The 108987-nt window shown below is 40.2% G+C and overlaps 1 protein-coding gene across 6 annotated transcripts; it reads right to left on the reverse strand.

Annotated features, from left to right (window-relative positions):
• Nucleotides 1–1657: 1657 nt before the first annotated feature.
• Nucleotides 1658–101713, reverse strand: RPRD2 (regulation of nuclear pre-mRNA domain containing 2). Of its 6 annotated transcripts, none has more exons than XM_044239130.1 (12): nucleotides 101360–101617; nucleotides 59128–59257; nucleotides 32266–32366; nucleotides 31292–31369; nucleotides 29948–30000; nucleotides 29211–29337; nucleotides 26821–26996; nucleotides 15729–16011; nucleotides 14101–14361; nucleotides 11135–11335; nucleotides 6819–7238; nucleotides 5730–5913 (listed from the first exon to the last, which is right to left on the reverse strand). In XM_044239130.1, the coding sequence occupies exons 1-12, from the start codon at nucleotides 101562–101564 to the stop codon at nucleotides 5825–5827; spliced, it is 2124 nt and encodes a 707-aa protein (XP_044095065.1). In that variant the 5' UTR covers nucleotides 101565–101617; the 3' UTR covers nucleotides 5730–5824. The 6 variants fall into 6 exon arrangements, with proteins under 6 accessions (XP_044095062.1, XP_044095061.1, XP_044095065.1 ...); XM_044239128.1 differs by having other exon boundaries at nucleotides 6057–7238; XM_044239127.1 differs by having other exon boundaries at nucleotides 1658–7238; nucleotides 101360–101713.
• Nucleotides 101714–108987: the final 7274 nt, after the last annotated feature.

A 108987-nucleotide genomic window follows, 5' to 3' on the forward strand; every position in this document is an offset into this window, starting at 1 on the left:
CAATAAGGGTAGATGTGGGCAAAGAATTGACCAGAAGGAACCCTGCCACCATCGCCCCTGCCAACTGGATGCTTGCTTTAAATCTTTTCTGGGAGGGGGGCAAAGAATCTTAAGCAGGTGCCACACCCAGTGTGCACCCCAATGTGGGGTTCAATCTCACAACCCTGAGATCATGACCTGAGCCAAAATCAAAAGTGGGACACTTAACTGACAGTCACCCAGGTGCCTCTCTATGCTTGCTTTAAAAATGCATTCTTCACTTAAAATTGCACACTTTGAAGACACAGACAAATAATTATTCATACAATATATCCCACTTCATTACCAGCCACTCCTCAAACATCTGGACTTCATCCCACCCATCAACCCTTTTCAAAACTGAATTACACAAAGGATCAAACAGAAAACGCACAAGGCCATGGAGCTCTGAGGCTCATACTGCTTTCAGGGACACTGAATGCTCTAGACAAAGGGGACACCTGCATAAGATCAGGGTGAGAGGGGGAAAGTCAACCACACAACAAAGGAAACCATATTTTATTAAACTGGAAAAACAAAAACATACTATTGGGGACAAAGATTTAAAAAAAAAAAGGAATGGTTGGAAGAGAGGCAAGTGTAAGTGGTCACAAGAAAGGGACATGACAGGTGGTCTGTGGTGTCTGTGTGGCTCAGAAATGTGCAGGTGCACACACGGTCCCCTCGATCCCCCTTGCACTTAGACCAAAAGCCAATACAATGTGATCTTCAGAGATATATCCAAGCTTCCTTTCTGATCCTGTCGTTGGTTTCACCTTCAGCCCTGGACAGTCACATAGAAGGGTCTTTGCTGGAGAAAATTTAGATTTTCCAACCATAGGCCTGCTCCACAATGCAGCAGTTTCAGCTCCTGGAGAAGTTCCCTCTTAGTTGCGCTCACCACAGAGTCAGGAGCCCTTGGTCAAAGCCCCAAATCTCAAAGAAAAATGTCAAACCTTCAGAACTAGTTATTTTATTAAATGATATTAATACACATTTCAAAAGGATTTCATTGTTGTTGCCTCTAAAGCATGTACTTGTTTTCCACACTGAACACGTTGAGAATATCATCCAACATATCTAATTTTAATCTTAGCAGGCACCCCCGCCCATTCAAAAAAAAGGGGTGGGGGAGGAAAAAAGGGGAAAAAGCAGTAATTTACAGCGGCTTCAAAATAATTAACAGCTGAAGCTTAATTCTGCATAAACTGGTAACTTCAGGATTGATAGTGAATATTCTGCAATTAGAAAGTTTAGCATATTCACATTATCTAGATAGGTTAGCTGTACCATAGAGATAACAAATATCGTATTCCTGGGATTGTAAAGGATAAAAGTCCTACTCTCTGATCATTTTACCTACCCTGGCATCAAACCAAATTGTATTTATGCTCATCTTTTGGGAGGGCGGGAGGGAGCAGGGAGAAGACTCACATCTAAGCTGACTGAAGAGTAAACTCTTATACAATATTTAAGGACTTGATTTCTGATACTGAGTTTTAAGTGGTACCAGTGTATTCACGACCTCCCCCCCCAATTCTCTGTCTGTGATTTTACAGTGAGCACCAAGGACCTTAGTAACAACTTTGCACATTGTTTCTTATTAAATCATGTCCTTGCAAGACACACTATATTATGCTTTCTTTAAAAAATTTTTTGTTTATTGTATTTTTAAACTCAGGTTGAAATACAAAAGTTAGAGCATGGGCACGGAGTTTTAAATCACAGACACAGAAAGGATAAAACCCCTTTGTTTCATGTTATGAATACCAGAATTGTCTTTTTTGTTTCATTATATCACATATATACATTGTCATCTTCATTTACTGCTGTAGACAGACTTCCTTAACAGCTGACAGTCATACAAATCCTCAGTTCCATCCTGAAACAAACTCAATGAGGATTTTGTAGCTTAAAAAGCAAAACACCCTGCAAAAACAACAACAAAAACAAACAAACAAAAAAACCCAACCCTTAAAAGTCCATATTTTAAACTGTACAATAAGGTCTTCCTTTCATGTATTAGTCATCATGCTTTTGAGGACAATTACCCTGCCCCAACATTCAGGAAGCCACTTTCCTGACATCCCCACATTTTCTGATAAAATCAAATGGTCAGAGAGCCTTTTCAAGTAAACACTACTTTCAGCTTAAACAAGAGCAGCAGAAAGAATTCACATTCTTTTATTCTAGAGTGAAAAAATCCCACTTAATTTCTGAAAAAAAAGTTTCAGTTTTAAATCAATTAGAACTCTCCCTCCCCCAACTTTACTCTTGATCACTCTTTTCCCTAAACAAATGTCTCAGGACTCAAGGTAACTATATTGTTTCTTTGCTTTGCTACACTATATACCCCATCCCACACACAAGATCATGGTATCATGCATTTTTGTGAGGAGAGCTTCAGGGTAGAGAGGCTGGAGAGGGTCAAAGACAGAAGAGTTGACTTAAGATCAGAAACGCATCAGGAAGATGAAGGACTTGCAGCCTCCTAACCACAGAACACATGGCGAGCCCAAATAAATAACGTGGAATAAATTACACAAAACCTCCCCAACTATGACACACAACTGGTTTAAGCTGCTCTTTACCTGAAAAGCAAGTTTATTCTGACACAAAGGATTATCTTCTGTCACTAGGTTGTCCACTCTCCCCCATCTTTAATATTTCAGTAGAGGAATCAAAAACAATCCCCATACTTGCTAGTTAGTTAGTTCTATGCTCACTTGAAAAAAAGTATGAAACTTGCTAGGATTCCTTTTAAAAACAAAACAGAACAAAACCAAAACCCCACCACATACTGTTTTACTTATCCAGCTGGAGGTCACCAGTGTGTATACCTTGGGGCAAGACACTAAAGAACACAAAATAATAGTAAAGCAATCTTTGCTTTTCAGTGTTCCTAAATATAAAGTTATAAACACTCAAAGCATACTGATTGTCTTTTTTCCCAGTACTAGTTGTAGAACTACAAAGAAGCCTTTCAGTTTGGGGAGAAGGAAAGCACACCCTTCTCGTGTAAAATGACTAAGGGCAGAAACATTATTTCCTATTGGGAGTGGAAGGGGAGGATAAGGCTTGAGCCTTGAAATGTGACAGGCTGCTAGCTGTAGAATGGGGTCAATTTGGATTTCTCAGCTCCCCCTGGTTCTCTGAAAAGATATGTATAGTGATACCCACTTGTCATTAAGACACACCTAAAGAGGTGTAAAGCACTGAAAGATACTACTGAACCGCCTCCGAAATACCAAGAACAGGCGTAAATACAAGTGTAGGGCAAGGAGGGAAGGAGGATACAGCCCAATAGTTCCCTTTCCTCAGTAGTTAACCTTTGTTAAAAACCACCAACAAATATCACTTACATTAGGGAGGCACCATGGTAAAAACATCTACCTTTTACATTAAAAAATTGAGGGATAATATTTTAGTTGCATCTTTGTATCAATTGTCACCTGTAATAATGACTTTCTTTCTGGCCAAAGCAGAAGTGAAAACTGAGGGAGAAAAAGTCAAGAAAGAAAAGCAGGAAGCAAGAGTTGGTGCAAGACATATCAAACTACCTCAAAAAGTCTCCCATTCTTGTTTATGAGGAGGGATGTGCAGGTCACATTGAACTACTGGTGGTTCCTTTCTCTCTTTAATGGAGTTACATCTTATTTTAACCTGGAGATTATATCCAGTTACCCTTTCATTCCAAGGATAAAGAGGAATAATTTTTACTAGGGTAGAATGAGATCTGTATCTCCTCCAAGTTAATGATGGATAGTCATTTAGAAGAGGCTGATTTTCTTTAATTAAGATTTTAGGAGAAAGGTGAAGAACCCAACTTCAGTATGTCTTTAAAAACAAAACCAACTTGACGGGTCCGTGGTCTCCCACCTATCTTTGCTCGCAACATCTTTTGGGCTCGTCAGCAGTGCACAGAGCATTCAGGAAAGGGAGCCACGCTGGTCACAGTAGTTAGTTAATGGGGGAGAGAGGGGATAGGAATCCTTCTATTGACTATGTGATAAGCCAAACCCAAAATAACATCCCAACATTGCACATGTTATTCTCTGTACTGATGGAAGTTTTATTTCAAATGTAATAATACTCTTCAATAAACGGGGTAAAATAAGATCTGTTTTTTCCTCCCCCCCTTCAAACCCCCAGCCAAGTGAAGTGGCTTTGGTTGTCTTTCTTTGCTCCCTCCTCTCCCTCCCACCCCCTGCCCCCTTTAAAATACAAGTAGCTTGGGGAAGGTCAGTTAAGTGCAGTGGGAAGGAGGACTGGATGGAAGAGTGACATGTAAGCATGTATGACTTTTAAATTTGGAAGGGAGGCCCTTTGTCATTAAAAAAATTTAAATCAAAGGAAGGAAAACATAAAAAGAACAATAAACCGAACTCCTACTTCCAATGCTCTCTAGACTGTTCAAAATGCTTTTTCCCTTGGTTTCCATCAGTACCTGGGAGGGAAGAATGGGCGTTTTGGTGCAAAGAACGGAGGGCCCCTAGCAAAAGGTGGCCTGGGTCTCTTTAGACTGTGGAACGGGTCTCTGCTGAGAAAAGGTTCCCTAGGCCGAAAGTCTGGCCGGGGATTCCGCAAAATCATACCACTCCGGTTGATGGCGTCTCTGTGTGAGGGACCCAAGTGGGGGCCACTGCTGCTGTTGCTGCCTCCCCCACCTCCTCCTCCATGGGCTGGGCCCAGGTGCTCCAGAGAATGGGAGGGTAGGCTGAGGCTCTCTCGTACACGGCTAAGGCCAGGGCCGTTGAGGTCCCGTTGGGTGGGGCCCCCATGGTCCCTGGGTCCTGGGAGCACCCCAAAATGCTCAGCCAGGGTCCCTTGAAGGAGGGAACTATGGTCCTTAGGAAATACTGCCACAGCTCCTGCCACTCCGTGCTCTGCCAGTGGTGGGGCTGGGAAGGGTACAACCCCAGAGTGGTCAACAGGGGGTGGAGGAGGTGGTGGAGTAGAAAAGGGAACACCACTCCCACCACTGCTGCTATGCTCCCCAGGGGGTGGAGGAGGGGGTGGGGTGGGGAAAGGAACTCCGCTGTGCTCTCCAGGAGGAGGGGGTGGGGCGGCGTGGGCCAGGGCCGCCTCCTTTGTGAAGGGGTTCGAAAGATCCACAGAGGGTAGATGAGTGGATGCATCTCGAGAGAAGATACCACCATGATCCTTAGGAGGGGCAGGTGGGGCAGATGACGGCCCCACTGGCTCTCTCTGGAAGGGTGCCCCATGTTCCAAGGGGGACGGGGGGAGATGATGCTCAAATGTTGAGTTGAAACTGTTGGAACGGAAGCTGCCGACACTTTCCTGAAATTGGGGTGCCCGTTCCTTGTATGGTGCCGCTTTAAAGCCAGTGAGGCCTCCGCTGCCCCCGCCCCCAAGGGATGCCAACTCAGAGGCACTTGAGGGGCCATTGTCAAAGGAGCTGCCTGAGGTGCTCAGATCAAACCAACCCACCCTTGAAGCCTCACGCCCGTGTCCTCTATTTCCCTTCCCAGGAACTCGGACGGACTCTACGGTCTGTATTGGCTCCCCTGACATCCTTCTATTGGATGCATTATGATAACCCAAGGTTTCTATAGGGGCCCCCTTCTCTTCGGTGCTATCGGGCAAGTCTAAGCAGGAGGAGGAGACTCGGGTTTCTATGCGGTAGTGCTCTTCTTGTTGCTGCTGCTCAGTGGCTGTCAAGCTGGGCTGGGCGAGGTTTGAGAGACCGACAACACCATCACTTGAAGTACCCTTGTTGGGTGCCTGGCCAAAATGCTTATCGTCTGAGGGCTTTCGGGAGGCGTTTTTAAGCATATTCTTAAACTCAATCGTCGACGTGGTGGAAATGGTGGGGGCCAGGACTTTCTCCACGCCTGGTGTGGGTGGGTGGCCCGTGGGAGCGGCAAGGGTATTCTGCGGAGAGAAAAGGGAACGATGTGGGACTGGGTGAGGGGGGTCTGGGTACTGCTTCTGTGGCAAACCAAGATGCCCAGTGGTTGTAGACTGAGACAAGCTATTGTGGTTGGAGTCAGGGGTGAAAAATGAATCATTCTTACTCGGTGATGGTGACCGGTCAGACCCTGGTTCACTCCCTCTGATGCTGAAGGCACCAAATAGCCCAGGGGAAGAGGAGAGACGGTCACAATTCTCACTAGAGTCCAGGAGGGCCCTTACAGAAGGAGGGAAGGCAGACTTTACCCCAAATTCTTGGGCCCTGTGGCTATAACTGGAGAGGATTGGCTGGTATTCGGTGGTATCAGAAAGCTTGCTTGACTTCAGGATAGACTTGGCTGGCTTCTTCTCTAGGTTCATCATGGCAGAGGGTGGAGGCCCTGAGTACTCAAAATCTCGGTAATCCTCATCTTCCTGGAAAGAAGTATCTGGATAGAACTTTTCCTGTGAAGAGTCCATCAGGGAAGATGGTCTCTCCATTCCATCAGAAGGCTGCTTATAGGGTGATTCACTGCCCAGGCCAAAAGGTCGATATGTAGGTACAGAATTGGAGAGTTCCCGGGGGTAGCTTTCCTCTCTCCCAGGGGGTGGTGATCTTGTACTGCTGGGTGTTGAGGAACCAGGGCTAATGATCTTAGAAAGCAGGGACATGGTGTCTACACTGCTGGATGTGGGCTTGTCCATCATCTCATCCTGGGTGGGCGTCCCACTCCTTTCATCCCGCACAGGGGTTCCGTCAATGTTGTCGATTGACGTGCTAGTAGGGCCACGCTGGAAGTCTGAGGGGTGGCTTTCTGCTGGGGCACTGGACCCCAAGCTGCTCAAGATTGGGATGTTTAAGTTTAAGCCACTGAAACCAGGATTACCTTTTAAGAAGTTGTGGATCTTCATTTCCAGGCTTGGAGAGGTGGACTCGGACTCCAGCTTTGGCTTAGAGATCTCTGAAGACTGGCACATGGCAACTTCAGTAGGTGGGGCAGCGGGATTAGTAGTGTGGGTTCCTGTAAACCCAATAGAGTTGGATGGTAGCTTAAAAGTAGTGCTTGGGAGCCCTGGGCTTTGCCCGATTGAGGCCTTGCTGGCTGATGTTGAAGAGACTTCAGAAGTTGATGAATTAGGAGAATAGCTGAAGCTTTTGGGAATAAAGGATTGGGTATTGGAGGGCAGATTTCTTCCTTTTATGCTAGAGACTGTGGTGTTGGCAGGGGAAGCTGAAGTGCTCTGGGATGCGGCTTCACTGGCTGGGACTGGGTTCCCAGTAACACTCTGAAGTAAAGATGACAGGCCTGTAGAAACAGAGATTAGAGGAATTAAAAAGAACGACTGCCTACCTTACAATAAAAACAATGTCGCTCATCGGATATTCTCATTCATTCCAGTGGGAACAAGACAGACATTATAATATGAGGCCAAAGAGAATCCAGACCAAACAAGCAATGGCTAAATGTCATAGAAAATATTGGACCTAGTTCTCAATTTAAAGAAAGCAAATTACTGAAATGTTTCTACTGCAGTTATCAAACAAGTCCAACATAGCACAATAAAAGGCAACAGGAAAGGGGAGATTTTAGTGTCAGAATCATTCACAGTTTAAACAAGACAAAGCAGGAGAAGAAAGGAGGCAAAATTATCCTTAAAATAACACTTTAAGCCAGTATTTCTTAACACTGGATCTGTGGTACTGTTTCTCTAAATGCAAATAGACATTCTGTCCAACTCTTCCTTTCCAGCCTCCACAACTGTTTCTAATAAGTTAATATACGGTGTTATTCTCAAGAGAGAGACAGTATATGCACATTGCTCAAATTTATTTCAATAGGGTCACTTTTTTCCAAGCATCTCTTGCTAGGCTTTGGGGAAACAATGCTTTTAGATATCATTTTTGGTTGTAAAATATAGCAGTAGTAAACATACAAACACACATACACATACCACAAAGAATTACAAAGCTGGACCACATTATAGCTTGGAAAATTCAAGAATTACTCATCGACCCAGGCTGACATTGATGAGATTCAAACCTACTCACTGACAGACAAAATCTCAGAAGCTCTGAGAAAGAATTCTTTGGGGGCAAAGGCTGAAGTCCACCAAAGCAAACTGCTCCTGTAGAAATTTTTTTAGAAAAATACTTGATAAAGAGATAAATAGGAGTCCTATAAATTCGATGATATTTTGGAAAATTTACCCAATTTGTAGTTATAAACGAAAACTTTTTGTGCATACTTCACCCAAGTTTATAGCTTTTAGTCACACACGAAAACTGTTCTTTCATGATAGGGTGAAAGAAAACAGTATTTCAGAGGATACTTTAATTAAATGTTTCTTCAAAATTTCAATTTTAATCCAATATATACTAAGAGACTTAAGCTCTGAAGAATTCTGAGATCACTCCATCCTTAGAACATTTTTTTAAAAAGATTGATTTATTTATTTTAGAGAGTAAGTCAGGGAGAGGGAGACAGAAACTTAAGCAGGCTGTGCACTGAGCGTGGAGGCTGGCGTGGGGCTTGATCTCACAATCCTGAGATCATGACCTTGAGACCACCAACCTTGCAGATACAAAGAGGAGGATGCTTAACAGACTACACCATCCAGACACCCCCCATCCTTGGAACATTTTTAATTGCCAACAGTTTCTATATAGTAAAGTGCATGATTTTTGTTATCCAATATTCACTAACATCTGAATAATACATATTGTTTATTTCAATTATCCTCCTGAAAAACAAGTTCCATGTTTCATTTCCAAAAAGTTCTCTGGCTCTTTAACTTATCCCACTAACAGTCTGATTTAACTCTTAGTAGCCACTGTTCATACAAAAATCCTCAAGCACTAGAATGTGATGTATGATCATATGAATTTTAAAAGATATTTCAGCATATCTTTTAGATACTGTGGGATGAAATGACACTACTCAGATTTCTGGTAACTGGTGAGATGGTCTCCTACTACTAAGCCGCTAAGTATTACTTTTCTTCAATCTTAACAGGCTATCCTCTATGGCCCTTCTGCCCACTGAAGTTGTTCTTTTGTGTTGAAAACTTGTCAATAATAGTTGTGGTGACACAATCAGAGACTCTAATACGAGAATCCTTTTATAGTCTTTTAAAAATCAAGAATTCTACTCTCCATAAGGAAATGAAAGGTGATGAACTAACTACTCCACAAAAGTTGTTTTCCGGGTTCTCCAGAAAAGCGTTCTGTCAGAGCACACTTAGCTCTGCTCAAATTTTGCCTGATAAGAAAGTCCACAAGACATGGTACAATAATCAACTGAAAGAAAAAGCTGTAATTATTATTATACCCATCTATATAAGAGGCTAATAAAAACAAGCGAGTTCAACATTTTTACTAGAACTGCAGGATGGTGACAGAAGAGGGCCTAGAAGGTAGAAATCATAATCATGCTGATCCCTCAAACTAATTATCTCTAAAATCCTTACTATTAGATATGCTTAGTAGATCATTAATCCTTTATTGCTGGTGCCAATATATGGTAACTGTGGGTTACTATTTTTTTTTTTTTAAGATTTTTATTTATTTGAGAGTCAGTGAGAGAAAGCATGAAAGGGGGGGAAGGGCAGAGGGAGCAGACTCCCCGTGGAGCAGGGAGCCCGATTCGGGACTCGATCCCAGGACCCTGGGATCATGACCTGAGCTGAAGGCAGTCGCTTAACCAACTGAGCCACCCAGGTGCCCTGTAGGTTACTATTTAATAGCATTTAAGTCTGTGTAACAAAAATCTCCTATATCTTATCGAAAGGCAAAGTTCACTATAATCTAGTCCTTGGCTGATCCACTTACAGAATAGTTTAGGAAATAAAATTAATAGAAACCTGTTCTGGTCTCTATTCATATAAAGCAGGGTTTCTCAACCTTAGCACTACCAGCATTTGGGGCTGATTAGTCTCTGTCGTGGGGGCTGTGGTCTGCATTGCAGGATGTGTAACAGCATCTCTGGCCTCTGCCCACTAGATGCAGTGACACTCCCACCCCCACCCCTGTTGTGACAAACAAAAACGTGCTCAGACATTGGCAAATGTCCCCTGGAGGCTGCTGGGTGAGAACCGCAGTTAAATTGCTGTATTGAAGATACTGTTCTAGTATTTGTAATTCATTGCATAATTATACTTAGGTGCCAAATAAAGATTGTGCTGGTATATGGAGGGTCTGAAAAGAGAGAACAGGTGAGCTTTATGAAAAAATGTTAGAAGCAGACAGTTTTAGACATAGAACAGGTAATTAGCAGAGCCGAACAGAGAGGTTCAAATAAGGTAGAGATTATAGGTAGGCAAACCCAAAAAAGATGTGCTATACCTATATATAGAGGCCTCTCTAATACATTAGGACATAAAAACAAAAACTCATAAGATTTTTTTAAAAGATTTTATTTAATATTTTTGAGAGAGAAAGAGAGAGATGGAGACAGAGCGTGCATGAGCAGGGGAAGTGGAAGGCGGAAGCTGAGGGAGAGGGAGCAACAGACTCCCCGCTGAGCAGAGAGTCTGATGCGGGGCTCCATCCCAGAACCCTGGGATCATGCCCTGAGCTGAAGGCAGACACTTAACTGACTAAGCCACCCAGGTGCCCTCAGATTTTTTTTTAAGGATTTATTTATTCAAGAAAGAAAAGAGAGGAGATAAGGAAAAGGCAGAGAGTGTCTTCAACAGACACTGCACTAACTGCAGAGTTTGATTCAGGGCTTGATCTCACAGCCCCAGGATCACAACCTGAACCAAAACCAAGAGTCAGACACTTAACAGACTGCACTCCCCAGGCGCCCCGTCTTGTAAGATTTTCGACAGTAGATTGACTTTTCTCACTATCTTTAGCTTCGGTTAACACTAAAAATGTAAACCTCAATATATACTATAAAAGCTGGAATGCAGCCCCTGAGGGTTGGGGGGGTCATGGTGTAGATGGAAGAACACAGGACTCCAGTTAAAAAAAACAACTGGCTTTTAGTCTCAGTTCATCACTGAATAGATAAATGTGCGACCTTAAGCAGATCATATCACCTCACTCTATGAATGGCAGCTTATAGATGATACATATAAAGAAGATACTAAATAACTGTTCTATACATTCCATGGCTTTGGATTCTTCAGAAGTGGAATCCAAGATCAGGCCAGAGGCAAACATTCACAATTCAAGTCCCTCTGGCATATGTTGGTTTACCTTGCAGTGCTGGGGCTGACTGTGTCTGGGTTTTGGAAAGAGCAGACAGAATGCTCTCTGGGGTGATCTCCACCTTTGAGAGGATATTTGCCAGAGGATTGTGAGATGTTGTTGGGGCAGGTGCAGGTGTTTTCAGGCCACTGCCGAGGTTGCTGGGACTTGTAGGAGTTCCTGGAGAAGGTCTTGATGCAGGACTGACCCCTGGTGGCAGAAAGTATAACTCAAGAAAATGCAATTCAAAATAATCATTAAATTCATGATCCTTCCCACTCAATCAGGAATGCTTCTGTGACAGACCCACAAATAGGATATATCATGGCTTGTACAAAGGAAAAACTGAAAATTAGATTAACATCTGCTCCTGTTGACTTGGAACACCCCTAAAGTAAATAAATATTAAGTTTTTTTCATATGTATTTGTCAGTTTTAAAAGCCAGTAGAAAGAGATTTGGGGAACCTCTTTCTGTTTTTCCCTGCCAAGTGGAACCTATACCTCAGAGTCCTGTAGGTGCTCAGTAAGTATTAGTGGCTGATTATGATCAGAGCCACTACAACTGTGTAACCCGGCCACTGCATAACTCTATGTGATTAATATGTTTTTATTTATTTATTTATTTATTTATTTGTCAGAGAGAGAGAGAGAGAGTGTGTGGGAGAACACAAGCAGGCAGAGCAGCAGGCAGAGGCAGAGAGAGAAGCAGGCTCCCCACTGAGCAAGGAGCCCAATGCGGGACTCGATCCCAGGACTCTGGGATCATGACCTGAGCCGAAGGCAGCGGCTTAACCCACTGAGCCACCCAGGCGTCCCTAATATGTTGTTTTTAAAAGGAGATTATATAAGCAACTTCCCTTACATCTTTAAATATATACATATTTTTAAATAGGCTCCACACTCAACATGGGGCTTGAACTCATGACCACAAAATCAAGAGCTGCACCCTCCAGGGACTGAGATAGCCAGGAGCCCCTCCATCTTTATATTTTAAAACACTAGGTTAGTTTTTAATGTATAAGAAAAAAGTATATAAAAAGAAAATAATCTTTGAATGACCAAAAATATGAACAGCTATTTCACAAGGAAAACTAAATGATAAAGAAATGAAAAGGTTTTAACCATATCTTAATCAAAGAGATGTAAACTAAAACAAGTAATTTTTTTGGAGGGTGGAGAGAGAGTTGGGGGCAAGAGAGGCAGAGGGAGGTGGAGAGAATCTTAAACAGGCTTCACACCCAGCAGGGAGCCCAACACGGGGCCCTATCTTACAACCCAGAGATCCTGACCTGATCCAAATCAAGAGTCAGATGCTCAACTGAGTCAACCAGGTGCCTTTTTGTTTGTTTTTTCAAGTAATCTCTACACCCAATATAGGGCTTGAACTCACAACTATGAGATCAAGAGTTGCATGATGGGACGTCTGGGTGGCTCAGTTGGTTAAGCATCTGCCTTCAGCTCAGGACAAGATTCCAGGGTGCTGGGATTGAGTCCCACCTCCTTGCCCATAAGGGAAGCCTGCTTCTCCCTCTGCAGGCCCCTCCAGCTGTTTGTGCTCTCTTTCTCTGACAAATAAATAAATAAAAGTCTTAAAAAAAAGAGAGAGAGCTGCATGTTTGGGACACCTGGCTGGCTGAGTCTGTGGAGCATATAACTCTTGATCTCAGGGTTGTGGGTTTGAGCCCCACACTGGGTGTAGAGATTACACATTAAAAAAAGAGAAAGAGAGATGCATGCCCTACTGACAAGCAAGGTGAATGGGAGAGGGAGAAGGAGACTTCCTGCGGAGCAAGGAGCCCAATGTGGGGCTCAATCCCAGGATCCTGGAATCATGACCTGAACCAAAGGCAGGTGCTTAACAACTGACCCACTCAGGTGACCCTAAAAAAAGGGCCTAAAAATGACTTTTTAAGGCTGAATTTGACAAAGTATTAAAATAAGACAAAATAGTGTTGTAGAGGTTGAGGAACAATGGGAACTTCCATGTGCTTGGTACATCAAGTAGTACATTTTTGGTAATCATTTTAGTTTTAACATGAAAAGACTAAAAACCTACATATTTATTTTATTTGGTTTTATCTTTTAGAAAAATACATTTAAGTTTTTATAAAGAAATTAAGTAATTGGGATTTTCTTCAAAACAATCAAGATTGCGTAAGACACAGCAGAAACAAGACTGGCCATGTGTTTCTACTGTTGAGGATGAGTGATGAATACATGCAGATGCTCTACTTTTTTTGTGTATTTTCATTAAATTTCCATGAAGAGAAAAAAAAAGCCCTATATACTCAATCATTTTGGAAGGGCTGTGCATACAGTTTAGCATCAAGGTTGTTCATTGTTCTTTATAATAGTGAAAAACAGGAAATATACCAGATGCCTAATAATAAAGGCTTAGATAAATAAATCCTTAATCCTTTATACATACAGTAAAGTATAAATATCCTTCAATTATTGAAAGAAAAATTATTATAAATATTTAATCTACCAAAACATTCTCTCATACACACAAACACACACATTTTAAGGTTAGACACAAGTGGTGTCCTTTGGGGTGGCAGAACTGGAGATACTTATTTTATTTTCTTATTTTCTAATTTTTCTATAATGACCATGTACTGTTTTTTGTTGTTGTTGTTGTTTTTTGATTTAAAAGATTACTTTTAGGGGCACCTGGGTGGCTCAGTCATTAAGTGTCTGCCTTTGGCTCAGGTCATGATACCAGGGTTCTGGGATCGAGCCCCAAATCGGGCTCCCTCCTCATTGGGGAGGGTGCTTCTCCCTCTTCCTCTGCCTGCTGCTCCCTCTGCCTGATGCTGCTCCTGCTTGTGCTCTCTCTCTGTCAAATGAGTAAATAAAATCTTAAGGAAAAAATTACTTTTAATTTAAGAAAAAGAATCAACAAAAAACCAGACTGATGGCTCAATTAGAAAGACGAAAATAAGCTTTTCATTCTCTTATAGGGCTTACTTACCAGTATTCTTCATGACTGATGTTAGGCTGCTAAGGATAGAACTGATCTTTGCCAGATCCACATTAGCCAGGTTTGGCAAAGCCAATGTTGGAGAAGGGGACAGAAGAGAAGTATTCACAGGCTTTGGAAGAGGTGGGGTTGCTGTCATGGTAACAGGCACTGGGGTACATGAAGAGGCCTTTGAGGTACTTTCTGTTGGCTTTGTAGACATAGAAGTAGATACAGTTGACTTCTCCACAGGTTTTTCCTTCCTGTCCTCTACTGTTTAAAGAAAAGAGGTGATACTGCATTACTGCTTTCCACACTCTGCTTCCGGTATGAAACATGTCCTAATAGTTCCTGATCTGGGGGTATAAAGCACTAAGCTTTAGAGAAAAATCATTCACTTTATGATTTTTAAGCAAGTCATACTCTTTATGTTCCTTCTGACCTTCAATGCCTGCTTAAAATAAATTTCCCAAATTCATTTTTTGTCTTTTCAAAGATTTCTTTGCATTTTTTTTAGTATTTGTGTATTAAATTTGTACATTTCTGGGATAATTTCATTATTTGGTACATATTTATGTTCTTTCAGTCATGATATTTATAATTATGAATTATCCCTGTCCTTTCCTTTCCATTAACCTGAAAGCTTTCTAAGACATAGAAACTCTGTACATACTTTCTTGTATTTTTTCTTTGAATTCCTAAAATTGGCCTAACTGGTGGATACAACTGTAGACACTAACATGAAACTGCAATAAATGGGTTTTACAGTATACTCCTTCTAATCCTTTAAAGGCTATGTACTATATACTTCATATATGTATGAAGAATGCATTAAATTCAACAGAAGGCCAACTGCCTAAGAAGAATAATTCTAAAAGCTGGGGGTGTACAGAAACAATGCATTGATCCAGGTTAAATTTGTGTATTTGTGTATGTACATGTGTATGTATGTATGTATCTATGTATGTAATTTCTACACCCAATGTGAGACAGAAACTCCCAACTCTGAGATCAAGTGCCACATGTTCTACCCACTGAGCCAGCCAGGGGCTGCCAGGTTAATTTTGAAAGCATAGTTAACAAAGTGTGGCTTTGGAATCTTGAAAGTCAAGAGTGACAGATGTAAGGTATTCCAGTGTAAGTGCCCCTCCCTCTAGAACAGCGCTGTTCAATAGAAATGCAACTTAAGCCACACGCATAAATTTAAATTTTCTAGTGGCCACATTCAAAAAAGTAGAAACGGATAAAATTATGTATTTTATCTCACTGTTTCCCAAATATTTTTATTTCAATATGTTATAAATACAAAATAATTGAGATATTTATATGTTTTGTGGGTACTAAGTTTCTAAAACCCATCATGTATTTTTTAAGTAGAGCACATCTCAAGTTGGAAAAGCCGCATTTCAAATGCTCTATAGTCACATGTAGCTAGTGGCTACCTCGCTGAATGGACCAAATCTTAAGGGATGATTCTTAGCCCGTATGGCTTACCAAATCCTGAACCAGGATAATAATACATTGCTGTTCTAATCTTATAAGGATTAAGCTATCTTTTAATACCAGCCTGTGATAGATTCATTGGTGGGAAAGCAAAATAGGTAAGGAACAAGTTGCCTATTAACCCCATAAAGACATACCAATGATTTTTGACCCATCATCTTCCACATCTGAGAGTTCCATGTCTTCTACATCACGATTATCTGTCACAGGCTCAGGTGTGGCAGATTTCTCACTCTCCATGGCTGGTGATTGGGATTCCTCACCTCCCATTCCCTGAAAAGGAGACTCAGAACCAGTTGGAGAAGGAGCATCCATGCTTGGGGAAGGGACTGGTGATTCTTCAGGATCAGGAAGGGTTGACTTCAATTGATCCAGCTTTTTCTTTAAATTGTTCACTCGATTAGCGAAGGTTTTATATGCCTAAAAGAGGAAAAGAAGAGTTATTCCTCTGAGAAAAGGAACAAGATGTTACCATTTTGACTTTGACCAGATTCCCTCATTATTATTAACTATATCCCTGGTACAAAACAACAACAATAAAAAATCACCCATCAAGCCTGGAACAGTTTCCAATCTCTGCTTTTTATACTCCCTAAATGAATATTACCATCCATGCAGTTGCCCAAGTTATCTGTACTTAATCCTCTTTTGCTCTCTTCTACCAATCTAACTGACCCAATATTTACTGAGGGCTTAAATGTGCTGGTTAATCTTCTAGGTACTGGAGATATGACAATGACTAAGAAGACAGACAAAAACGAAATCCATAAATAAAGTTTAGCATATGAAGTCAAATAGTATGGATTTCTTTAAGAAAGAAACTTGATTTTAGAACAGTTTTAGGTATAAAAAATTACTGTGAAGATTATACAGAGAGTTCCCAATTATCCCTTTCATTAACCTCAAACATTAGTATGATACATTTGTCACAATTAATGGCAAATTTTGATAATTATTATTAACCGAAGTCCACATACTTAAGGCAGACTTCTTCAGTTTTTATCTAATGTCCTTTTTTTTTTTTTAAAGATTTTATTTATTTATTTGACAGAGAGAGATTACAAGTAGGCAGAGAGGCAGGTAGAGAGAGAAGGAGGAGGAAGCAGGCTCCCTGCTGAGCAGAGAGCCCGATGCGGGACTCGATCCCAGGACCCCGAGATCATGACCTGAGCCGAAGGCAGCGGCTTAACCCACTGAGCCACCCAGGCGCCCTCTAATGTCCTTTTTTAATTCCAGGATCCCATGTGGGAAAAACCACAGTACATTTATTTATTTATTTATTTCAAAAAATATTTTATTTATCTATTTGATAGGCAGAGATCACAAGTAGGCAGAGAGGCAGGCAGAGAGAGAGAGGAAGGGAAGCAGGTTCCCTGCTGAGCAGAGAACCGGATGTGGGGCTCGATCCCAGGACCCCGGGGTCATTACCCGAGCCAAAGGCAGAGGCTTTTTTCTTTTTTTTTAAAGACTTTATTTATTTATTTGACAGAGAGATCACAAGTAGGCAGAGAGGCAGGCAGAGAGAGAGAGGAAGGGAAGCAGGCTCCCTGCTGAGCAGAGAACCGGATGTGGGGCTCGATCCCAGGACCCCGGGGTCATTACCCGAGCCAAAGGCAGAGGCTTTAACACACTGAGCCACCCAGGCATCCCAACCACAGTACATTTAACAGTCATGGCTTCTTAGGCCCCTCTTATTTGTGAGGTGGTTAGATTTTCCTTGTTTTTCATGACTTTGATGGTACCAGTCAGGTATTTTATAGACTGTCCCTCAAATCTGAGATTTGCCTGATGTTTTTCTCATGATCAGACTGGGGTTAAAGGTGTTTGGGAGGAAGACCATGGATGTAAAGCACTATTATCATCATGTCACATCAAGGGTACACATAATCAATATGACATGCCATTGCTGATGCTAGCCTTCATCACTCAGCTTAAATCCTATTGATCTGATCTTAATGTTCATGCCTTAAAACGGTATTTTTTTTTCTTTTGGTTAAGTGTCTTGGATCATTAGATTGCGAAATCATTTTGGGTGTTTGGGTGGTCAAACAAGAAACATTTTAAAAAAGGAATGGGACAGAAAAGAATATACTAGAGTTGAGCTTTTCCTTCTGGATATACCTGAGTAGCTTGTAGCAGAACAATGCTCCCACCAAGAACAACTAGGAAATCCAGATATATACACATACATACTTGAACACACATGCACTCATGCACACGTTTCAGTGTGGTAGGAGTGCTGAGGCAACTGAAACTTAAGAGGCAAGTCCTATACCAGGGGGAAACCATAAGGAAAGAAAGCTAAGCTGACATTCTGCAGTTGCCTTTTTTCTCAGGATTCTGCTGACTTGGGAGAGCCAGGTAAGAATTTGATAATTCAGGTAAAAGGACAAGGCAGAGGGCCACTACTACACAAAAAGCACAGCTTTTTAACAGTCTTGCTGGATTAGAGATTCTGAATTAGAGATTCGAAAGGCCAAGATTCTGGTGAAATAGGCTCAACCACATGTTATTTTAGCTCTTCAAGATATTTCCTGAATTCTGAAGAAGAGGGAATTAAGAAGCCAAGCAGGAAGCTTCTGAAAAGAGTAGTTTAACACAGGTTTAGGTGTTAAGGAGACAAGGATTAGAATTCAAATCATTCAGGGGGAAGAGGACCCTAGTTATCACTCCAGCCTCTCAGTGGGAAAACTCTATGCCCTGGAAGCTGGGAAGAACCAGAGGGAGACAGAGTCATGCCCAAACAGCAATTCAGCCCAAGTCAGTTCAGTTTAACCTCTGATTAACATGATCAGCTCTCATAATATCTGCAAACCCGAGCAAGGGAAAGGGTTTATTCTGTCTTTAGGAAGAGAAATCATCCAGAGACTCTATAAACACTTTCTTTTTTTTTTTTTTTTTTAATTTTATTTATTTATTTGACAGAGAGAGATCACAGTAGACAGAGAGGCAGGCGGGGGGTGGGGGAAGCAGGCTCCCTGCTCAGGGAGCCCGATGCAGGACTCGATCCCAGGACCCTGAGATCATGACCTGAGCCGAAGGCAGCGGCTTAACCCACTGAGCCACCCAGGTGCCCCTATAAACACTTTCATACACAATGTTGACACTCAGTACAAAAATTAGCCAGCATGCCAAGAAATAGGACCAACTGACCTAAAAGAAAAAAGACATTAGAGGGGCGCCTGGGTGGCTCAGTGGGTTGAGCTGCTGCCTTCGGCTCAGGTCATGATCTCAGGGTCCTGGGATCGAGTCCCACATCGGGCTCTCTGCTCAGCAGGGGGCCTGCTTCCCTTCCTCTCTCTCTGCCTGCTTCTCTGCCTACTTGTGATCTCTGTCTGTCAAATAAATAAATAAAAATCTTAAAAAAAAAAAAAAAGACATTAGAAACAGACTTATAGGGGCACCTGGGTGGCTCAGTGGGTTAAGCCTCTGTTTTCAGCTCAGGTCATGATCTCAGGGTCCTGGGATCGAGCCCCACATCGGGCTCTCTGCTCAGCGGGGAGCCTGCTTCCCCTCTCTCTGCCTGCCTCTCTGCCTACTTGTGATCTCTCTCTCTGTCAAATAAATAAATAGAATCTTAAAAAAAAAAAATTGTTAGAAACGGACTTATAACAAGTGAAGCCAGTATTGGAATTATCTGACAAAACCCAAACAGTTATGTTTCACATGTTCAAGAAAATAGAGAAAAATCCCTTCATGAACACTTTGGTACAATATCCATTAGATGAAGCTAAAAATAAAGACTTGGTAGCCTAGAGTAAGATGATAGAGCCAAAATGGGTTGAGGAAAATATGAGGAAGGCATTGCATGGGATGCTGAAGTGAGATATGAGAAAGCCCAGAGGTGGGTAAGGAGGGATGGATGTGATGGCTATCTGCCTACACAGAAGATCTTTTTTTTTTTTTTAATATTTTATTTATTTATTTGAGAGAGAGAGAGAGAGAGAGTATGTGAGCATGAGCAGAGGGGAGGGATGGAGGGAGAGGGAGAAGCACACTCCCTACTGAGGAGGGAGCCCAATGCAGGGCTTGATCCCAGAACCCTGAGATCATGACCTGAGCCGAAGGCAGATGCTTAACCTGATCCACTCAGGTTCCCCTACACACAGGGATTGATCAAGTAAGTGACTGCATTGAAAATAAGGGGGACAAGGTTTTGCACTGTTAAAAAAAGCAATTACAAATAGGAAAACGGAGAAAACTAGAATGAATACTGTGGTGTTGGATTAGGATTGGAGAGAACATACAGACAGATAAAGAAATTAATATGGGGTTGCCTGAGTGGCTCAGTGGGTTAAGCCTCTGCCTTCGACTCAGGTCATGATCCTAGGGTCCTGGGATGGAGCCCCGCATTAGGCTCTCTGCTCAGCAGGGAGCCTGCTTCCCTTTCTCTCTCTGCCTGCCTCTCTGCCTACTTGTGATTTCTATCTGTCAAACAAATAAATAAAATCTAAAAAAAAGAGAAATTAATATAGATGTATGTGTGTGTACAGACAGGGTAAGTATGTAAACATACATCTATTTCCTAGCTCTGTACACTGATATGGTTTAGCAGCTATGATATCCTGACATCAATGAGTATACCTAATACTCAGATGGTTTCTTTTTTTTCTTTTTAAAACTTTATTTCTTTGATATATATAGAGAGAGACAGCAAGAGAGAGCACAAATGGGGAAGAGGCAGAAGGAGAAGCAGGACTTCCCACTGAGCAGGGAGCCTGGTGTGGGGCTTTATCCCAGGACCCTGAGATCATGACCTGAGCCAAAGGCAGACATTAATTGACCTTGCCACCCAGGTGTCCCATTCAGATGGTTTCTAAATGATTTTTCACTAAAAGGAACTCAAGCTCCTTGGAGAAATGACTGACTCAAGGGCCAGGCAGAACAGTGCAAGATGAGATGGAACACCTTATTCCAGAAGTAACAAAATGCTCTGAAAATGATGGGGACTTGTAAAAGAACACAGAAAGCAGCCTGAAAAGAGATCCCAATGGCCAAATCTGGGACAATTTGAGCATCACAATAATTACTGGTAGTAATTAATTAAAAACATAGAATAAAAAGACTCTATGGGTCCATACTTATTTAAATAAATGAATAAATTGAAAGTTTTATGATGAATAAGTCATTCACAATGTTTCAAAAAACCTCCCCGCAAAACACTTACTAATTACTCTATTACCTTCTTAGGGTTGTGGTAATAAAGTACCACAACTTGGGAGGCTTAAAACAACAGAAATGTATTATCTCCTAATTGTGGTGGCTAGAAGTCTAAAATCAAGGTGTCAGCAGGGCTATCCTTCTTTGCCTTTTCCTCACTTTGGTGGTAGCCATCAACCCTTTGTGTTCTTTGGCTTGTAGCCACATCAATAAAATATGTTTTGTTTGTCACATGATGTTCTCCCTGTGTGTCTGTCTGTATTCAAATTTCCCTCTTCTTATAATGACATAAGTTATATTGTATAAGGCTCACCCTAATGACCTCAGCTTAATTTGATTACATCTGCAAAGACCCTATTTCCAAGTAAGGCCACATTCATGTGTACCAGGAATTGGGACTCCAACATCTTTTGGGGATACACAATTCAATCCATAGTAATTACCAAGTGAAAACTTTTCAATGGACAAGGCTGGAAGATACTACTACATCTATAAGATATCAAAAAGAACAGAACAGGTAGTGGAAGACATCAAACTTGTGTGATAAATGAAAAAATGGAAAGAGAAGAATACAATCAATTCTGTGATAACCTTACTAAAGACACATAACCTAAATCTGATCACAAAAATCATCACATAAATCCAAACTCGGGGACACTGAACAAAATATTTTGACTTATAATCTTTAAACATATTTAAAACATGAAAATCAAGGAAAAGACTGAGGAATTGTTTTAGATCCAAGGAAAATCAAGAGAAATGCAATAAATGAAACCTGTTATTCCAGACAGAATCTTCTGCTATAAAAACTGGTCAACTGGAATAGGGTTTAAGTATTATATATAATAATAGTACATAAATATATGAATTATTTTTTGATTAAATGGCTATACTTTATGGTTGTGAAGGAGAATATAATAGTCTGGCAGAGAAACACATATGAAAATATTTGGGGGTGATAGGACATCACCAATTTATTTTCAAATGATTCAGGAAAAAAAATGTCTTCATAATGTACTTATGGTGTTTAAAAGTTTGAGAATGTGTCAAAATTTTAAAAAGAATGAAAAGCTGAAAGACAGGAAAAGATGAAGAAAAAAGATCAACAGAATTTCACCAGAAAATCAAATTCTTTGTAAAAAGAAATCAGGGGAAGGGAGGAGAAAAAAAATCAAATAGTGATTCTAGAACTGAAAAATAAGCAAATGAAATTGGTGGGTTTAACAACAGATAAGGTTCAGCAGAAGAGAGAATTAATGAATTAGAAGAATGGTTAATAGAAAATATCTAGAAGGAAGCACTGAGAGAAAAAGGATGGAAAATACAAAAAGGAACATAAAAAGGAACTTAGTGATGAGATCTGATGTATTTTATAGAGTTTCAGGAGAGGAGAGAGAATGGAAAAGAAATAAAACCCGAACAGATAACAGTTGAAAAATTTCCAAAATTTGTGAAAAACCTCAAGCAATTTGTTATGGGGTGTGACCCTGCAGAGTCATAGGTCCAAGTCCTAACCCTATATACCTCAGAAGGTGACAAGGTTTTACAGAGGTAATCAAGTTAAAATGAGGTCATTAGGGTGGGCCCTGAGCAAAAATGACTGGTATCCTTAGAGAAAGGGGAAATCTGGACACAGACACACATTGAGAAAAGACAGTGTGAAGAGATATTGAAAATGGCCACCACAAGTCAAACTATGAAGCCAGAAAGAGAACCTTCCCTCACAACCCTCAGAAAGAATAAAGCATGCAGGGATGCCTGGGAGGCTCAGTCAGTTAGGTATCTGACTTCAGCTCAGTCACAGTCTTGAAGTCCTGGGACTGAGCCCCACATTGAGCTCCTGGCTCAGCAGGAAATCTGCTTGTCCCTCTTCCTCTGTCCCTCCCCCAACTCATGCATGTCCTCTCTCTCTTTCTCAAATAAATAAAATCTTTTAAAAAGTCAACCATGCTATCACTTTGATCTCAGACTTCTGGCTTCTAGAATTATGAGGGAGACAATAAATTAATGTTTAAACCACCCAGTCTGAGAAACTTTGTTACAGCAGCCCCAGTAAACTAATACATCATTGATTCAAAAAGTTCTACAAACCCCAAACCAGATATGAAGAAGACCATGTTAGACACATCGCTGTGTAACTACCAAAAACCAAAGACAGAGAAACACACCAGCTCAGCAGAAGAAAGAATTATTTGAACCTGAAGATTGGTAAGTATAAATTAGCCAAAAATTAGTCCAAAGGGAAAAAAGAATGAATAAAACAGCAGAAATCTAAGATCACATGGGATATGTAACTAAAATCCTCAAAAGAGAAGAGAGAGAATGGAAGAGAAGAAATATTTTAAAAGATAATGGTAAATATTTCCCAAAATTAATTAAAGATACCAGACCACAGATCCAAAATGCTCAGTGAACCCCCAAGTAGGGTAATTACAAAGAATACATCTAGGCACAGTTAACTTCTCATTATAAGGGAAGCCAGACAGATTGACACTTTTTAGGTAATAAAAGAAAAAAAAAATTTAAGATTTTATTTAGTTATTTGTCACAGAGAGACAGAGAGAGAACGAGCACACAAGCAGGAGGAGAGAGTCGCAGGCAGAGGGAGAGGGAGAACCAGGCTCCCCACTGAGCAGGACGCCTGATACAGGACTTAATCCTAGGACCCTGGGATCATATCTGGGCTGAAAGCGGACCCTTAGCTGACTAAGCCACCCACCCATTCTCCATCCTGTTCCCCTGATTCTAAAATGCAAACCTGATCATATCATTAGCAAAATTAAAATCCTACAACTGCTTCCCACTGCTTTCAGGGTAAAATTCCAAGACCAATTCTAGCAAACACACACCTTCCAGCTCCTTGTTCCTAAGTAACACTCCAGTTCTATTTACCACCTTCTACATACATGCCCAGCAATGAGAATTTATTTTCAGGTCCACCAATTTTGCCATACTCATGTTTGCATGCTTTCAACTATGCTCTTCAGAGAATATGGGCTTTTCATTTAGCTAATTACTAAAATTTCAGAGTTTAGGTCCTTTGAGAGATTTTTCTCTGTACCTTCCATCCCCACTCCAAAATTAACTAAAGCACCTACTCAATCCATTCACATAGCATCCTCTATTATAGCACGTGTCATATGGAACTTCAATTATGTGTACTCAACAAATGCTTGCTGCCAAATGCAGCCATTTGTTGAAGATCCTCTAAAGTAGACTAAATGATTTCTTACATAAGATCACAGGTCAGTATTAAAAAACTATTAAATGGTCCTTTAGGTCAAAATGGTGAGCCGACCACTCCTATTCACTGTCTCTCCCTCCTGGGACTCCTATAAAGTGAATAGTTAACAACAACAACAAACAAACAAAGGTATAAACAATTAACCAGAAGTATACCTGGAAAACACATTTCTACAAAATTTAGAAGACAAAAAGAGAATAAAAGAGTACTAAAGAACAGATAAGGCAGTGGGGAAAAAAATGAGGTTAGGGCTATGCAGAAGGGGAGAAGTATCTTGGAAAGGAGTTGATCGCTGATCTGAGTTGCAGAATCCCTGAGCAGTTTTCATCTAGGGCATGATGACTACAGAAGGGTGGAGTGAGTAGAGGGTTTAAAATCAATATAATTAATTAAAAGTGTGACTAGCAAACACTCAACACCACCTGCCTTGCAATCTCCACACTTGGTAGCTAAGGTACTATTCCTTGGGCAAAAAAATATGACTTCTCTAAAAAGTTAAAATATTTTGGAAAAGACTCCAGCCTTCTAACACTTAGCGCTCCTCCTGCCCTGAACAGCCAGTTCCTAACCTACATAGACTTTACTAAACCTGAGAGTAAATAATCCCTATCTATGTACCAGGAATGTCTCAATTTTTTCATACCTCATTCTTAAATATGAATGGACAGAGATACCAACTGATTTTTGATGAAAGCCTTTTCATAAGAGAAAGACCAAGAAAACTAGAGAGGAAAAAAAAACTCAAGATCTTTCAGAAAGCAGAACAAAAAGATCAAGATTGAGAAAATATGAGAAAATATGAGAGAAAGAAATTATTCCACAACTGAAGAACACCAATCTTTAGACTGAAAGAGCCCTCCAAGTAACCCATAAGGAATGAAAAATAAAACCTCATATGTTGATACATCATTGTAAAAATTACAGGACATTATGGATAAAGTCCATAAAGGCTCCCAGGCAGAAAAAAAAAAAGTTCCTACAAATGATCTTGCAAAGACTTCATCTCAAAAACACTAAAGACAAGAAGTATTGCCTTTTAAGCTGAAAGGGAAAATTATTTTCAACAAGACAAACTATGAAAGTAAATGTGAAAACAGTATAAAGATATTTTGAGATCTAAGGACTCAGAAAATTCAACTCTCATAAGCCCCCTATTTTTGGAAATTAACCAAGGATATGTTCCACCAAAACATGAGAGAAAACCAAAAAAAGAAGATAAAGAAATCTGTAAAACAGAGTGCTCAATTCAGAGTATCAGTAAAAGGTAGTCCTAGAATGAGATCCAGACATTTCACACTGGAGCAGGAGATTGAAAGTTCAGCTAGGGAGGTTTCTGGGGAAAATGTGATTTCAGATATTCAACATGACAGAGAATTTACAAAGTTAAAAAAAAAAAAAAAAAAAACGGCTATGAGAAAGCAAACAATCCAAAAAAATTTTAGGAAAAAAACAAAAAGTCTCTAATATTACCATACCTACTAGGATCACATGGTGAACAATGTTTACAGAGCTTTACTATAATCTTTGTTTATTAACTTTCAACTTTTAGAGCAAGGAAGTAACATTTAATTGATTACAGAGTAGAATATAAATATTCTCCACCTTGACAAAGTGAAAGTACAGTTTACTGAAGATGGGAAATTGAAGGGATAAATGAGAACTAATGGGAAAGAAGAGGGATATTAATAACCTCATTCTACATAGTGAAGAGTCTAGAGTTAGTGGTCAAAAAATATTGAATATAGTACTACCATGTATGAAGATGATCAACAGATTTAAAACAGTTAAATAATGCTTCGGAAGAAGGAGGAAGGGAGTGGAGTATAAGTTAAATCCTCATATGTCATACCAAGAAGTTAGTAGATATTTCTTAAATAGGATAAATCAAGAAGGAACAATATGGGCGCCTGGGTGGCTCAGTGGGTTAAGCTGCTGCCTTCGGTTCAGGTCATGATCTCAGGGTCCTGGGATCAAGCCCCGCATCGGGCTCTCTGCTCAGCAGGGAGCCCGCTTCCCTTCCTCTCTCTCTGCCTACTTGTGATCTCTGTCTGTCAAATAAATAAATAAAATCTTTTAAAAAAAAAAAAAAAAAAAAAAAAAGAAGGAACAATATAAGCATATTATTCAGAAAACATGGAAGGCAAAAGCCAAAAAAAAAAAAAAAAAGACCTAAATGAGTTAAAAGGGATTGCGTCTAGGAAGTGGGACTGGTGGAATCTACTGTCATCTACTTTTATGACTATACACAGAGATTAAAGCTATTAAAAAAAAAAAAAATTTCAAGGCGCCTGGGCAGCTCAGTCACATAAGTGTCCTGCTTAAGATTCTCTCTCTCTCTCTTTCTTCCCCTGCCCCCCGACCCAGTTTCTCTTCTATAAAAATAAACAAATAAATTAAAATATAAAAACTTCAGTATAACACAGGCAGTTTCTTTCAGAGGCCACTAGGAATAGAATTTTCATAACAGAATGTTTCCATCTAGTTTTCTGGTAAAATAATCAAGTATGTATACTTCTGCCCAATTTTTAAATCCTGTAACCGTAACTAGGCACATGCCCTTTGAAATGCTAAGACATAAAGCTTTAGTGAAGCTTAATGGTCAGGGTATCTGTGAGCTTTAGTGTCAAAAAAAGTCAGGTCTTAATTTAGACTCCTCCACTTGCTGGCTCTATTAACTTATACAAGGCTACTGACCTTCTTCAAAACTAATTTCTTCATCCATGCACTGGAGATAATGTTTACCCTCATAGAGTTAGAGAACTCATATAAACAGTCACTGATTTACAGTAAGCAATCAATATAAGACAGCTTTAATTATTACTTACATTGGCCACCACTTTCACTTCTTTGTACTGTGCTTCATAGAAAATTCCAGCATTTTCCAGTGCTTCTGTTAGTGAGGGCCCGTTTTTCACCTGCTTATCTAATCCATTCACAAATTCCTCCAGTTTGGAACTTGCCTCTTCAAATTCTTTGGAGAACTTCTTTCCACCTGTCTTATCTAAAACAACAGAAGTACTCATTTTAGGATAAAACAGAAAATATAAAAAATTCAAATCTTTTGAGGAAAACCCCTTTTACATAATCTGTGAACCTGTTCTTGCTGCCTTAGTCTCAGTATCACCTTAAAGGAGATTCTCCCAAGCCACAAAATCCACAAAACAGATTCATGTGAATGTGCTAGAATGTAGTCAAGAGTGTATCATGAGGACACCTATAATTAAAGTAAACAAAAGAAAGTTCAACTAAAAGAAACTCTGTTGATTGCTTCTCTTCACAAACTGGATGCTGAGCTGCTAATTAGAAGTAACATGATGAGGCTCAATTTTGTTCACTTAGATTCACTACAGAATGTGAGAAAATGGAGGTTCAGAAAAGTAAATTGACCTCTGTATGTATATGAAAAATTCTTCTTTCTTATCTGAAGAAGATCTCTGATAAGAGTACAAACCATGAATTGTTTTCTTCAGCAACTGTGATGTTACAAACTGTTACTTACTCTTCTTTTTTTTTAAAAGATTTTATTTATTTACTTGAGAGAGAGACAGTGAGAGAGAGCATGAGTGAGGAGAAGGTCAGAGGGAGAACCAGACTACCCGTGGAGCTGGGAGACCGATGCCAGACTCGATCCCGGGACTCTGGGATCATGACCTGAGCCGAAGGCAGTCGTCCAACCAACTGAGCCACCCAGGCATCCCGTTACTTACTCTTCTAAGTATACATCTTTCCCAGTGACTACTGGAATACAGCTTCAGATATGGGTACAAATTTTGGCTTTGCTAAAATTTTTATCAGCTGTGTAACTTGCTTGGTAAGCTACTCATCTCCTTATGAAGTCTCAATTTCTCATGTACAAAATGCAGGTTTTTATTTTTTTTATTTTTATTATTTTTTAAAGATTCTATTTATTTATTTGACAGACAGAGATCACAAGTAGGCAGAGAGGCAAGCAGAGAGAGAGGAGAAAGCAGGCTCTCTGCTCAGCAGGGTTTGATCCCAGAACCCTGAGATCATGACCCGAGCTGAAGGCAGAGGCTTTAACCCACTGAGCCACACAGATGCCCCCAAATGCAGGTTTTTAATAAGCTGGGTTGTTGTGAGGATTAAATTAGGTAACAATGGTTAAATTTAAAGTTCAGTGCAAGAACAAAGCAAGTGCCCAAATGAATAGCTGACTGCCATTTATTCATGATTTCAAAAATATTTATCGAATGCCTATTATGTAGCAGGCATTGCTCTAGGTGCTAGGATACAACAATAAACAAATAAGGATAATTTCTACCTTCATGAGATTTACATTCTAAAAATTTATTAACATAATTATTATTTTTAATTTATAATCTAAGGAAAAGAGAGCAACTAACTAGATTTTATGGGGCATTACAGTGACCTTATTAAAGAACATACCCAAACCACATTATCACACATGTGAAATACATTTTCTATATATATCCCAATATATCAAGAAAGCACTAGAAATGAGGAAAAGGAACTTGTTTTAATTACATTTTAGATTTTTTAATTTTTTTTTCCTCCTTCATTGAGATACAAACATATAACACTGTGTAAGTTTAAGATATGCAATGTGAAAGACAAGAATTTACTTATGAAACTTTTTTTCTAAGATTTTATTTATTTACTTGACAGAGAGACAGACAGACACAGTGAGAGAGGGAACACAAGCAGGGGGAGTGGGAGAGGGAGAAGCAGGCTTCCCGCCAAGCGGGGAGCCCATGTGGGGCTTGATCCCAGCACCCTGGGATCATGACCTGAGCCAAAAGCGCCCCAGAGAACCTTAGGTTTTAGAAAGCAGTTGTGGCACTTCTGGTCTTCCAAGTGGTGACTTCATGCATATAAATTTCATTGGGTGCCTGGGTGGCTCAGTCATTAAGTGTCTGCCTTCAGCTCAGGTCGTGATCCCAGGGTCCTGAGATCAGGCCCCATGTCAGTGTCCCTGCTTGGTGGGAAGCCTGCTTCTCCCTCTCCCAATGCCCCTGTTTGTATTCCGTCTCTCTCTCTCTCTTTTTTTTTTTTTGTATTCCGTCTCTTGCTGTCTCTCACTCTCTCTCTGTCAAATACATAGATAAAATATTTAAAAATAAATAAATAAATATAAATAAAACCTAAGGTTCTCTTCATGAAGCCAGTCTGATGACTTAAAAATGAGGGACCTGGGAAGAAAATCTGAGTTACTCTATTTAAAAAGAAGTATTACCTTTTAAACATTTCAGAGTTTCTGTGCTGCACACATCCACCCTCATGGTTGACAGCTGTTTTTCCTTCAATTCTATCTGATCTTCTGAGCGCTTGTATAGCAACAGCTCTTCAATGAGGGCCTGGGACTGAACACAGACCAGAGTCACATTTTATTTATGAAATCACTCACTTACTCTCCCTTCCCCCATTAACATAAAACATGTCTAAAATCTAATAACACTAATAAGAAAGAAACCCTTTGCAATTCTTTATAATCGGGGATATAACTATCAATTTTTATGCCAAAACTGTACTTTTAGTTACATACTTTAAAATGTCCTTTCCTTATTTAGTCAAAGCTAATTAAACATATAAGGTTAAGACTAAGACAAAGGTCCACTTATTCTTTAAATTTTAATTAGATGAATATAATCTTATTACGTTAACAGTGAGCAAATTCTAATTTAGTAGAGCTTCACAGTAGAATGAACCCCTTGTTGGGGGGGAGGTTTCAATACAGAACTTGGCTGGTAATAGATATTCTGGAAGAAGGTTAATTCTTCCATTAGGGGAACATATAAAACTCCAAGTAATCTGATCCCAACCTGGATTCTTTTAGAACTGTTTAAATTTGTTCAAAATATAATTTATATACAACTGAATAAAAATAAGTCTTACTGGACTATATATGGAGAACTGTAGCAAAAGGGGTAAATAAAGCTTTGGCATATTAAACTTATTCTACCTAGAACTTACTCGAAATTCTGCAACTATCTTAGACTTGAGAGCAGCTTTTGGATTCGTGGATGCTGTTGAATTAAACAAAAGGTCATTAAGAATAGAGACACAAAAAGTCAACTAACATTCAGGCAATTTTTCAGCATTATAGTTAAGGGTTTATTCTTTGAACATATGTCAAATATGCACATTTAAAGAATAACATAATTCTTAGAACAAATATTCCTGGAATATGAAATTTAAACACTCCCAAGTGTGGCCAATATAAAAATATACTATTTAGATAGGTCTAACCTACTTACCTCCAACAGACCCTTTAAGTCATAAAGTCCTAGAATTACTGATTTGGAGATACTGAGATACATGGAGTACCTTTTTTGTCTGAGTTTAAGAGGATCTCAATACCTCAAATTAAGAGTGTTCAGAAGTAGGACATCCAATTAATCCTGAGCACTGGCTGAAGAAAATTACTGATAAACATCAACTCTATATCTGCGATTTAGCTCTGGATTTCTTTTTCTGCTGACTCAATTCACAGCAAAAAGAGGCAGGAAAAGTTCTAAGTACATTACCACTGTGGTTCAACTTTGGCTGAAATGATGACTCTTGCTGTTCCTACGCATGCAACTTATGACCAAAAGGATGTCAGAGGACTCCCTTAATCATGATGGATATCACACGCTTGCTGGAGTAAAACCATCCCAAGTATCTTGTTTTACCTCCCAATTCTCACTGTCTTCTACCTTGTTCCCTCCACACCTTCAAGTCTTTCTCAACATTCCTGAGTTTGGCCCATAGCAGTCTATCATATGCAGTATACCACTCCCTTGATCTCATGCTGGGTAAACACGATAAACATAAAAGGAGCTCCTGTCAGAGAATGAGCTTCTGGCCAGGATTTGAGGCCCATGTCTAATCTGGCAGAGTGCATCCCCAAATCGAAGTATTTCATGACTCCCAAAGAAATGCTTCTTAATGCCTAGTCTCCTCTTCAGCTCTGTTGTTTAATGTCAGCTGCCTCTGATTTCTTATATCTTTCAACCTAAGAGTTAGCCTGGCACTATCAAGCATTTTTTTTTCTTCTTTCACTCCCCCAACTACTCTTGAATCTTCACTCATTTAAACCCTTTTTCTGCATTTCCTTTGTTTAAAAGTAGGGTTTTTTTGTTTGGTTTTGTTTTTATTTTTTTAAAGAAGTAACTCCATGATGGCTTGTTTAGTGTAAGTCACTGGGTGACTCCCAGGCCTGGAAAACACAGGCTTCCCCATGGTTTATGCCAGGTACGATGTCAAATGGTCTACATTTTCTTCTGCTCCAAAAACAGGAGGTAATTTTATATTAGTTGAGATTTTGTTCCTTACTTTGTGATTTCTTCCACTGCTTATTCGGTTGTTTGTTCAGATTTTCTTTCAGCTGCTTCTGAGTTTTGAAAGTGGTACCTGGAAAACATTTCAGTTTTTGCAATCTGGCATTATGGGAAGCTGTTCTGTCTGTCCACTTCAGTGTCAAAGTTGTAGCATTGAAAAAAGGCAATCCGAGACTGTGTGTTGTTTCTTTCTCTCTTTCTCTTTCATTTTTATAAAAAAATAAAAACACCCACCAGATCTAAGAAGCTGTCAAATAAACATGATTTCGATAATCAATAAATTATCGATTTTAAGAACAAGGAAAGAAGCTTAAAAATACCAGTTAACACATTCAAATGAATAATTTAACGGCTTCTTAGAATATGCTATTTTTAAAGCAAATTTCTAGTCAAATAATGGTCATGGTATCAGATATCATCACCAACTTTCATTTAATGACTCAACTGCATGCATCTAATACATAAGAAATAAGTAACTTTTAAAAAACAGGTACACAACTAACTGCAAATCTAAATCAAAATAAAGACTAAAGAATCCCAATATATGCTTAATATCAAATAATTTAGTAGAAACTGAAACCCCATTAAAAAATTATCCAACTGTAAGAGGATAGGGCAGTTAATTATTAAACATAAAAAAATGAATAGTTTAAAACACTCAAAACAAAACAAAGGCAGGAAAATAATCAGATAGCCATTATCACTTAATATGCTTGACTTTCTCTAGTCAATATGACAAAATCCAACCCTCTCCAAACCAATTCTATTTAAATTTTAATTCAGATTTTTACAACCTTAAAATTCAGATTTTTAAACCAGACTTTTAAAAGTATTTAATTTTAAATAAATAGGACTCAATTCAGGACTTTATTTTTCATTATTAGGCAAGAGGACCAGATCTATAAAATATCTCTAATTTTAAAGACTCAAGGACTCAATTTTTTCTTTTAGGAAAAAAAACACACTTACTCAAAGCTTCTCTCAATGCCATAATCATTTCTTCTGGGTATACATTTCTATCTTCCCAGATTTTGAAGATTCGTTCTATAGACTTAGAGACAGATGGATCCCTGAAGACAAAGAAAAAGTGACACAGACATATAAAAATGTTAATTTATATCTCAAACTAGAAATCTGAAAATAAAGTAAAAAAAATTATTTTCCAAATGTCTTCTGATGTTCAAGACATTTTTTTCTACAGTGTCTAATAGGACTAAAATCTTTTTTCTTTTAATATGACTGAAACCTTAAATGCCACTTAAAACAATTTTTTTAAAGATTTTACTTATTTATTTGACAGAAAGCAGGAGAGAGAGCAAGAGGAAGCACAAGCAGGGAAGCAGCAGAGGGAGAGGAAGAAGCTGGCTCCCTACCGAGCAAGGAGCCCAATGTGTGGCTCAATCCCAAGACTAAAGGATCATGACCTAAGCTGAAGGTAGACACTTTACCGACTGAGCCACCCAGACACCTCTTTAAAATTCTTTAAATCTTAAATATTCTGAGGTGCCTGGGTGATTCAGTCAGTTAAGCATCCAACTCTTGGTTTCAGCTTAGGTCATGATCTCAGGCTTGTGAGATGGAGCCCTGTGTTGGGATTAGCATGGCGTCTGCTTGAGATGCTCTTCCTCTGCCCCTCCCCAGCTTGTGCACACATGTGTGCAAAAGTGCTCTCTCTCAAATAATGTAAATAAAATCTCTAAAAATCTTAAACATCCTTATTCAATACTTTTTAAAAAAAGACTTTTATTATTTTTAAACATATTTTATTTACTTATTTGACAGACAGAGATCACAAGTAGGCAGAGAGGCAGGCAGGCAGAGAGAGAGGGAGAAGTAGGCTCCCTGCTGAGCAGAGAGTCCGATGCAGGGCTCGATCCCAGGACCTTGGGATCATGACCTGAGCCGAAAGCAGAGATTTTAACCCACTCAGCCACCCAAGCGCCCCCATTCAATACTTTTTATCAATGACATATATGAGGCTATGACAGCACACTGAGCTTTCTGATGTATATGAAGTTATGAGGGTTAGTCAGTGTGTTCATTGATACAGCTGACATCCCATAAGGTAAAGGAAGTTAAATAAAATGAAATCTTTTTTTTTTTTTTAAGATTTTACTCAATTGGGAGAGACAGAGAGTGCACTCAAGAGAGAATATGAGCTGAGGGGAGGGACAGAGGGAGAAGGAGAAGCAGACTCCAGGCTGAGCAGGGAGCATGACCCAGGGCTCGATCCTGGGATTTTAATTTTTCTAAATTGAAGTACAGTTGACACACTTTATTATTATTTTTAATTGAAGTATATTTAACACATTAAAATTTCCTTAAAATGTTTCAAAAATGTCAATTATAGTTGATTTGTTTGAACTGGGATCCAATGAAGGTCAACACACTGCATTAAATCTCTTTTAATCTAGAGAATTAGATTAAATAGTCCTCAGTAATTTGGTTGTCTGCCCAGCAGAACATGCCACATTCTCCAGCTTTACTTATTTGCTCCACTAAAGCCTGAATTTCCTCTAGATAAAAATTAGTTGGATTATATACATGTTCAAATTTTGGGGAACAAATATTGAATAAACGATACTATATACTTCATACTGCATCCCATCAGCATATACACAATCTCTGCCTATCAGCCCATCTTTAACAGCATTAAGCCTGATAAATGGAATAAGGCAGTACTTTCTCTTGTCAGCTGTGCCTATCTACTCACTAGCATTTTAGTGTTTATCTATGGACTAAATAATTATATGTATGTAAGCTCTATATGTTAAATATTATTTCACCAACATTATAAATCTTTCCCCCACTTTGCACTTGCATTTTTAAGTTACATTTTAAAACATATAACTTTAAAACGTAGCCTTATTAAAAGCAAACTGCTCTCTACTGCCACTTTTTAAGTATAGGACGGCTACCAGAGGCTTAAAAAATTGTAACATTTTCTTTTATCTTTTAATGATTAAAATTTTTAAAATTTGGATGGGACGCCTGGGTGGCTCAGTTGGTTGGACGACTGCCTTCGGCTCAGGGCGTGATCCTGGAGTCCCGGGATCGAGTCCCACATCAGGCTCCCAGCTCCATGGGGAGTCTGCTTCGCTCTCTGACCTTCTCCTCGCTCATGCTCTCTCTCACTGTCTCTCTCTCTCAAATAAATAAATAAAAAATCTTTTTAAAAAAAAATTTTTAAAAATTTGGTTGCATAATTCATTTAAAATCTACTGGATGGGGCACCTGGGTGGCTCAGTTGTTAAGTGTCTGCCTTTGGGTCAGGCTCAGGTCATGGAGCCTTGCAATAGGCTCCCTGCCGGGCGAAAAGCCTGCTTCTCCCTTTCTCATTTCCCCTACTTGTGTTCCCCTCTCACTGTGTCTCTGTTAAATAAATAAATAAAATCTTTAAAGAGAATAATAAAATCTACTGGGTATAGAATGTAAAATCAACCTCTAATCTAAACAGATTTCCTTTTTTTTTCTTTTTTAAGATTTATTTATTTGAGAAAGAGAGTAAGAGAGAGTGAGCATGCAGACTCTGGACCCTGAGGGATCATGACCTGAGCCGAAGGAAGATGTGTAACTGACTGAGACACCCAGATGTCCCTCTTTTTTTTTTTTTCTCTTTAAGATATATTTATTTGAGAGAGAGAAAGAGAGAGAGAGAGGGAGGGAGTGAGCACACAGAGAGAGAGAGTGGGAGAAGCAGACTCCCCACTGAGCCAGGAGCCCAACGCAGGGCTCAATCCCGGAACCCTGGGAACCAGGGGCAGACACTTAACTAAATGAGCCACTCAAGTGCTCCTTGAATGGTTCTGCAAAGTAGTTTTGCTTTGTATGTAAATCTATATTAACAGCTACTTCTATAAATGCTACTACATACCACTCAAAACTGCCATATGGCTTCCATAGTTGTAACTGAGAAGTATGTTGTCAATCTAATTGTAGTCTTATGTATGGGATCTTTCTGTCTTCTCTCTTTGGCATTGCTCTTTGTTTATTTTTTAATTTAGTAAAGTAAAACTTGTCATTTTAACCATTTTTTATTTTTTATTTTAAGATTTTTTATTTATTTGTAAGAGAGCAAGCGAGAGGGAGCACAGGCAGGCAGAGTGGCAGGCAGAATCAGAGAGAGAAGCAGGCTCCCTGCCAAGCAAGGAGCCCGATGTGGGACTCAATCCTAGGACGCTGGGATCATGACCTGAGCAGAAGGCAGCTGCTTAACCAACTGAGCCACCCAGGCGTCCCCATTTTAACCATTTTTTAAATGCTCAACTCAGTGGCGTTAATTATATTCACAATGTTGGACAACCACCACCAACAACTATTTCCAAAATTTGTCATTGTCCTAAACAGAAACTCTGTACCCATTAAATAATTAACTCACCACTACTGCCTCCCCCAGCTCCTAACTTTCATCTACTTTCTATCTCTATGGATATACACATTCATACTGTTGTACAATCAATCTCCACAACTCTCTTAACCTTGCAAAACTCAAACTCTATAGCCATTAAACATCATCTTCTCTTTCCCCCTACAACCACCACTGTACTTTCTGTCTGTAAATTGCATTACTGTCATTTGTCTAAGTGGAATCAGGACACTTGCCCTTTTGTGACTAGCTTATTTCACTTAGCATAATGTGTTCAAAGTTTATCTGTGTTGTATAGCATACGCCAGAATTCTTTTTAAGGTTAAATGATATTCCATTTTATGTATATACTTTGCATATCCAGTCCTTTGAAAATTGGTACTTGGTTTGCTTCTACCTTCTGGCTATTGTGAATAATGCTGTTTTGAACACTGGTGTACAAATACTTCTTTGAGTCCCTGCTTTCATTTCCGGGGAGTATATACCTAGAAGCAGAACTGCTAAATCATACAGAAATTCTAAGTTTTTCAGGAACTATCAATTTTTTTCCCATAGCTGTTGTACCATTTTACATTCCTACCAGAAACAGAAGTTCCCCCCATCCCAACACTTGCTATTTTCTGGTTTGGTTTGGTTTTATAATTTTATTACAAAGACTAGGTGTGATTTTCTTTTTAATTATCTTGCTTAGTGTATGTTGTGGTTGTGGTAGCTGCAGATTCATGTTTTTCATCACTTTCAGAAAGTTCTCAGCTATTACCTCCTCAGAAGAACTCAAATGTTCTCTCCTCCTGGAAGCTAATTTGATGTTAATTAGGTCTCTCATTCTGATCTTTTTTTTCCCCACCTCCTTCTAATTGCTGCATTCTAATTTCTTCAGAAGTAATTTCTAGCTTACTCTTTTTTCTTTCTACAATCCCTGTTGGTTCTTTTTAAAATCTGTCCAAGTACCTTATTCATTGTTCATTTCATTTCATTCATCTTTAACGTTTTTTGTATAGTTATTTTATATATTCTGCCTGATAATTCTAATATCTGAAGCTCACTGTGGGGAGGGGATCTAAATCTGCTGATCCTCCTTCATGGTGGTTTGTCTTCCAAAGTGTCTGGTGATTTTTGGATTGTAAACACATATTTATTTGATCTATGGGATTCCTGGTGGTCTAGATAGGAAATATACTCTTAGAGAGAAAATTTGTATCAGAAGTCAGGGGGTGCTTATGACTCAAAACCACCCCTTTTTTCCGGAGTCCCAATCTAACTGCCAGACCACATGGTACTACTGACATAGGCATACTGGTTAATGTCAGCTCTGAATTTCTAATATGTCCATCGTTGCTGGTGCAGTTTTTATTTGGTCAAGAATATAACCGTTTTATTAAAAAATGACCTTTTGGGGGCATCTGGGTGGCTAGGGTTAAGCATCTGACCTGGTTCAGGTCATGACCCCAGGGTCCTGGGATCGAGCATCAGGCTCCCTGCTGAGAGTGGAGTCTGCTTCTCTCTCTCCCTCTGCCCTAACTGCACCCCCTCCACCGGCTCGCACGCTCTCATGTTCTTTCTCAAATAAATACAATCTTAAAACAGACAAACAAACAAACAACAACAAAAAAACCCAACCCTTTGGAATTGATCATCCGCCATCTGGCCAGAAGTCAAATCAAAGTATCTGTAATGGTCTTTCTTTCCAACTAGACTGTAGAGCTTCTTCACAGCAGAGATAACTTATTTACTGTTGTTTCTTTGGTACCTACAAGGTGCTCACTAAATAGTAACTGAATAAATGACAACTGGATTTTGTTACTGTCAAACTAAATTATTTGCTATGAGTCCTCAATGTGCTGGAAAAACAGCAACTGCTAAGAGAACATATAATTAAGACTAGGGCATAATATAGTAAAAGTAGCTCTAGATGGAGAAAGAAACCTATAGGTTTTAGTTCTGTTTCAGTAAGAGTCTTTTGGGGGCCAGGTTTCTTCATTTGTTTTTGTGTTGCTGGTTTTTTTTTTTTTTTAGGATTTTATTTCTTAAGTAATCTCCATACCCATGATGGGGCTCAAACTCAAACCCGAGATCAAGAGTCATAAGCTCTACCAACTGAGCCAGCCAGGTTCCCCTAGATTGCTTCATTTGTAAAAATGATTTCATTACATAATTTTGTTAGCTCTAAAATTCTTAACAGATTTGTTCCTTATTTATACAAACACAGAACTCTCAAACTTCTACAATTCAACCATCTCTCATATTTAGGAATTTTCTGAAAATAAAATTAAAATAAAATCCAGAATAGCAGTTTTACTTACCTTGTTATTCTAGGTCTCAATTTTAGCCATTACTGATCACAATATCAATTCTACAGAATGTAAAATTCTGCCACATATAACATAAAAAATTAATTATAAACTTTGTTATTGACTTATATGTAACAAACAATTGGTTGACCTTGTAAGAAGTGCTAAGATATTCAACAAATGTTTCCTTCACTAGCATCCCCTACTTCTGCATTTAAAATAGCAGGGTATTAACAATTATTTCAAAGCACAAAGCTGATGAAGAGTAAAGGAGGAGGTGCCCATGTATCACAGTAAAACAAACAGAGCTAAACAGCATACTCTTGTGCCTCACTCAGGGGAATATCTTTTCTTTATCAAGATCTTATTTCTGGGGTGCTTGGGTGGCTCAGTGGTTGAGCCTCTGCTTTTGGCTCAGGTCATGATCTCAGGGTCCTGGGATCCAGCCCCACCTCGGGCTCTCTGCTCAGCGGGGAGCCTGCTTCCCCGCTCTCTGCCTGCTTCTCTGCCTACCTGTGACTTCTCTCTGTCAAATAAATAAATAAAATGTTTAAAAAAAGAGATCTTATTTCTGGGATGTCGTGTGCTATGTCTTATAGGTTGTTAGTAAGTATTTGCTAACTGAATGGAAGACTAAATAATAGGTCAACTTAAGGAAATAGTCAACACTTAAAAAACCTTGGAGCTCAAATTGGATAGATTTTATCTCCAAAAACTTCCTATTCTGTGTCTCCTAAATGATCCCCATTTATACAACTTTTCTTTTTTACTTGCCTATAACAAATATTTTCCCTAGTGTGTTACTTGTCTTTAATTTTAAGGTGTCTTCTACAATGCGCAAAACTAATTTTGATGTCATTAAATTCTAAGGTACTTTCTTTGTTTCTCTGCTGGAGCTCCCTGCCCCACGACCTTTTTTTTAAGAGAGGGAGGGCAGGAAGGGGAAGACAGGGAGGGAGAGAGAGAATCTTAAGCTGGCTCCACACTGATCATGGAGCCTGACTTGGGGCTCGATCTCACAACTATGAGATCATGACTTGAGCTGAAATCAAGAGTCAGATGCTCAACCAACTGAGCCACGCAGGTGCCCTCTAAAAGAGTTTTTAATCCTTACAGTCATAAAAATATTTGGTTCTAACATTTTGGAAGTTTTGTTTTAGGGCGCCTAGGTGGCTCAGCTGGTTAAGCAACTGCCTTCAGTTCAGTTTATGATCCTGGAATCCCAGTATCGAGTTCCACATGCAGCTCCCAGCTCCACAGGGAGTCTGCTTCTCCTTCTGGCCTTCTCCCCTCTCATGCTCTCTCTCACTGTCTCTCTCTCAAATAAATAAATAAAATCTTAAAAAAAAAAAAGTTTTGTTTTATACACTAAGGTAATTCATTTGGAATACACCTGTGGATATGGTATAGAAAAACATTTAGCAGGTGCATTTTTTCTGGATGGAAAGCATATACCCCAGACTCACTTACTGAAGAGTTTATCTTTCCTCCAATGATTTGTAATGCAACTTCTATCATTTACAAAGGTCCCATATATATGGGTCCTTTTCTGGGCTTTCTCTGTTCCTCAAATCTGTCCTTATACTGCTTTCACATTCTTTTATAGTTATAATTAAAGTATCATGGTTTATTATTTGACTTGCTGTTTATCAACAGTCTTGGCTACTCCTAGACACAGACTCTTCTATATGAATTTTATTTATTTGAGAGAGAGAGAATGAGAACGAGCAAGGGGAGGAGCAGAAGGAGAGGGAGAGGCAGACTCCTGGCTGAGCAGAGAGCCAGACGTGGGGCTCAATCCTAGGACACTGGAATTAAGACCTGAGCTGAAGACAGACCCTTAACCAACTGAGCCATCCAGGGATCCCCTATGTGAATTTCAGAATCAGTATAAAAGTTTCTTAAAGGGACGCCTGGGTGGCTCAGTTGGTTAAGCAGCTGCCTTCCGCTCAGGTCATGATCCCAGCGTCCTGGGATCGAGTCCTACACATTGAACTCCTTGCTCGGCGGGGAGCCTGCTTCTCCCTCTGCCTCTGCCTGCCATTCTGTCTGCCTGTGCTCGCTCTCTCTCCCTCTCTCTCTCTGACAAATAAATAAAATCTTAAAAAAAAAAAAGTTTCTTAAAATGTCCTATTGGGATTTTTATTAAAGTGTACTGTATTTACATGCCGATTATCATTTTTTTCTAAGTTTGTAATCTTCTCCAGAAAGGTCTTAATATGCTTTTATTCTAGACATTTCACATAGCTTTTGTTGTTACTGTTAATAATACCTGTTCTTCTAATATACTTTTTTAAAAAAGATATTTATTTGACAGAGAGAGAGATCACAAGAAGGCAGAGAGGCAAGCAGAGAGAGGTGGGGTAAGCAGGCTCCCAGCTGAGCAGACAGCCCGATGTGGGGCTCCATCCCAGGACCCTGAGGTCATGACCTGAGCCGAAGGCAGAGGTTTAACCCACTGAGGTACCCCTCTATTATACTTTTTGACTGGTTATTTCTGATGTATTGAAATGCTATTGATTCCTAGATGATCTGTACCCAGTAACCCTGCTAAATCCTCTTAAGTCTGTGAATTCTCTTAGATTTCCAATGAAGATGATTGCAAAGTCTCCATATATCTTTTTATCCTTATATGATCCTACTGATTACATTCTATAGTTCTTCAACAACTACAAATTAGAATTTACAAATTAAGGCAAATACCATTCATACTGACATTAAAGGGAAAAATGATATTTTGTTGAAACAAATTACAACATGAGCATGATAATGTATATATACATTGTTTTTAATTTATCAACCCCATAATTCAATTATTTCACCTTACTATTCAATTATTTCACCATTTTTCTCCATTGAAACTATCATAAATACTTTCCACAGTCACTTGATACAAACAATTATGTATATATCAAAGCCATCTTTAATCTGTTCTCATTAGCTTCTCATAAAATAGTATCATCTCATGCCAAAATGCAATCACAGCAAAACCCCCAAGAAACAAAGGGGAAAAAAATGTAATCACAAACACATTAACACAGTCACTGAAAATCAGTTGCAAAACTGTTAATATAAGATAATAATACAGATGATATTAAATATTACAATAAATAATTCAATTACTTCCAAATTATTAGAAAATAAAATTTTAAATTTTATTTCTCTTTAACTAAGATAATTTAAACTACATCCATGGACCCACCTAAGAATACCCAGGACCTGTACTTAAAGACATGCTGCTTTGCAGCACTCCACAGTATCTCCCTCCCATCCAGTCATCAGTCATCCATTGTACAGGCATTTACCAATCACCTAGGAAGTGCCTGGCATTATGCTGTGAGCAGAAGCTCAAAGTCAGGGGAGCAGAAACTGGTGATAAGCAGGACCTGTATCAATTACAATGTGGAGTGTTAGTTACCAGGATGGAAGAAGAGACAAGGTATAATGGTAGCAAAGAGTAAAAATTCCTTAATTCGGACTGAAACAAAGAAGCCAGAAAGGGAAAATTTCTTGATACTGAATCTCAAAAAAGGGACAGAGTAAGCAAAATCTTACAGAACTTATTCCCTAGTGGGCATACTATACCAATCTATGGTTTATTATACAATTTGTACTTACAGGCTGCCAATTCAATTTCCAAAAGGAACCAACTTCTATTTACTCAATACTGCAATTTATCTTTTTTTTTTTAAAAAGATTTTTATTTAAAGATTTAATTTTATTTAAAATCTCTCTTGGTCAGAGAGAGAGCACAAGCAGGGGGAGCAGCAGGCAGAGCAGGCAGAGGGAGAAGCAGCCTCCCCACTGAGCGGGGAGCCCAATATGGACTAGATCCCAGGACCCTGGGATCATGACCTGAGCTGAAGGCAGACACTTAACTAACTAAGCCACCCAGGCACCCCAATATTTTGTGAGATTTCGTTCTGTTGTTGTATGTAACTGAAATTCATTAATATTCTTTGCTATCTAGTTATCCCAATACACCATACCACATTCAGTTTCCTGCAGAAAACCATCTGGATTGTTTCCAAATTTTTATTACCAAGAACAACGTTACTACAAAAATTCTCTGCCACTGATTTTGCAGTTTCTCAGGAGTAAAAGCCTCTGGGTGAAACCCAAAGGTCATAGTGTGTACATAACAAACTTTTCAAAAGGAGGTAATTTTATACCAATCGACCCTTAAGCCAGCAGTATACAAGAGCTTCCACTGTGCCATAGTTGTGCACATGTTGGTATTGGTGGACTTTAAAATGTCTGCCCTATCTGGTGAATATACATGCTAGTTATTAATTTAGTGCCTCTCAGCTCTAAACCCACACTTCTTTGTGGTTGGTGCAAGAGCCAGACTGCAAGCTCTATTTCCCTTTGTCTCAGTGTTAGTATCTGCCAATAGAGGCCCCTAGAGCCACGCTGACGGGCTGGGAGAAGTGGTGGAATTCTTTCGGTGTTCTGTTCTCAAATAGATCAGCACATGGCCTTCCTGGCAGGGTCTGAGCACAGTGGCGTGTTGCTGCTCTTGCAGACAGTGACGAGTGCTCTGCAGCCAGTCTCTGCCACTACAGGGGCAGGTAGCACATTCTTTTTTTTTTTTTTTTTTTTTTAAAGATTTTATTTATTTATTTGACAGACAGAGATCACAGGTAGGCAGAGAGGCAGGCAGAGAGAGAGGAGGAAGCAGGCTCCCTGCTGAGCAGAGAGCCCAATGCGGGACTCGATCCCAGGACCCTGAGATCATGACCCGAGCTGAAGGCAGAGGGTTTAACCCACTGAGCCATTCAGGCGCCCCCAGGTAGCATATTCTTGCAGCAATCCACTCTTTCCTCAGGTCTGAGTCTCAGGTGGGAGGAGGGAAGGGCTCACTCTTCAACCTTCCATCAGGGCCAGAGGTAGTAGCTGCTTTCAGCACACACTATCGCATTACACCTTAGAGTTCTTATTCCTTCTAGCAGTAGTTAGCTACATTTTACCTACTTAACAATTCTCTACATTAAATTTTCCTTATTTAAATTACTGGTGTGTGGTTTCCCCCACTTGACTGGAACTTGGCTTACACTGTATGTAAGGATTAAGGATATACATATGTCAGCAGTCTGAAGACCATATGATGTGGTATCACACCACACTGAATGCAGACAAGAGAATTTAACTGTACACCGTTACTACAAGATATTAAAGAGATATGAAAAAATGCAAAATACCAGCTCTTAATGAGCTCTTCTCATTAAAATTTTTTTTAAAGATTTATTTATTTGAGGGAAAGAGACAGAATACAAGTGGGAGGGGCAGAGGGAGAGAAAGAGAATCTCAAGCAGGCTCCATGCTATGTGTGGAGCCCATGCAGGGCTCAGTCCCATGACTGTGAGATCACCACCTGGGCTAAAACCAACAGTCTGGCACTTAACTAAGTGTGCCACCCAGGCACTCCTCATTTAAGTTTTTAAAAGTTTTTATTTATTTATTTATTTGAGGGCTGGAGGAAGTAAAGAGGGAGAGGGAGAGAGAGAATCTTAAGCAGGCTGCTTGCGGACCACAGAGCCCAACTGGGGCACAATCTCACAACCCTAAGATCATGATCTAAGCTAAAATCAAGAGTCAAATGCTTAACCAAATGAGCCACCCAGCTGCTCCAATTATTTGTTGATTGCTTTAAAGGTGATTAATAGGGGCACCTGGGTGGCTCAGTGGGTTAAAGTCTTTGCCTTTGGCTCAGGTCATGATCCCAGGGTCCTGGGACCAAGCCCCGTATCAGGCTCTCTGCTCAGCAGGAAGCTTCCTAGCCCTCTCTCTCCCTGCCTCTCTGCCTACTTGTGATCTCTGTTTGTCAAATAAATAAATCAATAAATAAATAATAAAAACTTTAAAGGTGATCAATACTTAAACAATTTCTGTTTTAATTTCAAAGATGGTGAGTGTCAGGTAAAACCTTCTAATTTTTTTTGTCTTTTTCTTATTATTTTGTTATTCTTTGTATATTCTGGATATGAACTCTTTGTTGACTGCACAGCAGATGTTTTCTCCCACTCTGTGGATTTTCTTTTCATTCTTTATGGTGTCTTTCAATAAACAGAAGGTCTTTTTTTTTTTTTTTAAAGATTTTATTTATTTATTTGACAGATAGCGATCACAGGTAGGCAGAGAGGCAGGCAGAGAGAGGGAGGGGGAAGCAGGTTCTCTGCTGAGCAGAGAGCCCGATGAGGGGCTCGATCCCAGGACTCCGAGATCATGAGATCATGACCTGAGCCGAAGGTAGAGGCTTATCCTACTGAGCCACCCAGGTGCCACAGAAGATCTTTGTTTTAAAGTAGTCGAATTTAGGGGCATCTGGGTGGCTCAGTGGTTGAGTGTCTACCTTTAGCTCAGGTCATGGTCCTAGGGTCCTGGGTTCCAGCCTCACATCAGGTTCCCAGCTCATCAGGGAGTCTGCTTGTTTCTCTGCCTCTGCCTCTCCTGTTTGCGCTCTGTTTCTCTCTCTCTCTCTCTCAAATGAATAAATAAAATCTTTTTAAAAAAAAAGGAGAATTTATCAATCTTTGGAGGTAAGGTCATGAGATACTCTCCTTCAAAAAGATTTATAGTTCTTTTTTTTCCTTTAAGTTTTTTTTTTGTTTTGTTTTGTTTTTAAGTACGCTCCATGCCCAGCATGGAGCCCAACACAGGGCTTGAACTCACAACCTTGAAAACAGGAAGTGAGCCAAGAACAAGAGTCAGATGTTTAACTGACTGAACCACCTTAGTTCTTTTGTATTTAAGTCCTTAATGTGCAACTAATTTTTACGTATGGTATGAATGAAATCTAATTTTAAATATATAGATATATATGAAATCTATTTTTATATAAATATATATAAATAGCCAATTGCTGGAGCAATAGTTAGTTCCTTTTCCACTACCCATATATAGTTTCATACACAAATCTAGTATACACATACATTGGTCTGCATCTACACTTTGTATTATGTTCTACCATTTTCTTTGGCTATCTCAGGCTAATATCAGACTGCTTTATTTATTACAGCTTTATAAAGTTTGAAATCTGGTAGAGCCAGTTCTTCCACCTTGTTATTTTTCAACAACTTCTGGCTTTCTCTTTCTGGGGAGGGGAAGGAGAACTCCCTGCACTTCTACATAAAATTCAGAGCAATCTGTAAAAAGGGGGAGGGCACCTTTACTGAGATCTTAAGACTGCGCTGGATTACCTGCTGGCTCAGTTGGTGGAGCGTATGACTCCTGATCTCAGGATTGTTGAGTCTGAGAACGATCCTGGGTGTAGACATAACTTAAAAAGTAAAATAAGGAAAAAAAAAATAAAGACTGCACTAGATTTATAAATCAATTTGGGAAGAATTAACATTGTTAAATACCAAGTCTTCCCTATCCACAAATATTTAGATCTTACTACAGTGTTTTTCAATTATGTTTTATAATTTTCTCCATAGACATCTTACACAACTTTCGTTAAAGATTTTTTTCTACACACAGTTGATCCTCATTAATCTCAATCCTGGATTCCCTATTTGTCAATTCACCTACTTGCTAAAATTTATTTAGCAAGTTTTGCTATTTCAGTCATTCTTAAAACACATACAGAATGGCAAAAACTTTAGGTTGGTTACTGGCATATTCTCAGATGAGGTCTAACAAGGTGATGTTCTGCCTCTTGTTTCAGCTAACATACTAGAACCAAGTATCCTCTTTATCGTCTATTTAGTGTCATATTTCTTTGCATCGTTGTGCTTGAGTGAGGATTTTGGTGTTTAAAATGGCCTCCAAGCATAGTGCTGAAGTTCTTCTGTCTAGACTTCCTAAGCACAAGAAGGCTGTAATGTGCCTTACATAGAAAACACATGTATTATATAAACTCTGTTCAAGCACTGTAGTGCTGTTAGCCATGAATTCAATGTTAATCAATCAAAAATATATTAATAAATATATATTTAATAAGTTATCTGTATACAGAAACCTATATTAAATAAGTTATGTACTGATCAGTTGATAAAAATATAGTGACCAGGGTGCTTGCAGGAACCTAACCCTGTATTTGCCCCAGGAGCAATGATTCAGTATTCACTAATTCATTGTTCATGGCAACCTCATGGAACACAATTACTATGAATAATAAGAATCAACTATATCTCTTTTCCCTCACACCTACCTAGTATAAAGAGTTAACTTTTTAAATTTTAATTTTCTAACTTTGTTTCTGGTAAACAGCTAAAATAATTAATTTTATTATTATTGATTTGGGTCCAATAAGCCTGCTAATCATATCATCTGCAATTAATGACAATTTTGTTTTTTTCTTTTCCCAATCCTTTCATTTATACACTTTGTTCTTTCCCTCTCTTCCTTCTGCCTTAATGTTCTGGCTAGGAACTCCAGGATGAAGTTGAACAGAAATGTTGATATTGGGCATTACCTGTGTTTTGTTTCTCATACATAGTATGTTTGCTATAGGTTTTTATTTTTGGAAGATATAGGTTACTAGACTGGAGACTCCTTTCTATTCCTGGTTTGGTTTATAATGAATGGATTTTTTACTTACTTCTTCTGCACCTTTTAAGATCATCATATAATTTTTCTCATTTTATTTTTAAGCACAGTGAATTAGATGAATTTATTCTCCCCATTAAACCATGCTTCCATTCCTGGGATAAACCCCACTACGATGTACTATACTCTTTATGTTCCACTAGCTCAGGTTCCTCAGGAATAAGATCAGTTTGTAATTTTCTTTCCTCATATTTCGTAGTTAAACTTTGGTGTCAAGGTTATGCTAGTCTCATTTATAAGCTGGGGAGCATTCTTTTTCTTTTCTGAACAAGTGTAAGATTGGATTATTTCCTCCTTCAATATTTGGTGAACTTGCTGGTGAAGCACCTAGGTCCAGGATTTTTTTTTCCCCCCTCATTAAATTTTGTTTTAATGGGTCACAAAATTCTGTGACAGGTTTTTTGGTCAGACTGCTTCCACTAAAAAATACTGATTTTGAAAACTAGGGACTTAAAACTGCCATACATGAAACAAATGGTCTATAAAATATTCTCCTTTCATTCTGAAGCTTTTATGATGCACCGTTATCACTAACTGGTCCTTTTTCTTTTGTCCTGTCCTTTAGCTTTTATTATCATATAAAGTTATAGTTTAAATTTAATAGACTATTTTTTAGAGGCATTAACCAGTCTTTAATTAAAAAAAAATTTTTTTAGGGGCACTTGGGTGACTCAGTGGGTTAGGCCTCTGCCTTCAGCTCAGGTCATAATCTCAGGGTCCTGGACTGAGCCCCGCATCAGGCTCTCTGCTAAGCAGGGAGCCTGCTTCCCCGCCACCTCTGCCTACTTATGATCTCTGTCAAATAAATAAAATATTTAAAAAAATTTTTTTAAAGGATTTTATCCATTTATTTGACAGAAATAGAGAGGGAGCGCCTGGGTGGCTCAGTCATTAAGCATCTGCCTTCGTCTTGGGTCATGATCCCAGAATCCTGGGATCAAGTCCTGCATCAGGCTCCCTGCTTGGTGGGAAGCCTACTTCTCGCTCTCCCACCCACCCTGCTCGTGTTCCCTCTCTCACTCTGTCTCTCTCTGCCACATAAATAAATAAAATCTTAAAAAAAAAAATGAAAAAAGAGAAAGTGAGCATTGGAAGGCAGAGGGAGAGGGAAAAGCAAGCTCCCCACCGAGCAGAGAGCCTGATGTGGGATTCGATCCCAGGACCGCAGGATCATAACCTGAGCTGAAGGCAGACACCTAACTGACAAAGCCACCGAGGCACCCCTCAGACTTTTATTATTAAACTTAATGGCCAACTGAGACAGTTTTGAGACAGTTCTCCTACTACTGATTAAGAGTAGGGCAGGAAGGGGGTGCTGGGGTCCTCAGGTCATGATCCCAGGGCCCTGGAATGGGACTCCTGCATTGGGCTCCCTGTTTGGAGGGAAGTCTGCTTCTCTCTTCCTCTGCCTCTCCCCTTTTCGTGCTTTTTCCCTTTCCCAAATAAACAAAGTCTTTTTTTTTTTTTTTTTTAAGATTCTATTTATTTATTTGACAAAGAGAGAGAGCATAGGCAGGGAGACAGAGAAGCAAGCTCCCCAATAAGCAGGGAGCCCAACACTGGGCTCGATCTCAGGACCCTGCCATCATGACTTGAGCTGAAGGCAGACACTTAACCAACTGGGCCACCCAGGGGCTCCTAAATAAAACCTTAAAAAAAAAAAAAAAAAAAAAAAAAGGACAGGGTGACAGGTACTAGGGATGATACTCATTTAGCCTCCCAAGCTTTCTAGACAGAGCAGACTGGTGATCTTGCCACTTCTGACAGCCTTCTTGTCCACTGCTCTGGTGACACCCACAGCAATGGTCTATTTCATATCACAAATAGCAAAACAACAACCAAAAATACTCAGAGGAGGATAGTCATAGAAGCGCTCAACATACTGGGCTTGCCAAAAATGGTATGAATAATTTCAAGAGTTTGGGGCCATCTTCCAGCTTCTTACCAGGGTGGTGATCGATCTTCTCCTTTGGCTCAGCAAATTTACAAGCAGGTGGGTGAGCTGTGTGACAATCCACCACTGATGCATTAATAGCCAGGCCTGATTTGGCCCAGACAGTTCAGGATAACCACCTGAGCCATGGAAAACATCTCTGACAGGCACATCTTTGACACTGAAGCCCATATTGTTCCCACGAAGAGCTTTACTCAAAACTTCATGGTACACTTCATAAGACTTTACTTCAGCTGTAACAATGACCAGAACAAAGGTGACCACTATGTGGGGTTTGAGAATACTAGTATCTAACTGGCCAACTGGGACAGTATAAATACCACCAATTCTGTAGTAATCGTAGAGCGGCAGATTCAAGAGCTGGACAGCTGGACAAGTTGCTGAGAGAAGACAATCCACAGCTTCAAGCAGCATGGTTCTACTGGCATGGCCATCTTCCCAAGTGACTTTCTATCCCTTAAACCAAGGTGTATTGGTACTTGGGTCCAGCATGTTGTCACTATTCCAACCAGAAACCGATACAAATGCAACTGTGTCAGGGTAGAAGCCAATTATCTTAATGTAGGTCCTCACTTCCCTAACGATTTCCTTCTATCTCTTCTGGCTGTGGTGTGGCTTGATAGAATCCATCTTATTGTTTCATACCTAGTATGTAAGCCAAAAGGGAATGCTCATGAGTCTGCCCATTCTTGGAGTTGCTGTCTTCAACTTCTCCAAATATCAGTAGTAACAATCAGGATAGCACAGTCAGGCTGAGATGTGCCTATAATCACGTTTTTGATGAAGTCTGTGTCCTGGGGCAATACTGAGGGTCACATAATACTTGCTGGTCTTGAATTTCCACAGAGAGGTATCAATGGTGATACGATGCTCACATGCAGCTATCAGTCTATCCAAGACCCAGGCATACTTGAAGGAACCTATTCCCATCTCAGCAGCCACATTCTCAAATTTTTTGATACCATCACATTTGTGATCAGCCAGTAGCAGTGGACTTGTTTTCCAGTGAAAACAATGTTGATATAAATCTTTTCCTTTATCATTCTGGCATGGTCTTGGCAGTGGTTTTCATGACACTTGTATTATGGGGGCAAACCCATTGCAAAATGGGGCTGTTCTTATGGGAAGATTTCTGATGACTGGCTGAATTTAGTCAATGGTTATAGGATTACAGGGTCCTCAATTTTTAATTTGTGCCATTTCAGTTCTTATATATATTTTTTTAAATTTTATTTATTTATGTATTTGACAGATCACAAGTAGGCAGAGAGGCAGGCAGAGAGAGAGAGAGAGGAGGAAGCAGGCTCCCTGCTGAGCAGAGAGCCCAATGTGGGACTTGATCCCAGGACCCTGGGATCATGACCTGAGCCAAAGACAGAGGCTTTAACCCACTGAGCCACCCAGGCGCCCCTCAGTTCTTGTATTTTTGAGGAACTTTACCATTTTGTCTATAACTTCAAATTTATTGGAATAAAGCTGTTCATATTATCCTTTTATGGTCTACAACACCGTAATCAAATCTACTTTTTACATTTCTAATACTGTTTATTTATGCCTTCTTTTTTCTTGGTCAACCTCACCTGAAGTTTATCAATTTTATTATTTCCTCAAACAAAACAAAACAAAACAGTGTTTCCTTTGTGGAACCCTTCTACTATTATATGTTTGTTCAGTTTTGTGGTTATGTTTTTTCCCCAATTTTCTTTTTACTATGGTAAAAAATTAACATATAAAATTTACCACCTTAACCATTTTTTTAAGTGAAAAGTTCAGCAGGATTAAGTATATTCTTATCATCAGGACGCCTGGGTGGCTCAGTCAGTTAAGCATCCTGAGATGAGTCTGTATCAGGCATCCTGCTGAGTAGGGAGTCTGCTTCTCCCTCTCCTACTTCCCCTGCTTGTGAGAGCTCTCTGTCAAATAAATATATAAAATCTTTTTTAAAAAAGTATATTTATATTCTTGTGCAACCATCACTACCATCCATCTCTAGGCTTCTTTTCATCTTGCAAAACTGAAACTATGGCTATTAAACAATAGCTATTAAACCTCCCATTTCCCCTCCCTCCAGTCCTGGCCAACTAACATTCCGCTTTCTTTACAAATTTGACTATTCTAAGTTCCCCACTTTGTGTTTGACTTTTTTTTTAATTTCATGAGTTTCTGTTCTTATTACATCTTTTCTTCCTTCCTTTAGTTTATTTTGCTCTTCTTTCATGAACTTCTTGAGAAAGATACTTAGCTCATTAATTTTTGGAGCCTTTTGTGTTCTAGATACTTTTTAAGTGCTTTCCATATATTAGCTTAATCCTTACAACAACCCTCAGATACAAGCTGTACTATTATTCTCATTTATAGGTGAGAAAACTGAAGCACAGAAAAAGTAAACAATTAGTTTAACAAGTGGTTAACAAGGATTTGAACCTTGGCAACTTGACTCCAAAACTTAGATTCCTAATTTGTAAGTTGCACTGCTTTTCAAGAAAGTAAAAATATTCCAAGAAATTGAATTCACAAGCACTCGTATCGAGACACATTGTATGAGTGTTTGGCTGGAGCAATGGCTCATTACTGGAACATGGGAGAACTGTTGACAAGGATGGGAAGTTGACATCTGACTGTAGAGGGTTTTAAGTGCCTTCCCAAGGAGATTGGATAATGGGACCTCACAGTAAAAAAACCCAATGACGGCTCATGATCTCATTCTTTCTCATTTTTTAAAAAGTTCAATCTCCTCTCTTAGTTTTGTATCATTTACTTTATTATCAATATCCTTATCTGTAAAATGAGGATAACACTCTTTGCCCCTAATTATATTATGTAGTTGTGGTTTGAGAGTCAAAGAAAACAACAAACATGGAAAAGGAATTTGTTTACTTACATAGTAATATAAAAATATTTTTAAAAATATTTTAAATATTTCAGAGCAGTGATTTTATGACATTAATTTGTTAATATAATTGTAGGAGTAACTGTCATTATCAACCTCATCATCACAGCAGCAGCTAACATTTATTAGGTGTTCATCACTATTCTAAGCTCTCACCCTGTATCACAGTATTTACTCATTTAGTAGTTCCCAGACCCTGTGGAATAGGTACTATTATGGGCAGATTTCCACAGATTTAAAAAAAAACAAAAACAAAAACAAAAAAAAAAACCACCTCAGGCTGATATCAGACAATAAGAACTTAGAAGGCAATTATAAAAATATAAACCTATCAGGGGCGCCTGGGTGGCTCAGTGGGTTAAGCCGCTGCCTTCGGCTCGGGTCATGATCTCAGGGTCCTGGGATCGAGTCCCGCATCGGGCTCTCTGCTCGGCAGGAAGCCTGCTTCCCTCTCTCTCTCTCTGCCTGCCTCTCCATCTACTTGTAATTTCTCTCTGTCAAATAAATAAATAAAATCTTTAAAAATATATATATATATATAAACATATCAGATAGAGATGATAATGGGAAATTTAAAGACAGAGAGAAAAGGAGGAAGAAACAGCAAAAGAGTCTGATAAGTGACTCAGAATAGATGGGACAAGAATTTAAAATTACTAAGAGGCTATTATAAGATGAAAAACTCTAAGTTAAGTTTAGGCAAACTGTATTGTAAAATGGAAATAACAGGAGACTAAGAGAAAAATCTCAGTTCTATTCTCATCTCTTTTATTAAATTGACATTTTACTTTGGGCAATTCTTAACGGCTCTGGCCTTCAGTTTTCTTATTTTATAAAAAGAAATAATAAAATTCAATATGCGTACCTGAAAAGTTGGTTACAGTGAGTTTCAAAATACCATTTGTATAAAAATTTTCAATTTACAACCCATTATCACACAAACTGTGAGAGCAGGGCTTTATACACATATAAAGTAGATTACAGTTTTGGATGTTGAGCTGAGTATCATATAATAATGAGGCAGTAATTCACAAAAAGAAGTTGAAGACATGGTTAAAAAAAAAAAAAAAAAAAAAAGAAGGGGGGTGCCTGGCTGGCTCAGTCGGTAGAGCATGTGACTCCTGATCTCAGAGTTCTAAGTTCGAGCCCACACTGGGTATAGAGATTACTTAAAAATAAAATCTTTGGGCGCCTGGGTGGCTCAGTGGGTTAAGCCGCTGCCTTCGGCTCAGGTCATGATCTCAGGGTCCTGGGATCGAGTCCCGCATCGGGCTCTCTGCTCAGCAGGGATCCTGCTTCCTCCTCTCTCTCTGCCTGCCTCTCTGCCTACTTGTGATCTCTCTCTGTCAAATAAATAAATAAAATCTTAAAAAAAAAAAAAAGATTTAAAAAAAATAAATAAATAAAATAAAATCTTTAGGGGCGCCTGGGAGGCTCAATGGGTTAAGTCTCTGCCTTTGGCTCAGGTCATGATCTCAGGATCTTGGGATGGGGCCCCGCATCAGGCTCTCTGCTCACCAGGGAGCCTGCTTCTCCCTCTCTCTCTCTGCCTACTTGTGATCTCTGTCTGTCAAATAAATAAATAAAATCTTAAAAAAAAATAAAAATAAAATCTTTAAAAACAAAACAAAACCCTAAAAATCTAGATAGAGTTATAGTAGTTATTAGGATATGAGTAAGAGTTTAATCCATGAGTAGGTAAGTCTCCAAGAGAATGTATGTAAAGAGAGAAGAAATGCAGCTGTCAGTTTAGTTAGAAAACTGGGGCACCTGGGTGGCTCAGTCAGTTAAGCGTCAAGACTCTTGGCTTTGCATCAGGTCATGAACTCAGGGTCATGAGATTAAGCCCCGAGTCAGGCTCCAAGTTCAACATGGAGTGTGTTTGGGATTCTCTCTCTCTTTCTCCCTCTACCCTGTCCCCGCCTTGTGTGTGTTCATTCATTCTCTCTCTCTCTCTCAAAATGAACAGATCTTAAAAAAGAGACAGAGAAAGAAAGAAAACTGCCCCAACTCAAACTCCCAAGTGCTTTCAAGACTTTCTTCAATAACCAGCAACTAGCCATGAAGTCATCAGAAGCCCTTCTTACGGTGGGTTTATTTTAGAGTACCAAGCTCATTGTTTCCCCAAAATCTGTCATGACATCTTTCAAAGGTCAGACATACATCAATTTTCTCTACACCCTGAGAGTCAAAAGAACACATTAAGCTATAATGATAACAACTAGTATAAATACACCTTTCAGTTCAATTAAATAAGAAAATTTTAAAAAGCAAAAATGACTGCCTTTTATGAAAGCCTGGGATAGCAATAGGACTTTGGTTAAGTTCCATCCACATCAAAGATATAACCTACTTTCAAACAATCCCAGCATAATACAAGCAGATCTTCAGTTTTTCCTAGGATTTTTCTATAGTCTATATATAATGTGTGTGTGTGTGTGTGTGTGTGTGTGTGCGCGCGCGCACATGCGCGCATGCGTGTACATCACTGCTGGTGGCAGAATAGACCATAGTCTTCCAAGTGGTAACTCAACTTTGACATTCATGAAGATACTTTCCCGTGCTTCAAATTGAATTTTCTACTGTTCTGTTGTCTCAATGATGTATGCATCCAGATGAATGGCATTTTTGTCCCTTAGCTAGTATCCCTAGGACACAAATGGCAAAACTAACACCATCAGGTTGGTTTACCTTCATTTATGTCCCATCCTCTCATGTGTAATTTTCACTATTATAATGACTAGTATGTCGAAAACAAAATCTCCCAAGTTCTCACTCTACAGAATTTCAAACCAGTGAAGGAAGAATAAACTGAAATTTAATTTTAAAAGGAGCTGTAGGGCACCTGGGTGGCTCAGTTGGTTGAGGAACTGACTTCAGCTCAGGTAAAGATCCTTGAGTACCAGGATCAAGTCCCACATCGGACTCCCAGCTCCATGGGGAGTCTGCTTCTCCCTCTGACCCTCTCCCCTCTCATGCTCTCTCTCACAAATAAATAAATAAAATATCCAAAAAACAAAAATAAAAATAAAAAGGAGCTATAATAATTAGATAATTTTTTGCAAAGAAAACGTTTCCTAACCCATCTGAAAGCACCAGTTTCCCTTTTTGGTCATCTCTTAACATATGGCAGCAGCCCACCCCACACCAACTTTTAGTCTGGTGAAACCAAGTAACTCCTTAAAAGGATTAAAGGAATAAAATGAATGCCCTAATGCAGAAGTTTCTAACAGGTTGCCTACAACTCAAATTTAGTCAAGAGATGTGTTTTGTTTGGCTAGCAGTAACTTTTTAAAATAATGTGATTTAGTGTCACACGTTTAAAAATTGGGAGACTTCATATAAAAATCCAATTTTGATCTAACTTAAAAAGTGAAAAACTCCTGGGGCACCTGGATGGCTCAGTCAGTTAAGCATCTATCTTGGGCTCATGATCTCAGGGTCCTGGCATCCAGCCCTGAGTCAGACTCCCGGCTGGTGGGGAGCCTGCTTCTCTGTCTCCCTCAGGCCCTCCCCCTGCTTGTGCTCTCTCTCTCTCAAATAAACAGATGAAAATCTTAAAAAAAAAAAAAAAAAAAAAAGGCAAGAAAGTCCTTAGAAGGTCTGGCAGCATGTGTTAACACTGGACTTCTACTGCTTTATGGCCAAAGGCTAGGGCTAGGTAACTGCTGCTCCTATTAGATGGGTTCTTCTCCACATTCAAGATACCTCACTCATGTATGTGACCGGCCTGGAATTTCTAGTCATTTGCCCCTCCTGAATTAAAGGGATTAAACAATAGCCTTAAATTAAGATGTAAGAATTCACAAAAGAGTAGAAATGAATCTAAAGTATATGTATGAATAGAAATTTAAAAGAGGGTAGTAGTGATTGGGATGGGATGTTTATGGAATATTAAAGCTCATCTTTTACAATCCCCTCATTTATCATATACTGTGTAATTAATTTCTTTACAACCAAGAATATATTGTTCACTGATACAGTCTTCTGCTTCTATGAGAGTGTTAATTAACAGATTTTAATTAATAACTGATACAGGAAATCTAGCCTTACTATTCTTTAAAACAGTTATCTTTCATATGTTATCCTTCCACATTAAACCCTGTTGAGATTTTAACTGGGATTACAATGAATTTATAGATTACACATTGGGAATCACATTTCTTTTTTAGATTTTATTTATTTATTTATTTGACAGACAGAGATCACAAGTAGGCAGAGAGGCAGGCAGAGAGAAAGAGGAGGAAGCAAGCTCCCTGCTGAGCAGAGAGCCTGATGTGGGACTCGATCCCGGGACCCTGAGATCATGACCTGAGCCGAAGGCACAGGCTTTAACCCACTGAGCCACCCAGGCACCTCGTGGGAATCATATTTTTAACAATACCAAAATCTTTCTCTTCAAAATGGTACATAATAATCTCTTTTCATTTATCCAGATCTTTAATACTATTTAGTGAAGTCTAAAAGCTTTCTTTAGGGGCGCCTAAAGAAAGACTCAGTGGGTTGGGTCCCTGCCTTCAGCTCAGGTCATGATCAAGCCCCACATCAGGCTCTCTGCTCAGCGGGGAGCCTGCTTCTCTCTCTGCCTCTGCCTGCCACTCTGCCTACTTGTGATTTCTCTCTGTCAAATAAATAAATAAAATATTTTTTTTAAAAAAAAGCTTTCTTTATAAAAACCTTAACATACTTCTTACTACATTTACTCGAGTGGGATCTCTTTTATTCTGGGGAGCAGTACTTTTTATTGTAAAAGGAATCTTTTCTCCTAATTACATTTTTAAATTGGTTACAGCTAGTACTTGAACTTGAATCTGACTTTATATGAAATCTCTTATTAGTTGACTTTATGTGAGCTGGGGGTCAGCAAACTCTGATCCTCAGGCCAGCTACCTATTTTTGTAAATAAAGTTTTACTGGAACACAGCCATACCCATTTGTTTACCCGCTGTTTTATAGCTGCTTTCATGCTAGAATAGCAGAACTGAGTAGTGACAACAGAGATTCTAGGGCCTACAGAACCTAAAATACTTGCTATCTGGCCCTTTATAAAAAAAGGTAGCCCATCTCTGATGTAGGTAACAACAATCCTATCTCTTCTAAATGTACTCTTTTTACTTATTCAGAAATGAATGGGATCTCCAGCATAATGGTAAATATGAATGATGTCAGAGGGCATCCTTGTCTTGGAATGCTTTTATTGTTTCATTGTTAAGTCCTATGTTTACTACAGGTTTCTAAAGATACCCTTGTTGAGTTAAGAACATTTTCAGAACTGGAGCAGATCAGTTTCCTGAGCTTCTGCCTTCAACTCAGGTCATGATCCTGGGGTCCTGGGATTGATCCTTTAGTCGAATTGGGCTCCCTGCTCAGCAGGCAGTCTGCTTGTTGCTGTCCCCCTTCTTCTGCCTCTCCACTGCTTGTGCTCTCTCTCTCAAAACAAATAAAATCGTTTTTTTAAAGATTTATTTAATTTGACAGAGAGAGAGATTGTGCACAAGCAGGGGGAGTGGCAGGCAGGGGCGAAGCATGCTCCCCACTGAACAAGGAGGATCATGTGGGGCCTGATCGTAGGACCCTGGGATCATGACCCAAGCTGAAGGCAGACGCTTAATGACTGAGCCACCCAGCACCCCAAAATAAATAAAATCTTAAAAAAAAAAAAAAAAAAAAAAAAGAACATTTTCAGCACTTGAAATTTTAATTTGAAAGACTAAACTGGGGTGCCTGGTGGCTCAGTTGGTTTAAGTGTCTGACTTCAGCTCAGGTCATGGTCTCTGGATCCTGGGATGGAGCCCTGTGTCTGACTTCACACTCGGCAAGGAGTCTCTGCTTATCCTTCTCCCTCTGCCCCTCCCCCTCTCAAAAAATAAATAAAGGGCTTAAGTTTATTCTGAGATTATGTCCTTCCACCTTTTTCTGTAAAATTGGTTAAATTAATTCAAAGAAGTTGTTTTAAAAAATACCTTCGCCTAGTAAAATAAAAGCTGACAACTCTTTATTAACCCCTGAACTAGGTCATAAAACCGAAGTCTAGGAAACAGTAGGTTAAGTTATAAAAACACTATAGTGATATTTACAGCAGAAACTCTAAATGGAGACCATCCAGCATATTGCTTTTCTTACTCTAAATTATACTGGGTTTATATATGTAAAGAAACAACACAGACTGTGGTTAAGTGGGAAAGAACATGTGCTTTGGGGTCTAGACAAGCTTGGGTGGGAATTCTGTCCCTCCCTGCCCTCCCCACAACCCTGCCAGCTGTGAGAACTTAGGCAAGCTACTGAATCTCTCTAACCAGTTTCTTTCTCCTTAAATGGGGACAAAGTAGCAACAAAGTAGTTGCCCTCAGGATTCAATGTTTCTTAAAGCACACAAAGCACTCTGTATCATATCTGGTCAATTACAAGTGTTCAATAAATGTTAGGTGTTATTGTTATTATTTTATGTACTTTTTAAAAAGATTTTATTTATCTTACAGAGAGACACACAGCAAAAGAGAGGGAACACAAGCAGGGGAAGTGCAAGAGGAGAAGTAGGCCTCCTGTTGATCAGAGAGCCTGAAGCAGGGCTCAATCCCAGGACCCTGGGATCATGACAGAGCCGAAGGCAGATGCCTAACAACTGAGCCACCCCAGTGCCCACCCCCTTTTTTATTCAAAAATTTTACTTTTAAGTAATCTCTATACCTAATACAGGGCTTTAACTCACAGCCCTGAGATCAAGAGTCCCATGCTCTACCAACTGAGCCAGCTGGGCACCTCAATTTTATGTTCTTCTGACACGTGTATAAATCTTTTAGTATATTCACCTAGCACCAAAATAAACACCTCAAGTTAATAATTCAAAGGAAAGGAAAAGGATCATTCAATTTTGAATGGGTTAATAGCTAACAAATGGATGGATAACGTGCAATATTATTTGAGGAAATACTCAGCAATTTTGATTGTTCTACATATTTATTTATCCTCTAATTGTGTATGTATGTCTCTTGCACCAAATAAACAACTTGAATATATGGATGAAACACAAGAAAGACACTATTAATAAAGAGTAAAAATAACATCGAATTAAGTATTCCAACACTTTGGTAAATGCTGGTTACAATTTCATTAAGGATGGAATAAATCAATATGAAGTTCAGAACAAAAATTTCCATTTCTCTTTAATTACACAGATATCATAGAAGGGTCAAGATTTCAAGAACACTGAAAGAAGAAAGGAAATGTGTAAAAAAAGGAAAACAGAAGGAGCTATTGGAAAGAAGTACCAACTGAAGAGTACAACCAGGAGCTATATGGTAGCAGAGAAGAGGCAGAGAGTAAATAGCAAACAAGCTTTCAAAAAGAGAATAGAATAAATAAATAATTTTTTAAAAAAGAAATTATTTATTTGACAGAGAGAAAGAGTGAGCCCACAAGCAGGAAGAACAGGAGGCAGAAGAAGAGGGAGATGCAGGTTGCCCAGCTGAGCAAGGGGCCTGACGTGGGGCTCAATCCCAGGACCCTGGGATCATGACCTGAGCTAAAGACAGACGGCCAACCGACTGAACCACCCAGGCGCCCCCAAAAATAAAATCTTAAAAGAGAGAAAGAAGAAAGAAGTTTTAAAAGAAAAATGTGTGTATTAGTGGGAAAGTGACATGAACAATTTGGGCAAAAGCATGTACAACTTCAAGCATGTACAACTATTAACAATTCTTACTGATAGGTCAAAAGTAAAACTAAAATTCTTAATGTTCTAAGCTTGGATCCCCAAAAGCAGTAAGAATTTACTTACTTCACTAGAGCAGCTGCTTCAGGAAGGACATCAGCAAATGACTCACGGAAAATGATTGCGTTTTTCCTTTTGCAGTTCTGTATGACATCATTGGCGAGGTAAAAGAGATTTAAACGGTGGGGATAGGCAGCTACAGACAAAAAAAGACAACAAATAAAACCAAATGAGTCAAATTATACTTTGTTCAACTTATTCCAAATACAGTGTTCTCAAACTGTGTAACCACTATTATGTGGGTGGAGAACAAATAAACAGACAAGTGAACTAATGGATCAATTTATTGAAACTAGTGTCTAAAAGCATTGATTGTCTCAGGTTAATATTCTGTTCAAGGTGCTCCCTGAGTAGATTTCCACTTCATTTTATAGATGTTTGGCACTAAAAAACTCATTAACTCTGGAGAAGTTAAAATAAAAAAAAAAACTGTTCTCCCAAACATTTGGAAAGATAAACTCTGCTGAAACAACTCAACTTGTTGCAAAAACACCAAGGTTAGTGGAAAGAGCATGGGCTTTAGAACCAGTTAAAATGTGACCTTGGGCAAACTGCTTAACCTCCTCTGCATTATTATTAGAGCTAGACTCTTTTCATCGACTAGTCCTGATACTACTGAGGTACACCTAAATACTGCCATCTAACTGGAAGCAACACTTTGCTCCTACTTTGAAAACTAGGTCCTAGGAAATATGTAATTTTAACACACACACACACACACACACACACACATATCAAATTCTTCTAAGGCCCGTGACAAGGCCCAATCAATCTGCTTTCTGAACTCAAGCAAAACCATCCCAAGTTTTGGGGTACCTGGGTGGCTCAGTAGTTAAGCATCTGCCTTCAGCTCAGGCCGTGATCCTAGAGTCCTAGAATCAAGCCCCAGATTGGCCTTCCTGCTCAGCAGGAGGCCTGCTTCTCCCTCTCCCACCCTCTCTTGCTGTCTCTCTCTGTCAAATAAACAAGTAAAAATCTTTAAAAAAAATTTTTTTAAAAAGCAAAACACCCCAAGTTGCATTATATCCTGGACAATTTTAATGTCCATTTGGATGATCCATCACATTTTCTAGTCTCAAAATTCTGATCTTAAATTCTGTGACCTCTTAAGAACTACCTGCACATTTTAAAATCCCCTTTTCTGACCACAGTCTCCTATTCCCCTTAAATCTGTCACTTTTATCAAGATCTCAGTTCTACATTTTTCCTAACTTTATAGTCACTTTTAGTACTCAATTCTTCTCTATCAATTCCAGCCTTTGATCTATTATTTAAACTTTTTTTTTTTTTTTTTGAGAGAGAGCGAGAGAGAAAGAATGTGTGTGCATGCCCATGAGCAGAGGCACAGAGGATCCTATGCAGGATCCGCCCAACACAGTAGGGCTCACAGACCTGAGCCCAACTCAGGTCTCTCACAACCCCAAGATTGTGACCTGAGCCAATATCAAGAGCCAGACACATAACCCATGAGCCACCCAGGTGCCCCTAAACCACTCATTAAAACCTTCATTTTAGGGGTGCCTGGGTGGCTCAGCCACTAAGCATCTGCCTCCAGCTCGGGTCATGACTTGGGATGGAGCCCTTCCATGGGCTCCCTGCTTAAGCAGGAAGCCTGCTACTCCCTCTCCCACTCCCCCTGCTGGTGTTCCTGCTCTCACTAACTCTCTGTCAAATAAATAAATAAAATCTTAAAACAAAAACAAAACAAAAAACTTCATTTTCTATCATATGCATTCAACAAATCCTAAATCTGGATCAACCTAACTGAATGCCTTTACTGCACTTTTATTTCTTCTCTTGGGTTCTGATGAAGAAAAATCATACCACCAGGAGGACTGAAATCATAAATCTAGTCTTCAGCTGGGCCCTCAACATTACAATGCTACGGTCCTTCCACATGTTCTTTATTATCATCAGAAATCATTAGATGTAAATTATATTCTCTCAAAAAAAAATCCATATTTAAACCCAACCAAATCAACTTACCTGATTTAAGATCTTTCAGATTCAAATATCTGAAAGAGTTCTCACTGTCTCCACTTTAACTCCCATTATTAATTCCATACCTATAGGAGCTTTTGTTTTTCTCTACTTAAAATATGCAATTTAAAGAGCTTTATATAAATTATGCCATCTAATTTATGTTGCCACCACTGCACTCAAATAAGAATTACCAATAAATTCCAACTTATTAAACCTGATGAAAATTTTTAAAATGTTATTTCATTATGGCTTTTGGTACACAGAATAATGTGTTAGGGTAATTCCTCTTTGGTTTCAGTCATAACCACTTCCCTGGTTTTCCTACCTGTCTGATTCCTCCTCCATATATACATGGGTGACCATGCATAGACAGGCAGCTCCACCTGCGACCTTTAAATGTTGAAGTTCCCAGCGTTCTCTCCTGAGCACTCCCTCCATTCACCCAAGGCATCATGTTCTAAGATTTCAGGTATTAAGTTAGATAGTTTGTTCCATTCCTGACTCTTGTCCCTTATTAGCTTTGGGGTTTTATACACTACTTAACTCTTGTATAGAACACTTCCTTTTTCTTTGTAAAATGACAACCTCACAGGGTTGTTACAAGTATTAAATGAAACAAGGTATATAAAGCATTCTGGATAGTGCTTAGCACACAGAAAATGAAATGCTATCAGTATGACCATCTACTTTCACAGCCTTAGTTCCCATCACCTATGCATCAATGACTCCCATATCTATAGATATCAAGCCTGGATTTCCCTTTATCAGTCAAGGCACACATCCATGTTCAAGTCTCAGAGGCACCTTGGCTTGATTTTTCAGTATTAAGAATAGTCCTCCTCTACTACTGCAGTACCCTCCTAACTGGTTATCTTACCTCTAGACTTAGTCTCCTCAAATTTAACTTCTACATGGCTAAATTCACTTCTACTATGCAAACAATATCCATGTTGTTTCTCATATCAAATCCATCAATGATTTCCAAATGCTTACTAGAAAATGCCTGAACGCCCTGGTCTCCATTTATGATCTGGATCTTACCTTCTCTCTTTCAGTCTCATCCCCTCCCTTTCAAAGTTCTATTTTTAATGAAATACAGTTCCCAGAAAACTTGCATGTGTATTCTCTCTCCTTCTCTCTCAGAATTTTCCTTTTATAAGATATCCCATCCTGAATACCTTGTGTTTTCTACTCATCCACAGAAGTCCAAAATACTTACTTTAACTCATGTCAGATTTTGCCCCCCACCTTATCACTACTTCTTCCCCAAACAAACCACCCACAATGATTTTAACACAACTTCTTTCCAATGCAAACCCTACACCCTACAGTCAAATCACTATAGAAAGTCAGGAAGAAATGAGAAAAAATTGGCTGAGATAGTCTGTGAAAATGCCTAAAGGCAGTGGGATTTGAGAAGACCCCTCCTGCATGATTTTCCAAACCCTCTGCAACCTAGTTCTTGCTTACTTGTTCAGCCTCAACTTTAGCCACTCTCCCTTAAAGTCGCTATTTAGTGAACTACACTTTATCTCAAAGCCAAGCCCCACCTCCTTCCCTTGTCTTGACACCCATTTCAACAGGCTAATTCTTTTTCTTCCTTCAACTCTCAGCTTACATATCACATCTTCCATAAAGCTTCTCCTGGCTCTTTAAGACAAGGCCTTTAGTAGATCCTGAAGATACGTGTGTCATACGCTTACCACACTGTTGTGTACTTGTCTGCACCTTCCACTAGAGTGTAAGTTCCCTAAAGGCTGGAATTCTGTCTTGTTTAATGCTATGACCTCAATGATTAATTGAATAACTGGCAGTTGCTCAAATAGTATTAATTAAATGTCTGATGAAGAAGTTAAGGTTTTGTATAGGCAGGAAGAAAGGGGAAGAGCACTCTAGCAAGAACAAGTCATGAGTAAAGGTGCTGAAAAGAATTGTGCAATGAGTGTCTTTTGTTTTGCAGAAGGGAAAAATTTAGGCTAGATTTTTAAACTTATTTAATAATACTTACAGCATTTTCTATGTGCTAGACACTGTTTTAAAGAGGATACAAATATGAACTGATATCCTTATAACATCCCTATGAGGCTGATACTGTTATCTCCATTTGAGAGATGGAATGATGTGAATTGTCACATCTAGTAGGTACTGAAACTAGAATTTAAGTATAGAGAGTTTGGCTCAAAAGTTTGACATTCTTTCTTTTTTTTTTTTTAAGATTTTATTTATTTGACACAGAGAGAGATCACAAGTAGGCAGAGAGGCAGGCAGAGAGAGAGAGAAGGAAGCAGGCTCCCTGCTGAGCAGAGACACCCCCCCTCCCCCGCCATGTGAGACGTAATCCCAGGACCCTGAGATCATAACCTGAGCCCAAGGCAGAGGCTCAAGCCACTGAGCCACCCAGGTGCCCCCAAAGGTATGACATTCTTAATTACTACCTATTTCTACTTGTGTCTGACTAGAAAGGTTTGGCTGGAAGAACAGTGGGAGAATAGGAAAAGATGACAAATTCTGATGGTTATTGAATATTGAGCTAAGAAAGTTTAAGCCTTTATTCTGTGCCTAACAAAAAACCATGAAAAGTTTTTATATAAAAAGATGATTTAGAAAAAGCTGCAGATAATTTTACTGGTAGAAATAATAAAAAGAGCTAATAACATTTGCAACCAGACAAATCTACAAGGTGAGATATTCTGCAGGTCAACGGGCCCAGTCTCATCAACAAACCAGTGGCATAAAATGTAACAGAGAGATTAAGAGACCCAAGGAACAAAGTAATCTGATGTGATTTATCTGTGTCCCTACACTGCACACAGGTTTGGACTAACCACCTGTATATGACATTTCTGGATCAATGAAAGAAATCTGAATATGGTCTGGGATTAAATAAAATGAAAATTTACTGGGCGCCTGGGTGGCTCAGTGGATTACACGCCTGCCTTCTGTTCAGGTCACGATTCCAGGGTCCTATGATCGATCCTGCACTGGGCTCCCTGCTCAGTGGGGAGTCTGTTTCTCCCTCCTCCTTCCCACTTGTGCTCTCTTTTGGTATCTCTGTCTCTCTCAAATAAATAAATAAAATATTTTTTAAAATGAAAATTTACTAAAATGAAAATAAAAAACCATCAATTGAAAAAAACAGTAATTACAGAGTGATTTCATGTTAGAAAAAAAAATCTTTTAAAGAGATCAGAAAGGATATGGAATTAACTTTAAATAGTATTGATCTCTATTTTCCTTTTGCTTACTTGTATTCTAATTTTCTACCAAACATACTTGATGCTTCTGTAACAATACGCAGTAAGGAAATATAAGCATTTAGGCCCCAAAAGTTGAGCCAGTTTTCTTCAAGTAATCTGCATTTCATTCTGGACCTCTAACTTTGAACTGTAAACTCAAATATCCAACTACTTCCCCAACACCTCCTCCTGCATGTCTAATAGCTCAGACTCAACACGTGACCTTCTGATCTGTTCCTCCAAACTGTCTCCTCCTATAGTCTTCTCCATCTCAGTAAATGGCATTTATTCTGGTGGCTTTTTTCAGCCAAAATTCTTGAGTCATCCTTAACTACTCTTTCTCTTTCATACTCCACATCCAAATTCGCAATGTAGACCTCATTAATGCTACTTTCAAAATACATACAGACTCAGGAAATTTCAAATGTAGAAAGGGAGAAGATTAGAATAAATCTTGTTGTGTTGGGACTATAATTGGAAGTCTTGGTGTAAACCTCATAGTTAGAAAGACAAGGGGAATGAATGTGTGTGTATATGTATATGTGTAAATACAACTATTTCCTAATCTCCACTGAAAATATCCCAGTATCTAATATCTAGATCTTGGTTTCAAAGCAGAATCAGGGCTTCCTGGAGAAATGGCTGATTCCAGGCCAGGAAAGAAGGTACAAGAGCTTGGAGCAATCTGCACTAGAAAGTAAAAAAGTGCTCAGAGCATGATGTCAAGAGGACACAGGCACTACCTTCAAGGGGTACCTTACAATCGCTTAAAAGTTCTTTTTTTTTTTTTTTAAAGATTTTATTTATTTATTTGACAGACAGAGATCACAAGTAGGCAGAGAAAGGCAGAGAGAGGAAGGGAAGCAGGCTCCCTGCCTAGCAGAGAGCCCGATGTAGGGCTCGATCCCAGGACCCTGGGATCATGACCTGAGCTGAAGGCAGAGGCCTTAACCCACTGAGCCACCCAGGCGCCCCCGCTTAAAAGTTCTTAACAATCTGGCCCCACATCGTCTCTGATCCTCTGTCCAATCACCATTCATTCCATTCCAGATATTCTACCCACCTTACTGAAATGAAGTAAGATCTACAACACACCTGGCATACTCAGGGTCACACACACCACACCACCCTCCCCCTGTCCTTTAAGCTGCCTACTCCCTCTGCTTTGCACATTCTTTTCCCATATAGTCTCACAGTTTACTCTCTCATTGCCTTTAAATCTTTGACCAATGTCACTCTCTCAGTGCCTTCCTGGACTTCCCAGAATAGGAAAACTGTAATATCAAACATCACCTCTCCTTTATTTCCCCCCTAGCACATAATTTCCCAATCTACTATAAAATTTAATTATTTTTTTGTCTCTCTCCCCCCGACAAGAATATAAGCCTCCTGAAAGCAAAGATTTTTGCCTACTGTTGAATTCTCGGCATCTAGGACCATGCCTAACACACAGTAGGCTTTGAGTAACTATCTTCTGAATGAATAAATTAGAGAACAAAATACAAGGAAAAGAAAAAAAGGAATGAGGGCGCCTGGGTGGCTCAGTGGGTTAAGCCGCTGCCTTCGGCTCAGGTTATGATCTCAAGGTCCTGGGATCAAGTCCCGCATCGGGCTCTCTGCTCAGCAGGGAGCCTGCTTCCTCCTCTCTCCCTACTTGTAATCTCTCTCTGTCAAATAAATAAATAAAATCTTAAAAAAAAAAAAAGGAATGAAAAATGAGAAGTCTTCTATTCGGTTTGTTTCATAATCCCAGAGGTCAGCTGGTTTATGTGTAACTATAAAGGATAGGCTTCATTTAAGGTAAGTTTAGGTATTCTAAGGGGTTGTTGCAGAAGATCATTTAGATATAAAATCAGTGTTCTCACGACAGCAATTCCTCAACAATCTAGAAACTAAGAACTCAACCCTCTTTTAATCATTATAAAGAAGGGGAAAGAGACTAACAATAGGAAAAGAGGGGCCAGGGTGCTTGGAGGCTCAGCTGGTTAAGCATCTGACTGGCTCAGGTCATGAACTCACCATCCAGTCTGGCTCCCTGCAGAAACGGGACTCTGCTTATCCCAATCCTCCCTCTGTCCCTTTCCCTCTGCCCCTCTCCCTGCTCTTCTCATACTCTGTCTCTCAAATAAATAAATAAATAAATAAACTCTTTTTAAGACTTTTATTTATTTATTTATTTATTTGACAGACAGAGATCGCAAGTAGGCAGAGAGGCAGGCAGAGAGAGAGGAAGGGAAGCAGGCTCCCCGCTGAACAGAGAGCCCGACGCGGGGCTCGATCCCAGGACCCTGGGATCATGACCAGAGCCGAAGGCAGCGGCTTATCCCACTGAGCCACCCAGGCACCCCGATAAACTCTTTTTAAAAAGGAAACGATGGGGGCGCCTGGGTGGCTCAGTGGGATAAGCCTCTGCCTTCGGCTCGGGTCATGATCTCAGGGTCCTGGGATCGAGCCCTGCATCGGGCTCTCTGCTCACTGGGGAGCCTGCTTCCTCCTCTCTCTCTCTCTCTGCCTGCCTCTCTGCCTGCTTGTGATCTCTGTCAAGTAAATAAATAAAATCTTAAAAAAAAAATAAAAAGGAAAAGATGGGCCACTGATTTAAAATAAGTAATAATTATTCAAAATAAACCTCCTAATCTGGTGGCAAAAGGATTAGTTTTGTTTTTTTTTTTTTTAAGATACATTTATTTGAGAGAGAGAGAAAGAGAGAAAGAAAGAGATCACGAGCCGGAGGGACAAAGGGAGATGGAAAGATAATCTCAAGTAGACTTCATGTTGAGCACAGAGTCTAACATGGGGCTTGAAACCACCACCCTGAGATCATGACCTAGGCCAAAATCCAGAGCTGAGACACTTAACCAACTCTGCCACCCAGGCACCCCAGAAGGGTTAGATGATTTTTTTAAAGATTTTATTTATTTATTTGACAGAGAGAGGGAACATAAGCGGGGGAAGTGGGAGAGGGAGAACCAGGCCTCCCGCCAAGCAAGGAGCCTGATGTGGGGCTGGATCTCAGGACCCTGGAATTGCAACCCAACCTGAAGGCAGATGCCGAATGACTGAGCCACCCAGGCACCCCAGAAGGGTTAGATTTTTTTTTTTAAGATTTTATTTATTTATTTGACAGAGAGAGACACAGTGAGAGAGGGAACAGAAGCAGCGGGAGCAGGAGAGGGAGAACCAGGCTCCCTGCCAAGTGGGGAGCCTGATGCGGGGCTGGATCCCAGGACCCTGGGATCATGATCTGAGCCGAAGGCAGGTGCTTAACTGATTAAGCCACTCAGGTGCCCCTTTTTTAATTTTTAATGTATTATTTTGGATAAGTAAATCAATACATCCCCAAATCAAATTCCAAAATGTATACAATAGAAAATTAATTCCTCTATGATAACTGCCCCTAGCTCTCTTGGTCTCTTGGTTTCTTTCTGCCAAAGAATTACTATTAACAGTTTGTTGTTACCTTCTCAAGAGGTATTCTTTATGAATATAAAATATATGCTTATTTGTATTTTTTTGTGTACCGATAGTTGCATACTACTCCATTGTGCTTTTCTCCTTGGAGGTTCTAAATGAACTATTGAATGTCCTTGTGTTTATTTTCTATTTTTTAAGATTTTATTTATTTATTTGACAGAGAGAGAGATCACAAGTAGGCAGAGAGAGAGGGAGAAGCAGGCTCCCCACTGAGTAGAGAGCCTGATGTGGGGCTCGATCCCAGGACCCTGAGATCATGACCTGAGCTGAAGGCAGAGGCTTAACCCACTGAGCCACCCAGGTACCCCAGAATGTCCTTGTGTTTATTAGTTATATGCTATTCAGTTGGATTTATCCAGTCTCCTGTTAATGGACTTTCAGGATATTTCCAGGCTTTCGTTGGTAATAGTGTTACAGAGAGTATTTTTCTACTAGTTATGTACATGGTGGCAAGCACATCTGTGGCATGAATCCCCAGCAGTCTGGAGAATTCATTGAAAGGTGGTGAAACTAGAGGCAGGGATCAGTTATTAGGAAGTAGTAATGATGAAAAACTGAAGTAAGGCAGTGGCAAAAAGAGTGGGGGAGGGAAAGAATGAATTACAAATCATGTATTCCATCAACTTTAAGATGCACATTGTTTCTTCACATTTTAACACATTTGAAATCTGTGTATTTTACAGTTGATGGTTTCATTCAGTTAATTGTTAGTACTTTGTAAGTTTCGTGCTGCTTTGGGTTTTTTTTTTTTTAAGATTTTATTTATTTATTTGAGAGAGAGGGCACACAGGTAGGGGGAGCAGCAGAGGGAGAGGGGAAAAAGTAGGCTCACCATGGAGCAGAGAGCCTAATGTGGGGCTCGATCCCAGAGCCCTGAGATCATGACCTGAGCCGAAGGCAGGTGCTTAACTTCCCTGCTCAGTGGGAAGCCTACTTCTCCCTCTCCTGCTCCCCCTTCTTGTGTTCCCTCTCTCACTGTCTCTCTCTGTCAAATGAATAAACAAAATCTTAAATAAATAAATATAAAAATAAATCGTTCTGCAGCGTCTGGCTGACTCAGTCCAAAGAGCATTCAACTCTTGATCTCCAGAGCATAAGTTTGAGCCCCACTTTGGGTGTAGATTACTTTAAAATAAATAAATAAAACTTTTTTTTTTTTTTTAAGATTTTATTTATTTATTTGTCAGAGAGAGTGCACAAGTAGGCAGAGTGGCAGGGAGAGGCAGAGAGTGAAGCAGGCTCCCCGCTGAGCGAGGAGCCCAATGCAGGACTCCATCCCAGAACCCTGGGATCACGACCTGAGCTGAAGGCAGTGGCTTAACCCACTGAGCCACCTGGGCGCCCCTAAAAAAATAAAACTTTTTTTTAAAAAGTTCATATTATTCCTTCCATCTAAAATGACCTGCAGGGGCAGTGCTTGAGTGGTTCAGTTGGTTAAGCACCTGCCTTTGGCTCAGGTCATGATCTCAAGGTCCAGGGATTTAAGCCCCATATCCTTTCCCTCTGCAGCTCCCCTTGCTTGTGCACTCTCTCTCTCTCACATAAAGAACAATGAAAATCTTAAACATTTTTTAAAAAGGGTGCCTGGGTGGCTCAGTTGGTTAAGTGACTGCCTTTGGCTCAGGTCATGATCCTGGAGTCCTGGGATCGAGTCCCACATCGGGCTCTCTGCTCAGCAGGAGTCTGCTTCTCCCTCTGCCCTCCCCCATCTCATGCTGTCTCTCTGATTCTCTCTTTCAAATAAATAAATAAAATCTTTATTAAAAAAAAAATGACCTTAGGGGCGGCTAGGTGGCTCAGTCAGTTAAGCATCCAACCCTTGAGTTCAGCTCAGGGTAGGATCTCAGGGTTGTGAGATCAAGCCATATGTCAGGCTCTCCACTGGGCATGGAGCCTGCTTAAGATTCTCTCTCCTGGGACACCTGGGTGGCTCAGTTGCCTAAGGGTCTGCCTTCGGCTCAGGTCATAATCCTGGCGTCCTGGGATCAAGTCCCACATAGGGCTCCTTGCTCAGCAGGGAGCCTGCTTCTCCCTATGCCTCTGCCTGCCATTCTGTCTGCCTGCGCTCACTCTCTATCTCTCTCTGACAAATAAATAAAATCTTTAAATAAAAAAAAAAAAAAAGATTCTCCTTCTAAAAAAAAAAAAAAAAAAGCCTGATGCGGGGCTCGATCCCAGGACCCTGAGATCATGACCTGAGCCTGAGCCAGAGGCAGAGGCTTAACCCACTGAGCCACCCAGACACCCCTCAGGTTTTCTACTTCTTAAGCCAATAGGGTTAATATTTTCACAGACACTTTTTCCATTTCCTCTAGGCTTTCAAAATTATTACCTTTTAAGATTTTGTTTATTTATTTATTTTTGAGAGCAAGAGAGAGAGCACGAGAGTACACAAGTAGGGGGAGGGACAGAAGGAGAGGGAGAAGCAGACTCCCCACTAAGCAGGAAGCCAGACACGGGACTCAATCCCAAAACCCTGAGATCATGACCCAAGCCAAAGGAAGACATTTAACCAACTGAGCCACCTGGGTACCCTTGGCTTTCAAAATTATTAATGTAAAATTGAACTTGCATTTGTTAGTAATTTTTTAAAATCTCCATATATCTACCGTTAGTCTGCTTTTGAGAACACATTGGTAGAGGGACCTAGGTGGTTTAGTTGGTTAAGTGTCTGCCTTTAGCTCAGGTCATGATCTCGGGGTCCTAGGGACTGAGCCCCACATTGGGCTCCTTGCTTAATGGGGAGTCTGCTTCTCCCTTTCCCTCTGCCTCCAACTCATGCTTGCTCTCTCTCTATCAAATAAATAAAATTTTAAGGAAAAACAAGGAGCACATTGGATAAATGAAATGTGATATATATGTATAAAGTAAATAGCTGGGACACCTGGATGACTTAGTTAAGCATCTGTCTTCAACTCAGGTCATGGTCCCAGGTCCTGAGATCAAGTTCTGCATTGGGCTCCTTGTTCAGGGGGAGCCTGCATCACCTCTGCCTGCTCTGCCTGCCACTCTCCCTGCTTGTGCACACCTCTTTCTCTCTCTGACAAATAAAATCTTTAAAAAAATAAATGTGTGGGGCGCCTGGGTGGCTCAGTGGGTTAAAGCCTCTGCCTTCGGCTCAGGTCATGATCCCAGGGTCCTGGGATCGAGCCCCACATCGGGCTCTCTGCTCAGCGGGGAGCCTGCTTCCTCCTCTCTCTCTCTGCCTGCCTCTCTGCCTACTTGTGATCTCTGTCTGTCAAATAAATAAATAAAATTAAAAAAAAAATGTGTGTGTGTGTGTGTATATATATATATATATAATTTGTTCTTAAAATATACATCATAAAATATGTATCATACACACATATTCAGCCTTAAAAAGGAAACTCTGACACATGCCATAATATAGACAAACCCTGAAGAGACCTTATGTTAAACAAAGTAAATAAAAAAAGAACAAATACTGTATAATTTCACTTATATAAAGTACCTAGAGCAGTCAAATTCACAGACAGACAGTTGCCAGGGCCAAGGGATGGGAGGAATGGGGAGTTATTGTTTAATGGGTATATAGTTTCAGTCTGGGGAGATTAAAAAAGTTCTGGAGATGGATGGTGGTAAGGTTGCACAGCCATGTTAACATACACAGGAAATACACAAGAAATTGGGACTGGGCACATAGAGGAAGAAGGTGGAGAACAACTTACTTTTGTTGCATACTGTTTCAGTTTTATTCACCATGTACTTCTTTTATTTATTTATTTATTTGACAGAGAGAATCACAAGTAGGCAGAGAGGCAGGCAGAGTGAGAGGGGGAAGCAGGCTCCCTGTTGAGCAGAGAGCCTGATTCGGGGCTCAATCCCAGGACCCTGGGAACATGACCTGAGCGAAAGGCAGAGGCTTAACTCACTGAGCCCACCCAGGAGCCCCTCACCATATACTTCTATAATAGTTTAAAAAACGAAGTAGTGGGGAACCTGGCTGGCTCAGTCCATAAAGCATGCAATTCCTGATCTTGGGGTGAGTTCAACCCCCACATTGGGCACAGAGCTTACTTTAAAAAAAAAAAAAAAAGTTAAACAAAACAAAAAACATAGCTAAAAAATAAACTAGTTAATCACTCCCTAATAAACTGAAGTGACTCTAATTTGAAAATAACCCTCCCTTGGGGCACCTGGGTGGCTCAGTGGGTTAAAGCCTCTGCCTTTGGCTCGGGTTGTGATCCCGGGGTCCTGGGATGGAGCCCCACATGGGGCTCTCTGCTCAGCAGGGAGCCTGCTTCTCAACCTCTCTCTCTGCCTGCCTCTGCCTACTTGTGATCTCTGTCTGTCAAATAAATAAATAAATAGATCTTAAAAAGAAAAAAAGAAAAGAACCCTCCCTTAAGTACATAATCTATTGCAACTACCTTCTCAGTTCTTACCTTCCTTTCCCAGTTAAGTATTTAAAACTAAGAGTCTACTACTACAATGGTCAGATATCTCTCTACTTTCCCACCTCCATTCACTTTTTATTAGGAGGAAGAGGAGAAGGGGAAGGAGGAGGAGGACTGGAAGAGGAGGAGGAGGGAGGGGGAACTGGAAAAGGGAAAGGGGGAGGGGGAGGAAGAGAAAGAAGAGAAGGAGAAGAATTATTTAGGTCACTTAATATTGAGCATACAAGAAACATGCAATTTACTAGTTGACATTCATCTATAGTGAAGAATTTCCCTTTTTTGCCCCTTCCTTATTCTCTTTTCTTTAAAAGAACGCAAGTATACACTAAGGGATTTTTTGCTGCATTCACTACCATCAGTATTCTTTTTGATATTCAAACTGGCCCTACACTTAGCCAGTAAAATCCCCTTCAAGCCAGCTCCTACATCTTTTTTGTATCATCTCATTCATCTTTGAGCAACTTCTCTTTTTTTGGCCCATGATTCTGTTTCCATGAGCCTGATATTTTCTTCATAGGAAGATTTTATAAACTACTGATGCAATCTGATTAGTACTCATAGTACTATTCAAAATTTTTAATTCTTCTTGGATCACTATTAATTTTTTTAAAAGGAATCTGTTCATTTCATCAGAGGTTTCATGCTTACTGTCATAAAATAGTTCATGTAATTTTTAAATTTCTATTTTATCTGTAAGCGTGCCCCCTTTTCCACTCCTAATATTGTCTATTTGTGCTTCCTTTTTTTTTCCCCCTTGATGAATCTTGACAAAGGTAAGGGGAGGGAGCAAAGGGTGACAGAGAGCAAAGACAAAGCAGACTCCCCGCTGAGCAGGGAGTCTAATAACGTGAAACTCAATCCCAGGACCCAGAAATCATGACCCAAACTGAAGTCACGTTTAACTGACTGAGCCACCCAGCCACCCCCCCCTTTTTTTAAGCAGGCTCCACACCTAGCATGGAGCCCAACAGGGGTCTTGAACTCACAACCCTGAGGTGAAGACCTGATATTAAATCAAGAGTGGGATGCTTAACTAACTGAGCCACCCAGGTGCCCCTGAAGGATCCTTTTAAAACCTAAGTCAGGGGACGCCTGGGTGGCTCAGTTGGTTGGACGACTGCCTTCGGCTCAGGGCGTGATCCTGGAGTCCCAGGATCGAGTCCCGCATCAGGCTCCCAGCTCCATGGGGAGTCTGCTTCGCTCTCTGACCTTCTCCTCGCTCGTGCTCTCTCTCACTGTCTCTCTCTCTCAAATAAATAAATAAAATCTTTTAAATAAAAAAAAATAAATAAATAAAACCTAAGTCAGTTAATGTCACTCTCTGCTCAAAACCCCTCAATGGTTACTCCTTTCACTCCAAATAGAAGCCAAAGACTGCCATGATCTGCCATCCCCTTGTCTCTCTGACCTCACTTACCTTCCCCCTCACTCCATTCCACCTAGTGTTCTAGACACTGTTCCTTGAACATACCAGATATATAGTAGGGTCTTAATTTGAACTGTACCCTCTACCTAAACTCCTCCTCCTCCAGATAACCACTGGGCTAACTCAGTATATCTTCAGGTTTTTACTCAATTCTCACTTTAAAAAATTTATTTATTTATTTGACACAGAGAGAGCAAGAGAGTGAACATAAGCATGGGGAGTGGGAGAGGGAGAAGCAGGCTCCCTGGTGAGCAGGGAGCCCAATGTGGGGCTTGATCCCAGGACCCTGGGATCATGCCCCAAACCAAAAGCATATGCTTAATCAACTGAGCCACCCAGTCGCCCCACAATTCTTACTCTTAATGGAGTAAGATATTAAGATATTAAGTGCCTCATTTAATAACTACAACCTGTTCCCCCATCTCCATCATTAATTCCAAAGCCCTCTGCTCTAGTTTTACTTTTTTCCAAGATGAATTTATCATCTTCTATCATACTAGATAATTAACTTTTTCATTATGTTTGTTGGCTACCCATTTCCCCACCAACTGTTGGCTCCACAGTGTCAGAAATCTAATGTATTATCAAATGACACACATAAAAGTAAGCAGTTAATAAAGTGAGCCACACTAATTTTTGTTTAAGTAGGGTCCATGCCCAGTGTGAAGCCCGATGCAGGACCTGAACTCATGACCCTGAGATCAAGACCTAAGCCAAGATCAGGGGTCAGATGCCTAACCACTAGGCCACCTAGGTGCCCCAAGTCACACCAGTTTTGACATGTAGTGTCCTTATTGCTATTCATTGCTATATATTTTTAAATTTGCACTGATTTCTTCTTTAATCCATGAGTTATTTGGAAATGCGTATTTTAATTTCCAAGCAAAAGGGAACATTTTGTTTTTGTTAACTTCTAAGTTAATAGTGCTATGGTTAAAGAACATGAAACTGTGATACGGAGCATTTGAAATACTAATCTTGCATTAGGGGTCAGCAGTAAACACCAGAATTGGTTTTAAAAAGGTGGGGGGCAGGGGTGCCTGGGTGCCTCAGTGAGTTAAAGCCTCTGCCTTCGGCTCAGGTCATGATCCCAGGGTCCTGGGATCAAGCCCCACATCGGGCTCTCTGCTCAGCAGGGAGCCTGCTTCCTCCTCTCTCTCTGCCTGCCTCTCTGCCTACTTGTGATCTCTGTCTGTCAAATAAATAAATAAAATCTTAAAAAAAAAAAAAAAAAGTGGGAGGCACCTGGCTGGCTCAATCGTTTTAAACATTCCATATTTGAGTTTTCAGAAGACAGTGGTAGCTGCAGCAGAGCTCAGGTCACTGGCTACTGCTCCTGACTTCTTGCTGTTCATTCTCCCAAGGAACAAGCTATTGAAGAAGCCACACTACAGCCTTAGCCTTTAAAGATACTGAAAGAGGGGGGCCTCGGTGGCTCAGTCAGTTAAACGTCTGCCTTCAGCTCAGGTCATGATCTCAGCATCCTGGGATCGAGCCCCCGGATTAGGCTGCCTGCTCAGGGAGCCTGCTTGTCCCACTTCTTCTACCCCACCCCTGCTCCAGCTTATGCTCTCTCTCCCTCAAATAGAGATCTTAAAAAAAAAAAAAAAAAAGATACTGAAAGACACCTGTGGAACCAGAGATGGCAATTCACCAAATCTGAATTATTCTAACCAGCCACAACATAAAAATCTTTGGAATAAGCATGTGCTGGCTTGATCAGAGGTACAAAGGAAAAGAATCTCAAAGTCAAAGGGCTAGTTCAGATACCTACCAAGACCCTGAGAATCACTACAAGAAAAACTCCTTGTGGTAAAGATATAAAACTTGGGATCAGGGCCCTGGCTGGCTCAGCTAGTAGAACATGTGGTGAGTTTGATACTGGGTTCCTAAGTTCCACAATGGTCCCTAGAGCTTACTTAAAATAAATAAATAAAAATCTATTTTACAAGATTTGGGATCACTTTTGGATGAGGATCCCAAGTGACTCATTGATGTGCAAAGTCCTGAGATGGTGAATCAGATTACTTCCAACAGAAGTGAGCTGAAGTTGAATTCACCACTGCAGAGGCTTAAATCAACCTTTTAATTAATTATCAGTTGTTTAAATAAATATACCTGTTTGTTATAAAAATAATGCCTTATTTTCTAATTTTAGAGCACAGGGTTCTCTATGTGAGTTCATTAAATCAGATATGCTGTAGTATAAATTTTCTTTATTTTTACAAATTTTATATCTCCTTAAACTACCAATAATTAAGAGCTACATTTTAACTCTCCCACTAGGACAATGGAGTTGATAAATTCTGTTAGCATACCAAAGATTGCTTTATATACTGATGCTATTTTATTAGGTACTTCCAAATTTAGAACTGATGTATCCTCCTGGTACACTGAACTTTGTCATTTTAGGGACCCTGTTTATCCCTAATTTTTTTTTTTTAACCTTAAAATCTCATTTGTCATTATTCAATCAGCTACCACAGTGATGTTTTTAAAGTTTTTGATTGTTTGCTTTAGGATAGTAATTTCCTTCTACCTTTAACCCTTCCATTTTAGCTATGCTCTAACTGTTGCTTAAAAAAAAAAAAAATCCAAACTGGTTATCACTGTCTAGGATCATTATATATACACTTAACTGTGACTGATGTATTTGGACTTATTTTTACTTGCCCTGCATTATCTGTGTGTTATGCTTCACTATTTTCCTTTCATGCCTCTTTGGCAAGTTTTTATTTCTTGATTCTCTTTTCCCCCTTCTAGTGGCTGGAATTTAATTCTATTTCTAGTCATTTAGTAACTACTTGCAGTATTTTACCATACACACACACACATACACACACCCCTTAAAAGATACAAGGATCTGAGAATACTTTTATCCCAAGTCGACTTCTGCTTGGTCTATGTTATCCAGTATTTTAGTTTTGACTTCCTTAAAAAAAAAAACTCCATACTAAACATTATTTTATACAGATAATGTTCATTTAGATTTACACTCATGGTTACCAATTTATTTGTTCAGAGTTGCATTTTATCTCTCAAACCTTCCTGGGATTATTTTCATGCTTCTTTAAGTATATATCCTTTAGAAGGTCCCAAAGTGAAGATTTTTTGGTTTTCAACTTTTGTCTTTCTGAAAATATCATCATTTTACCCTTGCTCTTAAAAAAAAAACAGCTTTGAGGGCGCCTGGGTGGCTCAGTGGATTAAGCCACTGCCTTCAGCTCAGGTCATGATCTCAGTGTCGTGGGATCGAGCCCCACATCGGGCTCTCTGCTCAGCAGGGAGCCTGCTTCCCCTTCTCTCTCTGCTTGACTCTCTACCTACTTGTGATCTCTCTCTCTGTCAAATAAATAAATAAAATCTTTAAAAAAAAAAAAAACAGCTTTGCTAAATATACAATTCAAGATTGATAGTTATTTTCTCCCTGCCTTTGAAAATTTTATTCTTATGTCTTCTTCCACTATTGTTTCCACTGTTACATTTTATTCTTATGTCTGGCTTCCACTGTTGCTATCAATCTTATTGTCATTCCTTTACAATCTATTTATTTGTTCTCTCTAGCTATTTTTAAGGGCTTCTCTTTGTCTTTGGTATTCTTCAGTTGTTTGTTGTTTTTTTTAAAGATTTATTTATTTATTGACAAAGATCACAAGAAGGCAGAGAGGCACGCAGAGAGAGGAGGAAGCAGGCTTCCTGCTGAGCAGACAGCCCTATGAGGAGCTCCATCCCAGGACCCTGGGATCATGACTTGAGCTGAAGGCACTGAGCCTTAACCCACTGAGCCACCCAGGCACCCCTGTATTCTTCAGTTTAACCATAAAGTGTGCAGTTATAGATTTCATTTTGTTCAACCTCCTTCATATACATTCTGCTTCCTGTACATTCCCATCTTTCACAATCTTTCACTAATTCCTCAGATTTCTAAGCCATTATTTCATCAAGTATCACCTAATCTCCATTTACTCCTTCTGGGACTTCAATCACACATATGTTAGATTCATTATCATTCTTATCAACTTCTTTCTCAGCATTATATCCCGGGAAATTACTTTTCTCTCAAATAAATAAAACCTTTTTTAAAAATAAAATTAAGTTAACAGTTTATTTTAAAAAACTGTGTTTGTTGCAATTTCTGTATGATTCAGTTTGGGTTTTTTGGGGTTTTTTGGTGAAAGGATCCTGAAAAGTCTAATGTCATATCACCAGAAGTCCTTCTATTTACACTTTTGCCAAATATAATCTGCTCCCTCTCAGAACCATGCCCCACCAAAATTCCTCTGGCAAATTTCTTTTCCTTAGTTTCTAAAAAATCACTTTGTTCTGATCTTCTCATCTATTTAGGATACCTTTCCTTCTGCTAACCTCTGAAAGTGGTGTTTCCCAAGTTCTTTCATTGGCCCTATTCTCTTCTCAAACTCTGTTTAAGAGTGCTCATCCATTAACATTACCAATATATGTACAACTCTCAAGTCTAAAGCTCTAGTTCAAAGCTCCCTCCCAAATACAATATAATGGTTATGAACGTCTTTACTGAGTCAGAGCCAGTTTCAAAACCCAGCCCTATTTCCAACTGCATGACCCTCCCCAAACACTGCTTTCCCCATTACAAGGGGTAGTAATAGTACCTACCCATGCAAAGGCTGTTGTCAAGATTACATGACATAATACATGTAAAATTCCTAGGACAGCATCAAGTCCATAACTGTCAGTGAATATTAGCCAATATTAGGATGATAAGTACCATCTATATGGCTAATTGTCTACCAAACAATTCTTTCCAGATGCTCTCCAGACACTCCAGCTCCATATGTTCAAGACTGTTTCATTGTCTCTCTTCCTCTCAAATTCCCTGCCATCCAGGACAGAATCCACAGAATCTGTTTTCCAAGCTTTCCTCTTATCCCCAATATCCAACTGGTCATCCAGTTCTATCAAATTCCACATTCTAAATATTAGATCTTTTCTGCCTTCCCCACTACCACGATACTAATTCAACTCTTGGTCATTTGTTGCATTATTATAATGGCCTCCTTCCATTTCTCCCAAATACATTATTTATTTTTTATAACTGTAATATCAGTTTCAGGTATTATAGCTTTCTGTGCTATTTTAAATGACAAAATACAACATTCTGGTTGGCATTATACAAAAGCAGCTCCATCTGTCTTTCTTGGTTATCTTTAGCAATTCACCTACTCACCCATCCCTATCCCTCTCACTTTCACCACAAACTCCTTACCCTGTTTACTACCCAGCTCAAGAAACTCCCCTGCCTCAGTCCCCTCCATTATCACCCCCTGCTTACAGGGTGAGTCTGCACCTGAGGGTAAGAACCCAAAGGCTCTCTCCTTGGGGAAAGAAAGGAGTTAGACCTCCACTAAGGCAATCTTTCCCAGGTTGGCAAAGAAAAAAAAAAAAAATCAAAATTTCAGCAATTTTGAACTGAACAGAGACAGAAGGTTTTCAAAGCACTAGTCAGGGCAGTTAAATCTGGCAAAAAAGATACTTAAGTCCAACCCAACCAGCTATATCACACATGGCAATTATACAGGTGTCTCAGACAAAAAGACCATAGTTAAAGGAAAAGAGTAAAGAAAAGGAAAAAACCAAAGCCAGGAGCAGCTGATGATTTACATTAGAAGATTAACTATATTTAATACTTTATAAATTCATATTTTTACTTTGTGTCTTAATGATAATTTTTAAAATTTGAACTATATTAAATTTCCCGCTTCACTGATCTGATTTCAATTTCTGAATTCTAAAAGCTTTAATAGGGGCACCTGGGTGGCTCAGTCAGTTAGGCATCTGCCTTCAGCTCAGGTGATCATCCTGGAGTCCCAGGACTGAGTCCCATGTTGGGCTCCCTGCTCAGCTGGAAGTCTGCTTCTCCCTCTCCCTCTCATTCCACTCATGCTCTCTTGCTCACTGTCTCTCAAGTAAAGAAAATCTTTTTTAAAAATAAACAGAAGCTTTAATAAAAGCTTTTATTAGGGGTGCCTGGGTGGCTCAGTCGTGAGGTACCTGCCTTTGGCTTGGGTCATGATCCTGGGATCCTGGGATCGATCCCTGTGTCAGGCTCCATGCTGAGCAGGGAGAGCTTCTCCCTCTGTCCCTCCCCCTACTTGTGTTCTCTCTGTCAAACGAATTAATAAAATCTTTTTAAAAATTAAATAAATAAAAAATAAAACACAGGATTATACTAATACCAGTATTACAAAAATAATTTTGGTCCAGTGTTATAATCACTATCTAATTTAGCTTTTGTACCTACTTGTATTTTTTTCCAACTTACTTTTCACCCTTTATGTTGTAAAAATTAGGCCTTTCATTCCTTTTCTTTGTCTTTTCCATCCTAACTTGTTTTCACTCCCAGCTTCTGATTCTTTCACACCTTCGTTTACATTTGGGGTGCCTTCCTTCACCTGCTTTACATCTTTTTTGAACACCTGTATCCTCCACGAAGCCCTTCTTACTATACACAAATATAAATGGGTTCTCTCTGTTCTTTAATTGGAGGTTGCCTAGAAAAACTTCTTACAAAGTTTCCCAAAGTGTGTTCCATGGCACACTACTCACATGAGATGGTTAGAAAAAAAAGAGATTCCATGGTCAAGTAAGTTTGGAAAATGCTGAATATCTTATTCCCCATGCCTCTTGGAAATTCATGAAGTACTTTATTAACCACACTAAAGGAAAGCAGCATGAAACAAGGTGTAAATTTAACTTGGTAGTTTCTAAACTATGAACTGACATTTAAACATCACTTTTGGGGAAATACTATATTTGTACAAAGTACAGATTTCTACTGTTATTTTTAATTTTTTAAAGATTTTTAAAATTTATTTGTTTGACAGAGAGTGACACAGCGGGAGAGGGAACACAAGCTGGGGGAGCAGGAGAGGGAGAAGTAGGCTTCCCACTGAGCAGGAACCCCGATGCAGGGGCTCAATCCCAGGACCCTGGGATCATGACCTGAGCCGAAGGCAGAAGCTTTAACCCACTGAGCCACCCGGGTGCCCCAAAAAACTTCATTTTTCTATTATCGCATTTTACAAGTCATATAAAATGAAGTGAAACTGATCCTCCAAAATGTTGTCTTGATATGATATTTCTTTTTTAAAAAATCTTGAACTTAAATTTTAAAAATTTAAATAAAAATATGATTAATATTTGTAATAATATTTATTATTCCAACTTCAATTTACAGAAATCCCTTGTTTTCAGGCACCTGGATGGCTCAGTCATTAAGCAGTTGCCTTCGGCTCAGGTCAAGATCCCAGGGTCCTGGGACTGAGCCCCAAACTGGGCTCCCTGCTCAGTGGGAAGCCTGTTTCTCCATCTCCCACTCCTCCTGCCTGTGTTCCCTCTCTTGCTGTCTCTCTGTCAAATAAATACATAAAACCCTTTTTTTTTTTTTTAAGGTAAATAAAATCTTAAAAAAAAAAAAAAATAGGGGGCATCTGGGTGGCTCAGTGGGTTAAGCCTCTACCTTTAGCTCAGGTCATGATCTCAGGGTCCTGGGATCAAGCCCAGCATTGGGTTCTCTACTCAGCAGGGAGTCTGCTTCCCCCCCCCACCCCGCCCACTGCTCTGCCTGCTTGTGATCTCTCTGTCAAATAAAAAAGTAAAATCTAATCACTACCAACAACCTCCCCACCCAAATGACAAAACTAGACAAGTCCTTGTGTGTTTTACTTAGGTAAGCAATACATTAGTTAAATGGACATGTAAAGGTTCCTTCTAGTGAACCATTCCTTTTTTTTTTTTTGAACCATTCCTTTTTAAGAAGTTGAAATTCTTTTTTTTTTTTTTCCAATTTATTTATTTTCAGAAAAACAGTATTCATTATTTTTTCACCACACCCAGTGCTCCATGCAAGCTGTGCCCTCTATAATACCCGCCACCTGGTACCCCCAACCTCCCACCCCCCCCCGCCACTTCAAACCCCTCAGATTGTTTTTCAGAGTCCATAGTCTCTCATGGTTCATCTAGAAGTTGAAATTCTCTGTGCTGTATTGACTAAAAGGTCATGATTCATGGACTGTCTACAACTTCCTTCATGGAAGCTAATCATAATCAGATGGTTAGAGATGTTGGCAGTTTAGCACCTGCTGGAGTAAATGGGTGGACAGGCTTTTATAATCCAAATTCTTCATCTGCATGTTTTTTCTTTACCCCAGTTCATTCCTGACATGTAGGCTCAGTCTTTTCAGTATTTGAGTTACTGGTTCAGCAGAAACCAGGAAAAACAGTAACTTTGTAGTCAGAATGTTATCCAACTGTATATTGTTTACTTTATTGTAAATACTGGTAAACAGTGGTCAATAAATAGTTTTATATTCCTTTAAAAAAAAAAGAAGTAAAATCTAAAAAAAAGAAAGAAAGAAAGAAAGAAAGAAATCCCTTGTTTTCAAGAGGATAATTTTAAGATTTTATTTATTTATTTATTTATCTGACAGAGAGAGAGCGAGCGAGCGAGCAAGCGGGAACACAAGCAGGGGGAGTGGGAGAGGGAAAGCAGGCCTCTGCAGAGCAGGGAGCCCGATGCAGGGCTCAACCCCAATACCCTGGGATCATGACCTAGGCCAAAGGCAGATGCCTAAGAAATGAACCACCCACCCAGGCACCCCTCAACAGGTTATTTATTACGTAATCTCTATGCCCAGTGTGAGCCTCAAACTCACAATCCTGAGCTAGAGTTATGTGCCCCACGACAGGTTATTTATTTATTTCTTTTCCCCCCAGATCTACCAACACTAAAGATATTGCCGTCCCTTTGAAATCCCTTCCTTGAGGGCACCTGCATGGCTCAGTCAAGTCTGCTCAGGTCATGATTCCAGGGTCCTGGGATCCGCCCTGCAACAGGGTCCCTATTCAGTGGGAGCTTGCTTCTGCCTCCCCCTGCTTGTGCTCTCTGTTAAGTAAATAAAATCTTAAAAAAAAGAAAAAAAATTCCCTTCCTTAAGATGCACTTTCATGTTAGCACAACAGCTATAAAAACATGAAAGTTTCTTAACTATAAGATGTTCTTATATGAACAGCTGCTTGAAATAATCAAAATAGGTACACAGTTTCTTAATTATGTATTCTTTGGGCACTTAGTAGTATTAATAAGAAAAGATGAAAAAATTCACATTCATTCCTTTGGATTATTAACCTTAAAATTTCACCTACAGTATGGAAGATTAACGGGAAGAACTTAAAGCTTAAGTAGACAAGCTTGCATGAAACATGATATAAAAAGTGTAACATAGCATAACTGCATTTAAAAATGACAACAGGGACGCCTGGGTGGCTCAGTTGGTTAAGCAGCTGCCTTCGGCTCAGGTCATGATCCCAGCGTCCTGGGATCGAGTCCCACATCGGGCTCCTTGCTCGGCAGGGAGCCTCCTTCTCCCTCTGCCTCTGCCTGCCATTCTGTCTGCCTGTGCTCGCTCTCTTTCCCTCTCTCTCTCTGATAAATAAATAAAATATTTAAAAAAATAAAAAATAAAAAAATAAAAATGACAACAGGGGTGCCTGGGTAGTGCAGTCAGTTAAGTGTCCAACTCTTATTTTCACTTGGATAGTGATCTCAGCGTCGTGAGATCGACCTCCACATGGGACTCCCGCTCAGCACAGAGTCTGCTTAAGATTCTGTCTCCCTCTGCCCCTCACCCTCCCCACGCATGCAAGCACTCTCACATGCCTCTCAGTAAGCAGTATCTTATACAGTAATGAGAAAAACTATGAACAAAATTTAAAAGGTGGTGTAATAAGAGAATGATGGAGAGGGGGATGTGGGGGTAGGACCTTCGCTACGGTGAAGGGTCAACCTCTAAGAAGACATTTGAGCTAAGACCTGAAAGACAAAAACATCAAGGCAAATTTTTCATATAAAGTGGTAATTTATAAAATCATAGTAATAATATAAATTGTAGTATACTTATAAATCCTTATTTGGCAAAATAAAAAGTTGGCAAATGTATGATCTCACAAGTTAAAATAATGATAATAATTAAATGATTGATAAAGCCTGGAAGCCAATGAGCAATATGCAGTATTCAGAGGAGAGACAATGGCTATGTACCTTGCAGAAACTTGCTAAAGGTCACTCTGTATTATAAAGCAGTGGCTCTCAAACCTTTTGGTTTCAGGATCCCTTTACACTCTAAAAAATTATTAAAAACCCCAAACTGCTTTTGTTTATGTGAGTTAAAACTAGTTATTTAGAAATTAAAACTAAGCAATCTAAAAATCTACTAATTCACTAAAAGCAGCAATAAAATCATTACATTTAATGTTATATACAATTTTTGCTAAAAATAACTACATTTTGTGGTGCCTAGGTGGCTCAGTTAAGCTTCTAACTCTTGGTTTCGGCTCAGGTCATGATCTCATGGGCCATGAGGTCAAGCCATGTCAGCATGCAGATTTTCTCCCTCTGCCCCTTGCCCGACTCACTTGCATGCACACATTCTGGAAGGCCCCTCTCTCTCAAATAAAAATATTTTTTTAAAACGCTACTTTGTAAAGGTAAGTAGCACTGTGAGGTAAGTAGCATTGTTTTACATTTTTAAAAATCTAATGTCTGGTTTAATAAGAAAAAACAACTAGGATCTCATATCATATCATATTCAATTTATTTCTATATATGAATTAATGAGTTCCTTCAACTTCACAGTTCTGTGAAATCATGAAAATACGCAGGTACATGAACTCATAGAAACAGTAGAATGGTGGTTTCCAGGGGCTAGAGAGTGGCAGAAATGCGGAGATGTTGGTCAAAGTGTACAAACTTCCAATTAAAAGATGAATAAGGGATGCCTGGGTGGCTCAGTCAGTTAAGCGACCGCCTTCAGCTCAGGTCATGATCCCAGCATCCTAGGAATGAGTCCCACATCAGGGCTCCTTGCTTGGAAGGGAGGCTGCTTCTCCTTCTGCCTCTGCCTGCCACTCTGTCTGCCTGTGCGCGCTCTCTCTCTCTGACAAGTAAATAAATAAAATCTTAAAAAAAAAAAAAAAAAAGATGAATAAGATGGGGTGCCTGGGTGGCTCAGTAGGTTAATCCTCTGCCTTAGGCTCAGGTCACAATCTCAGGGTCCTGGGATGGAGCCCTGCACTGGACTCTGCTCAGCGGCGAGCCTGCTTCCCCCATCTCTCTGCCTGCCTCTCTACCTACTTGTGATCTCTCTCTCTCTCTCTCTGTCAAATAAATAGAATGAATCTTTTAAAAAATAATAAAAATTTTAAAAATTAAAAAAAAAGATGAATAAGATTCTGGGGAGCTCATGTACAGCATTATACTATAGCTAACAACCCTGAAAGATGCTAAGACAGTAAATCTTAAATATTCTCACAACAACAACAAAAAAGGTAAGGCACCTGATCAGCTCAGCTGGTTAAGCAACCAACTGATTCTTTATCTCAGCTCAGGTCTTGATCTTAGGGTACTGAGTTTAAGCCAGACTCGGGCTTCACACTGGGTAAAATTCTTTCCCTCTCCCTTTGCATACCCCCTCTTGCACATGCGCATGCACTCTCTTTCTCTCAAAGCAAAAACAATGGGGCACCTGAGTGGCTCACTCAGTTGGGGTTCTGACTTTTGGTTTTGGCTCAGGTCACAATCACAGAATCGTCAGATCAAGCCCTGCACTGGGCTCTGTGCTGTCTACTGGAGATTCTCTCCCTTTCCCTCTGCTCCTCCCCACACTTGCCTGCGTGCATGAGCATGCTCTCAAATATAAATACAGAAAATCTTTAAAAAATAATAAAAATAAAAAATAAAACAACAAAAAGGTAATTGTGAGGTGATACACATGTTAACTAACCTTATTGTGGTAATTATTTTACAATATATATGTGTATCAAACCATCACATGAGGGGTGCCTGGGTGGCTCAGTGGGTTAAACCCTCTGCCTTTGGCTCAGGTCATGATCCCAGGGTCCTGAGAATGAGCCCCCCACATCGGACTCTCTGCTCAGCAGGGAGCCTGCTTCCTCCTCTCTCTCTCTCTCTCTCTCTCTCTCTCTCTGCCTGCCTCTCTGCCTACTTGTGATCTCTGTCAAATAAGTAAATAAAAATCTTAAAAAAACAATCATCACATTATATACCTTAAATTTATACAATGTTATATGTCAAATATATCTCAATAAAGCTGGGGGGAAAAAACCACAAGGCTGTTTGAAAACTATTATACTATATATACCCTAGTGTCTATGAGACACTAAAATACCAATAAACTTAGGAAGAAGTGGAAGCAGTCTAGCACAACGGTAGAGCACAGATTCTGGAGTCAAGAATGCTTGAATTTGGGAATGCCTGGGTGGCACAGTCAGTTAAACGTCCAGCCCTTGGTTTCAGCTAAGATGGTGATCCCAGAGTCATGGGATTAAGCCCCAGGGTGGACTCTGCACTCAGCAAGGAACCTGCTTAGGTTTCCCTCTCCCTCTGCTCCTCCCTCCACCCCACCCCAGGCTTGGTCCCATTTTCTCTCTCACTCTCAAAAAAAATTTTAAAAATCTTAAAAAAAGAAAAAGATTTGGGGGTGCCTGTGTGGCTCAGTCAGTTAAGCATTCGATCCTTAATTTCAACTTAGGTCATGATCTCAGGGTTGTGATAACAAACCCTGTGATATGCTCTGTGGTGCACATGGAGCCTTCTTAAGATTCTCTCCCTCTTCCCCTAGCTACAACTTTTAAAAAAGGCAGGGGGGAAGCCTGGGTGGCTCAGTCAGTTAAGCATCTGCCTTCAGCTCAGGTCATGATCTCAGGGGTCTGGGGATCAAGTCCCAGATCAGGCCCCTTGCTCAGCAAGGAGTCTGCATCTCCCTCTGCTTGCCTCTCTCTCTTTCTCACTCTGACAAATAAACAAACAAATAAATAAATAAATACCTAAAAAAAAAAAGATACTTAGATTTGAATCTTGGCTCTACTGTTTACCACCCCTATGCCTTTGATAAATTTTCCCTCACTAAGACTTCAAGTACTTCACTTACTATCCTTTGTCTTATTATTTTGCCTGTCACCAGTGTCGTTAATTTTACATTTACATTACTAATACACTTACTCAGTACTAAAAATTATATACAGTAATTACTTCATGAGTTGTTATATTAAATGAGATCACATAAAAATCTGGTATACATTGACTATTTATTTAAGTTTTGTTTTTTTTTTTTTTTAAATTTAGGGGCACCTGGGTGGCTTAGTTGGTTAGGCCTTTGCCTTCAGCTCAGGTCATGATACCAAGATCCTGGAATCCAGCCCCACACTGGGCTCCTGCTGCTGCTTCTCCTTCTGCCCCTCTCTCAAATAAAATTTGTGTACTCTTTAAAAGATAATATCTTTAAAAGATATTTATTTGAGAGAGAGAGAGAGCATGAGCAGGGGTGGCAGAGAGGGAGAGGGAGAAGCAGATTCCCTGAGCAGGGAGCCCGACACAGGGCTTGATCCCAGGATCCTGGGATCACAACCTGAGCCAAAGGCAGATGCCTAATGGGCTGAGCCACCCAGGTGCCCTATTTATTTTTTTTAAAGATTTTATTTTTAGGGGCGCCTGGGTGGCTCAGTGGATTAAGCCTCTGCCCTCAGCTCAGGTCATGATCTCAGAGTCCTGGGATTGAGCCCTGCATCAGGCTCTCTGCTCAGCAGGGAGCCTGCTTCCCCCCCCCCCCCCGCCAATTCTGCCTACCTGTGATCTCTGTCTGTCAAATAAATAAATAAAATCTTGGGACGCCTGGGTGGCTCAGTTGGTTGGACGACTGCCTTCGGCTCAGGGCGTGATCCTGGAGTCCCGGGATCGAGTCCCACATCGGGCTCCCAGCTCCATGGGGAGTCTGCTTCGCTCTCTGACCTTCTCCTCGCTCATGCTCTCTCTCACTGTCTCTCTCTCAAATAAATAAATAAATAAATATCTTTAATAAATAAAATCTTAAAAAAAAAATTTTATCTTTAAATTATCTCTACATCCAACATGGGACTCCAACCCACAACCCTGAGATCAAGAGTTGCACACTCGGGACGCCTGGGTGGCGCAGTTGGTTGGACGACTGCCTTCAGCTCAGGGCGTGATCCTGGAGTCCCAGGATCGAGTCCCACATCAGGCTCCCAGCTCCATGGGGAGTCTGCTTCGCTCTCTGACCTTCTCCTCGCTCATTCTCTCTCACTGTCTCTCTCTCTCAAATAAATAAAATAAAAAATCTTTAAAAAAAAAAAAAAAAAGAGTTGCACACTTTACTGAGACAGCTAGGTGCCTTGTTGGCTATTTCATTAAATCTATTCGTGAGGGGCGCCTGGGTGGCTCAGTGGGTTAAGCCGCTGCCGTCGGCTCAGGTCATGATCTCAGGGTCCTGGGATCGAGTCCTGCATCCGGCTCTGTGCTCAGCAGGGAGCCTGCTTCCTCCTCTCTCTCTCTGCCTGCCTCTCCGCCTACTTGTGATCTCTCTCTGTCGAATAAATAAATAAAATCTTTTTAAAAAAATCTATTAGTGACGTTTGTGAAGTTAACTATATTAATGACTGGAAATTTAAAAAAGAACACTGCTAAATAATAGCGAAGTATCTGTGAGCAACTCAGTTTCTCTCCCACTCTCAACTTCTGCCTACATAAAACAACCCAAAATTAGCCTTACCCTGAAATCAGGTATGGTTTCCCTCTCTTTTTTTTTTTTAAGGATTTTATTTGAGAGAGTGCGCGAGTAAGAGAACACAAGTGGGGTGAGGGGCAGAGGGAGAAGCAGACTCCCTGCTGAGCAGGGAGCCTGATGTGGGCTCAATCCTGGGAGTTTGGGATCACGGCCCCAGCCAAAGGCAGATGTTCAACCGACTTGAGCCACACAGGCACCTCTGGTTTCCTTTTCCTATGCAATAAATGTTCTGACAATTTCCTCAAATAATCAATTAATCTCCCTCAGATTATAAAATTTTAAAGCGCAGATAAGTCTTATTTTGCAGAGTTGATGTCAAGATTATAGGTAATACGTATATATCTACCATACTTCACCCCAACCAAAAAGTGATACCCTCTTCTAAACTGTTACAGCTGGGACGCCTGGGTGGCTCAGTTGGTTGGACGACTGCCTTCGGCTCAGGGCGTGATCCTGGAGTCCCGGGATCGAGTCCCACATCAGGCTCCCAGCTCCATGGGGGAGTCTGCTTTGCTCTCTGACCTTCTCCTCGCTCATGCTCTCTCTCACTGTCTCTCTCTCTCAAATAAATAAATAAAATCTTTAAAAAAAAAAATAAACTGTTACAGCTTATGGGGCGCCTGGGTGGCTCAGTCAGTTAAGTGTCTGCCTTTAGCTCAGGTCATGATCCCACTGTCCTGGGATCCAGCTCTGCATCGGGCTCCCTGCTCAGCAGAGAGCCTGCTTTTCCCTCTCCTGCTGCCCACTGCTTGTCCTCTCTCTCTCTCAAATTAAAAAAAAAAAAAATTCAGGGCGCCTGGGTGGCTCAGTAGGTTAAAGCCTCTGCCTTCGGCTCAGGTCATGATCCCAGGGTCCTGGGATTGAGCCCCACATTGGGCTCTCTGCTCAGCAGGGAGCCTGCTTCCTCCTCTCTCTCTCTGCCTGCCTCTCTGCCTACTTGTGATCTCTGTCAAATAAATAAATTCTTTAAAAAATAAAAATAAAAAATCGTCCAACTGTTATAGCATATAAAAACCTCACACTATCATACTACTTTCCAGAATGAGTTACTTTTGTTCAATTTCTAAGTTACTAAGAGTTAAATTCCTTATAATTCCAATAGAGAGTTCTACACAGAGCAAGTACTCAGTATTTCTAATTTTGTTTTCTAAATTCTCTATCTTTGGACATAGGAACACACTATAAATTTTAATAATTTGAGTAATAGTGACTGTCCCCTGGACACAGAATTCATCATTTTAAAATAACACATTTTTAAAAAAAGATTTTATTTATTTATTTGACAGAGAGAGAGATCACAAGTAGGCAGAGAAGCAGACAGACAGGGGAGGGGAAGCAGGCTCCCCGCTGAGCAAACAGGCCAATGCGGGGCTTGATCCCAGGACCCTGAGATCACGACCCGAGCCGAAGGCAGAGGCTTAACCCACTGAGCCACCCAGGTGCCCAAAATAACACATTTTTTTAAAGACATTTTTTTCTTTTTAGATTTTATTCATTTATTTTACAGACAGAGATCACAAGTAGGCAGAGAGGCAGGCAGAGGGGTGGGGGTGGGGAGTGAAGCAGGCTCCCTGCTCAGCAGGGAGCCAAAAGCCCGATACCAGGCTCCATCCCAGGATCCTGGGATCATGACCTGAGCTGAAGGCAGAGACTTTAACCCAATGAGCCACCCAGGTGCCCCTAAAATAACCCATTTACTACAGTTTTAAAATTACCCTGATGGTAAAGGGAACCCAAAAACAATATAGGATCCATTCTGGTCTTTTTAAAATAAAAAATGGTGGTCATGATCTCAAGGGTCATGGGTGGCTGGCTGGCTCAGTCAGAGAAGCATGTGACTCTTGATCCTGGGGTCCTAAGTTTGAGCTCCATGCTGGTTGTACAGATTACTTAAATACATAAACTTAAACTTAAACAGATAAATAGGGGAGCCTGGGCGGCTCAGACGGTTAAACACCTGCCTTCAGCTCAGATCATGGTCTCGGGCTCCTGGCTTGGTGGGGAGCCTGCTTCTCCCTCTCTTGTGGCCTCTCTCCCTGCTCAGTCTCTCTCTCTCTCTCTCTCTCTCTATATATATATATATGTATATATCTCAAATGAATAAATAAAATCATAAAAAAACCAAGTAAATATTTTTTAAAATGTTAAGCTACAATTCCTAACATTAAAAGATCTTTTCCCTTGTAAGTGCAACTTTTACTAAAGGGTAATAAAGAAACACACTCTCTCAGCTAGTGGGTTACCAAAGAACCAGAGAGTGAAAGTAAGTGAAACTAACCACTAGAGAGTGAAGTGGAAGGAGGAAGAGAGGAGGAAAAGATAAAGGCCACAAACAAAATAAACCCGGAATACTGAACACTTCATTTCTTTCATCAAAGAGACTCTATTTCAATGTTTGTTAAGAAAAGAATAAAAATTAGTTTTTTTTAACTGTTTTATCTTAGTTAGAAAAACTTCAATATGCCAAAGCACAGATGGAATTGTTGCCTTTTTCCAAAAAGAGTAACTCTGTTCTATTACTTTCTCCACAAGATGTGCATTTCTCCAATGTTCTATAATTAAAATCTGTGGAGGCAGTGGGATCTGAAAGCACCACAAAACACAAACTACTTTTTGTTTCCTTGACAAACAGATGAGAAACTCAGTCTAGCTGGTTTGTATAACACTATTGAGTTCTGGAGTAATTTTACTAGGGTCTCTGAGCTCCTTCTACACCTTAAAAAACCTTCTATATTCTTACTTTGCCAACATTTAAAATTTTAAAACAAGTATAACTGTTTGACAAAAGCTTAGGAGAAAAGGAGTTTGGATGCATCTATGATTTATCAGTTTATGAAAAGCAGGAAGCCAAGTCACTAAAAATAAAATCAATAACCCTCTCCCCCTAAGAACTTATACACATACAGGAGCATCTGGGTAGCTCAGCTGGTTAACTACCTGACTTCAGCTCAAGTCATGATCAGGTCCTGGGATGGAGCCACACGTCTACACACCAGCTCCCTGCTTAGCAGGGAGTCTGCTTGTCCCTCTCTGTCATTCTCTGCTCCTCCCTAGCTTGTGTGTGCTTGGGTAGGCTCGCTCTCGCTCTCATAAATAAACAAACAAACAAATAAATAAATAAATGCGTAGCTCAGTTGGTTAAGCTGCTGCCTTCGGCTCAGGTCATGATCCCAGGGTCCCAGGGTCCTGGGATCCAGCCCTGCATTAGGCTCCCTGCTGAGCTGGGAGTCTGCTTCTCCCTCTCCCTCCCTCTCTTACTCACTCTCTCAAATAAACAAATAAAATCTTTAAATAAATAAAGTCTTTAAAAGAAAAAAATAAATTATACACATACATACACTCACTCCTTCTCTGCAGAAAAAATTATAATTTTGTTGTGACCTATCTGAGCAAATTTTAATTAGTATTTTTTCACTGCCAATGAAATTTTCCTTTCCATACCAAAGAACCATCTGAAGTTTGTCAATATTGTTTCACACTTTTAGTTATAGGAATGTTTACTTGCTACATAATTTAACATTTAGCTTACTATGGAATGTATAACAAAATTATGTCATATATAATGCTTCAAACCCACCTACGGCCATGTTTATAGTGTCACCCTTCTGCATTTGAGAGACAACACAGCTAAATGAAGAACATAATGACTGACTGTAAAGTCTCACAATCCAAGTGAAAAAGCTCATTTAGTATATGCCATCATAGTAATGATAAGTCATAATTAGGTAGTTCATGTTTTAAAACACTCAGGAAACATGGAAAATATTACGTACATCTCTATGAATTTAGGGCAGTGGAATAAAGAAAAAGTGACCTAAGCATCCAAAGGAGAGGGAGAGAATCATTATGCAATAGTTTTATAATTGGTAATTAAGATACAGTTACTGCCTAACTAATCCGGAAGTGCCATTTAGTCTAAACCAAGAGTAGAGACATTCAAGAGCTCAAAATAGATTACGTCTTTGGGGAGCTGAGATAAAGTTTACCTTGAACCTCAAAAAGAACCTAAGCCAAGAACACATTAGATCAAATAAGCAGAAAGAAGTATCTGAAATACTGACTGCCCCAGAGCCTTCTCTCTGGACCTCTTCTCTATCTACAGTTAGTACTCTTCCCATACTTCCTTCTCTATCTATACTTTTTTTTTTTTAAGATTTTTTTTTTTTTTAAAGATTTTATTTATTTATTTGACAGAGAGAGAGATCACAAGCAGGCGGAGAGTCAGGCAGAGAGAGAGAGAGAGAGAAGCAGGCTCCCGCCAAGCGAAGAGCCCGATGCGGGGCTCGATCCCAGGACACTGAGATCATGACCTGAGCCAAAGGCAGCGGCTTAATCCACTGAGCCACCCAGGCGCCCCAAAGATTTTTTTTAAAAGACTTTATTTAGTTAGTTGACACACAGAGAGAGATCACAAGTAGGCAGAGAGGCAGGCAGAGAGAGGGGGAAGCAGGCTCCCCGCTGAGCAGAGAGCCAGATGCGGGGCTTGATCCCAGGACCCTGAGATCGTGACCTGAGCTGAAGGCAGAGGCTTAACCCACTAAGCCACCCAGATGCCCCCTCTAGTTATACTTAACTCCCATGTAGCTCAATCTCTGTGGCTCCAAAAACAATCTATACACTAAACAGACATCCTACAGTGACTGTTGGACAATTCTGTGAACATACTAAAACAACTGATTGTACAGTTTAAATGAATGAATCTTGTATTTGTGAATTATATCTCAATAAAGATATTTTAAAATACGGACAACACAAACCTAACATTTAAAACTAAAATTCTGATCTTCCTCCCCAAATCTGCTCCACTTACTGCCTTCCCCATATTAATAAATATCAACTCTTCCTAGTCCAGCAAAAAACTGGAGTCATTCTGGATTACTTTACTCTCTTAGCCCATGTTTAATCCATCTAGAAATCCAGTTAGATCTACATTCAAAATAGATCCAGAATTAAATTATTTATCACCTCCACAGGCCACAGCCTGGTCCAAACCACCAGCACCTTTCTCTAGGATTACTACAACAGCCACCTAACTGGTATCCCTGTTTCTACAGCAGCTAGAATGACCTTTTTTTTTTTTTAAGGTTTTTTATTTGAGAGACAGAGATAGCACAGAGGGAGACTAAGAGGGAGAAGCAGACTCCTCGCTGAGGAGAGAGCCCAATGCCGCCATAGACGCCAGGACCCTGGAATCACAACCTAAGCCAAAGGCAGACACTTAACCAACTAAGCCAGGTGCCCTGCAGAATGACCTTTGAAAAACATAAATCATGGGATGCCTTCCCGGGCTCAGTCCACTGAGCACGTGACTCTTGATCTCAGCATCACAAGTTCAAGTCCCACACTGGGCCTAGAGCTCACTTAAAAAAAAAAGAAAGAAAGAAAGAAAAAAAATCAGTTCATGTCATTCCTCTGCTCAAATAGCTCCCCATCTAATTTAGACTGAAAGCCAAAGAAAGTCCTTCTGACACCTATAAGACACTGTGATATGCCTCTCCTCCCACCATCACCCACCATCATCTCTGAGATCATCTGCCAAACCTCACTGTACCTATTCCTTTCCAACCACAAAAGCTTTCTTGCCCTTCCTTAAACTTTCCAGGCACATTCTACCTTCAGGACCTTTGTATTTTTCTGTTCTCTTTGTGTTGGAACATTCTCTCCTCACACTCTCATTTATCTATATTGCAATACCTCATTTCCCTGCTCAAATGTCACCTTCCCAGTGAGGCCTTCTCTTACAACCTAATTTAAAACTGCAAACCCCTGGGTACCTAGGTGGCTCAGTCAGTTGGGCATCTGAGGCTCAGGTCATGATCTGGGAGTCCCAGGATCAAGTCCTACGCTGGGCTCCCTTGTTCTGTGGAAAGCCTCCTTCTCCCTCTGCCTGATGTTGCCCCTGCTTGTGCACTCTCTTTGTCTCTCTCTTTCTGTCAAAGTGGATGGATAAAATCTTTAAAAAAAAAACAAAACTGCAAACCCCTATAACACTCTGTATTTCCCTTTCCTACTTTCTCTACAGCACTTCTAATACTTTTACCTTCACATATATTTAATATTTTACTTATTTTCTTGTTGTCTCACCTCACTGGAGTATAAGCTCCAAAAGGGCAAAATTTTTCTCCATTTGGTTCACGTGCTATATCCCGAGGCCTTGGTACAACAGGTATTCAACAAATAGTTGTTAAAGAACCGAATGTAAACTAGGGACTTACAAGCAAAATGCATCTTCCTACTCAAAGTTAGAATCTGTTCTCTAGTTCACCTGTATTACTCGTCTGTATACATGTGATACGTAATTATAAAGCTTTATGCCTATGGCAGTACTGTTATATATTCTACATGTCTAGCCTACATATTTGCTGCCAAGAATGGATTTCAAAGAGAATAAACAGTTAACTATGCCAGCTGTTTTTAGGTTTTTGTATTTACTTTTTGTTTTTAGGCTTTCGGATCACATCACAGATACTTACAACTATTACCTGTGACTTAATAGGTAGGTATAGGTATTATTAGGTAGGAAACCTAATTTGCTAAGTATCTGGCACTTGAGATACTGCTTTTATTGCTGGAGATCTACATCTATGGTTGACCTCTGTTGTTGTTTTTAAAGATTTTATTTATTTATTGAGAGAGAGAGAGAGCATGTATGTGAGCAGAGGGAGAGGCTGAGGAAGAGGGAGGAGGAGCAGACTCCCTGCTTCTCAAGAGAGTCCCATGCAGGGCTCAACCCCAGGATCCCCCAGATCATGACCTGAGCCTAAGGCAGATGCTTAACTGACTGAACCACTCAGGCACCCCAACCTCTATTATTTTAAAAAATAGTAACAAAAATTTTAAAATCTGTGCCAAAAAAAGTACATTTCAGAAGCCAAAGCTGCAGAAATGGTCCCAGACACTCAGATTTGCGTAATATCAAATATACAATAGCAGACTCCACTCCCCACTGACCAATACTATGCCCCGAACTTTTTGTCAAGAAAACTCTTATGGAGCACCAGGCTAGCTCAGTCAGTCACCTCAGTAATTCTTGACCTTGGGGTCGTTGAGTTCAATCCCACATTGGGCAGAAATTACTTAAAAAAAAAAAAAAAAAAAAAAAAAAGGCAGGGGCACCCGGGTGGCTCAGTGGGTTGAGCCTCTGCCTTCACCTCGGGTCATGATCTCAGGGTCCTGGGATCGAGCCTCACATTGGGCTGTCTGCTCGGCGGCAAGCCTGCTTCTCCCTCTCTCTCTGCCTGCCTCTCTGCCTACTTGTGATCTCTGTCTGTCAAATAAATAAATAAAATCTTAAAAAAAAAAAAAAAAAAGGCAGCTGCCTGGGTGGCTCAGTCCTTAAGTGTCTGCCTTTGGCTCAGGTCATGATCCCAGGGTCCTGGGATTGAGCCCTACATCAGGCTCCTTGCTTGGTGAGGAGTCTGCTTCTCCCTCTCCCTGCCGCTCACCCTGCTTGTGCTCTCTCCCGCTCTGACAAATAAATAAATAAAATCTTAAAAAAAAAAAAAAACCATTTATTATTTAATCCAAATAACCTCATATTTAGAGATTTTTATCTAGTCGTCAGCTTTCATAGTTACCATATTTTCAAGCAAAAACATAAATACCTATCAGAACTCAAAATCCACACAAGATAATCAGTTTTGCCACAGAAAGCAAAAACAAAAACACCCACAGAGATTTAAAATTTCAACATTCTGGTTAATCTACAAAGCCTAATCTTGGATAAATAAGCAAGTAATGAAAGGTTTTCTGCATGGCAGAAAGAGAGTATTTTATGGATCAGAAAAGCAGTATAGTAGAGTGGTGAAGAGTATTCACCCTAAATCCAGAATGTCTGGATTGAATCCTGGCTCTACCACTTAATACCTCTGTAACCATCAGCAAGTTACTCAATCTTTTAGTGTCTCTGTTTTCTCATCCATAAAATGGGGATCATAACAATACCTACTTCAAAGATCTATGAGGACTGGGGGCACCTGGATGGCTCAGTGGGTTAAGCCTCTGCCTTCAGCTCAGGTCATGATCTCAGGGTCCTGGATTGAGCCCCGCAATGGGCTCTCTGCTCAGCAGGGAGCCTGCATCCCCCCACCCTGCCTGCCTCTCTGCCCACTTGTGATCTCTGTCTGTCAAATAAATAAATAAAATCTAAAAAAAAAAAAAAAAAGATCTGTGAGGACTGAATGAATTAAAATGTGCAAAATACCTGGAAAGGTATCTGGCACATAGTAAGCACTTGATAAAAGTTAGCTATAAAATTATCACCATCTTCATAGTCCAGCTAAGGATCTGTGAGTACCAAACTGAGAAACCACTGCCATAAATCAAAACAGTAACTGCACTTTGCAAATTCTCTCCAACAATTTAATCCTGTAAAAAGAGATTTTTTTTTTTTGCTAGCCCATGTTTATGTAATAGTTTCTCTTGTAGAAAAAAAAAAAAACACTGTACTATGAGTTCCTTCAAATGAGGTGGAAGGGGTAAAAAGTAAGGGGAGGCAGAAGAAAAAAAGACTGGCCATTAAGTTGATAACTAATGAAGTGGGTTAATCAGTACAAGGTCTGGGGTGGGGTGTAAAATATTTAGTTTGTATCAAAAATAGCTGAAGGGACTTCTTTTTTTTTAAAGATTTATTTTATTTATTTATTTGACAGACAGAGATCAGAAGTTGGCGAGAGGCAGGCAGAGAGAGGGGAGGAAGCAGGCTTCCCACAGAGCAGAGAGCCCGATGCGGGGCTTGATCCCAGGACCCTGGGATCATGACCTGAGCTGAAGGCAGCGGCTTAATCCACTGAGCCACCCAGGTGCCCCCTGAAGGGACTTCTTAACAGATTTTCTGCTCTACAAATGATTCTATTTTTCTATCCTGCCTTTCTTAAAAAAAACTCACTTAAATTCTCAGACCACCTTCTAAAACAGACCAACCCATTCAACGGCTAGAAACAAGACAACATGGGTCGCCTGGGTGGCTAAGTGGGTTAAGCATCTGCTTTCAGCTTGGGTGAAAGGCTCCAGTTCCACATGGGGCTCCTTGCTCAGCAGGGAGCCTGCTTCCCCCTCTGCCTGCCATTCCTCCTGCTTGTGCACGTGCTCTCTCTCTGATACATAAATAAATTACTTTTAAAAAGAAACAAGATGGGACCCCTGGGTGGCTCAGTTGGTTGAGCAGCTGCCTTTGGCTCAGGTCATGATCCCAGCATCCTGGGATCGAGTCCCACATCGGGCTCCTTGCTCGGCGGGGAGCCTGCTTCTCCCTCTGCCTCTGCCTGCCATTCTGTCTGCCTGTGCTCGCTCTCCGCCCCCATCTCTGATAAATAAATAAAATCTTTAAAAAAAAAAAAAAAGAAACAAGAAAACATGGAAATATCATGAACACGTAATTTCCATTTTGTCCTACTAGTTCTTCAGAGCACTTGTTAATTCATTAGTGTCTGGTCCAATCCATCTGCTCCAACTGGGGATTTCCAGCACTATATCCCAAAAAAGTTCTGCTGTAATTATTCTGGATACTCAGGATTTTAGGATAAAGACAATCTTTATCTGCATCATCACTGTCATCATAATAAATAATTTGAAAGTTCTGGATATGCTAGAACCTATGCTAAAATAAATAATCTTTTCAAACCTAGACAGCAATTCTATGAGAAAATATTACCTCTACTTACAGATCAGAAATTGGGGCTCGCAATATAAGTGTAGAGTCACCTAAGTATTAAATGATGGAATTAAGGTCTGAAACTACGTCTAATTCTAAAGTCTGCATTTTTCTACTTTTCCACATTGATTTCTATTTTACATTAAAAATGGGAGGGACAAATGAAGTAAAGAAGCGAAAATCTGGTTATATGGACATCAAGTCCAAAAAGAGCCATATCTTACAAACAAAAAAACAACAAAACAAAAAAAGCCATATCTTGAACCTGCTGACAACCATAGCAATCATTTCTTTCACTAATTATAAGCATCTTTCTGATAAATAGAAATTAAAACAATTCAAGTTCTTGATTAATACACAAAATTATGTCGGCAAATATTTACTGACAGCTCACTTTGTGCCAAACACTGTTTTAGTTGCTTGAGGATACAGCAGCAAAAAAGACCTAGCTCTATCATCTGGTGGGAGAAGACAAACAATGAACATGTAAACAAATAAGCAAGGTAATTTCATATACTGAAAACAATGTGAAGTGACAGAAGGCAATCAAAGTGACCACCTGAAATAAGGTCAATTAAGAGAGGGCCCTTCTGAACAGGTAATACACAAGCTTGAATCTAAATGATGCGGAAATGCAACTGGAAGAAGCCTGAGAGGTAGTAGGCAAGGCAGATGGTGTAGGAACTTGTAGACCACAATAAAGAAATTTAGATTCTAACCTGTTGCAATGGGACATCAGTGGAGGATTCTGAAACACAGTAATGACATCTGTTTATGCTATAGAAAGATCAGTTTTAAAAATGATGGCAATAAATGCTTCAGGACAAATTTTAAAAAGCCTAAATAAAGTCAGTTAGAACCCAGCTATGGAGTGTATCTTCCAGAAGCCTACCTGCTTTCTCCAAATTATTTCCTTTAAAATCAACAAAAGCCTCTCATTACAACATATGGAATAAAGGGTCATATGAAAATATCTTTGGAAGAGCTAACACACTTAAATTCACACTGAGGTCTAAACACAAATTATTAAATAATGGATGCTAGAATAAAAAAGAGAAGCAAAAGTAACATCGGGAAAACAGACACAAAGGCTGGGAATGCCAGAGACACCTATTTCGCAAACTTGCCTAAACCTGACTTAGAAACGAACTCAAACTAGAATAATCCCAACTGTAAAGAAATATGAAACTAAATGAAGCCTAATGCATCAACTATTTTCACTGTGCCCTTCATTACTCTCCTGAAAATTTCTCTCAAATTTTATTTACATTGAAATAGGTGAAATAGATGATGTTCATTAAAGGTAAACATAAAATGACTAGAAATAACCCTGAACCATTTTTAGAAAGTTCCATTACACTAGGGAAAAAAGAATCAAGTTTTTAGAAAGCCAAAAGCATTTAACTACATAAATTACATATAATGCACTTCAAATCAAGTATTTTACTAGAGCAATCACTTTTTCACTTAAGATATCAACAGGGGAAATAAGCTCAGGCAAAATATCAACAATAGTAGAGGCAGAAAACTTCTGGCTCCAGTATATCTCATCATTGCTAACTAGAAAAAAAATTCTAATTGTCATTTTAAATCCCACAAGGCAGGGATGGGGACCAACTTAGTCTTGCAAATGATGTAACCATGCAATTAAAGCACCAGAGCTCAAAGGTAGGAAATGTTAAGTGCTTGTATAATTTTGTAAAAATGTTTTAAGACAATTAAAGAAAGTATGTTTCAGACTTGTATGAGCATTTGCTACCACGGTGTATCATTGGTACACCTAGTGTACCAAGTACATTAAAGAACAATTTTCTTTTAATCTTGAAAACATTACTACAAAGTTAAATGTGGTCACTGTCATCTGATATGGTGGAGTCAAATCCTAACTCCACACTTTTTCTGTGTAATCTTAAGCAATTTACTTAACACTTCTGGGCTTTAGTTTCCCCATATGTAAAAAAAAATCCACTTCTTAGGGTTATTTTAAAGTATAATGAGATGGATATATTCTAAATGGCAATAAAGGGTTGGGCACATAGCAGATCCTTAAACATGTGAGTCTTTAATGATAACTGTTATCATAGTTTATATTGTATGTTCTAATTTTACTTCTTCAGAAGAAAGTAACACTAATCTATTGGTAAATATTGGTAATCCTGTCTTGGTTCTACAATCTTTTCAGTATATATTACTCCAAGTGCCACATCTCTACCAACAATAACTTTACACACATAGTCTGAAGATTGGGGCCTATGATTTTGTAAGCTTTATCCATCTACTCCCCCAAAGGTTAACACAAACCAAAACACTATAGGGGCAATGGCAAAAGTGGAATAAGAAGAGTAACTGGATGATGGGTCTCACTGGTGACATGCCATAGACAAGAAGCAACAAAAGACCAAAACGTCAAATAAATATATATGGATTTAGGGTTAACCCTCTTCTCAACAGCAAGCAACAATGAATTCTCCACACTTGCTCCTAAAAGATTTGAAATGTTTTGGAGACAATCCATGCTTCCTGACAGTTTAATATACATACCTCTTTTCTGTAGAAAAGAAGCAAAGTGGAAAAAAATCCCCGAGGGAGACAAAAAAGCAGTTACTTGGGAAAGAAAGTACCATATATTCAAAAAGCACATTTCCCGATTTCCTGTTTTGATTGCCTATGAAGCCAAACTTATTTCTTTAAAAAAGGTATCTCAAGTGACTGAAAAGAAGCCAGACATGTTTTACATTTTAAGGTATTAAGTGATGATACTGACTGCAGTTATTTCCGGTCAGTATCAAGAAGCCCGTGTTTTATTGCAGCAAACACAGGTACGGGGAAACCTCCCAGGTGGTCGCTTCAGCTCTACGTGGAGCTCCCGTTACTTCGTAACATTCACCCAAGCAAGGCCCTTCGTATAAAAGATCACGAGTTATAGTTCAGCGTAAAATAGTGGTCCAACATATACCAAAGAAGTGTTTTTGCTACTGCTTAAACCATAGCTTGTCTATCATTACGAAAACCAGAAATCATGAGCACGTCAAGGCCTGTAAGAAATAAACGGACGCGATAATTTCCGCGAAGGTTCAGTAAAGACAACAGCACCTAACAAGGCTCTAAAATAACACCTAAGTCTCTAATGATCTGGGCCCAACGGCCCAAGGTCACACACACACACACACACACACACACCAAGTGGGTAACTAGCTAATAAAAAAATCCAAGAAACGATGAGCCTCCGGCAGCTCAGGACAACTGTGGCTAGGAATGGAGGCTGGGTTTGGGAACACTCGCGTCAGAGCATTAATGTGAACAACGCCAACCGAATGCAGTGGCTCCGTGGGAAAAAAAAACAAACCCAGGCGTTTCTGGAAGGATTTCCTTCCATTTCCCCAGTCTTCCCTTCCCTAGTCACCCCCAACACTCACATCTCCGGAGCCACTTCATCCAATGGTAGACGATAGTAGTGTGGTGTTTCTTGTTCTCTATACACCAAGACGACAAGCCTTGAATAGATTCCATGGTGTTAGTTACCGACTGGAATTTTCGATCCAACGAGGACTCCAGAGCCCCTGCCGAAGAGGCCGACGAGGAGGAGGCCTTACTGCTGCCTCCGCCGCCGCCGGCCGCCATCTTCCCGGTTTGCACAAGCGCTGCTGCTCCTCTGGCGGCCGCGGCGGCGGCGGCGGCGGCGGCGGCGGCGGCGGCGGCGGCGGCGGGAGCGGGAGCGGGAGCGGGCAAAACAATCACTGCGAGTGCGTGAAAGCCGTAGGTGGGGAAGGAGGCCAGGGGGTGGGGATGGTGCACGCGCTAGGCTCTTCTAGATGTAGGACGGGAGGACCAGCTGCTGGGCACGCTGGTGGCTCCTACACGCTCTAAGGGCTGCGGGTATCGAAGGTTTATCAGAATTGTTCAAGGGGTTGTGTTTAAACCAGTCAATAATCACGGAAGAACTGCGCAGAAAACGGATCCTGCAAAGCCTTTCCAAACGCCTCGCCCCGAAACTAATGGTTTTACACTCTTCAGCTCTCAAAGCTAAGGCTATTCCCCACTCCTATCACCACGCTCCTGTAAAGCTGGGCGTTAATATCTTAAATTTAATACTACCCGACTGCCCCTTCAGTTGCAGAAATCTTTCTCCTTTAGATCCTCTAGCACAGAAAAGGCCCAAGGCTACCTAGACTGGATTTTTTTTGCAACGCAATAGCAGCAAAGGAACAGCAACAGTAGCGCGCACGCGCCGCTTCGCTCCGCCTCCCCGCTTCCTTCTCAACCTAGAAAGCAGAGGGAGGCGTGATGGCGGGGCAGTCTGACCAATCAAAGGACCAGAACGGGAAGCGCGCGCAGAAGCCCTCAAGCCCTAAGGGCCAAGGAGGCGCTACGATTATTTGTGCGCTTGCGCACCAGACCAGCGTGTTGAGGGCTAGGAGGAAAAACCAGGAGGAAGGGTGAGGGAGTTGGTCAAATTAAGGAGAGGTTGGGGGTGGAGCTTCATCGCTCTGCCCCGCCCTTTACTTCCTAGCGAGGTTTCCCTCTTGGGATTGTCAACTCTTACAGCAGACCGGGTAATTCCCACCGCTCAGAGGTCACTGTTATTCTCCGGCAGCTGCTGCCGCTGCAGCCGCCGACGCCGCTAACTCCTCGGGGCTCCGACGCGCGACAAGGTGGCTGGCAGCCATCTTGCAGTGCCTCAAAAGATGCGCATGCGTCAGCTCCGGCGAGCCATTCACTACGCAGACTCCCAAATCAAACAATATTTTACACTCTCGTTGGACGGTGCCATTCATAGCCAGTAGGCTATTTGGATTATAGGAAGAGGAAGTAAATGAAGTGAAACGAAGAATTGCTTAGTAAAATTTTCGAGACGAGAAAATAGAAGGCGAGATGATCTCACATTTGCGGGTTATAATAGCCTCACAACCGCGTAATACATTATTGTTTACAAGAGCCCTAGCCGTCTATTGTATTGATTAGCACAACCTAGATTAGCCTTCCCACCGTATCTGCTTATGTAAATCCTCTGGGCGGATTTGGAGGCTCCTGTGTTCCACTAAGTACATGCAGTTACTGTATTTTAAGTCTTTTACGTCTCCCCAAAGAACTCACAGTTTCTTGAGGCGAGGAACCTGTTTTGTCAAACTCTTATCTAGTGTTCATTCATTCAACAAAAAGTTGGTGAAGGTTTTGTGCTAAGTACAGTTCTAGATACTGGGAAGTATAATAGCAAAACAAACAAAAATATTCTACCTGTGGAGCTTAGTAGCAGATCATGAACAAATACGTGTCAGGGAGTAGTAAGTTCTATGAAGTAGTAGTGTATGGAACCAAGAAGCTACTTCTCTGAAACAATGTAAGAAAGAGAGCGTATTTTGTTTATGAGATCCTGTACGAGAAGGGCAATTGGTGATCCAGGAAGGCTTTTGGAAGGAAGTGACACTTAGCTGAACGCTGAGAGTACCAAGCAGGTCTTGGGAAGGGGGAGAAGAACATGCTGGATCAGCCAAGTGCAAAGGACTGCAACTACGTCTTGACATATTCCAGGAAGAAAAAGGAGGCCGGTTTGGCTGGAGAAGAGAAAGAGAGGGTACAAGGAGCAGAATATGAGGTCTGACGTGGAGGGAGGGGGTTCTTGGAAGACCTTGCTGGCGACTGTAAAGATTCTGGCTTTTTTTTTTTTTTTAATAAAGATTTTATTTATTTATTTGACAGAGATCACAAGTAGGCAGAGAGGCAGGCAGAGAGAAAGGAAGGGAAGCAGGCTCCCCACTCAGCAGAGAGACCCATGCCAGGCTCGATCCCAGGACCCTGGGATCATGACCTGAACCAAAGGCAGAGGGTTTAGCCCACTGAGCCACCCAGGTGCCCCAGGATTCTGCCTTTTAACTTTGAGATGGGGAGCCATTTAAGCAGAGAGGTTACAAGTAGGGAAGTTACAACCCACGTAACTTTTTAACTGGTTGCTATGTTGAAAACAGATTTAAGAGCCACCAGTCAAGGAGGCTATTGGAATAATCCAGACAAGGAAACCATGGCTTGTACAAGAGTAATAGCAAAGAGATAATAAGTGGTGTCAGATCCTGGAGATAGATACAGATATAGATATAGATATAGATATACATAGATATAGATATGGATATAGATATAGATATATTTAAAGATTTTATTTATTTATTTGACAGAAATAGATCACGAGTAGGAAGCCAGAGAGAGGGGGAAGCGGGTTCCCTGCTGAGCAGAGAGCCCCTTGCAGGGCTCAGGGGTCAATCCCAGAACTCTGAGATCATGACCTAAGCCGAAGGCAGACGCTTAACCCACTGAGCCACCCAGGCGTCCCATGATCCTGGATATATTTTGAAGATAGAGCCAAAAGAACTGCTCATGGAGTTAAGGTGAGTATGAGAAAAACAAATGAGTCAGGTACAACACCACAGTTTGTGACCTGAGCAGCTAGACCAGTATTTCTCTGCTTTTTTTTTTTTTAATGTTGCCCCTGAAGATCCTTTTTAAATATTTTCTCCTAATCACCCAGCTCACATTGAATTTTAATGCCACAGATAAACTATATATCTGTTTATGTGCAGTATGCTTTATTCAATGCAGAGTAAAGCAATACTAAAATCTTTTGGGCACCTGTATGGCTCAGTTAGGAGAGCATGCAACTCTTCATCTTGGAGTCATGGGTTTGAATCCCATGTTGGGTGTAGAGATTACTTAAATTAATAAATAGATTTTTTTTAAAGTACTAATACCACAAATTAAAAATTAAAAATTTTAAAAGTGTGTGTGTGTGTGTGTGTGTGTGTGTGTGTTTTATTTGACACAGAGAGAGAGAAATCACAAGTAGGCAGAAAGAGAGGGGGAAGCAGGCTCTCTGCTGAGCAAAGAACCCCATGTGGGACTCGATCCCAGGACCCTGAGACCATGACCCAAGCTGAAGGCAGAGGCTTAACCCACTGAGCCACCCAGGCGCCCAAAATTAAAAAAAATTTAAAGCGGGGGTGCCTGGGTGGCTCAGTCAGTTAAGTGTCTGCCTTTGGTTCAGGTCATGATCCCAGGATCCTGGAATTAAGTCCTATATCTGGCTCCTTGCTCAGTAGGGAGGCTGCTTCTCCCCTCTCTCTCTACCTGCTGCTCCCCCTGCTTGTGCTCTCTGTCAAATAAATAAATAAAATCTTTTAAAAAATAAAATAATAAGATAAAATTCCTTTTAGTCAGTTTTTCTCTTAATATAAGTGCTTGTTTGACCTTCTCTGTTACTTTTGTTAAAGTCTGTACATTGAATTTTTTAAAATGTCAGTATTTAGGGAAGCTTGATTGGCTGGAAGAGCATGCAACTCGAGATCTGGGAGTTGTGAGTTCCAGCTCCACGTTGGGTGTAGAGAGCACTAAAAAATAAATAAAACTTTACTATTCTTTTAAAATTTTGTTTATTTATTTGACACAGAGAGGGAGACAGAGAAAGAGAGAGGAAATACAAACAGAGGGAGTAGGAAAGGGAGAAACAGACTTCTCACTGAGCAGGGAGCCCAATGCAGGTCTCAATCCCAGGACCCTGGAATCATGACCTGAGCCCCATACATAGAACTTTAAAGAATTGTATTTTTAAAAAGAGTTATTGATAATAAAGCCATGAAATCGTTAAGGTTCCCTAGGAAATGAGTGGGTGTAGATAGAAAAGAGGTCCAAGGACTGAGACATAACGAACAACTTGTATAGGAGATCAAAAAGGAATGACCACTGAAGGGAGAACCTAGAGAATAATGTTCTGAAAGAAGTAATGAAGGGACACCTGCCTGGCTTAGTCCGTTAAGCGGCTGCCATTGGCTCAGACAGTGATCCCTTGAGTCCTTCATTGGGTTCCTTGTTCAGCGGGAGAGCCTGCTTCTCCCAGCCTGCCGCATCCCCTGAGTGTGCTCGCTCTCTTGTTCTTTCTCTCTCTGACAAATAAATGTTTTTAAAAAAGTAATGACATTTTGTCAAGAAGGAAGGACCCATCAATTATGTCAGCTGTTGGGGCACCTGGGTGGCTCAGTTGGTTAAGCAACTGTCTTTGGCTCAGGTCACGATCCCAGGGTCCTGGGATTGAGTCTTGCATTGGGCTCCCTGCTCACTGGGGAGCCTGCTTCCCCCCTCCCTCTGCCTGCCTCTCTGCCTACTTGTGTTATTTTCTCCCTCTGTCAAATAAATAAATAAAATCTTTTAAAAAATTATGTCATGGGGCGCCTGGATGGCTCAGAGGGTTAAAGCCTCTGCCTTCAGCTCAGGTCATGATCCCAGGGTCCTGGGATCGAGCCCCGCATCGGGCTCTCTGCTCAGTAGGGAGCCTGCTTCCTCCTCTCTCTCTGCCTGCTTGTGATCTCTGTCTGTCAAATAAATAAAATTCTTAAAAAAAAATTATGTCAGCTATTGATGTGTAGGTTGGGTGAGGACTGAGACAACCACTGATTTGGCAACATGGTGATCATCGATGGTCTTGACAAGGACTGTTTCTAGGAAGTGAAGTGATTGGAGAGGGTTCTACAGAGAATGGGAGAAGTGGAGATATCATATATAGACAACTCTTTCAAGAAATAAAATGAGGGGTGCCTGGCTCACACAGTTGGTGAATGTGTGACTCTTGATCTCAGGGTTATGAGATCAAACCCCATATTGGGTACCGAGCCTAATTTAAAAAAGAAAAAGAGATAAAAGGAAGAAAGGCAGCAGAGAAATGGAATTAAAGCTGAAGGGAAATGTGAAATCAAGGCATCAGTCCTTTTTCTACGATGGGAAATAATTATAGCTGATACAAATGAAAATTGGGGGTTAAATATTGATACAGAATAGAGATGGGACAATGGCTGGATTGATTTCCTTGAATAGATGGGAGAGGATAGAATCAAGTGATAGGTCCACAGTTTTGTTTTGCTTTTTATTTATTTATTTATTTTTTAGATTTTATTTATTTATTTGACAGAGATCACAAGTAGACAGAGAGGCAGGCAGAGAGAGAGAACCAGAGGAGGAAGCAGTCTCCCTGCTGAGCAGAGAGCCCAACATGGGGCTCGATCCCAGGACCCTGGGACCATGACCTGAGCTGAAGGCAGAGGCTTTAACCCACTGAGCCACCCAGGTGCCCCTTGTTTTGCTTTTTAATAGGAAAGTAGATAATGTAGGTAAGAGATTCAGGTATATTGATAGTTTGTTTTTTTTTTTAAGAATTTATTTATTTATTTATTTGACAGAGAGAGAGAGATCACAAGTAGGCAGAGAGGCAGGCAGAGAGAGAGAGAGGAGGAAGCAGGCTCCCTGCTGAGCAGAGAGTCCGATGCAGGACTCGATCCCAGGACCCTGGGATCATGACCTGAGCCGAAGGCAGTGGCTTAACCCACTGAGCCACCCAGGCACCCCATATTGATAGATTTCTTGGTCACAATGTGCATTAATTCTCTTCAGCTGCTCATTTTCTCAGTGAAATAAGTGGGCACTGTAGTAGGTCCTGAGGAAACACCCACTTCAAAGGCACTAATTATCTGCTAACTGCCAATTCCCGTCTATTATTGCAGGCTTCACCTCCCATTTTTCTGCTAGAGAGTGTAATGGCTAAGAACAAGACCTCTAGAATCAAACTGCTGAAATTCAGGCTGTGCCACTTACCAGCAGCAATTTTAGGTAAATTTCTTTATCTCCGTGGTGCTACAATTATTAAATGAATGTGTGGTTCGAGTAGTGCCTGAGTCAGAAAAGGTTTGATGATGATGTCAGCTATTATTACACTTAAACTTTTCTTAAAACTTATTTCCTTTTGCTTCTGTTAAATGTACAATCCTTAATCAGACTGTACTAAATTAATGGTTTTCTCTGCCCATTGCCAGTTTTCACACCCTATTTTCCACAGTTCCATTTTTAGCCCTTTTGTTATCTCCTTATCCTCTCTTAAAGATTAAATTTTATCACCTGCATTCAGACATATTCAAGTGGGATATTCTAGTTATTTTTGTTTCCACCTCTTCTGTCTAGTTATCAAATCCTAAAGACCTATACCTAGAAATCTCTTGTATGGGGGCGCCTGGGTGTCTCAGTCAGTTAACCATCTGCCTTTGGCTCAAGTCATGATCCCAGGGTCAGCAGGGAGTCTGCTTCTTCCTCTCCCTCTGCCTGCCGCTCCCCCTCTTGTGCTCTCTTGGTCTGACAAATAAAATCTTTTAAAAAACCCCACAACTCTTGTATGAATTTGCTTTCCATTCCCTTTGCCCTCTACTACTTATGGTTATCATTACCATTCTAATAAACTATGATATCAGCATAGGAGCATCACAATCAGCTTCTCAGTCTATCTCTTCAACTTATATACCATTATCGGATGAACATCTTTTCCCCTCCCCTTAAAACAAAACAAAAAACGTGTTCCCTGGGGCACCTAGGTATCTCAGTAAGTGGCTGCCGTTTGGCTCAGGTCATGATCAAATGGGAGCTTGATTCTCCCTCTGCCTCTGCTGCTTCCCCTACTTGTGAGTGCTCTCTCAAATAAATAAGTATCTTAAAAAAAAAAAGTGTTACTTGTTACCTGTTAAGTGAAAGTCCTGGCCTTTAAGACTCTCCGCAATGGTTCCAATCTAACTTTCCAGTATAATCTCAAATGCCTCCCCTCCATGGTTCCTTGGGCTCCAAACTGTTCTTTTCCTTAAATATATCTTGTAATTTTCTTTTTTTTTTTAAGATTTTATTTATTTATTTGACAGAGAGAAATCACAAGTAGATGGAGAGGCAGGCAGAGAGAGAGGAGGAAGCAGGCTCCCTGCTGAGCAGAGAGCCCGATGCAGGACTCGATCCCAGGACCCTGAGATCATGACCTGAGCCGAAGGCAGCGGCTTAACCCACTGAGCCACCCAGGCACCCAATATATCTTGTAATTTTCTATTTGCAATTAATTCTGTTCTTTCTGCCTAAAACATCCTATTATCAAAATTTTACCCATCTTTCAAGAGCTATCTTAAATTGCCTCTTTTGTGCAGTAACATTTTCTGCCCTGAGTGAAATTATTTGTATTTTCTTTTTTTTTTTAAGATTTTATTTA

This window comes from Neovison vison, chromosome 2 (assembly GCF_020171115.1).
Source record: "Neovison vison isolate M4711 chromosome 2, ASM_NN_V1, whole genome shotgun sequence".
Taxonomy (NCBI): Eukaryota; Metazoa; Chordata; class Mammalia; order Carnivora; family Mustelidae; genus Neogale; species Neogale vison.

Excerpts from the sequence above, each read along its gene's own strand:
- RPRD2 (XM_044239127.1), bottom strand. The coding sequence starts at position 101,564 with ATGGCGGCCGGCGGCGGCGGAGGCAGCAGTAAGGCCTCCTCCTCGTCG. Across the intron at positions 26,997-29,210 it reads AACTCTGAAATGTTTAAAAG|ATAAGACAGGTGGAAAGAAG; the intron begins GTAATACTTCTT and ends CTGTTGTTTTAG. Across the intron at positions 14,362-15,728 it reads TGATGGGTCAAAAATCATTG|TAGAGGACAGGAAGGAAAAA; the intron begins GTATGTCTTTAT and ends TTCTTTAAACAG.